Here is a 121,896-nt window from a genome sequence, read left to right on the forward strand (position 1 = left end):
GAGTGATGAAGACTCATTACTTTTAATCCTTTCTTCATGTGAAAAAGCACCCACTCTCATGGATGGAATGGAGTCGACGACAGACAATAGTCATTTTAAAAATTTTAAATTGTTATAAATTTTAAATGTTTTCAATTAAAAATCTATATTCGTTTCTTAAAATTTTATAAGGTTGTTCTCTTTAAAATTTTATAAATTTACTTCCCCGACATAAAATTATGTATTTGTCCGTGATCTTTCTACTTTGTAGGGTCTCAATGATTTGTAAACTTTACTAAAGCAGCTTATTTTATACAAACACAATTTACAATCTATATTATATAGATAAGTGTATGTATAAATTGTATTTAAAAATATTAGAATTTGAATTATTAAATTTTGAGAAGTTAAAACTTAAAAAGAGATATTTCTGCTGCCTGGAGTAAAATGTAATGTTAATTTAAGACGGTTTTCAATCTAAAGTAATATCTTATTCAACTTAAAAAGTTATATAAATTTATACTTTCGGTGGCAACCGAAAAGGATTTAGGGCTTACAACAAAAAATATTGCTATGTTCAACTTAAAAATTTACACTCTCAATAAGATTTCCGATTATAATCGATTTTTTTCATTTTTTTGGGATAAATGAATAATTTTATTACCCAAAGAATCAATGTCAGCTACAAAACAATTTCCAATCACTGAACACAATTACTTGAATACAAAAAGAGCGATCGGTTAATAGATACCCCAAGAAGTACAAAGGTTGGAGTTTACATAATCTAACATATTAATGTTTTTTCCCCTAAGCTTAATGCCAACAAAGTCTTTGATGATGTTGAGAAGTTCCTCGGCAGTTCTGGAGCATCCCTTGAAAATTCTTCGGTTACGTTCCTCCCACAAAACATAAATGTTAGCACACCAAGCAAGTTTAAGGATAGTAGAGATGAGGGATTTACCTTTCCATGTGTTACAAGCCCAAATTACCATGTCCTCCCAAGAGAGAATGTTTTGTTAAGCTTGTTTAGGAGCAGAATTTTTTCTCGGAGAACAGAGGCAGTGGAAGAATCAAAGAACAAATGATTCCTACTTTCCATCATTTCATTACAAAGAACACAAATCCCATTGGTATTAATCCCCATGCGAAAAAGTCGATCACGAGAGGATAGTCTATCTAAAATCGCCATCCAAACTATAGACTATGCTTAGGAATGTGTTGTGGGAACCGGATCAAAGTGTGCAAGGGAACTTTATTATCCTTGTTACGGATCTCTAGCCAGGGATTTTTTTTCATTTTTTACTCTATATTAACAAATTGAATTTTAGAATTTTGTTAGAAAAGGGAAAGAAAAGGAGACCAATGTCGACTAAAAGCAAAAACAAATCTATATGGGCATATTGCCAACAATCCTTACCTACCTACCTACCCTACAAAGATATACTATTGCATTGATTCATTATTATCATGAAATTATCATACACCAAAAAAGTTTGATTCACTTCCAATCAAAATCTTCTCGACACTCTTTGGGTATTTTATATCTCAATTACGCGCGGACCAATACCTTTTTTCCATGACATAATAATAATTAATCTCTATAGTTTCTCCATGTCTTTCAACCTTCAATTGCATTTAGTGTTTTTGCTATTGGAATGTGAGGACATGAGCCCACCATAAAAAGAATGTTAAAGTAATTATCTATAGAGATTCATATCATTAAAGTGATCAAAATCTCTTTCAACCACTCTTAAGAGAGAAGAAAAAAGAACCAAAGATGATGATGAATGATATGTGTGGTTTAATATATTTTTCCTAGAGTTGCTTGTGCGGGTATATATGCTCATGACATGAGATTGTAGGATGACTGGTGTCTGTCCTAAGGTTGACGACACCTGACAAGTAAGGTGATTAGTATCAAATAATAAATTTAACTGATGATGGGTTGATTGACAACAATCATGTCAATGGATTACAACCAAGTGAAGTGAATAATGAAAATATCTACGAGTGAATCTTGAGATATCTTTGGATAAACTCCGGAGACTTAGAAACTTTTCGTGGAGAAGAATGACAATAAACATATGTGAAGAAGTGACACTATGTGAAAGAGGTATAATATATTATTAATAAGTGTAGAATATAGTAATAAGACGTATTATATTTTTAATTAAATTATTTTTAAAAAAATATATATTATAAACACCAATTTTAAATATAAATAGTAAAATAAATATAAAAAAAATAAAATATATATACTCATGAGATTCCCTCTCATTATGGTGAAAGAAATTCAAAGAAAACCCAAATTAGGTTTAACAAGTAAAATTGTATTTCTCTTCTTATAAGTTATCACATCTCTCAATCATTTATGAAAAATTAACTTCATAAAAAAATACCATCGACTTGAACTTGTGGTGTAGAACCTTCCACGTTTCATTTCCTCAGCCCTTAGATTAATATATATATATATATATATATATATATATATATATATATATATATAGTCTTCCATAACATTCCAAACACAGTACTTTACGAATAATCTATACAGCTTGTAAAAGACCATTGAACTAAGCACATACACATGGGCATTTGCATGCATGCAGAAAACTATAGTGTCTGTCGTTCACAAATCTGCAGATCTTACAATCTGTATACCGTCGAAAGATTAAAAAAAAACGATCACTTACGTACCAATAAATACTTTTAAGAATGGACACATATATTAATCACGTGAAATTTTTTGAATGAGATAGACACGAATAAAATTTTAAGGTGAACACTATTAATAAAATAAATAATTATTTGAAGAAAAATCAAATTTTAAGATGAGCATATATCTATCTTCGAAAAGTTGTGGATCCGCCGCTGAACACAATCTTTGCCATGATTACATAACTCATTTCCCACGAGAATGTCTAAAGAAAGACAGACTAATATAAGATAAAGGAAAGATGCAACCGAAAATGTTAATTTTGTTTTAACATTTTCACTGGAGCGCTACCGAAAATGTCAATTTCATTACCTAAAATGTTAATATTTTTAATATTTCCGGTTGCTACTAGAAATGTTATGAAAAAAGTAACATTCTCGGAAATGTTAAAAGGTTAACATATTAGGTAAAAATGTTAAAAGATTAACATATTAGGTAACGAAATTAACATTTTAGATAGTGTTCTACTGAAAATGTTAAAAAAATATTAACATTTTCGATTGCATATTTTCTTAAGCTTATATTATACTGTTGTATAACATAACTATCCCACATGTTGGATAGAAATGACATAAAGATGACTTAGTTTGTCATCATGCATTTGGAAAGGGTACCTTCATGGACGATCCATAGCCATACAACATGGCATCCAAAGATAGTACCCCACCAATTTTGAAGAAACAACGGCACAAGACATCAAAACCAGAGCGGTTTCAATCGACAAATATTGGCCTTTGTGTTTGGGGGTACCTTACCTCACCTTACATTTCAAGCAATAGTTTTTGGCTTTATATTTTAAAGGTGATGGACGTTGACGTACGTTGGGGCAGTAGTGTAGTAGCCTAGGCAAGCAAGGGAGCCTTCGATCGTAGTAATGCAATTATAACAGTTAAAACAGTTCTTCTTAGGCTCGTGTTCGGTCCTTTTTTTTTCTTTCTGATTTGGTGCAGTTGGAGCTTTTGTTTTAGGTACCTCGGCCATATCACTAGGGTCCCATGCCATTCCGAATGTGGCCAATCATGGGTGTCTTCATCATTCTCCATGTTTTTTCATTCTATCAAACTGTGATACGAGAAGGTGGAATATATATATATATATATATATATATATATATATATATAAACTCTTCCAAGTTTGCAAAATTTCATCACTTTCTATTTCTCTCATTATTGTTCTCTTTCTTACAACATATTCAAAAGCTAAAACACAAGCACCGACCACTTAATATATACATAACAGTTGACGGGAGAAACAAGGCTGTGGTGATTTTGACGATTATTTTTTCTGATTTGAGTGAAGAGTAGCTGATAGTTATTCATTAGAGTGAGAAGAGAGAATAAACCGTAAGGAGAGAGTTAGGGAAACAATAGACAAATATATTAAGGAGTTGTTGTTGTCCCTTCCAAATTTTTTGATATAATATTATGTTAGGTCTTTTTAATTTAAATATTAATTAAATAAAATATTTTTTCATCTCAATTTTTAAATTAAATACTCAATAGAATCTTGTTCTTTTTATAAAACAATTTAATTCCCCTCAGTGTTTGGTCCTAACTATGTCTCTAGGGCGAGAGAGTTCATTCTTGCCTTGCATTGTGATTTATATGCCGACTCTTAAATTTGGTGTTAAAACCTATGATGACGATGACTATTCGTAAGTTACCAATGTAAATAGATTTGACTATCAGATGATAGACTTAGCTGGCAAATCACATAGGTCTACTAATAATCACATTAGGGACCGTAGTTGATGGAAAGATATGAAACTCTAAATTTTTTGAGAAATTTTTAAAAAAAATGACAATGAAAATATAACTCTTGGAGGAAATCCGAACATGATACAAGAATATATTAATAAATCTGTATTTTTTATAAAATTGTGGTACTTTTGGTCCCACTGTAACATATATGGTGAAATTATTTTCCATGATATTGTATAGTTTCTGGGGAAATTTTGTTGGTGGATGTTGCTATTTGAGTAAAATAGGGTGGGGGAGCCATGGTTATATAATTTAATTACCAAGTAATTGTCATGATTACGATTTATGTGATAATAATTGTTGCTTTGAACCTTAACAAAATTCCAAAATTAACAAAGGGCTAGATAGATAGAAGCCTAGAGAGATCAAAATTGACCCTAAAACCAAGTTGACTCATTAATTGCAAAAGAAAAGGAAAACCTAAATTAAATGTTGTAACGTGAACTTAACATGTTTAGTATATATAAATATATTTTTATATATTAAGGTTTTGATTCGGCTGGTAAACGAATCGAACAAACACGAACGAGGATATATTCATGTTCGTTCGTTTAGCTTTAGTCGAACAAACGAACAAACATGAACAACTAAACGAACGAAATTTCTTGTTCGTGTTTGTTCGTTGAGAAATGTACATTGTTCGTGTTCGTACATGTTCGTTCGTTAAAATGATAATCGAACACAAACAAATGAACGAACATAAAATTAATTGGGTTTGTATTTGTGAAAAAAAATACAAATAATTTTAGGGTTTATATTTTCTTTAATTGATTAAAAGTATTTTTTTATTTGGGTTTAAGATTAGAATTTATTAGGTCTTAATATTTTAAACGGGTTTGAAGATTGGGTTCTATATAAACGAACGAACATAAAGGAACATATTATCGAACGTTCACGAACGTAAATGAACAAACAAGCCCTTTGTTCGTGTTCGTTCATTTAATTAAACGAACATAAAATCTTAATCATGTTCATTCGTTTAGTAAATAAATGAACTTCCCGCCGAACATTTTCCAACGGTTTGTTGAACGGTCGATTCATTTACATGCCTAATCTTGACTTAAAAAAGTTTAGGGATGAATTTGAAATATTTAAAAGTTTAGGGACCAATTTAAAATGAGAGTAATACTTTGAGAACATGTGATACAATTAACTCTAAAAATTTAATAGTCAAATTTAAATTTGAAAAATCATTTGATAAAAATATAAAAAAAATTATTATTATGCCAAAATTGTATTATACAATTCATGTCATTATAGGAATTTTGTAAGAACTTGCAAAATTTAACTATGATAATAGGCCCAAAATACAATAGGAAAATTGCATAATTTACATTTCCTATGACCAAAATATCCAAGATTTTATGGACCTATGTTTTTTGGGCTTTCCCACTTGCAATTCTCCTAACTCTAAATTCTATACGTATTTTAAATTATGAGTTTTTTTAATATTTTTTTTAATTATTTATATATTTAAGACATGTAAAATAAATAATATCAAAAGATGATAAAGTATATATAAACCGTCATGTGAATTACCATGTCAAAATCATTAAAAATATATATATAATCAATATTTTTCATGACTTTACTTTTTTAAAATGGTGAATGTTAATTTTAATTAAATATAATAGTCAAATTAACAAAACAAATGTGAAAGTATAAAACTAAATTTTATACCAATAGGGTTGGTTTAAGTGGTAAACAGCTTGATATCGTTTAAGTAAGTTCTCGTGTTCAAGTCCTTGTGTATGCAAAAAATCCTTGTTGAGAGACTCACCAACCAGAGCCAAGTGTGCGACTCGGGTCGGTCCAGATTAGTCAATGTGAAACCTTAAAACTGAAAGTTCAGCTAAAAAAATAAAACTAAGTTTTATCATTATACCTAAATCATAATAGTAAATACTATTTTATTGTTAATATCATTTATTTTACAATTAATTGTAAAAACTTTTTTTTCATTTAACCTCTAGAAAATTTTGGGTTCATTAAATTATAAAATCTCTCAAATCAACTGAATTTAAGCCAATTTTTTCGGACTAATATGTATCTCAATCCTTGACCAAATTTTAATAATGAACAATCAAGAATATTCTATAAATAATTATATATATATATTATTCATATTTGAAGTTTGAAGTTTTTCTTTATAATAATATTATTTCTGAAAATTTAAAATAAAATATAATTTAAATCAAGTAAATAATTTTGTTATACACTAAATAAAAGACTTTGATAAACAATCATTACCATGCATCTAAAAATATTTGGTCAAAAATTTAATTCAAAGTAATTAGATTCAAATTTACACATTATTTAACACATGACATGTTTTAAAACGAAGATAATTTTTTTAAAAAATAGTGTGGAGTGATTAAAAGATAGTATTTATTAAAAAAATTAATGTATTAATAATATATACATATGCATGAGCTCGAGTCCAAGATATCTAGAAAGAATAACTTTCTCTTTTACCTTTGAAGCATCGTGATAGGTTGAATATAAAAAATTAAGTATAAAATAATTCATTTTACTATATATTCTAAAGTGTAAATCTACACATTTTATATAAGGGTAAACTATGCAGTTAGCACCTAAACTATTAGTTTTGATCTGTTTTAGTATCTAAACTTTTATTTTTTTTCCCAAAATCATACCTAACGCTTAATTTTTGTTTCATTTTAGTATACCGCCGTAAAAAACTGAATGGACGGGCTGATGTGGCATAGCTCCGGTGGACGGACAACCAATTTGAATGGTGGACCACAAGAGAATGACAAGTTGACAAACATAGTTTAATTTCAAGCCCATCTGAAAGTGGACCATGGAGATCGGAAGATGAAGAAATCAAAGAGTTCATCTTCGATTTGGGGAGATTGAGGCATTTACCGGTGAAACGGGGGTCAAAATCACATTTAGGGGGTCAAAAATGTGCAGGCTTGAAAGTTTGGGTTTCATCGACCAAAGGATGCGACAACCGACGACTGTAGATGCAGCGGTCGACAAGCTCATCTATTAAATTTTTAACGGCGGAGTACTAAAAAGAAACAAAAACTAAGCGTTTGGTATGATTTTAAAAAAAATAAAAGTTTAAGTACTAAAATAGACTAAAACTAATATTTTATATATTAAATGAGTAGTTATCCTTCATATTATTATTCCTTTTTAAATTGCTGGTTGACTGACTTGGTCACCATTTTCAAATCATATTTCAAAGACTTACAAATTACTATATTAAAAAATGGCAGAAATCCAGCAATTTTTCGCAGCCTTATTCATAAACCAAGGGGAGACCAACTCAAAGATGCATTTCAAGCAACAAAGAATATTGAAAATAATTAACTGGTGACAGGTGCAGTAGTAATTTTAAAAACATAAGTTGTACTTGATAAAATTATGGGTAAACTATGTAGTTAGTCATCATTCTATTTTTATAGTTCCGATTTGGTCACCCAACTACTTTTTTATTTCAAAATCATACCTAAGGTTACGCTTTATTCAACCACTGTTAAAAAATAAACATAAATGTTGTTGTACTATTTTTTTCAATAACGGCGGTCATTATCTTATGATGACACACCAACATCACCGTTAATTTTTTAAAGACGGTTGACCAAAACAAAACAAAAACAAAACATCAAGTACGATTTTAAAACATAATAGTTATGTGGCTAAAATGGAACTGCAATAATAGATAAATAACTAAATATGTCATTTATCCTAAAATTATTGAAAGTTAAAATCACAAACTCTAAATGTAAATCATAAAATATACATACAATAAGACTTGGACCAAAGTAAATATAGTATTCGATGGCTGCCACGAATTGAGAAATAACACTAAACTATCATCAATTGGTCATATAAATTCACCTTCTAGACAATTTGACTTCACCAACCTTATCCATATAATTGAATGACCTTTCTTTTCATTAGGCTCAGTTTACAATCAACAAGTAGATATATCATCTTGTTGATATAATATTGAACTTTTTTTATTATAAAACTATGAGCTAATTATATTTAGATTTTAATTTGATCCCTAAATTATAAAATATTCAAATTGAATCCTCAAACTATCAATATCGTTTAAATTGAATGTTTTCTTTAGTATGTTCATCATTAGTTAAATGACCATTTGTATTTTGGTAATGTTGAAAGTGTGAGGTGGTAGTTTAAAATGATCGTGTTAGTGGAAGACGGTGGCGTGTTAGTAGATCGGTCGCGATTCACCCCTTATATGAGTAGAAGGATGTATTCTAAGAGATCTGGCTAGAAGAATCGAGTGTTTCTCCTTTTGAAGGGAAATAAAATCTAGTTGTATATACTAAGTTTTGGGCGCTTTGGGTCATGATAGATTTATCTTCTTAGCTTATTTGTTGTCTAGTCGAGAAATGATTGTCTTTGTAGCATATTAAATTCGACTTATAAAGTTTAGGGTTCAAGATGTCATATTAAACCGTTGATATCACCGTTAAATTTTTAACCTTTATGTACACAAATTAATATTAAAAAATTACGGAAGTAATTTTTTTTTTAATTTTTTTGTTAACAATAGTAAACAATAACATAACTTCGATCTTAAATGAATCTTGAAGAGTAAATGCATTGCCTAACTGCTTAGCTTAATTAATTAGTATGCCACCTCATCAAAGTCTAAATTTGGCTGCTCTTTTCTTTTGGATAATTTCAGCACTCAGCAGCAGCCTTTGGGGGATTACTTTAATTTCAATTTCCGAAAATTAATTAATCAGATCCAAATATCACAAACTCGAATACCTACCATTAAGCACGTTTAGAATATTTTTAATGTGCACTCAACAACTATTTGTTAATATATATTTAGATAATAATACGAATTAAGCGACTTTAGTGGTTAAAGAATCTGTTGTTATTGTTGAGGTTTCGAGTTTATTATCAAAGGATTGAGAGTCTTTGAACAAATATTAACTTATATTTACCCTAGATAGATAGATAGATAGATAGATTTTATTATAAAATCTTTTTTGGTTGTCCTCTTAGTTCAGGGTTTCGTCCAGATTAATCTGGACCGACTCGCGTCGCACACGTAATTTTAGTAGGGAAGTCTCCTAGTGAAATTTTTTTAATAGCAGTCGAAAAAATATTTAAAAATATAAATTATTATTTAAAAATTCAACATAAATTTATTTAATTTATATAAATCTTCTATCATTCTATTTATAATTATACAAATTATAATTATATTAAAAATAAGTAATAGATAGAAGATAATCGAACCCATGGATGATAGCTTCAATTTCTACAAGTGGGACCTGTGAATGTAATGGGCCTTGCATAGCTGCCACAGACCCCTAATTAATTATATTCGACGCACCATTAATTTTGGAATTTCATTCTTCTAGAATGTCACATATCTAATAATTATCAATATTTAAAGCTGAATTTTTATTTTATATATATGTTTTTTGCAATTATTGACACAAGTAGTAGAGTTTCTGTAATTGATTAAAGCTAAAAAGTAAACCAATGATAAATATTAGATTATCATGACTAAATAATTCAAATAATATTAACAATCAGTTAGATTTAGTAGAGCCAAACATTATATTTTTTAAACAATGACAAAAATTTAAATATGGGTATTTGCTAATAGAATAAATTGGATAGGGAAGGTGACTCTGATGACGAGTCTTTGCAAAACATGATCTGAATAGTCGGTCAATAGATAAGATACAAGTGGTTAATTTTAAAAAAATAATTCCAATAATAATAAAATAGTCATTATGACCTCTATTTTTTTGGAGTATTTTGGGCCTCAAAGTTTTATTTTATGACAAAAATACCTTTAATATTTGACAGAATAATCATTTTGACTCTTATTTTTTTGGAACATTTTGACCCTTAACGTTTATTTTACGGTAAAAACTTCATATTTTAAAGTGTTAATCGTGTGTTAACTAATTGTTTCCATTTATATAAATTTTTTTAACTCAAACTAAAACGTTATGAGTCAAAATGCTAAAAAAATGAATAAAGATTAAAATGTCCATTTTAATAAACATTAAGATTGGTGTTGTACTTATTATAAATATATATTATTAATTATCAATTGATTTTTGATAAAATAAAATGTTAAATATTTTAAATAAAAAATATAAAGTATAGTATTATAAATAGAATAAACTTTCTTATTTTAATAGATCTTTATATATCTTTAATTAATATAATAAGTAATTAAAATAATTAATAAAGGAAATAGAAAATCAGCCTATCAAAATAATTATCCGTTTCATTATATAAATATGATTAAAATGTCACACAAAACACACAGTCAAACTTGATTAAAAAAATTAATGAATAAAAATTAAAAATAAAGAATGAAAATGAAATGCAAAGACTAAAATGCAAATGATGCAGATTCTGTGATTTCCCCAACCTTTCCTTCTTCATATTTAAAACCCAACACCTTCCTCCTCCTATCCTCTCACAGATGCTCCTTTTCTCACCATGCCGTACACCGTCCGCCATGGAATCTTTTCTCTTTCCTTCTCACTCTTCTTCCTGCATCTCCTCTCTCCGCCGCCTTGCGCCGCCCAGGACTTGAACCAAAACGACGACAGTTACTCTTATGGCAGTGTAAACCCTTCCCTGGCCATAGTCATCATCGTTCTCGTCGCGGCCTTCTTCTTTGTCGGCCTTTTCGTGATTTACATCCGGAAATGTTCCGACGCCACCAGTCGCGGCGTCCTTCCAGTCAACGGCGGACCAGGGCGTTCGATGCGTGGGCGCGGACTCGAAGCGTCGGTGATCGAGACTTTCCCGATCATGGTTTACTCCGAGGTTAAGGATCATAAGATCGGTACAGGAGCTTTAGAGTGTGCTGTTTGTTTGAATGAATTCGAAGACGACGAAACGCTGCGTTTGATACCCAAATGCGACCACGTTTTTCACCCTGAATGCATCGACGCTTGGTTGGCTTCTCACACTACTTGCCCCGTCTGTAGAGCTAATCTCGTCCCTCGACCCGGTGATCCCGTGAGTCAACTCACAGCGCAGAGTAACACCGTCGCCGAGACAGACCTCGAGGCTCAGAACGAACGCGGTAATATGGAACCGGAGGAGGAAAGGCCGATAAATAATAACGAGGTTAATAGTGAGTTAGAGGGTCAAGTTAACTCGGAAGCTGAATTAAATAATTCGAACGCAACTCTAAATCGAAACAGTACACGTGGCTCAAGATCTGGCCGTCCACGTAAACTTTTCTTCTTACGATCTCACTCTTTGGTCCAACCGGGAGAGAACACGGAGCGGTTCACTCTACGATTACCGGCCGATGTCCGAAAGCAATTGATGAACCGAAAGTTGAACCGGGCAACAAGCTTGGTGTTGCCAAGGGAAAGGAGTTCGCGTCGAGGGAAGCTGGACCGTGGAGCTAAGTCGGACCGGTGGGTGTTTAGTAACAAACCACCGTTTTTCGGTCGGGCATCCTCCGTAAAATCCCCGAAGGTGGCAGGCGAAGGTACCTCAACGTTTCCGATCGGAGCCGTGCCCGACCCGAGCCGGCCACCGGTTTAAGGGTTTAATATTTATTTTCAACTTGAAAGCCACGAGGTTTGTGTAGATATGTACATTATGCTTAATTTAGTTTTAAACAATTTTGGTTTATTATGTACACAATGTACGACAAGTAGAGTATTGGCAGACTATGTCAATAAGAGAATTGATGATATTTTTTTTCTTTTTCTAGTTTTATTAATAAGTATTGATTTTATGTTTGAATGTAATCAGAAAATAATATTGACTGCCCCCTTATATTTTTAATTATAATTATTTATATTAAAAAAATTGTTCAACACTTCATGGTAGCCAAGCTTGAAGATTTGGTTGACTTGAATAAATATTGCCATATAACGGGTTTTGAACTTGAAGCATGGGAGCTAACCACTTCTTTCAAGCTTTGATAACTTGCAAGTCTCTGAACTTATATATATATATATATATATATAACCTTTTTATGATAGTTAGACGATAAGAAATCAAAGGTTGAAATTAACTTATTATTTTTTTTACAATGAATATCTTCTCATTTCCTATGGTTAATCTCAACCACCTATTTTCGTTTATCCAATCAAACGGTTCTAAATCAGTATAAAACTAAAAGAGTTTTATATTGTGTAACAAAATCATATCTCATATATGATATTGTTACACAATGTAAAACTCTTTTAGTTTTACACATATTTAGTACGTTGGAGGAGCGAAAATAGGTGACTGAGATTAACGGTAGGTAATGAGAAAATATTTACCGGAAAAAGAAACAAAGAGTCAATATCAGTCATCTATTTTTACTCATCCAACGATCCTAAATCTATGTATAACTAAAGAGTTTTATATTGTATAAGTAGATCTTAACCATATATATATCATACTAAAGTGTGTTCTCTTTTAGTCTAAATCTATTCGAATTTAAATTTTATTAACAGAAATTTAATATTATTAAATCCACTCAAATCAAAATTATAGAGTATGAGTTGTTTGACATCCCTAGCCAAGAGATCATCCCACCCTCACTAAATTGTGATGGTTCATTTACTTCAAACAAATTAATGGTGAAAAAACCCGAAATATTTTCATACTTAGTTCAATTGAAATTTAAACTCTAGTTCGGTTTAAGTTCGAATACAAACTCAAATCTCAAGTACATGAAAATCTTATATTGTATTTAAAAAAACAACAACATATAAATGTTAATATAATTAATAATATAATTTAAAAATTAAAAATGTAATATATATTTTTTCGAATTACTCACGAGCTTTTCAAGTAGGGTATAAAATAGCTCATTTCAACTCGTTAAGAACTAGAATTGAGTCCATTCAATTCGAATATTAACTAAGTTTTGACAGAATCAAACTCAAATAGCTCATGATCTGTCTTGTATATTTACAACTCACTCTTAGATTTGCCACTACAATTAGCTATAGGGGTGTATTCAGTTTGGTTCGGTTTTTTACTAAAAATTGAAACGAACCGCAATAAACGGTTTTTTAAAATTTAAACCGAAACTGAATGGTTAAAAAACCGAAATATGTAAAACTGATTTTTTGGTTCGGTAATGCGGTTTTTCATAAATCGAAAATATTATTAGATTTAAGGTTTTTTGTATTTACTTTAATTAGGCATTTGGGCTTACCTCTTATGAGTAAGGATAAGTGGATAACCGGCTGGACTGACCCAAATTGTTTGTTCAGTTCAATATGAAACAAATGTGTTTCATATGAAAAATTCAAACCGAACCAAATTAAAAAATTTAAATGTTTAAACCAACCCGAAATCAAACTATATAAAATAAATCTGAACTGAACCGAACCGTTTACTCAATTCGTATCGATTTTTTGATTTTTTTAGTTTAGTTGCTCAGCCATAATTAGCTAGTAGGGATTTTCATGTGATTTAAGACGTGAAAAGAAACAGCATTTAATGAGCAACAATTAGCTAGTAGGGTTTTTCATGTGATTTAAGACGTGAAAAGAAACAGCATTTAATTCTTAATTGTATTCTACAACTTGCAGCAAATCTAAATCATGAACCTCGAGGGTTAGACTTTAGATTGTTTGATCCTCTATCAGCAGGCACTGGGTTCTGTCTTGTAGCCGACCAAGCCATTGATGACGTTTGAACCAAGGACTTTCACTTATACAAGTACGAATACTTCCAAGTAGGTTTGACTAAGGAAAACGAGAAAATATAAAATCTATTTTTAATTCACAAATTAAAAATTATGATTATTGGAATCCATTAAATGAATAAAAGAAAATTTTGTTCTTCCTAGAGAAAATATATCATGTTAGTTGAATGTTCAATTTAATCCGTTAAAAAATATGATTATTGGAATCCATTAAATGAACTCAGTGATTAAAGAAAATTTTGTTCTTCTTAGAGAAAATATATCATGTTAGTCATGGTCGTCAATGGATGATTTTTTATAATTAGTGGGATGCATCTGCAAACTTATATAGATTAAGTGTTTCAATAGAAAAAATTCCTAAATTAATTATAATTTTTAATAGAAAAATATAATTTAATAATATCCTATTAAAATAAAAGATTAATTGTGGATAAGTCATTATATTCTTTCATATTTATTTAGTAAGGACAATTTAATCAGTGGTGTGCATCGGTGTGTCACATTAGTGATGTGTTTCGATGTACGACGTACGTTCTAGAATTTTTACTATATTAGAAATATTCTAAAATAGTATGGAAATAATAGATATGTAGAAGTATCTATAAAATAATCTAAATATTTGTAATATTTAATATTATATCTAGAATTATATATTAGAATAATCTAGATATTTGATTAAGATATTGACATGTGTCAATAATCCAATGGCCATTAGAATTTATAAATATGAGTTAGTTTTACTATTGTAGTAAGCGTGAAAAGAGAAAAAGAGTATTAAAAGTGTGAGTTAAAGAAAGAGAGTTTAGAAGTAGAAAAGAGAAAAGTAGTGAGGTAAGTGTGTAAGTTTCGTAACTCAGGTGGTAAAATGCTCCGAAAAATATTTTTAGGATGCAACTCGGTACAAATAGCATACTTTAAGGGTCGATGATGTTTTAAGCACAAAAAAAGCTTAAATGCACAATTGCCCCCTAAAGTATTCCATTTGTACCGAGTTGCACCATAAAATATTTTTCAGGACGTTTTGTCCCATACAGTTTAGATCGTTACCTCGTTGCCCCAAACTGTTAACTCTGTTAAAATAAACAATGATAAATTATATATTTAGTCACTCAACTATTTTAGCGGTTCTATTTTGGTCACCGAATTATTTATTTTTTTAAATCATCACTAAACTTAAGTTTTTATTTCATTTTGGTCACCTAATTCGATTCGATCTACTTTTTAAATTTATAATATGTAAGAGTTCATTTATATAAGGGTAAACTAATATATAAAAAAATCCTTTTTATCTTTTAACATATAAAACATTTATCTCTAAATTGTAACTTTGAATTAGTTGAATATTTGATGAACTACTACTACTATCTCATTCGTTGATCTAGCTCGAAGTCATCCTCCATCTGCCATTATCATTTCCAACGCAACTCAATAAAATAACAAAATAAAGCCATAAAGAAAAGGAGATAAATTTTAAGAAATTTTGGAACTACGATTGGAGCCAAAACAAAACAATTTTTCTAAATGAATAGTACCTTGAACGACTAAAGATCAAATGCTTGGGAAGTGGTAACTTTGAGGTGCAAAACTTTTAATCTAAGACTTTCCATGGTGACAATGGCTTGCACCAACTGACCAACTCTTCTTGAACACTGAATTTTAAGTTGACATGATTGTATATTATATTAACATCATCTTCAGATGCACCTGATTTGCTTATTGCTTTTATTTCATCTCCATGGTTTTTATCTTTAGATTCCATGGCGGACTTTGACATGGAATTATCACCATATTGTTGTTTTCTTCATAACCTCTTATTCTCTTATGTGCTTTTAGTTTTAGGGATTGAAAAAGTTGCTCAAACTCCTTAACAAAGTCAATTGCACCCCCCTATAATTGACGCATGGTCACCCTGTAAAACAAAGCCAAAACATGATTTTCGTTGAACAAAGTATTAACATAGGAACTAAAATATAGTTCAAGGTTAGAATAATATTCTCTTTGGATATAATATGTAAGAGAGTGGAGGGAATTTAGATAATCGTCAATTTGATGTTTACGATTGCGTTCGACGGTAATGTGGGTCATGCGTTGGCTCTCGACTTCTTCTTTGTTCTTGGTTGCCTCCGTTCATTTTCACTTTTGTCGTTCTCTAATGACATGAGGGGATTTTATAAAGTTTTTCAAAGACGAGGACAATCCCAAGTTGTTGTCTCGTCTACCACAGTTGTGTTGCGGAAGACGGCTATCGGATAGAGCAAAATCGCAACTAATAATTTGAGAAAATAAAAATGAAGATAAAAGAGACACAAAATTTACGTGGAAAACCCCTGAATAATATAGGGTAAAAACCACGGGCAACGGTAGAAGAATTTCACTATAAGAAAATAGGAATTACAACTTCTCTCGATCGACCAAGGAGAAAAAAATGATAATTCTCTCTTGATAAAAAGGAGAAAACAACTCTCAAGAAACTCTCTAAATTCTCTCTAGTATTGGAAGAAAGCTAGAATGCTTTGGGATGGTTTTGAAGCTAAATGAGATAGGGTATTTATAGTTGAAGCTTTAAGGACTAATCTTGAAAATACCATAAATTATAATGACTAAATTGTAATTATATTTTTATTTTTTTCCACAAAACTTGGCTACCTAAATTTTTAATTTAGCAGCTGGGCTCTCTGCCAAATTTTCCAGCCGCCCTTTGTTTACTTTCAACAATCTCCCACTTGAAGATTTGATTGGAACAATCATATCTTCACATCATTCTTTCTACCTTATACCTTTATGTTGCTTTTATTTATGTCAGGCCACAAGAGGATCGACACCAAGTAAGTTTATCAGTATTTACCGCTTTCGTCATGAAATCTGCTATGTTGTCTTTGGTATGGATCTTCTGCATATCTACCGTTCCTTCTTCCACCTTTTCACGAATGAAATGGTATTGAACTCATATGTGCTTTGTCCTTGAATGAAATGTTGGATTCCTTGCTAGATGCAAGGCGCTTTGACTGTCACAAAATAGAGAGACATACTCTTGATTGTGCCCAAGCTCCTCCAATAACATCTTCAACCAAATTGCTTCTTTACTGGCTTGTGTAGCTGCTACATATTCTGTTTCTGTTGTGGATGTAGCCACAATTGACTGCAATTTTGAAACCCAGCTTACAGCTCCACCAGAAACTTTGAACACATATCCTGTAGTATATTTGCTTTTATCCAAATCCCCTGCATAGTCAGAATCTACATACCCATTTATTAGTAAGTTTGATCCTCCGTAACATAATGCAACATTTAAGGTCCCTTTGATGTATCTCAGGATCATCTTTACTGTATTCCAATGCTCTTTGCCTGGATTCTCCATGTACCGACTAACCACTCCCACTGCTTGTGCAATGTCTGGTCTTGTGCATATCATAGCGAACATCAAACTTCCCACTGCTGATGCATACGGTACTCGAGACATCTCCATCCTCTCTTCTTTACTGCTAGGATTCATACTGGAGGATAATTTGAAGTTAATAGGAAGAGGGGTAGAAATTGGCTTACAATCTTACATGCTGAATCGTGACAAGATTTTCTTCAAGTAATTCTTTTGTGAAAGCCAAATCTTCTTATTACTTCTGTCTCGATGAATGTACATCCCTAGAATCTTGTTTGCCGATCCCAAGTCTTTGATTTCAAATTTCCTAGCCAGTTGTGCCTTCAATTCTTCAATATGATCTTTGTTGGGTCCTGCAACCAACATGTCATCCACATACAACAACAATATAACAAAATTGTTATCATCAGACCTCTTGAAATAAACACAAGGGTATGCATTAAGTCTGTTGTATCCAAGGCACATAATGAAGGAATTAAATCTCTTATACCAACACCTCGGCGCCTGCTTTAGACCGTATAGAGATTTGTTCAACCTGCAAACCAAGTTCTTATTTTCTTTTCTTCAAAACCTTCAGGCTGGAGCATATAAATTTCTTCTTCAAGATTTCCATGAAGAAAAGCTGTTTTAACATCTAGCTGCTCTAGATGTAAGTTCAATGTAGCACACATTGCCAAAACTACTCGAACTTTTGTTAGTCGAACCACAGGAGAAAATATTTAATTGAAATCAATACCTTCTTTTTGAGCATATCCTTTGACCACTAGTCTAGCACGATACCTCTCAACTTTATCGTCACCATTTCGCTTGATTTTGAAGACCCATTTGTTACCAATTGGCTTCCTTCCTTGTGGTAGTGGAACAAGGTCCCATGCATTATTTTTATAAAGGGCTTCAATTTCTTCTTGCATCGCCATCATCCACAGTGAAGCATATGAGCTGTTTATTGCCTCCAGATATGTTGATGGCTCACCTTCCTCTGTTAAAAGGCAGTATACAATATTACCTTCTATAACATAATCTGAGTGCCAATTGGGATGTCTTCTCACACGATCTGATTGACGAGTTGTTGGAACTTCAGAACTCTCTGGTTCTTGTTCATCATGTGCTGATTCTGCTTCATAAGAATCTCCTTGTTCATCCTCATTTTCCACATGTATCTGTGTAGTCTCTGACTTTTATGCTCTATCATCATCTTCTTTTCTTTGTAGTTTATCTTCTACAAAGATAACATCCCTGCTAATGATCACTTTGCGGGCAGTGGGATCCCACAAGCGATACCCCTTTACACCATCAACATACCCCAAGAATTTACATTTCCTGGATTTTGGATCCAACTTTGAGATTTCTTGGGAGTTGTACACCACGTACACAATACTTTCAAATAAATGGAGGCTTGAATAATCAGCTGGTTTACCAGTCCACATCTCCATTGGTGTCTTCAGCTCTATTGCAGTTGATGGAGCTCGATTCACTAAATAACAGGCGGTATTGACTGCTTCTGCCCAGAATGATTTTTCTAGGCCTGCATCCCTCAACATTGCTCTTGTTCTTTCTAACAAGGTTTTGTCCCACTATTTCACTATCGTGAATAGTTCTCTATAACCATCAAAGAATGAGTAATACCTTCTTACTTTCTTATGTTGGAGGATCCACCTTTTGGTGGCAACCACAAAGACAATAAGTAGATATTACACACTCAAATCTGGCTCTGATACCAATTGTTGCGGAAGATATCTATCGGATAGAGCAAAATCGCAACTGATAATTTGAGAAAATAAAAATGAAGATAAAAGAGACACAAAATCTACATGGAAAACCCCTGAATAATATAGGGTAAAAACCACAGGTAACGGTAGAAGAATTTCACTATGAGAAAATAGGAATTACAACTTCTCGCGATCGACCAAGGAGAAAACAATGATAATTCTCTCTTGATAAAAAGGAGAAAACAACTCTCAAGAAACTCTCTAAATTCTCTCTAGTATTGGAAAAAAGCTAGAATGCTTTGGGATGGTTTTGAAGCTAAATGAGCTAGGGTATTTATAGTTAAAGCTTTAAGGATTAATCTTAAAAATACTCTAAATTACAATGACTAAATTGTAATTATATTTTTTAATTTTTTCCACAAAAGTTGGCTGCCTAAAATTTTAATTTAGCAGCCGGCTGCTCTGCCAAATTTTCCAGCCGCCCTTTGTTTACTTTCAACAAGTTGTATGTTGTTACTGAGTTTGGCTGGTCTTGGTTCGACCTGGAGTTGAGAAGTTCAAAACAATGAACTCGAAGGCTTGTCTTAATGTCTTTGGTCTCGAATTTGAAAGTTAAAAATGCAACTCTAGTAGTATTTCATGGGTGACGCGTTTTTCTAGTTCCATGGCTTGAATTTGGGTTTCCATTTTCGAAATTAACGAAAGGATTGTTGTTTACCTCCCAAGGCTTCTTCAAGTGTTGCAGGCTCAAAAGGGTCTGGAAATTTGGTTCTCTAAAAGCAAAATGCTTAGGGGATTCTACACTCTGAAACATTTGAAGAAATGGCATTCCCTCTTCTAAGCTTGGTGTTGAAAACTATGCTTCTTCTTCTTCTTCACCAGTTCACAAAGTCTTGTTCAAAGCATTCCACCACCAAATGCTCTCCTAGGAACTGCAATGAACAATTTGGAAGGAGAAAAAAACAAAAGAAAATAAGCTTTCTAATATTATTATACTTAATGTTTTGAAAATATAAAAATGAATTCTTATATATTTATCCTTATATAAATGAAATCTTACTTATTATAAATCTAAAAAGTAGATTGAATCGAATTAGGAGACAAAAACATAATACAAAACTTAAGTTTAGTGATGATTGTAAAAAAATAAATATTTTGGTGACCAAAATAGAACCACTGAAATAGTTGAGTGACTAATATATAATTTACCCTTATTGTTTTTAGCGGAGTTTATGGTTTGGGGAAAATGAGACAACGATTTAAATTTTAGGGGTAAAACATCCTAAAAATTACTTTAGGGGATAACTCGGTACAAATGGTATGCTTTTAGGGGCAATGGTGCATTTAAGCCCAAAAATATTATGGAAAATAATGTAATTAATATTTTATTCTAAATAATTTACCTTTAGATTTTTAAGTAATTTATAATTATATGTTGAGTAATTTAGAATTATTTTTATAATTTAAATTAACGGTGCTCATCGTTCGAGTTACCGATTTGTTATAAATTGATAACATTAGTGATTAAATCATTAGTTTTAAAACTTCAGTGAGAAAAATAAAACTTATTTAAATATTAATGATCATTTGTGTAGTTTATCCTCAAAAGTCTTGGTTAAGTTTCAAGTTGATATTGTCGGCATAAAAGCCGAGTCTTTTAACCATTCACTTCAGAGCTAATTTGAAGACAACTTTCAACAATGACTTCCAAGAAGACTTCATATTCTTCTACGACTAATTTTCATCATTTTATTTCGAATATTATTACGTGACAGACATATGCGTTCTTTAGCCTCCGTCAACAGGGAGAAACGAAACGCTCTTATTATCCAAATACCTTCATCTAATGATTTTCAGCAGCTGTTTAGTTGAAGTTGATTGGGTATTTTGGCTGCCGATTGGGAAGATAAAGTCCCCAGTGCCTTTCGATCTCCTCCCCCCGTTTGTTATTCTCATCAAACATGGCGAAAATATAAGTTTCTATAGGCCTTCCAGGCTTCTTCGGTGTTCCATTTCTCACATGCTGGATCAAGTTCTGATTATAAGTTCTTGCATTATCGATATTCGTGGCTCCCCTTTTCCTACCTCCCGCCGTAGGCCATCCGCTTTCCGATACAACTATCGACAAAGAACCGCCACCGGCTTTTTCCAGGGCGGCGTAAACAGCGTCCAGTATGGCGTCGAAAAGGTTACGGTACTGCAACGGAGGATCCGAGACGACGGGGCTTTGTGATCTGAAGAGAGCGTAATCTAAACTAATGACGGGGTTGTCATCGTAGCTGAAGTACGGGTACAAGTTGACGAGCAACGGAGCTCGGTTGTTCACCAGGAAACGAATGATGGGGTCGAGAATTGCTCTTGATGCGGGCCTGAAAGACCCTCTCGACGGAGGGGAAGACTCCGAGAGTGTGATGGTGTCGATGGCGGTGGAAACTTTGATTCGGTTGCCGAGTCCGGCGGAGACGATGGCGTTGTGAATGTTTTGCATCGCGGGGAGTAGTGATCGTGCGGCGGGATCAGAAGGTTGGACTTCGTTTCCGACGGCGATGTAGCGGAAGTTGACGTTGGCGTAGTTCCTGACGTTGTTCTGGACCCAGGTGTTGGCTTCGGCTTGGCTGCCGGCGATTCGCTGAAGATTGTCGTTGGGAACGCCTAACATTACCTCAATGGCGGAGCCTCTGAGAGCACGGAGAGCATCTTGGTTGGGATCATAGAGTCGCATTCTCCTTATGTTTCTCTGGTTGAAGAGAGACACAACGTCGGCCTTTGTCGGTAAGTTGTTGCCCAGCATACCATAGCAAACACCTACTTGACCACCTACGTTGAAATATAATATACTTTTTCTAGTTATTTCGAAAACGTGAAATTAACTTACGGAGATATATTAGAATTATTATTAATATTTTAACGATTGGTGATTGAAATAAAACAAAAACATAACGTTAGTTATATTTTTTCTAAAATAATAGTTGAATAACATAAATAGAAACAAATAATAAATAGTTTACTCTATTTTTATAAATGACATGTATATTAAAAACATAAAATTTTTGTATACAAATAGATATAAATTAAATTTCAAAAAGACAATTATTTAAATAGATAACTAATATTAAAAAATCAAATTTAAAAGTGAGTAAATATACTTATGTCCACCATTGACTTGATTTATTGATGATACATAAAACTATACACTATTGGTGATTCAAATATTAATATTTTACAAGTAAATTATGTGATTTTTTTTTGATTTGATCTATTCTGGTCACTAATTTAAAAATTAAAGGTACATATTTCTTAACGTTATCGATTCATTTTATTTTAGCCTCTCAGTTATGTCATATATTCGTTATGGATTAAGAGTGGAAGAACTTAAACTAGACGGGCCGATAATGTTAGAGACTATTTATTCTTAATTTTTAAATTGATGATCGAAGTTGGACATACCCTAAATAAAGGGACTATTCACATAGTTTATTTAACGTTATCGATTCATTTTATTTTAGCCTCTCAGTTATGTCATATATTCGTTATGGATTAAGAGTGGAAGAACTTAAACTAGACGGGCCGATAATGTTAGAGACTATTTATTCTTAATTTTTAAATTGATGATCGAAGTTGGACATACCCTAAATAAAAGGGACTATTCACATAGTTTATCCGTATTTTATTTAACTAATACATATTAGAAGAGAGAGAGAGAGAGAGAGAGAGAGAGAGAGATTACTTGTGGGAAGGAAGGAAGCCACTAGCAGGCCAAAGAGCAGCATTGCTGAAGCCGTAAAACCGTAGTTAGCCATGGAGAAATTGGGATAAATGAGCAATGGGTTGAGGCTTAAGCTCCAGTGCATTTTATAGGCACCTAAATTCTAAATGTCCCGTCAATCACTCCATGGAAATACTATGTCATCCCATCAAAGTCATAGTAGGCTGCTTCCAACACTGGATTGAAAATAGCTTCTGTAGAAGACCTCCGACAATCAGAATTATGAATTGCCCACCATGAGATTCGATCTCACGGTCCTAAAAATAAGAGCTTTGTACTCTACCAACTGAGCTAAACGGACAGTTCATCATCAACTTATCTTTATTTCATGTAAATAACACTCATCAAATAACTTCGACAGTTAAAAAATATTATTTTTTTAAAAAGTTTTAAATTTAAATAATTATATATGCTAAAGTGTGAACGTCATGAATAGTTAAAAAATATTTTAAATAAATATTATTTTATAATTACTAAAAATATAAATAAATGCATCATTTTAAGCCAGAGAAACTCCTTGCTGACTCTTCTAACCATTTTGAACTCAATTCTAACACGGCATACTCTTGACTTTTATTACTTTAATATGGATTATTCCACGGGGTAATTGGGGATGTAGCACTTACGAATATCATTGCCAACGGAAATGTCTTATCCTTCATCAAGTTTCTTGTTTTGAACATCTCATTTCTAAAATATATGAATATAAAGGAGCATATCTCCGTTGATTTAGGGTAAAGTACACAAATAGTCGATCTAAATATTGGGTGATATTTTATTGAATACTTAACTTTTAAAAATTATAAAATGGTCTTTCAATTATAGGATGTTATCTTGTTGAGTATTCAAGTCTAAGTACAAAATGTCTCTTGCTTTTTTAATTAACAACTGTTATTTAATTTATTGATTAATTAATTTAAATATGATTTTACAGAAGTCCGTTATGGGGACGACTCAATCCAATTTGCTCTGTGCGCAATTGTCAGAATTCAAACCTCTGATATTTTTTAAGAAATTTAATGTCTCATCCCACTAAATTAACTGATTATCGGTCACAGGTCTCTTGTTGAATAGGTAAAATTTGAAATCAGGTAGTTGTTCACGTGGTTTAATTAAAATAGAATTTTATATTACTAGTAAATAGGGATGGGCATGAGATCCAGATTCGACAGGTCTCGACTCAACCAAACTTGATAAGGTCGGATTTTTTAAAAAAAAAATAGGGGTCTTGTCGGGTTAATTTTTTAGAGATTGTGTTCGGTTCGGGACAGGTTCAGGTTTAGAGTAAAAAAATATCTGACCCTAGAAAAACATTCAATTTTACCTTTATATTTAAGGATAATTGTAATAATGCATTATATATATGATTATTTTTAATTAAATCTCTATTTTTATTAAATAAAAATAATATTTTTATTAAATAAAAATAATATTTTTAATAAATATATTATTTCAACTCGAGTTGAGTCGGGTTCAATTTTTATCACAAAAAGTCAGGTCATATCGAACTTGGGTAGATGATGTATAATTTTTAAGTCACAGTTAATAAATAACCGATTTTGTCTTCTACGATTAGTCATGCTTTGGATTAGACTGCTGCTAGTCTTAGGTACAAGTACTAGCATTTATCTCTACATATTAAAGATTTCATCGAATTTCACAAATAATATTAAGATTAATTTTATAATTTATTTATATAGAGTCAAGTATGTCAAATTTCAAATAAATCAAAAAATCTGTTTATTTATTCTATGGATAAAATACATCATTTCTCATTTAATTATATTCTCTTTTTTCTTCTATTTTATTTTTATCTTCTATTTTATTTATTGTGCTTTCAAATTTTCTTTTAATTTACTTACTGAATTATCTAATTATTTATGTTTTGATCACTTTAAATTATTTTATTATTATTTAATATAAAAAATTGAAAATTGTATATCCATTTTATTGAAAAAATATTAAAATTTTAAGATCTTTATTTTACTACACAAAAATCAGCGGTACCAAACTGTTTTTTTTACGACACAAAAACTGAAAACTTTCCTTCTTCAACAATTTATGAAGCTTCCTCCTGGTACCATGTCCGAAATTACAGATAAAAAGTGAAAATAGTGGAGCAATAAGAACCCATTCTACAGCTTTAGTCACTATCCTCATGGATGGTGTTTGCTCTAATGGACACTTTGTTGTCTTTTATACCGAAACACTCTGTGTTTTGTTCCACTGTCCTTTTTTGCTGCCGAAGGTCTTGTTGTTTTCGAACAGCAAACCACTTTGATTAAACGAAATTGCAGGTCTCTATCTTCTGCAATCGCCATTGCTCCACTAACCTCTACTTTTGTCTCTTCCCTATGAGTCTTCTGTGACACTTCTTGATTCCCAGTTTAAAGATTTCTCTATCTTCTGCGATCGCCATGGTTTGTTGCTTCGAAGATTCGAATTTCGAACATACAGAATGTCGATCAACTGAACTAAGCACCATTCTCCTTGCACCATGCACCATGCACCATATTAAAATAATATTGCCTTTATTAATCCCTCTTACAACAATATAAATGTAAACAGGCTTGCCTATGTCTAATGAACCTTTATTTTTCATTTTCATGCAACCAGAGTTATGTAGCTCTGCAATTTCCATAGATATTACTAATACTTTGGACCGGTGGTTCGACGATTGAATCTAGAGAAACCGGGGGAATTTACGGAATTGATGTTTTTAACTAAAGGGATCAGTGATTGTACAACGTCAACCATCAAAGGTCGATAATCGGCTTCCGGTTGCACACACATCGCGGCAATAGCAGCCACCTGAATTAGATCCTTCTTGGAATATTGTCCTTGTATGGCTGGATCAACCATTTCTTCTACTTTGTCTCTGTTTGTTAGCCTTGGAAGTGCCTGTCAAAATATGAAAAGTTGGAGCATTGGTTGAACAATTTTCTTAGAGGGCTCAAGGAATATGGTTTATGGGATTTGGCAACTAACCCATGAAACAAGGACATGTTCTCCGGGAGGCCTCTTGATATCCACCGGCACTCGACCGGTTAAAAGCTGTAAAAGCACCACACCGTAGCTGTAGACATCTGATTTCGTGGTGAGTTTGCCTGTTGATGCATATCTGCATTGCCAGAATTCTGATTCATTAGTATGGCAGTTAGAATTCTGATGATGAAATAGTTATGCTTGTGCATGATGAGGGACTCACTCTGGAGCTATATATCCCGTGGACCACGGAACGCGTGCCGAAATCTGACCGTTGATCTTATCCGACCCAATTTTGGCCAATCCGAAATCGGACACCTTGGCACGGAGGTGTTGGCCCAGTAATACATTGGTGCACTTGAAGTCACGGTGGATAACAGTAGGGGTAGCATGCTCATGGAGGAACTCGAGGGCTCTAGCACAATCAAGGGCTATCCTTAACCGGCTTCCCCAATCCAACGGCCTATATTCACTGCCGGGATGATGAAGATGCTGTTGCAGAGTACCATTGGGCATGAATTCAAATATCAGAAGCCTATGGTGCTGGTCTGCACAATATCCTAATAGCTCCACCAAATAAGGAGACTTCAACCGGCTTAGCAGATCCACCTCCATCCTGAAAGCACGCTCCCCTCGCTTTCGATCACGGTGAAGCCTCTTAATGGCCACCACGGTACCATCAACAAGGACCCCTTTATACACCACACTCGACCCTCCTTTCCTGGTAACATTTGCTTCGCTGAAGTTATCGGTGGCCAATTCGAGCTCCTTGTAAGTGAAAACTTGTACCCCTCTGTATCTACTTATAGCCGGTTTAGGCATACTCCCGCCGTATAGACAATTTGGCTTCCCATCTGCTCCATTTCACATCTGTTAATGTTGGTGTTCCAAATTACGCATTACACAAGTTCCGAAAAAGTGTACTTACCTGGACTAGAGTTGAAATCTATGGTAGTATGTGTAGGAACGAACCTGCAGCTGGTGTTGTGGATGCCACCACGACTTTCTTTGCAGCTGCAGCTTTTGCTGACGGATTTAAGCCGACGAAGCATTACTATAACTAGAAAGACGGAGAGAATCAAGGCGATGGATACGACGATTATAACATCGAGTTCAAGGGAAGGATGTCGGTGGTGCTATGTTGATGGCCTCGACCTATATTAGAATGGAAACCACTATGCATGTGTGGCCAAAAATCAGCTCTCTGTCATCTCATCTCATCTCATCTCATCTGATCCCCTTGGTATAAAATAAGTGTGTTTATTTACTTCATTCGTCCATTCTCTTGTAATCTTATGATGAATTGTCATTTTCATTTGTGGATGTTTTCTGGCACCATTTCACATCGGTTTACTCCTTATATCCATATCATTTTGCTAATATTCGACCTGTATTTTGGAAAATTGTGTCATTCATGTCCTTAAACAACTTTGGACCACCCATATATCCCAAACTCATTTCATATCACCACCAATCAAATTGTAGTTTGAACCCATTTGTAGGAAAAATTAAGCCAAAATGGTCCGACCAGATAAACCACTGCTCTTAACTGAAGTTTCCTTCAAAGGAATCTGAAATGGAAGCATTGGCTATCTTGAAGCACACGGGATTAAACATGGCACACCAAAAGCGCCAAACCAGATACTGCTATGGCTGCATAGAATTCAGTGAAACCATGAGAATCAAACATTTTACTGAAGTTGAAAGTTATTATTATTGAATCACTATTGGCATATGTAACTGTCTGCAATAGTGTTTTCGCATGTGAAATTTGATTGCCAACGTTAATAGCTGGAGCTTGAAAGAATCAAAAGCTCAAGTAGGACCAAGGCCGGACTAATGAGAACAATATACACTTCATTTGTATGCTCAATATCTACAAGCCTCTCTCTTTCATACGTCCATGGCAACAAACCCAGCAAATCATGTGAACCCTCCTTGGTTTTTGCATCAACTGTTTCACTGATGAATACAGACAGAACTTCACTGATTACTGATTGTAATTGAAAGTTTTGTATCTTCCGGAATTTTTCGAAATCTCCAAAGTTCTACTTCCTTCGGTCAACCATGACCTCATAATGTGACTATCGACAGGCACATGTGATCTATTGATAGTCAGGTCTATTCACTCTGTCAATTTACGAGTAGTCATCATTGTCTTTCGTCTGACACCAACATTAAGGATCACAATAAAATCTCTCGAAAAGAATCGAAGGAAGGATCTGGAACCACTTGTTAACTTATCCCTTATTTTCCTCTTTATATAGACGATGACACAAACAATGATCAATCATCGTTAACAACCGACGTAACTCATTTGTTCCATCAACCCTAATAAGAAAGCACCTAAGCATGGACAGCAGAGAAGAAATATTGCAAGATGAAATCTTCAGGTAAAGCCCATTGGGTTGTTTATTCATGGAACATCAAAATGCCACAACTGCAAAATAGGACCATAGAATACAGCATGAAGTCTGACCTAGATTTTACTATCTTTTTAGGGTCGTGGGGGAGAGGGTACCCCAATCCAAAGACAGGGCATGCCATCGGCCTCGTATAGGGCTCCTTGGAGGTACACTTTGTGGCAAAACGAAGAAAACCATAGGTTTGATCATACTATTGAATGTAACAAAATCTGTTAGTTGTTCATCTCTTGCTCACTCTCCATGTTCCCGCTTTTAAGGCTTAGTGGAACAGAAAGGCATAGAGATATTTGCTGTACAAGCCAAAAAAAGATGCTTGGAATTTGTTACAGTGTATGTTGAAGCTTATATCATGTGTTGTGAGAAGATGGGGACAAAAGTGAAATCCGCTGTCTTTGAATAGCATGTTAAAGTGAAAAAAGAAATTGAATCTTTGTTGGGATTCTTCTTTTTATTTCACCAACAATGTTGGCCTCCATTCCCATGTCAGTTGCAGCATTTAAATGACCAAGTTTTGAGATCTTCGAAAGGTCCCCTCTGCCAATCAAGCTTCTTTGGTATATATATATATATATGTATATATATATATATATATATATATATATATATATATGTGTGTGTATAGTTGAATATATACTTGAATACATCCAAAGCAGTTGAGTCAATGAGGGTGGTTGAATACAATCTTTAGCATGATATTTGCATTGGCTGCAGTGAAATTAGGTAATATGAAGGCATCAAGCTTCAAATTTTCTCATTGTCAGTGTATGCACAGTAAATTTCAACAATTTTAGTTCTTAAATTCCGGGTTTATGCATACCCCAAACCCTGTCTAAATCAATCTGAAAGCTGGATAGGGAAACGCTTACGTCCGCTTTAATATAAAGTTAAAATAATAAGTTATTACTTTTGTTATTATTTAAATAATAAAATTAATAAAAAAATGATCAAAAATATTATTAGACATAAAAACGATCGAAAGTATTATTAGATACTAAAAAATAATTAAAAAAATATTAAAAAAATAATATTTTAAATATAAATAATAATATTATCAATAATTTTTATCGATTTTATTATTTAAACAATAATAAAATCAATAATACTTTATTTTAAACTTATATTAAAGTCCTGCATTGTAAAACTGCCCAGCTGGATATCTTCCAAATAGTTTAGACATTAACACGAGGAAATGTTTGGTAGTGGAATTACTTGAGGATTAATTAATACCAGTAACCAAGCTAGCTTCCTAGCTTTGGCTTAGCATGGTTCATGGTCATGGGTCCAACACGTGATCTGAACCACTAAACCACATATCTTATCTTAAACCCAAAAAAAAAGCTTGAGGTGACTGTCCAATAGAAGGGGTACTGACAGTCTAATAATCCCTTGTTTAGGGGACCCTTCAGAGTTTGTCTAAGCTCATAAAGGGTCACTACCCTTGTGCCTGGGGGACCCTACTTAATTGTCAACCATCTGTGAGTACTGTCGCTATCCTCTCAGACTACTTTTAGATGTTGAATTTCTCAGACTACTTTTAGATGTTGAATTAAAAAAATATCTTTGCTTTTCTGTTTGTTGCGTGCTGTGCTCAATTCTTTTTACTTTTGCTTCAAAGAGAAGATGGCAACTGGTTTGATTTTGACATGTTTCTTAGATAAATCTAACATTTATGATTCTTTCTTAAATTTGTAGATTTGAAATTTATGAATATACTTACAAAATATATATTATTTTCAAGCATGGATTTAAGTCCCTAATTTGGGTTTGGAAGTTTTTTTTACACCCTAAATTATCCGAATTTTATTAGTAAATGATAAAACTTTCGAGATAATGTTCTGGAAAAAATTAATTCAAGAGATAAAGCATTCCCAAGATTAATTGCTCAAATAAGGTGAAATTCACAGTGTTAGTCGTAGGTCACCATGTCTTCCCGGCGAGCTACAAGAGATTGCATGTGTCATGCACGTCCCAACACGCTAGCATCCGAGGCCATCCGACCGAGAGCATCTGAGGCCATCCTACCGATGCCATCCGAACGAGATATGCGAGGGCAACTGAGCGAGCTATGCGAGGGCAACCGAGCGAGGGTAGGTCGCCCGGAGTGCATGGCGACCTACAACCTACAAGGTCGCCATGCACTTCGGGCGACCTACCCTCGCTCGGTTGCCCTCGGATTCCCTCGCATAGCTCGCTCGGTTGCCCTCACATAGCTCGTTCGGATGGCCTCGGATGCTCTCGGATGGCCTCGGATGCTTTCGGATGGCCTCGGATGCCCAGCGTGTTGGGACGTGCATGGAACATGCAATCTCTTGTAGGTCGCCGGGAAGACATGGCGACCTAATAGGTCGTCCGGAAGGCATGGCGACCTACAGCCAACACTGTGGATTTCACCCTATTTGAACAATTAATTTTGGGAGTGCATTAGCTCGTGAATTAATTTCTTTCAGAACATTATCTCGAAAGTTTTGCCATTAGTAAATATAGTTACTCAAATTCAAATTACTGAGGAGTAATAAATTATCCTAAATTATTAGGACCATTCAATAATTTCTCCATTTTATTACTTTCTGGAAAACATAAATTATTAAAAAATGTATAACTATAATAATTCAATCTACTCAAGTTTAAAAGAAAAGAATATCCAAAATTCAATCATTGGACAAATTTACTTGAGAGACATTTAAAAAAAGAGTAAAGTACAAAAATGGTCCCTTGACTATATGATATTATTTTTATTGAGTCTCTTAACTATTAAAGGTTATAAAATGATCTCCTAACTATAGGGAGTTACTTTGTTGAGTCACTTGACTATTACTTTCAGCTAAAAAATTATGATAAAATTTGATCTCATAATCTAAAATGACTATTATATCTTAATCATTGTATTAACATCTAGCTCAAAAGACCGTTAATTTTTTAACAAAAAAAAGACGAGTTTGAAATAAAATGAATAGTTGAGTGACTCGACAAAATAACTCCCCATAGTTAAGGGATTTATTTGTAACTTTTAATAGTTGGAGACTTAACAAAATAATATCTTATAGTCGTGAGACTATTTATGTACTTTACCCAAAAAAGTATTAATTGGATTTGAATTCTTTTCTCTTTTAAGGTCATATCATCAACCTAAATCAAGTTATACTTTAGATATTATTGCCTTACAAGAATGACAATAACACTTAACTTACTAAATATTCCAACAATAACCTCAGAAGTTATTATAATGTGATATCGAGTCCTTCAACACGCAAATTATGAATATTTTATGGCAAGAGATTCCTTTATATATATAGTAAAAATGAACTTATAAATATGTAGGGGGTTAAATTATAATTTTTTATTATACTAATTTATAATTCAATGATTTTTTAATGTACTAAAAGGCATCTTTTCCTTTATGAATCCAATTGATTTAGATTTAACCCCTTATGGTAAATGAAGTTAATTAGCCCACTTTTCCCCAAAATATTAAATAATTGAAAATTTATGCTATTTATTACTATGTATGGTATAAAAATTAAAAAAAAGGAAATCATCAATGTTAAATCAATTAGGCACTTGGGCTTTCTATTTTGGGTGGTTAAATGGTGCAATTATTTTTTAGTCCCTCCAAAATTCTACCAATCCTAAATTTTTACTACTGTTTCTATGATTTCTATTGTGAACAATGATGAAGAGAAAATAAAATTTTAAGAGGATCAAATTATAAAATTTTAATCGATGTATAATTAGATCATCGATAAAATTTTAGAGGTATGACCAATTCCTAACACTCATTCGATCCGTCCCTGTTTATAAATATGTATATGGGTCTTTTCTTTCTTTTTCATATTGATAAATCATATTAAATTTGTAGAATTTAAAATTAAAACTTTATTTAGGAGACATTATATTTATTGTTTTTTGACTCAGAGACGACCATATGATTTTATGTTAGAGGAACGAAATTTTAAAATTTTATGAGAATACAAACTTACAAAATTATAGAGAATAAAAAAAGATTATCAACCGAAAATATAAAAAAATATTAAATTTAAAAAAAACGACGATCCATACCTTCGCCCAAAAGGCTTTTGGTTAGTTTTGTCCATTCTTCTCTTGGAGAAGCTTCCCAAATGCTTTTAGATTGTCCTATGCTTAATGGCTCTTCTTTTCTTTTCTTTTCTTTTCTTTTCTTTTCTTTTCTTTCTTTCTTTTAATTGAAAGCTGATATATGCACCGCTCCATGTGGGAGACAAAATTTAAAAAAAACACATTTTAATTAAAAAATTAAACATAACAATATTTTAATTAAAAATACATTTTGCCACGTGATGGTTAAACTTTTATTTATAAAAAATTATGTAGAGAGGAGTCGTGGAGACATAAAGAATATATAGTAAATTTTAAAAAAATTTATTAAAAATTTATTTAAATATAAATATAGAAAACTTGCAGTGTGATTTGGAATACAATAAAAGGAAAATGAAAAAGGTTATTGAATGAATGATTCTTCTTTTGATGGAAAAGAATAGAATATGTAAATCCGGTGCTTATATGATCCAAAAGAATTAATCATAATACCCCCAAGTTTACAACAATTTGCAACTTTGGTAGTCATCATCATTAGGACATTTCTTCTTCTTTTTTACCTCTGGATTTCAGGTTTTTACATTGTTAATTCGATCTGACTTGCGTTGTATACCTGATTTTGATGGGTGAAGTAAATTTTCTGTATACACAAGATCTCGAACTCGAGACTTGCTTAAGTTATATCAAGCTGTCTACTACTTGAATTAACCCCATAAACGACATAGATAACTAAATAGAGAACTGTTCTTTCTAAAGATTTTTAAATCCTCAAAAAATTTCAAATTCCTATAAATTTAGATATTTTCAATTGAAAATATTTTTCCGTCCTTTTAAAATTTTATAAGTTCTCACTTACTTAAAATTTTATAATTTCGTCACTCCTTACATAAAATCATGCATTTGTCCTTGTGTGCATTTTTAATAACTAAGAAGAATTATAAGCATATATTATTTTGTAATCACTCAAACTATTAAAAAATATATATATACATCTAATATTAAATTTTAAGTAAAAAGTATTAAAAATATAATCATAATCTTTAAAAATTTTAGACTTGCATATAATGTAAATATATATATTTTTATTTTATTGACGAATTAAATTTATATTTTCAAAATTTTAAATTTTTTTGGTGCATAAAAATTTAAATCAGGATTTATTATATGACTTTTTAATATAACTTTCTTAAGAATTTATATACTTAACAAAAAAATCATAAATTTATTTGTGATTTCAAACAGTATTTTCTTTCCAAATCTATCACTGTTTGAGACGGTCGTGATTCTTCCTATATATAGTATGGTTTTTTTTAATTGATATAATATTAATACTTTGAAAATTTTAATTAAAATATTGGATAAAGCACATAATCAACGATCAGCTATTAAAAGTTATAAAATAATCACATGATTATTTATATGTTCCAAATTCATTATTTTTCGTTAAAAAATTAACAGTAATTTGAGCTGAACATTAATGTGCTAACTGAGATATGATAAAATATTATCCCAGAATCTCAAATGATTATTATATCCCATTCAATACGTTAATGTCCAACCCAAATGGTCGTTGATTTTTTTAACATAAAAGAATGAGTTTAAAATATATGAATAGTCTGACGATCATTTTATAATTTTTAATAGTTTAATGACTCAATAAAATAACGTTTTATAATTAAAGGATCATTTTGTAACTTTTAATAGTTAAGGGACTCGACAAAGTAACACTTTATAGTTGAGGGAGTAGTTGTGTACTTTAACTTAAAATTAGAAAACATATTTTAATATTTAATCTCATCTTCGGGGGAGAGAAAAATCTTGTGGCCATTTAGATATTTAGGGTACGTACCCAGTAGTTCAGTACCATAATGAAAGGATATTTTTGTCACCGTCCAAACATCTTTTACAGGGAAAAAGGTAAAACAATTATGTTTTCCTTTTACGAGAGTTCAATTTTAATTTGAACTTCACTTAATTAATTTAATAAAAGGTTTTGAAATATAACATTTCACAAATATAAAATTTGATCTTTACTTAATTTTTTATTTACGAATTACATCCTTGTATAAAAAATATCAATTTTTATGATTTTTCAAAGTTTTATATTCAAATTTTATTAATGTAAATTGTGCCTAAATTTGAGCAAATAATTTGTGATATGGATTAACTGACGAAATTTTTTTCTTCCAAAGCATTATTATAAAAATGTTGCCCTTGTAATGCAAAGAGAATTAGTCGAAATCATTCCTTTCTGAATCCTATGAAATAATATTTTGTTTTTTATAATAGTAACGAGTTATTACAAAATAATAGACATTCGGAATTTGGTCATTAGATCGTTATAAATTTGGTCATTAGATTCATCTAACATATCGACCTACAAATAATCATAATGACCTTATGTTAACACACACTAAAAATCGTTACTAACACCACTTAATATGATCGAGAGGAGAGCTGACACCTTTTACAACGATTCTTTTTCTTCCTCTTCTCTCTCTCCATGAGTAATCATCTTCATCCAAACATCAACCAACGATTATTCTCTCATCGATTATAACTCTCTTCCAAATTAAAAAAGATGAACCGCTCATAATTAGCGAAATTATTTTGTTTTCATCAACACTTTCAATAAGAATCTGTAGAGCTTTATTTATTGAGAATCTTATATAAATTCACATAATTAAAGTATTTTAGAAGGCTTGATATAAAATTATTTTTTTAGGTACGAGTTAAGTGTAAATTATGTACTTTTAAAATAATTTATTCTCGTATGAGTGTTCGATGAACTCTTGCATAAAACTTATCGTGAGTTTTTCTTATCAATAATATCGGATACTCTTTTCACCTTTTACAAAGTATAGGGCGTTTTTAACTATATCCATTACCTTTAAAAAAAAGAAATTGAAATTTTTAGGAGGCGACTGCCCTGTTAATCCCCCTCGATCCATTATTGCATCAAGTGAATCAATGTGTAACTCCATAAAATTTGAACACGATCACATATGGATCGATAGGGGTGTTGAGAATGATTATATTTTTATAAATTTTAAATATTTTAGTAATAATCTAATTTCACATCTATGAAAAAATTATAATTTCATACTTCTTAAATTTTTAATATAATTTTTTATTTCTTAAACTATTAAAATATTTACTATAACATAAAAAATTGTGCCTGACGTCAACGAAATTAATATAGGCAAGAAGGCTGGTAATTTGAATGGTACAACTGGATGCTCCTATTTATATAAGAGCTTACATAATTAGGCACAGATTTATAATGCAACACCTTCACGTAATGAATTGTATTTAATTTCACCCACTACAGCAATAAAATTAAACTTTATTTAATATATGAATAATATTTAAAAATAATAAATGCGGCAACAAAGAAAATCCATAATTAAAGTCAAATTAATATATTTTAAGTTAAATTGCAGGGGACAAACACTAAAAATAAAATATTTAATTAGATAATATGTTTTGGCATTTAGGATAAGGTCGAAATATAATGTCACGTCTTTTTCACTCTTTTGTTTGCTTTTATGTCTAGAGCCATTAAGGTTTAGAGAAAAATATATAGAAATAAATTAATATAATGTAACGGGAAATACGTGAAGTGATTCAGTAATAAAAAAGAATATTAATTTTAATAAAAAAAATTATTTAAATAATTGTGATTGATTTTATTAATAAATTAAATTAATATTCTTTATTTTATAATTATTCTATGACAGTGTTAATAAAACTTATGAATGATTATCATGATTAACTCAAGTGTCATTTTATTTAATTTATTTTTCTGTGCATGTTCGTAGATCCAAAGTCCAAACTATGTAAATTATTGAAATATCTGCTTAACCATTCCAACTCAATATAAATGAAAAACACTAAAACGGCATGTGCAATTCATGTGCCGTGCGCAAGTTGCCTCATGATTAGGGGGAAATACCTAATTTTATGTAGAGATGTAAGTAAGTCAAGTCCAACTTGAATAGTATTGAGCTCGATTCAATTCGAAAAGTGTAAAATTGAGTTCGATTCAACTAAAAAAATCATGATTTTAAAATTATCAAGTTCAATTCGAACTCGAAATAAAGAATTGGAGCTCGACTCGACTCGAAAGATTGAAAGCTTAAAATTTTCAAATTTCACTCGAAATCAATAATTGAAGCTCGACTCAAATTCGAATATGACCTTAAATACATGAAATCCTTATATAGTATTTTTTTAAAATAACATACAAATGGTATTACTATTATTAGTTTAATTCTAAAAATTTAAAATTTTAATATATTATTATATTTTTGAGTAGTTCGCTAGCTTTTCGAGTTGAGTATTAGCTAGCTCGCTTCGGCTCGTTAAGAATTCAAGTCGAGTCCATTCAATTTAAGTATTGACTGAATCGATTTTCAGTAGCTCACGATTTGTCTTTCTATGCTAGATATTAACTTATAACATTTAAAATGGAACATACTTATAAAATTTTAAGAAACTAAAATAATTTTTTAATAAAAAAATCTAAAATATATAAAAAAAAAATTAAAATTTTCAAAGAGACGATCATGCACTGTCAATATATCCCGACTGTAATGTTAATAGACCAAATCATATTAGACCAGACCAGACCGACCAGACACCAAACGAGTGAAACACACAAACCTTCACCTTGGTCTTCTTACGGCTTATCCTCACGGTTAGGAAACATGATATCGACATAGTATAATTTAATAGGTTTAATTTTTATTTTAATCCCTCTATTATGTTAGAGTTATCTCTTTCAGACAATTCGAATAAGCCTGGACTGAATTCACATTTCCACCCAGCAACTATTTTTTATAATTCGATATTTATATTTCATTATGTTATTAATAAGTCTAAATCGATAACAACATTAAATATTGCTTAACTCTAAAAGTGCAAAAATTGTCTTCTAATCCCTTCAAAAACAATAATATTTTAAATTAGTGCCATGGTTGTCGTAACCGTCTTTCGGTTGGGCCCAAACTTGGGCTTCGACTTGGATTAAATGAATTGGAGTCGCCACCGACCACTTTAAAACGAATTTAGGTGGGCCGGACACCATCTTACCTGATCTGCGTTTCACCAGAAATATGTCGGGCTCGGGAGTCGGTTACGGTCAAGGAAGGATTAGCACCCTTGAACCGCCCTTTCGGTACCAATTAATTTGTCGATTGTATTTAATTGCGAAAAGTTAAAATTTAAATTAAATATAAAAATAAAAAAAATGAATATAGTGGAGTGACAGTACTCTTAAAGTTAACTGGCAAACAAGACACAAATCCATAACCTGAAACATGCATGTGGCAACCTTTGACCAGCAATATCCTTGTTCTTCAATGGCAACCTCCAGTCTCGAGTCTTCTTCTTCAGTCCACGTGCCTACATTCAAAGCTGGATCTAGAGAATTCACCTTTGATTAGTTAAAATCATCCCTTATGCACGAGCAGGAACAACAACTCCGAGGAGCCTGACCAGGCTGGCCAGGCTTTGGCATTTCATCCCTGCGTCTGATAAAGTGCTGAGGTGGACCACGTGCTTGAAGATTCCGGTCATTGGAAAGCCTGAGGTGGACCACGTGCTTGAAGATTCCGGTCATTGGAAAGCGTCAAAACTCTCGATCGAAAGGGCCAGTGGGGTCGAGTTACTTGCGGAGACAAAGATAAGCAAGGTAAATAACGCGATCTTTCGCAGCAGTGCGATGAAGATTGGTGTGTTTGCAGAAATACTTGGGATGCTCGAGAGTGCAGCAACCGACCATTTGGGCGAGCAGCAAGAATAGCCAGTTGATCATCTGGGCCACTGCATTGTAACCTCCAGGAACATATTGTTGGAAATGGCAGCTCTCACCAAATTAGCAACCAGCAGCGCGGGTCTAGAATTCTTAATTCCGCCATTAACGTTGAACCCAGCTTCACGACTTCCTCTTTTACGAGTATCCATTATAGAATTTGAACGAAAACGATGAGTAAACCCAAGTGCCACTACAGATCTAGGTGCCTCTCGATTCTCAATGTAAAGATGATTTAGAATCACATTTTCTGGCAAAGGCGTACTCCCAGAAGCATTCAGACTTAAGGGGTAGCTAAGCAACGAACGATGCAGGTGTGGAGGGACAACTGGTGGGTCACGTGCGTCATCTTCACTCCCAGGGTATGCATTATTGTAACTTGAATCAGGTGATCTTGGAACTTCAAACCCAACGACTTTTTCTTCATCTTGATCATCACCATATTGGTTGTTCATGCTGAAGAGTGATACGAGAGGCTAGCAGAGCTCAATCACCAAAACTCCCAGCTTTTCAATCCCATGTCTCCCGAGAAAAAGAGAAAAATTTTCCAGTAGAAAATAAGTAATTGTTGGAGAAGACCCAAAAATAAGAGACTAGCTACTGGCAGGAGAATCGACCATAAGAATCTGCCCTGAATATTGTTTTAATAAAAGCATTAAGCATAGTATAAGAAAAGAAAGGATTTGTAAAATCTGGAAAGTCTCTCCTTGTCTAAAGCGGCGGTGACCATGGCTGCTATGGGCTGCTCCGTTTTCACGTTTTCTAGACAGATTCCTCACCGACCCCTTTGGAGAGGCAAAGTGTGAATTGAAGGAAGGAGAAACTGGAAGGGAGGTTGGTTCGTTGTTTGCTTCTGAGCTCCTTCACCTTCGCTGCTGCTGCCTACGATCGACTGTATGTCTTGCATTGCTAACGACTCTCGCTCCTTGTTTGCTTCTTCGTCTGCATAAATACCAGAAAACGATATCGATCTCTTCCCCAGCAATGATGCAATGCCATGAAAGTCTTGGTGTGTGCATGATGAAAGCATTTGATTGGTGGAACTTTGGGGGTGATGATGATCTTCTTCATGAGGAGTTTGGAGCATGAAATTTGCTGGGGGGAAAGTCATTCGATTGCTAGCTAGACAGGATCCAACAGGCAACTGAGTTTAGCACTAATCTTCGTTCCTCCAAAATGGAAAAAGAAACATAGATATGCATCCCTTAATAAAGCCAAAAATGGTGGCCCCCATTAAAAAGAAAAAAGAAAATGTAACTAAAAGGAGAAAATTATGGGATTTGTTTTGAGTTAGTGGGGGTAGTGGTTGCACAATGGAAGGGGAAAGTTGCTGGGTAGTGTTTGAGTGGGTTATTGTTTTCTAACTATGTGGGGTGCAAAAAGTTAATAAAATATTGAATGAATGGTTAAAAAAAGTGTGTTTACAGCTGCCCCTCTTTGTCCATAGTCGTGTAACGGGTGTAGGACAAAGATTAAAAGACACGCTTTTTTGTTTAACATGAATGTATCCAAATTTAACACCATCCATATAGGGGTGAAATCCCATCGAATATCCTCTGTTTTAGAGTTGAAATCCGATATTTGGTCTAAAACACAAAATGAATCCCTCGCCGTGAGTTGAACTAGAAAATTCTGAGCACGAAATCCTTCGTTGTGAAGTTGAAAACGAGCTCAAAGCTTTTGACAAGTGGCATCTGAATCGTCTTCTGGCTCAAGATACTTCGTCGTGAAGGTGGAACTTGAACTGAAGACTTTGGTGTTGTGATGTTACAGATGACCCCTTCGTCGTGAGGTTAAGTCAATCCGTTGGGGTATGATACCCTTCGTTGTGAAGTTGTACATGTATATGGCCCCTTCGTCGTGAAGTTGAGCCTGAGAATTGGATATCCTTCGTTGTGAGGTCGAAATCCAAGTAAGTTGTATTGTTTTGAGACCAATATCCTTCACCGTGAAGTTGAAATCGGTTCTGGAACTGGAAAGTTTATTGACAGACACTCCTTCTTTAAGTTGGATATCCTTCGTCGTGAAGTTGAAATCCAATCTAGAGATGGATGCTGCTTGTGTGCACGATTCCCTTCGTCGTGAAGTTGAACTTGCGTTGTCTAGAGTCCAATATCCTTCGTTGTGAAGTTGAAATTGGCTCTGAAATTGAGAAGTTGGTTATTGACAACCAGCGGTCCCTTCGTCGTGAAGTTGAACTTGCGTTGTCTGGAGTACAATATCCTTCGTTGTGAAGTTGAAATTGGCTCTGAAATTGAGAAGTTGGTTATTGACAACCAGCGGTCCCTTCGTCGTGAAGTTGAACTTACGTTGTCTAGAGTCCAATATCCTTCGTTGTGAAGTTGAAATTGGCTTTGAAATTGAGAAGTTGGTTATTGACAACCAGCGGTCCCTTCGTCGTGAAGTTGAACTTACGTTGTCTGGAGTCCAATATCCTTCGTTGTGAAGTTGAAATTCGCTTTGAAATTGAGAAGTTGGTTATTGACAACCAGCGGTCCCTTCGTCGTGAAGTTGAACTTACGTTGTCTGGAGTCCAATATCCTTCGTTGTGAAGTTGAAATTGGGAAATGTTTATTGACAACCAGCGGTCCCTTCGTCGTGAAGTTGAACTTGCGTTGTCTGGAGTCCAATATCCTTCGTTGTGAAGTTGAAATTGGCTCTGAAATTGAGAAGTTGTTTGTTGACAACCAGCGGTCCCTTCGTCGTGAAGTTGAACATACGTTGTCTGGAGTCCAATATCCTTCGCTGTGAAGTTGAAATTGGCTCTGAAATTGGAAAGTTATTTATTGACAGACAACTTTTCTTGACTTAAGTTGTGCTGTAAATTTCCTTTAAATGAATTATGGCCCCTTTCGCCAAATTTTGTGAGCCGGATGTCTTCCGTCGTGGAATTGAAATCTGGCTTGAAAGTGTTAACTGGAAACATGCTGCTCATGGTTGAGTTTGAGTCGAACTAGACTTGTTTTGAACTGGTTCTCGAACCTATCTGAAATTGGTTCTAAGATGTCAAGTCGGTTGAGGTGTAGCTTCTTACTGCCGAGTTAATCAACCACCATCCTTCTTTGAAGGCGCTTGAGAATCGAGTATCCTTCATCCTGAAGTCAAAACTTGACTCTAAAAGCTGCAAAAACGTGTATGCTAAAATGATGAATGTGATGCACCTAAGTATGTTTAAGATGCATGCAATATGAATGAATTATGTGTTATCTTCTGGATAGAGTCTCGTGCTTTGTCTGTCAATCAGGTCCTTGGAATGGATCGTGCCCCATTTGCTTCCTGAGCTTTGGCTTTACAGACCTTTCATATCTGAGACTGTTCTGCTTGAAAATGTTTTTCTTATTTTTCTTGTTTTAGGAGAGAGATATGATAAAAATGTTGTAAAATATTGTTCGCAATTGAATCAAATTGTAAATGTGAGTTCAAAAAATATCAAAGGAATCAAGAGCTCTTTTAATACTTTCAGAGTTACAAATCTTTGACAAATGTTCAAATGGATGAGTTGGCTTTAGGTTAGCCTCATTTCTAAGGTTTTGGTAACCCAAAATGTCATTTTTTTTTAATATCGAAATATGCTTTGGCACTTTAATTGGGTGCGGACAAAATGAAGCAACTAGCATGATCACTTACTAGACCTTTTATTTCGGTCCTCTGAAATCTTCCATTTGTTCAAGCTTTGTAGGCTCCTCTAACGAAGGCAGTGCAAAAAATATCGGTCTAAAAATGAAATTCTTGAGTGCTCGTGTGAAATTGACTATAACAGGTGTTCCTTAACTCCCTTAGTCCATTTTACCGAAACTTCATGCTTAGATAAATTCGATTTAATTTGCCGTTATCTGGCTAGCTGAATCCATAAAGCCGGGGCGTTTAACCAATTGCTTTAGAGGGACAACTTATCATTATAATCATTTTTATCAAGTTAACTGAAGGGTTCATCTCATCACAAAGTCTTCGGCCTGACAAAAGCAGTGGAGCAAACACCGAATTGCCAAGTGTCCGAGCAATGTCATGGTTTGAATGACATCTACTCATAAGGCCAGGGCTTTCAAGTTTCCTCTATAACCAATTGCCTTAGCGGAATAGCTCAGTTTTTACGAATTTAATTTCTTAAGATTGTCAAGAAGAACCTGTCATAGTCTAGGTGTTTTTGAAAGTCCAGGAATCTCATCTTTAGAGTTCAATTTTCAAGCAACTGGCCTAAACTAGATTCACCTAGTCGACTATTCCATCTGTGAAGATCGTGATCATCATTGAACGTCTTAAATAAAAAGCATAGTAATGGTCATATGCAAATGATGCCCCATGTTGTTCGCACCTTATGAAAGGAAAAGGTTACATTGGTTAATTGCAAGAGCATGGTACGGTGTTTGAGTGTATATTCTGGGTAAGGTCAAGGTCCTTGTTTTAAAACATGTTACTTTGTCAACGATCCGTAACGTTGAACCATTCACAGAGTTTCTTAATTCAAATGATATTCAAAGAATTGCAAGTTTGCAAATGTGATCCATTGCTTAACATCTTTAAAGTAACATAAATTTATTTAAAAGTCCTTATAAAAACTTGAGAAAAAAAATGGAAAAACAAATTCAAACAAAATGTCTCAAATGATGAAATGGTCTTCCTCACTTGGATGCCCCCAAGTTGTTGAAGTCGATCCGATTCTTGTTACGTATTTTCTGTATGATTCTCTTGATTGTGGAGTAATTCTCGATAGTGCGCCCCGAGACTCCGCTGCAATGAGCGTTCTCATCATACTACCTAGGGTACGGGGCTTCATGGATTTCTCTGGATATGGTGACACCACATGTGCGTCGAACAAATGTTGGTAAAGCTCCTTATATGTCATAGGGTCAGAATATTCTCATTTTTGATGAGACATGTGAATGCAATGAAAAAAAGGGAATCATAATGAGAATGTAAAGAAAAGTAACAAAATGCACAATATGTCTGAATGTATGATGCATGAAATGTTCGAGGCATTGATCCGAAAAATGTGCCTATTATTCTGAATAATCCTTATTGGGGACAAAAATGTTACGTCTGAAGAGACAAAAAACTTTTTTGATGGTATAGATCATGCACAGTCTCTGGAAAGTTGATTCGTCTTCCGCTTTTTCACCGGTTGAATATCCTGTCGAACCATTCCGACTTCTTTGGCTAAACTTGTGCGGGTGATTAGTTGCCTGCCCCAAAAAATGTCTCGAATGACTACATCTCCGGCCTTCACTCTATGCCGAGCTCGTTCTAAACGAAAGTGCCATTGGAGCCCTCCATCCGGAGTTTGTCGACTTATTTTTGGAATTCATCAATAATGGTCTCCAGCTTAGCTAGGGTTTCACCATCTTGTTCTCGTAATTTTCGAAAGGACTCTCCGGGTCAATAACTATTTCCTCGTCTTGCCCCTGAAACCTTTGCCTCTAAGTATTCTTTGATACCGGTTGGACTTCTGAGCTTTTTATCTCTTTGTATTATAACCCCTTTGTCCATTAATGCAGATTATTCATGTTTTAACAAACACATTTTTGGTGGATCAACACCTCGTTTTAATGATGTGAATGATAAAAAAAAAATGCAAAAGAACAAAAATAAAAGGAGAAAAAAAAAGTTAGTGAGATAAGGATAATAATAAAAAAAGATGAAAATGAAAAGTCCTACCCCACATGATATCTACCCGAACATGGTTAGTATTCCTACCCAGACATGATCTCTATCCCGCATGCTAATTTCAAACAAATCCTAACCGCATATTTGTCTAGTTCGCATGCTTCGAACAGAGAGTAAAGTAGGAAATAAAGTAGCCTAGGGTTTGGAATGAGGTTTTGGGGTGGGCTCTAATTCTCCATAATCTCCCGGTTTAGGTTCTAAAAAGGTACTAGAGTTCTCCTTGCTGGTGTCCCCTTGGGCTTGCCAGACCCTTAGTCCTAAGCCCATTACAAGCTTATGTGGACTAAGTTAAACTCGAGAGGAAACATTCCCTTATGCCCGCACGGTGAATAAATTCACACGAAGACATAAGATATATGAATCCCGAAGGCTACTTGCTAGGCATATGCGGTGAATAAATTCACACGAATGCGTCGCTTTCACCCCCACTTAAAAGGGTTTGGAGCTCGGGTATAGAGCCAAAGATGAAAATTTTAAAAAATCTGAAATCATTGAACAAACGTTAGTACAACTATTTACTTGAAGGATAATCAAAGGTAAATGAATGGAATCGAATAAATAAGTTAAAATTTAAATTTACAATTTTTCACATAAAAAGACAACCGAAAAGTAATTCTGGCCTGACTCACTTACCTGTCCCCAGCGGAGTCGCCAAGCTGTCGTAACCGTCTTTCGGTTGGGGCCCAGAATCGGGCTTCGACTTGAATTGATTGGGTTAGAGTCGCCACCGACCACTTTAAAACGAATTTAGGTGGGCCGGACACCATCTTACCTGATCTGCGTTTCACCAGAAATATGTCGGGCTCGGGAGTCGGTTACGGTCAAGGAAGGATTAGCACCCTTGAACCGCCCTTTCGGTACCAATTAATTTGTCGATTGTATTTAATTGCGAAAAGTTAAAATTTAAATTAAAAATAAAAATAAAAAAAATGAATATAGTGGAGTGACAGTACTCTTAAAGTTAACTGGCAATTAAGATACAAATCCATAACCTGAAACATGCATGTGGCAACCTTTGACCATCAATTTCCTTGTTCTTCAATGGCAACCTCCAGTCTCGAGTCTTCTTCTTCAGTCCACGTGCCTACATTCAAAGCTGGATCTAGAGAATTCACCTTTGATTAGTTAAAATCATCCCTTATGCACGAGCAGGAACAACAACTCCGAGGAGCCTGACCAGGCTGGCCAGGCTTTGGCATTTCATCCCTGCGTCTGATAAAGTGCTGAGGTGGACCACGTGCTTGAAGATTCCGGTCATTGGAAAGCCTGAGGTGGACCACGTGCTTGAAGATTCCGGTCATTGGAAAGCGTCAAAACTCTCGATCTAGGTGCCTCTCGATTCTCAATGTAAAGATGATTTAGAATCACATTTTCTGGCAAAGGCGTACTCCCAGAAGCATTCAGACTTAAGGGGTAGCTAAGCAACGAACGATGCAGGTGTGGAGGGACAACTGGTGGGTCACGTGCGTCATCTTCACTCCCAGGGTATGCATTATTGTAACTTGAATCAGGTGATCTTGGAACTTCAAACCCAACGACTTTTTCTTCATCTTGATCATCACCATATTGGTTGTTCATGCTGAAGAGTGATACGAGAGGCTAGCAGAGCTCAATCACCAAAACTCCCAGCTTTTCAATCCCACGTCTCCCGAGAAAAAGAGAAAAATTTTCCAGTAGAAAATAAGTAATTGTTGGAGAAGACCCAAAAATAAGAGACTAGCTACTGGCAGGAGAATCGACCATAAGAATCTGCCCTGAATATTGTTTTAATAAAAGCATTAAGCATAGTATAAGAAAAGAAAGGATTTGTAAAATCTGGAAAGTCTCTCCTTGTCTAAAGCGGCGGTGACCATGGCTGCTATGGGCTGCTCCGTTTTCACGTTTTCTAGACAGATTCCTCACCGACCCCTTTGGAGAGGCAAAGTGTGAATTGAAGGAAGGAGAAACTGGAAGGGAGGTTGGTTCGTTGTTTGCTTCTGAGCTCCTTCACCTTCGCTGCTGCTGCCTACGATCGACTGTATGTCTTGCATTGCTAACGACTCTCGCTCCTTGTTTGCTTCTTCGTCTGCATAAATACCAGAAAACGATATCGATCTCTTCCCCAGCAATGATGCAATGCCATGAAAGTCTTGGTGTGTGCATGATGAAAGCATTTGATTGGTGGAACTTTGGGGGTGATGATGATCTTCTTCATGAGGAGTTTGGAGCATGAAATTTGCTGGGGGAAAAGTCATTCGATTGCTAGCTAGACAGGATCCAACAGGCAACTGAGTTTAGCACTAATCTTCGTTCCTCCAAAGGGGGTAGTGGTTGCACAATGGAAGGGGAAAGTTGCTGGGTAGTGTTTAAGTGGGTTATTGTTTTCTAACTATGTGGGGTGCAAAAAGTTAATAAAATATTGAATGAATGGTTAAAAAAAGTGTGTTTACAATGGTAAAATTACATTTTATCCACCAAAATTCACAATTCATTTATGGCCTTTCCTATGGAAAATGTTTATAGATTCACCCTGCTTGTCGTTGAAGTAATAATGTATTTTTTTTCTCTACAATTAAAGCTACACAGAAATTTAGTTAATTAAAATTAATTAATAATAAGTTTATATATTTAATTTAATATATGATTTAATAATTTATTTTATGTTTATATTTTAAAAATATGTTATATAGGATGGTTAAATTTAGGATAAAGTATATAAACGATCTTCCGACTATATGACATTATTTTATTGAATCTAAGAATTATTAAAAGTTACAAAATAGTTTACCGACTATAAGGATTTCTTTTGTTGAGTCCTCCGACTATTAAAAGTTACAAAAAGGTCTCATTATTATCCATAATATAAACTTATCATTTTCAATCAAAAAATTGTCGATCGTTTGTGTCAGACGTTAACATGCTGACTGTGATATGATAAAATTATATTTTAATCAAATCTATTAGAACCATTATTACTTTCAAACATTGACTCAAATACATAATATAAACAGAGAGTCGATCCACAAACTACAATTCAAATGGTTATAAGATTAGATTTTATCATATCTCAATCAACATGTTAACGTCTAACTTAGACAACCATATATTTTTAATAAAAAATGACAAATTTGGAATATATAAATAGTCACATAATCATTTTGTAACTTTTAATAGTCAGATGACTCAACTAAACCAAACAACGTCCTATAATTAAAAGACTATTTTGTAACTTTTAATAATTAATAAATTGAACAAAATAACATAACATAATTGAGAGATCATTTGTATATTTTACCATTAAATTTAATACTTCCACTTAAAAAAAGTTAAAAACCCAAGATTTAGGCAATTTTTCTAATAAATCACAGGTGATCGGTATATTTACCGATCTAACACCGGTCAAATTATATTTTTTGATCTAACACCCGTAACAGTAAAGCGCGCCCCCTGCCCCGCGATATACGGTGATTATAGCGCGCCCCCTGATCCGCGCTAACCTTGGTATCTAACACGTGAGGTATAACGCGGTGCAGGGGGCACGCTATATCCCTAAATACACGACTCTTCACATCCTAATCCTCCCTATAAATACCCCCATCCTCAATCACTTTTATCACACCAAATTCTCTAAAATTTCCTAAATTTCTCTCAATTACTCTCTCTTTTTAAGGTATATTTTATAATATTTTTACTATTATGTATTTACTTTATTTAATATTTTACTAATATAATTTTTTTGCAGATGTATAATGGAAGGCAGTCTACTTCGCTCGGATATAAATCATATATCTCTACACTTTGCTGATACAGTAACATTTTAACGTTTTAATTTAATTTTAATTATTAGTAATATTTAGTTGATTTATTTAATGCATGATTATTATATTAAGAATTAAATATCTCGACACTTTACTGATACGGTAACATTTTAACGTTTTAATTTAATTTAAATTATTAGTAATAATTAGTTGATTTATTTAATGCATGATTATTAGATTAATAATTAATTTTTGTAATTATTTATTTTTAGGAGAAGGATCATGTATTAGATCCTTTTTTTAGGAATCTTAAGTTAGTGATACCCAGCCGTGTCTTGCCGTATTTAGTAGAGGCTGAATTCGGTTAAATAGGTAGATATCAGGGTCACTGTAAGATAGATCCAGACCTGATTTCTGCCTTAATAGAGCGGTGGAGGCCGGAGACCCACACATTCCATCTTCCGTGCGGAGAGTGCACGATCACGCTTGAGGATGTTTCTATGCACCTGGGGCTTCCGGCGGATGGAGACGTGATATCTGGGATAGCTTTCGGTTCTTGGACTACTTTGTGTCGGAATAAACTAGGACGTGTCCCGGAAAATTTTATCGGAGGTATGATACCGTTAAATTCGTTAGATGCCAATTTTCGGGAGTTGAGCGCAGACGTCTCTGAGGATGAGGTTAAGATGTATGCACGGGCATGCATACTGCAGCTGATAGGAGGGTTGCTGATGCCGTACAAATCGCGCAACCTAGTTCAATGCATGTGGTTGCGACATCTTAGCGACTTTCGTCTCGCCCGATCATTCAGTTGGGGCTCGACAGTTTTGGCTTTGCTGTACAGGGAGATGTGTGGTTCCTCCATGCTCTCCACATTTAGGTCGAAGAACCTACTACTTGTACGCCTTCCCCTTGAACTGGAAGGCATGTCGACATTGAGATCGAAAAAGTTCGCAGTCGAATGCCTCCCCCTGGAGCTTGAAGCCATCGTGTCAAATGGGAACTGCACAAATGGTTGCTTCGATGTCATCTCCATATGGTCAAAGAAATTTGCTAATGAATGCCTTCCCCTTGAACTGGACGCGGTGTTGCCATACGGATTGTTCGTGGACCCACCTCGCTACATATCGTAAGGAGTTGCGGATGAATGTCTCCCCATTATGACATTAAAATCATTACACATTACTGTAGTCGGACTGTCAACTTGATTAACTTGTTCAGCCAGCCCATAGTGTGAGCTTAAATATTGACCCCGAACAACACGCACTTGAACAAAATATGCATACATCTCAATAGCGGTGTCTGAATAATTACTTTGAGCTTCAACCATCATTTGAACATCATCATTATTCGAAAGTTCGAACGTTGTATAAGTTAATGGCAACAATGATGTTAGAAATCTGTACTGCAACGACGACATTCTTCTATTACTTCCAACATGAATCTTCCTCGAAATCTTCGTTAATAGCTCCTCAAGAGTTATGTCTCTCTTGAATGATATTTTAACACGCTCATTTGATACAAAAAAAAATGCCGATTTCATCTTCTCGAATTTCACCATCATAATAAACAATAGCTGAAGGTCGCGCCATTATTTGAGTTTAAAAGTACGGTAATATTATATATGCAAAAAAATAACTTAAACAAACCTAATTAAATAAATTATATATGAACGAAAATATAACACAAAATTTTTTTTACACATCAATGTAAATAATTTAAATAATATAATTTTATATTATTACCTGCACCGCAAAACTATTTCGACGTATGTTCCCTCTTTTCAATTTTATAAACATAAAAATTAATTGAAAATAATTAGTGTAATATTTTTTTCAAATAATAATAATAAACAATAAGTATAATTAAAAAATTATAACAAAATTACCTTATAACGAAAAATTGCATGAACTTCTAAATCAAATATGAGAAAATTGCCAGAATTATTATTCGTTGACGGAATTATTGTATTAATTTATAAGAGAGGAGAGATGTGAGGAGATATGCGAGAACCGGAGGGTATTTATAAATATATAAGGCACGGTACTTGCACCGTTATTATATAACGCGGATCAGGGACCGCGTTAAATATAATTTTGATACGGCGTATAGCGCGGAGCAGCGGTCGTGCTATACCCCACGTGTAATCCAGTCAGCGTATAGCGCGGTACAAAGAGCGCATTATACTTCACGTGACGCCAAGTCAGCATATAACGCGATTCAGGGGACGCGCTTTACTGCTACGGGTGTTAGATCGAAAAATATAATCTGACTGGTGTTAAATCGATAAATATATCGATATCCGGTGAAATCGCCCAAGATTTACAAATAATTAAAAAAATATTTAAATTTAATTTAAAAACAAAATTTGCTGTAATTCACTTAGGAAGCTTCAAATAGTATAAAGGCAAGGCAACTGATCTAGCTTAGCTCACACTATCACAGTCCCTGAGACCCAGCTAGCTGTTTTTATTCACTTATTTTCTATATTTAAATCTTCAAGATACTTTGCCTCTTCTGCTAGCCTACTCTCTTTCTTTCTCCTCCCTTTCTTATATGAAGGAAAGCTAAAAGAGCAGCATTTTAATGTCCCAACAACCTCCTTTAAGCTTGTAGCAAAAGGGTTTTCCAGTTCTTCTGTTTCACAGAACCAAAGAGCCAAAAGTTTCAGTTTTTACATCTCTTCTCTTTTTCCCCCTTCTGTTGTTTAAAGGATGAATAAACAAGATGTCATGAAGATGCAGGTACTGTTAGCTTAAATTAGTTCACATATGCAAATTTTTGTTCTCTCATAGGTGCTGTTTTGATTTGATTGTCAACACTGTTTCTGGTTGTTTTGGTTGCAGAAATGGGTTCTCAAAGTGAATATACAATGTAGCTGTGAGGGGTGTAAGCAGAAAATAAGGAAGCTATTGCAGAAAATTGATGGTATTTACATATAATATGTGTGTGTGTGTGTTCATTTTTTTTAGATAGATATTTTAAGTTTCTTTTTTGGGGTTTATTGATTTTTTGTTTTGTTTTGTTAGGGGTGTATACCTGTAGCATAAATGTAGATCAAGGGAAGGTAACAGTGACCGGTAATGTTGATCCGGCTGTGCTCGTCAAGAAGCTGCAGGAATCTGGGAAACATGCACAGCTATGGGGTGGGGCTCAAAAGGGGGGTTCTAATATTTTTCCCAACCAGTTCAAGAACATGAATATGGATGTTGGCAAAGGTGGGAAGGACAACAAGTCTCAAAAGGGTGGCGGCGGCGGCGGCGGCGGAAATAACCAGCAGAAAGGTGGGCAGCAATTTGTGTTACCACAGCATATGCAGCAAATGATGAAAGGGTTTAACCCTCCCAAAGACCAGAAATCTGTCAAGTTTCACTTGCCTGAGGATGATGGAAGTGATGATGAGTTTGACTATGAGTTTGACGATGAATTTGATGATGAGTTCGATGATGATGAGGATGACGATTTTGATGATGAGGGATTTGGTCATGGTCATGGTCATGGACAAATGCAAAACAAGATGGTGGCTATGATGGGAAAAGGCCATGGAGGGCCAAATGTTATGATGAATGGCCATGCCGTGAATGGTAAAAAAGGAGGAGGTGGTGGTGGTGGTGGGGATAATGGCAGGAAAGGGGTAGCTATTGACATGCCTATGGTGATGAAAGGCATGGGGGAGAACAAAGAAGGGAAGCATGGTAATGGAGGAAAGAAAGGAGGAGGTGAAAAGAGCAGCAAAGGAGGGAAAGGAGGAGATAAACGTGGTGGTAAAAAAGGGGGTGAAGGAGGAGGTTTACTTGGGTTTTTCAAGAAGGATAAAGGTGGAAAAGATTCTGGTGCTCATAGTAAAAAGGATAAAAATGAATGGGATGATGATGATGATGATTATGTTAATAACAAAGGCTCTTCTCACAATGGAAAGGGAAGCCATGGTGGTGGTGGTGGAAACAATAATGGCAATGGAGCTAAAAAAGGTGGGGGCAAAAATGGTGGTGGAGGGAGCCATCAGGAGATGATGAACAAAATCAAAAGTGGTGGGTTTCAAGACATTGATGTTATTAATCATGGCAAAGGAGGTGGGGGTGGTGCCACCGGTCATGGCCACCACGGACACGGAGGCGGTGGTGGAGGAAAGAATATAGGGCAAATGGGTTTTAACATGGGCCAAATGGGAAACTACCCAATGAACCAGATGGGTAATTTTGCTGCAGTACAAGGACTACCAGCTCCAGCACCAGCACCAGCACCAGCAGCAATGAATAATGGTGGTGGGTATTATCAAGGGATGGGGCCAGGAAATCCCTATAATCAGCATCAATATATGGCCATGATGATGAATCAACAGAGAGCAAATGGGGGGATGTATCAGCCAATGATGTATGCACAACCATATCCCCAACCAAGCTATGGCCCTCCCCCAATGCATCCACCGCACTCTGAATCTTATGCTCATTACTTTAGTGATGAAAATGCAAACAGCTGCGGTATCATGTGAAATTTTTCCCATATTAGTGATGTTTTCCTTATTTTACAAAAGCTTGATAGGGAAATGTTTAGTTTTCCCTTTAGTCAAAATCCCCCAAACCCTCTCTTTGAAGCCTATGGAGTGAGGCCACTATGTAGTAGAAGAACAATGTACGTAAAGTTTGAGGGATATATGATGAAAATATATAGTTTTTAGTTACTTTTTTTTCTCAAAAGGGGACCCAATTGTATGTCTTTGTGAATTGTTGGTTTCAATTTTAAAAACATGTTTGGCATCAATCCCCCATCAGGCTCCATTTTTCTCTTCAGCTTTTTGACTACAAAATTTTCTCCTATGATTGCAATCTTTCAACTATTTGCTTACACACAACAGTGACTTCTAATTCCCGCAAAGTTAGGTTTAGCATGTGAACCTTCCTTTCAAAGCACTCATTTTCAGGCTGCCATATGCAAATAACGCCTAAACTTCCACATGAACAATGGTTTTTAGAACTAATTTGAGTATAAATAGCTGAATTTACCTTTTATCTCCTTGGCCCTGAGCTTCTTTCTTCCATTAATGGCTTCTTCTTCCCCATATTTTATTCTCAGCTTTCTTCCTGTCTCGAGCAACATCGAAAGCTGAACAAGTTTGTTTTGCCAGTATACAGTGATACCAAGACTAGTTTCTATGTTGCCAACATTTATAAAAACACTCCACTATTGCAAATCCTGTTTGTTGTGGTTCGAATGGGAGGTCATTATGGGTAACTTGTGAAGAAAACTACCTTTCATCAACCTGCCGCACCCCTCGATGCAGTTCGACTCAATGTGCTTGAGCCAATGCTCACTATTGCTACACTCACTCCTCCAAGGTCAGGCCAGGGTTCCACAACAACACGTGGGCTCATGTCGGTGAACCAGTGACGGGCCTAACTGCCATGGGTGAGTTTGAACAAGATGTTCTGTCGATTCATTCCACTCGAGGGTCTAACCCTGGTCCGCTTGTTATGATATCTCGGTCTTGTTCGCTTGTGCTCCCAATGGGGTCATTTTCTTCGGGGATAGCCCTTATCATATGCATCCTGGTAGATATGTCACGCCCTTTAAGCTACACACCACTGATCATTAGTCCACTAGGAGAGTACTAGGATGTTTTGTTTAATGCAACGCTGTTATTGATCGATAAACGAGGTGTCGAAGGCACGGAACTCAGGCATTCCCCTGGTAACATCGGTGGGATAATTTGGGGTTTGTTTCAACTCAACAACAAAAGAAGCAGTGTCGGACAGAGGGTCCCTAACATCAATCTAGTGCTCCATGAGCGCCATGTTGTAGCGATTAGTAAAGGATTGGGGAGCCCTTTGAACCGTGGGTTTGAGCCTAGTTGTTTGGCTCCCCTACAGCTTCGAGCCATCACACAAAGGTCTGAAACCTTTCAAAAGTGATTGAAAAATGGTAGTTAGAGGTGTAAACGAATCCGGTTTGAACAAATGATGTTATATTTATATTTATTTGTTATTTTTGAAAGTATTAATGTTAAGTTTGTGTTTATTTAAATTTTTAATATCGTGTTCGTTTATTTATAGTATGTTCATTTGACATTCATATATTCAATTAACATTCGTTTAACGTCCTTCAACCAATAATCTATTTCTATCATTTTAATTGTAAGCTAAAAAATGATAAAATTACATCATTAATATTTAAATTTCTTAAGTTTCATAATTTAAACTCTAAAATTTATCTTATATTCAATTTAATTCATACATTCACCGATATTTAAAATGTAAATAAAAAATAAAAAGAAAATTAAGTAAACGACCCTATAAATGATTCGATAAATTAACTTATAAATAAATCGATAAACGAACTTATAAACAAGTCTTATAATTGAGTCGATAAACCAATTTATAAATGAACTTATTCATAAATATAAACAAATCGAACATATATCTATTTGAGTTCATTTATTAAATAAATAAATATAACACTATTATATTTATTTATTTATTTTAATAAACAAACATAATAAAACATTATATAAACGATTCACCAATATTTGTAATATTCGTTCATATCCCAAGTATTTTTACTCAATTCCGGTTAAAGGGTGGCCGGTAAAATAAACAATGGAAAGCAAATATTGGCATGGCTCAGCAAAGAACACGGGTTGTTATTAATCTAATGATCTGATCTGGGTTTTGTTTTCGTACTCTGAAAATAAAAATATTAGAAAGACCCTTTTATTCTAATCGTCAGTAGGAATCAACTGGCAAGAAACGCGTTAAAGAAAGTGGAAGAACAGTGGCTGTTAACTCGAAGGATACACGGTGAAAGATCCAAAAAGAAAGGTCCTAAACGATCCATCATTTACACCCAAGAGAGCACCTGCTATTGAAAATCCGAAGATATCCTAAGAATTACCCTCTCAGCTTCATTCCCATTGCTGCAAGAACTGATACACTGCAAAGCAAAGCCCTCAAATTCCCATCAATCAATTAAAAGTTGGAAACTTTTGACAAATCGGGTGTCTCAAAACACCCAAAGTTCCATTTCGTGTTTATATCTTAATGGCATGGCCCTCTCATTCCCATCTTTCATCAAATCCAGCCTTCTTTGCTTGACTCTCCTTTCATCTCTGTCCTTCTTCTTCTTCCTCCAAGCTCCACGGAAACCCCCATTAATCCCCAAAAGATCGCTCCTTTCAACTTCTTCCTGTTATACCCTACACTCTTCCGATTCTGACAGTGCCCTCATTGACTACCTTTACCTCCATTACTGTCTTTTCAATGGGAACTCTTTCCTCTCAATCCCTTTCCTTTCTCTTCTCCTTCTCCTCGACTTTTACATTCTCATCAAAACGGCACAATCCCATTTCTCCGTTGTCACCACAAAGCTCTCTTCTCTCCTCAACTTGTCCCCTTCCATGGCCGCCGTCACTCTTTTAGCCCTCGGAAATGGTGCCCCAGATGTGTTTGCCTCCCTCCATGCCGTTCGTACGGGTCATTACAGGACTGGGTTCGGCGCAATTCTGTCGGCCGGGACGTTTGTCTCCGCCTTTGTGGTGGGCTTCGTTGCTATCTATGCAGCTCCCTTTGGGGTAAAACCTGCGCCTTTCATAAGGGATGTGTTGTTTTATCTCACTGGGGCATTGTTCTTGTTCTATGTGTACCTGAGTGGCGAGATTTTTGTGTGGCAAGCTGCTGGTTTTGTTGCGTTTTATGTGTTCTTTGTTGGGTTTGTGTTCTGGATGGATTTCGGGACCGAGAGAGAGGAGGAGAAGCCTATTTTGGAGAAGGAAATGGTGACAGAAGATCACCATTTGCTGGATAAAATTTTTGATGTTGAAAGGGGTTTGAAGGCAGAGAGGAAGGCTTCAGAAATTGCTGGAGTATATGAAATGGTATGTTTCAAGAATTTAGTACCAGTAAACCTTTTATGTTGTGATTTGCTTGTTTTAGTGTTGAGTATGAATATTTTGATTGATTGATTGAGTGGAAGAGCATTGGTAGATGGAATTATTTGTTGAGGCTATTGGCTTCTAAATGCTTATATGAAACTCATATATTGCTTGAGATGAAAAAAATGGCTGTCCCTTGTTCCCATATGTATGGGGTAAGGGGGAGGTAAGATAGTAGGCTGCCCCCAACACTAGGTTGAGAACAGCTTCCGTAGGAGACCTCCAAATTATGAAATGTCCTCCATGGGACTCGATCCCACGACCTCAAGGTTAAGAACCTTGTGCTCTACCAACTGAGCTGGATGGTCATTTCATCATATATTGCTTGAGATGGATAACTAGAAATGGGATTGGAATATTTAAGCTGAGCTAAATTTTCCAGGTTCATTGGGTGTAAATTGAAGAATGCTCATGTTGGATGCTATGAACATGAAAATTAACACTGGAGAAAGTTTTGGTTGAGCCTTCCTTTTCAATATTTTCTTGTCTATGGACAGTGGTAGATGAATCTTGAAGTATACTGCAGTTTGCATGCTGTTGAAATTCATTCTTCCTTTGATGCCAATGCTTTTATCTGTAAAAATGAAACTATAGACATTGCAGGAGCTAGAAAAAGGATAGGCTCATGAAATTTCTCGAAGTAGGATACGATTTACGCTAGTCTTGTTCACCTCAATTATGTTCTTTTGCTTAGTAAATCATATAAACTTCTACTAGCTTTGTGCCTAATGTTCTGTATTATATCTCCTATGCAGATCTCAAAGGCATGGGAGGTTCCTATCTCTTTGCTTCTCAAGCTCACGATTCCACAATCTTCCCCTTCGGAATGGAATAGATTCTACCAATCGGCTAATATTGCCCTTTGCCCTCTAGCTCTATTATATGTTTGCAACTCGTACATGCCATTCGACCACCCCATCATGTTCCTCCTTGCTAACACCCCTTTCCCTCTTTGGTTTGTTGTACTCTTTTCAAGCTTCTCTCTTGCTGTCCTTCACTTCATATTGGAAAAAGAACCTCCGAAGAACGAGCAAATACCTGTGGTGATTATAGCTTTTGTAATGAGTGTGTTCTGGATATCTACTGTCGCTGGGGAATTGCTGAACTGCTTGGCAGCCCTTGGATTGCTTCTAGAATTGCCTCCGGCACTCCTCGGGCTCACGGTACTTGCATGGGGAAACTCCGTGGGAGATCTTGTAGCTGACGTTGCAGTTGCCAAAGCAGGCCATCCGGCAATGGCTATGGCTGGATGCTTCGCGGGGCCAATGTTTAACATGCTCGTTGGGCTAGGATCGGCTCTGGTAATGCAAACGGCCAATGTTTATCCTGAAGCCTATAAGCTTAATTTTCACGTTGGTATTATCATTGCATTCGTCTTCTTGCTTTTGAGCTTGATGGGATCTCTGTTGGTCATAACTTGGTCGAGATTCCGGGTACCTAGGTTTTGGGGATTCTGCCTCGTCGGCCTTTATATTGTTTTCACACTAGTTAGCTTGATCATTGCTAAGTTTTCCGGGTGATCGGTTTCATCCTCTAAGCCGAAGGCATTCGATTAATATATGCCGATGAAGGCAACCGATGAACTTCAAAGACAGGTTCTAGGTATAATTGTATTCTTCATATCTGTTAGATCCTCAACTATCATAATCAACGTTTTGTTTAGAGCAAATTAGAATATTATACAAATCAGAATAATTTCTGTGTAAAAGGCAATAGTCTGAGCATAAAGTGATGTGTATTTGTACTCAATTCTATAATACAATTGTTAATATACGTTAAATGACGGTAGAAATCGGTTCCAACAAAAAAAATATTATATTCTTCGTAACATTTATAGTTGTAAGTTTTAAACTCCCGCAATCTAACTTTTCGATTCTAACCGAAAATGTTATAAGTTTGAATAACGTTTTAAGTTGAAATTGTCTCAAGTTAATCTTAAATTAAGTTGTCGTACAACGGAATTATTCGTTTTTCTTACATATTATTGGTTGGATTTTTTGTCAGAAATCTTGGTTTGGTTTACGGTAAAGCCTCAAAAAGCTACACTTCACCTGGTCCCATGCATGTGTATGAGTAGTTTTGCTGAATGGTGACATAATCTAGGATTTATTTGTAACGAGTTTTAACTTAAAATATAATTATGTGAAACCTAGAAAGTAATATAATTGATAATAATTTCGGTTACAACTGAGAATGTTACTTTGTAGCGGGTTTTAACTTAAAATATTACTTTCCTATTTTAAAAAGTTACACAATTCATAATAATTTTGATTACAATTGCGCATGTCGGATTTCAACAACATATATTGAAATTAGCCTCATCAAATGAGCGTGAGAAAAGATCAGAACAATAGGATGTTGGACATTTAGATTTTTTTTGTCAATTTTAAGTGAGTTTCGTAAAATATCAAGAAAAATAAATATAAGTGAAATTCGAATGCTTTGATATTAATTTTGTAATAAATGATAATTGGTAACGGATGATAATTGATCTACATCAACAATCAAATGAGCTGATGAATTTTTGTAAAAAATAATAGAAAATACGATCATGTCATCGTATTATTAATGATTTAATGGTTTGATAAAAAATAATATAAATATTTAATAATAGAGACTAGCACTTTTACCCTAAAGAAAATGATAATTTCCAAAAATGGAAAAGAAAGCACGAAAAAGAATGGGGAAGACCGTATAAAAGGTAGGTTTTGTGACAATATAATTTATAAGGTCAAAGTCGGACAGAAAAAGAACTCCAAAAACATCAACACAAATTGTTTCCAATCTTAGATTAGTTCTTCGTACGAAAAAATCCAACAGAAATAGCTCTAAAAATACCAACTTTTTTCAATGCTCTCTCTCTCAAGTCTCAACCCTAAAGATCTGTTTCCAAAATCGGATCTTTTCTCAGCCTACGGATAAAATTCTCTTCGAAAGAGTTTTACCCAATTTTACCCTCTTGATCTTGGATGCTTCTCTTCTCTTTTGACATCTTTTCCTTTTAATTTGTCTCAGGCTGTTCTCAATCTTCCCTTCAAGGTACAACCTTTTCTCCATAAGGTATAAGCTTTTTGTATACTTTCTGGGTTGGTTTAGGAGATGTTACTTGAATGATCTTCACTTTTAATGGTTTTTCTTCTGTTGTTAATTGCTGTAAATATATTGGCTTCGCTTGATTGAGCTAAAATTACACAATATTATCAGCCTTTTGTTTTGACTGCAAAATTGCATGAACAGATTTTGTTTCGTGTTATGTTATTTATGGAAGAACCGGTAGTATATGTGCCAATTAGGTTAAGTAGGTGTTGATTTGAATCACCAATGGAACTTGATCTTCCATAGGAAGCTATTAGAGGAATTGGTTTTGGAAATGATTACGAGATTTCTTATCTTTGTGGTTTTCCTTGTACAAAGAGTTGATCCTGTCTGGGATGAACACAATGAAACTTGTAATGCCTGATCAGAGTTTCTTGCTGCGGTTTTTTTGTGTTTTTATTTCGAGTAGATACGTTTATGTTTTAGTGTTTGCAGGTCAGAATGGATCACCAAGGGCATGGACAGCCCCCAGCGATGGGAATGTCGTATGGCACTGGCCCGTATCAAAACCAAGTGACTGGTGGCCCGAATCCCGGGTCAATCAGAGGCATTCAACCGACAAATCAGCCAACTGGAGCTCAACTTGCAGAACAGCAACTTGCTTATCAGCAAATCCATCAGCAGCAGCAACAACAACTTCAGCAACAACTTCAGACATTTTGGGCGAACCAGTATCGAGAAGTCGAGAAAGTTACGGATTTCAAGAACCACAGTCTTCCCTTGGCAAGGATCAAGAAGATCATGAAAGCCGACGAAGACGTGAGGATGATATCGGCCGAGGCCCCAGTCATTTTCGCCAGGGCATGTGAAATGTTTATCCTGGAATTGACATTGCGTTCGTGGAATCACACGGAAGAGAACAAAAGGAGGACGCTTCAGAAAAACGACATCGCGGCGGCGATTACTAGGACCGACATATTTGATTTCTTAGTCGACATAGTTCCCAGGGAGGATTTGAAAGACGAAGTTCTTGCATCAATTCCACGAGGAGCAATACCCGTCGGAGCGCCTGCTGATGCACTCCCGTACTACATGCCTGCCCAACATGCACTCCAAGTTGGGACTCCGGGGATGATAATGGGGAAACCGGTTGTCGACCCTGCTTTGTATGCACAGCAACCTCACCCCTACATGGCCCAGCAGATGTGGCAACCGCCGGATCCCGAGCAACAGCAGTCATCATCTGATCATTAGCAGCTCTAATAGCATAGAAGGTAGAGAAGGCAATTACAGTGTTGTAAATTGCTTTTAGTTGCAGTTTTCATTCCCTGGGGTATTCTTATATTTGCTTTGCTTTTGTAAATTGGTGACAAGACATGTTCCTTTAGACATCTCTGAGAATGTTGTACGGAATAAGGAGGCTTTCTATTTTCGTTGAAGTAATAAGTTGGTTACTTAGAGATGTAAAAATAGAAATACAAACGTAGAGATTTTCGTTGTCGACATATCCGGTTATTGTACGGAATAAGCAGTTTGAACTTCCATGTTATCTACCAGGTGGGGAAATCTTTACTGTAGTTTCTAATCTCAACTTTGAATCGGATGATGAGTTTATACACAGCTGCAAGAGGCTTAAAAGTTCCTGATGTATTCTCCATCGGCCTGGACGCCGATTTGAATGCATCTTCAAAACCCCGATCATACTTTACAGACAGACGGGCTTATGTTCCTGATGCATTCTCCATCAGGCCCTAGAACTACGGCCAAACACACTCAAAAGGCACACAAAGACTCAAACTGAAGCATCTTGAAGGCCTCATTATTGTTGCCCTCATCCGAGGATTCGATTGGTAGAGCTGGAAGAAGCTATCAGAGAGATCCGGCAGGAGGGTCGTGAATGTTATGGGGGTCAGGTTGAATTCAGCAACGAAGAATTCGTAAAGCTCTTGGTGCTTGATGGTTTCTTCATTGTCGAGCTGTTTCGGAAAGAAGTCTTTGTTATTATGTAACAAAAGATCTCTTACTATGATTTTGATTCATATATAAACTTAAGCATACAATACAACTAGCTGCAACACACTGGGACAATCCATCGCCATATAAACAAAGACATAAGCAGATTTCTTTAGATTCAGAAACTATCTGCGAAAACACCGCCGAGCCTTCGTCCCGATGCTATCCAACATTTTGAAATAGGCATGTCTCCATGATCTCTTAAACAGCAAAGGCCCTGCAATACTCCAAAACGCAACAACAAATCCCAGGGTGGCGCTCACATAAAACCAAAACCAATCTACTTCGAGTCCACCCTCTGATCCCTCACGATTTCCGGCATCATGAGGTTTTAAAGCGTTTATGCTGCAGTTATCACTAAGTGGTGGCCCGCAAAGGTTGTTGCCGACAAAATTTGATGCATCGAAAGTTTGGAGTTGAGTGCTTTTTGGAATTTCCCCCATTAGATTGTTGTAAGCCACGTTCAAGTAACTCAAGAATGTCAAATTCGATATACTTGAAGGGATTGCACCAGAGAGTTGGTTGAAAGAGAAGTCGAGCGATTCCAGTGTCCCCATATTGCCTACACTCTGAGGGATCCTTCCCGACAAACGATTTGTTGAGAGGTTGAGTGATCTCAAGCCTAAAAGATCGGTAATTCCGACAGGGATTTCGCCAGATAACTCGTTGTCTGAAAGGTCCACGCTTGTCACAAGTCGAAGGGTGCTACTGTATTCAAGCAATACCCCCTTGATCACCACTAATGTCGTCTCTATTGAGTGCATGAAATGACCAAAAGAATAAGAAATTGGGTCACTTGAGTTCCTTTTGCTGACCATGGCACTGAAATTATTGAAACATTCTGGTATCTTTCCCGACAAATTGTTATGTCCGAGGTCTAGAATTGTAAGAGAACTAAGAGCACAGAGTTCACGAGGAATATCACCTTGGAAATTATTCGAACGAAGACCGACAATCATGATTTTCGACAGCTTTTCACCAATCCAGCTCGGTATGCTCCCTTCGAATTTGTTTTCACTGAGGTCAAGAGCCAACAACGATGAACAATTCTGCAGCGTGGGTGGCAAAACTCCGGAAAGGTTGTTCTTGCGTAGGTGTAAAGACTGAAGAAAGATTAAAGATCCCATGGAGCTAGGAAGGCTACCACTTAGATTATTGTTCTTCAAATCCATGGAAAATATGCTTGGCCAACTCATCCAACAGTCAGGAATTGGTCCAGATAGAGAATTATAGGCTAAATGAAGAGTTCCCAGGCTCTTTGCTTCTTCCATCTTGCAACATAACAAGGGTGACATGGACCCCGAAAATGAATTGTTCGAAAGATCTAATGTACCGACATTGGATGACAAACATGGTAATGTACCCCGGAGGAAATTAGAACTCAGATCAATAGATGATTCATAACCAGCTGGAGGATTTGTGTTGAGAACTTCAGCAACATTCCCTTGGATTTGATTGTGAGAAATATTCATATAAAAGAACTCGGAAGACAAGTTCCAAAACCAGTCAGGAATTGTATCATTGATCCCTGCAACAGATATATCCAAAAACAGGAAATCCTTCTGGGAACGTAGCCAATGGGGAAATCTCGGACCTAAATTCCATGACGACAAAGCTATAACCCCGAGTTGGAAAGGCGGAATCCAACCAGGACTCACTCTCAAACTCAGTCCATGATTTCCTGAAGCCTGAAATGACCTCAGACTTGTGAGATTAGAGAAATGAACCTCAGAAACCGCACCCTGTAACATATTTTTACCAATCCATAAGACTTCCAGTTCCTTAAACTCTCCAAGCCATTCCGGTAAAGACCCATTGAATCGATTTTCGGATATGTCCACTTCTCTCAAGGATGCAAGTGTTCTTAATGAGTCTGGAATTGGACCAGAAATCGAATTCTTTGTCAGGTAAAGGCTACGCAGATTTCTGAATAGACCAAGTTGATTGCCCAGGTGACCAGAAAGTATGCAGTTAACCAGAAACAAGGACTCGAGTCTGTCAGACAGGCATCCTGACAGAGATTCTAAGACTTGTGATATGTCTTGACTCAACCTGACACCAGACAGAACAAGATTTGTCAAGCTGCAAAGGTTTCCCAAGGATCTTAATGCTGCTCCTTCAAGATTGTTGTTGTCAAAGATGAGGCTTACGGCCGATGTCAAGTTTCCGACATGCTCTGAGATTGTGCCTTGCAAGTTATTTGACCCGAGATTGAGGTACTGAAGATGGTTCAAACCATACAACCAACTGGGTATCGATGAATTGAATTGGTTGCTTGATAAGCTGAGATAGGTTAGAGAGGTCATGTTTCTTAGACTATCAGGGAAATGACCCCGGAAACTGTTATGTCTAAGATCAAGTGAAAACAGGGAAGTAAGGGTAGAAATCCAGCTAAAAATGGAGTTACTAAATGTGTTATAGGAAAGGTCCAGAGTTCTCAGAGTTGAAAAATTAACAGTTTTCAATGGAGGAAAAGGATCAAGATCACAATCGGATAGACGTAAGACATTCAAAGAAGGGAGAGCATTTGTCACCTCAAACCAATCGGAGGCTTTGCTGAGAGTTATGCCACTCAAATCAAGGTGTTTCAGATTTGAAAGATTTGTAAGCCATTGAAGATTCTCTGCATACAGATAATCAGATAATGTATCATGGAGATCAAGATACTGCACATTTGTAAGGTTTCCGAGTTGAGCAGGGATCGATCCCTCGAATCCAGCATTAGAGAGGTTGAGATATCTTAGATTGTGCAAAGAACCAAGGAATCCAGGAATTCTAACTCCGAAATTGTTTCCACTCAGGTCTACGTACCGCAAATGCTTCAAACCGAGCAAAGAATCTACCTTACCACTCAATCTAGATCGCTCAAAAGGCTTGCCTGGAAAGGCGGTATCATCTCTTGGATTATGAAGATTTCCAAGACGAAGCTCAACGACACGACCAGTTACATTGTCACATACAATCCCGGTCCAGTCACAACAGTTGCCTCCATTGCTGCTCCAAGAGGCAAGCAGGTCCGAAGCATCTGTCAGGTCTTGTTTGAACCTCATAAGAGCCTGTCTCTCACTTTCAAGACAAGCAGCATCCGAGATCACATTGCAAAGGCTAATAACTAGAAAACTGAGGCAAAAGAACTCTAGGAAAACAACAGTTCCAACTCTCTTGGAATCGTCCATGATTATGCAAAATGAAGAAAATGGAGCCGGTAGATTCGTCTACTTCATCTTGAAGCTAATTTATAGACATGGATGAATCTTTCCGGATTTATTTATTCTTTTACGTATGAAATCTTATCTAGTATGGCCAATGACAAGAGGAAAAGCTTTTAACACAAGTAGTTTAGTCATTGACAATTATGTTTATCAATTCTTTAATGGGAGAAGACTCTTTCATTTATACAGAAAATTTATAGTTGCCATGGTTGGTTTCACCTACTACAATCATATTGTGTAAAATTGTAAACCTGCTCAGTGAAATGTCAAAATTTAGAGATTAATTTAATAAAATGTAAATTTTCATCTTTTAACAGATTGGTGCAGCTTCAACTATTTCTTGGGAAACCTGTTTCTTGTCCATGTGTACTTGCATTAAAAAAACATGTTCATAGGTGTACCAAGACTCAGGCACAGTTCCTATTTTTACTGTAGTATATCAACCAAAGTTTAAATGCAATTTGAGTCAATTTCTCTAATATTTTTTTTTCCTGGAAAGTCTTTGTTACTGAGAAACAAATAGGGTAAAAGGGTCATTATACTAGAAAATAATGTTTTGCTGACAAGGCAACCTAAGATACAACTCTTATCTTCAAACTGACTGCAGTTCTTGCCTTTGGCCAAAGTCAGTTATGCTACAGTGGAACAATTAGCAACGTGGGGAAACAAGCATGGCAGAAATCTTGGAATCGGGAGCTTCCATGGAGAAATTTGTTCTCCGACCAAATTCTTCCTCTCGGCAACTTCCCCTCAGTGGACTCACTTTTTCTGTTAAAGACATGTAAGTCATCCCCTTTTATAATTTTTTTTTCTGTGGCATGATTACGGGTTAATTCAAAGCATGCTTCTCGTTTTGATGTTCTATTTTTAACTTTAGAAATTAAAACATGGAAATAGATTTGATGTGGATGGATATGTCACTGGGTTTGGAAACCCTGACTGGAAAAGGACTCATTCAGCTGCTGTATCGACCGCACCGGCTGTTCTTTTATATGTAACTGTTTCCTTTTTTTCAGTATGAATGTAGAAAATATACATTATGGTACTCCCACAAATCCTTGTGCACCGGATACGGTACCTGGAGGATCTTCCAGTCTGCCGCTTCCTTATGCGCAGGGCTCGTCGACTTCTCCCTTGGTGTGTATTCTTCTTAAACAAGGACTGCTTTTCTTTTATTTTCTCCATAGCTGTTTTTGAAGTGATTTTGATCTCTAACATAGGAACCGACACAGGAGGAAGTCTGAGAGCTCCTGCATCATATTGTGGGATTCTTGGGTTTAGGCCTTCACTTGATGCCATCAGTACTTCCGGTGTTATTCCAATGTCCCAGAGTTTCGATATCGGTAAGTATCTGATCAAAGCGTCTTAATATCTTGTCCTGATGAGAAATGTTTGAGAGATCTTTCAGTTCTGATAAACCATACAAGTACTTCTGAAATGACAAACTTTCGAAGTTATGGTTAATTAGATCTGCATAATTTATCGAACATCTCGGTTTTACGAATCAATCTTCTAACATCAGTTCTAATGTAGGATGATTTGCTAGAGATCCTGCAGTATTAAATCGAGTCGGACGAGTCCTGCTGCGTTTAACTATTGTAGACCCTGTCACACGTAGATTATTATCCCCGAAGATTGCTTCAGCTTGTCGAGCATTCTGAATGATCGAACGACTCAAGTTCTCGTAAAATCGGTGAAGCATTTTGGAGGTATTAATCAAACTATTGGCTTCTGTTATCCTCGAACTTCAACCTGTAAAAACTCATTTTGCTAGTGCAGCTCAAATTCTAAAGCATGTAAATCTTGGAAACTTTGAAGGAAAAAGTACCAAGTTTGCAGCACTTAATGCCTATGGAGAACGAAGATCCTGCGTATATATTCACCTTTGGCTGCCCTTTCGAGCTCGAGGCAACTGCTTGTAAGGTGCAACACATCGCTGAAATTTTAACCGATTCATCCGGGATCATGCGAGACCAATAGCCTTTTCTGATATCGGCTCCTGAACTTCATTTATATTCCATAGGTATGAATTCAAGAAGAACCATGCCGAATGGATCACAACAGTGAATCCTAAATTAGGTCCCGGACTATCTGAGGGACGCCGTTAGAACACCGGACGAAAACATAGATGTCTGCCACTCGGTTCAAACTGAATTACGGCTGCTCTTGCAGATCTTATAAGGTACTTGCAACTACTTGACAAAAGAGCAACAAGATTGTTTTTTACATACAATTTTGTATGAAAGCACTCATACTGGGCCTTATATTAGATAGTTGTATACTTGTATCCATTTCAGGATGAAGGCATCCTTGTTCTCCTTACAGTTCCAAGGCGGATATCCACCGAAACTACAATGGGATCCGCCCTCGGTCGAAGTGTTTCATGCTAGAGCTTTCAGCTTGCTATCGGTTGCCGGAGTAGCTGGATTCTGTCAGGTTCTCTTTCTCTCTCACTCACTCTCCACTCTCAACCACATACATACACAACAAAACACAACAAAAATCTTTAAAAGCATCAAAATGATAATTGTTTTTGCTTTTTTTTTTACAGGTGAATATTCCATTGGGGATGTATAATAATCTGCCTGTATCGATCTCCTTGGTGGAAAAACATGGTTCAGATGGTTTTCTGCTGAATCTTGTTGAGAATTTATATGACACCATTCAAACACTGACTGAGCTTTCATTTATTCTTTCTAATATATAATTTCTGACGATCCGTTGGATTTTTGGCATAAAGATTGGCAGCTGAGAATTCAAACATGATGAGAAGTTATCGACTCGTCTGTTAAGATTCGAATCTCATATCTTCAACTCGAAAACCTTAAGGTTTTTCTTGTTCTGATATAGATTGTTAGAATGTTTGGCATTCCCTTGAGGACAAACCATAAGCACTCGAATTTGACTATTACACCATTGAAAATTGGGTTAATTACTACAGAGGTCCCTGTAGCCTCGCACGCTGTGCACCAACAGAGAAAGATACCACCAGATGTAAACACTTGGTCTTATTTGATTGGGGTCCTGGTTTCTTCTTAGAGATCCAGAAGGACCATAGGTGCTTGCTACATGAACAAAACCACCCCAAACATCATAATCAAAGCTCACGTTAAACTCTTACTATTGAGGCTGCCTTCCTACAAGCTTTACTTATTGATTACCATTCTAACATACAGCAAACTAAAACCCTAAAGACAGAGAGCTTATATGGCCGATCAGGCATTCACTACGGTACCGCCGTTTGGGTGAAGGACTTGACCAGTTATGTATGAGGAGCAGACATTACAAGCAAGGAACACATACCACGGTGCAACTTCGATAGGATGACCAGCTCTCTTCATTGGCACTTGACTTCCAAACTGGTTAGACTTCTCTTCGTCGAAGGACGCCGGTATCAGTGGAGTCCATATCGGCCCCGGTGCAACACCGTTGACACGGATGCCTCTGTTCACAAGCTGAAGTGCAAGGCCTCTAATGAAACCCACAATGGCACCCTTGGTTGCTGTGTAATCGAGCAGCGTAGCGTTCCCTTTATACGCATTCACCGATGTCGTGTTTATTATCGAGCTGCCTTCCTTCATGTGCTTCAAAACATGCCTACAAATATAAAAATAAACCACGCTGTAACGCACAACATCCGTAATCGCGACACCACAACCGCAATTTAATACTACTATAAAATAACACATTGCTCCTGATTTTCATTACCTGGTCATGAAGAAGTAAGAAAAGATGTTGGTCCTAAACACCCTTAAAAGCCTTAAAAGATGTTGGTCCTAAACACCCTTAAAAGCCTTTCCTCATCAATCTCCTCTACACTGCTTGTCTCATACTGTTCGGCAGCATTGTTAACCATAATATCGATGCAACCGTAAGCTTTCACGACTTCATCGACGACCTTTTTGCAGTTCCGTCAAATCCCAAATCAGCCGGTACGGCCATCGGATCCTTTGCCTCGGCCGTCTTATCCTTTTTCACCATCTCGAGAGTGTCCTTTGCGTCCTTATCCTCCTGGCCCTTCACATAAGTGAAGGCCACAGTTGCACCCTCTTTGGCAAACAAGATGCAAACCGATCGGCCTATCCCGGAATCTCCACCGGTGACTAAAGCCACCTTTCCCTACTAAAGAGAAGAAAATTATTCATGCATGGGGAAAAATTAAAATTTCAGGCAATAAAATTTTATAAAATGAACTGGTACTTGAAGCTTGTTTGAAGGCTTGTAACCTGGGCTGCTGAACTGAGGGACAGGGTTCATAACATGTTCTTTTCTCGGTTGTGAATCTTGTTTCTGAGGAGGCTGCTGCTGCTGACCACCAGAAGCCATTTTGCTCCCGAACAATCTAACGATTTTCTTGGGAAAATTATTTCGATGAACTGTGAAGTGGGGTTTGTTTGGATACCGAGAAATACAATGGAACTGACTAGTGAACGGGAAAACATATATAGGGTGGTGCTCGGTGGGGTTTTCATCCTAACGCGATACATGGGAGAGTTGATGCAACAACGGCTTATATAAAACCGGGGTTATGAGTTGGACACATGGGACCAGATGTCAGAGTGAAATGTCGACGTGTCATGTCAGCCTGCACCGCAGTGGACACGTATGTGGAAACGGACTTCTTATATATATATATATGCACTAAAAATAACATAAATCGGTTGTAGGTGTTTTTTTTATTAAGAGTCTAATTTTTTAAGGTTAAATATGGTATAATTTTAGTTGTAACATACTTAAAAAAAGAATTTTAACCTTCATAAATATAATAAATTTAGTTGGAAGGATCATTATTATTTCTACAATATCCTATACAGATTAAACGTAAATTTATATTTAACACATAACATATTTAAAACACATTAATTAAATTTTAAATGTACTTGTTGTACGGAAAGTTTAAATATGACATGTTAAGAAAAGAAATAGGCTTGTTAAAATTTAATGATATTTTATTTATTACATGTCAGGTCTAGTTTGTTTGTGTAATATATGTATCGTGACAAAAATCAATCAATATATTTTATATTAGATCTGAAGTAACATTTAATACTCAAGTAAGTTATTAAATTGATAGAAGGACCTAATTAAAACGATGTCGATAGTTTAAAGACTTAATAAGAATGTTTTTGAAGTTTGAAGATGAACTTAAAAGTTTAGCATAGTTTGAGAGTTCCTAATGCAATTAACTTTAAATAAAAGTAAAGGGTAAAGTACATAAATGATCTCTCGACTATAATGTATTATTTTTTGTTAAGTCCTCTAACTATTAAAATATTCATATATTTCAAAGTCATCATTTTTCGTAAAAAAAATAGCGGTCATCTGAGATGAATATTAACCTATTAACTGAGATGTGATAATAACCCTAGAATTATTTTATTCGTATTTTGTGGATCAAATCTCTGTTTATATTATGCCGTTGAGCTAGTGCTTGAAACATTACGATGGTAAATCGGTGCTTGAAAGTAACAACGGTGCCAATAAATATCATTAAAATATAATTTTATCATATCTCAATCACAAGGTTATCGTCCAACTTAGAAAGATGTCATTTTTCTAATGAAAAATGGTGATTTTAGAACATATAAATAGTCGAATGATAATTTTGTAACTTTTAATAATCGATGACTCAACAAAATAACATCTTATAGTCATAGGGTTATTTTGTAACTTTTAATAGTTATAGGATTATTTTGCAATTTTTAATAGCCAGATGACTAAAAAAAGTAATATCCTATAAACAAGAGACCATTTGTTTACTTTACCCTAAAGTAAAATATGAAAATGGGCTATGAGACAGGTCGATAATAGGGTTTATTTTTTTAATGGGTAAAGTATATAAATGAACACTAAGCTTTTCAGATTCTTGCATTTAGGTCCCTCAACTTTTAAAAGTTGCAATATATTCACCAAACATTTAGTTTGTTTGCAATATGATCTCCGACGTAACGGCCGTTAGGTTAAATTATATAAATGGTCACTGAACTTTTTAGGCGCTTTCATTTAGATCCTCCAACTTTTAAAACTTGCAACACAGTCATCAATTACATTCTAAACCCCAAAATCCAAAAATGTTTCAATTACACTCTAAACCTCAAATTCCAAAATACTTCAATTATATGCCCATCCCCAAATTCACAATCCATTCTCAAAATCTATCATAACAAACTGAACTTGAAACAGTAACCCTAAACCCTTAAAACATACTTATTTTAATTTTTTTAATAAACTATAAGTGAACAATAAGTGATTATGTTGGGTTTAGGGTTATGTTGGACCTAAATACTCAATTTAGTTTATAAAATAGATGACTCAATTTTTTTTCGATTTGAGTTTATAAAATTTAAATCAAGTCGAATTGAATTGAATTTTTGAGTTTCTGTTTAAATTTAATTATAAATACTTATAATACTATAATATTATTTGATTCTAATTTAAATAGTTTTTTAACTATATACAATACATATATTTCTTCATATTTTTTTTTCTATATGTGATATACATATATCACATAGAGTCAATGGACTAGACTCAAACTTAAAAATTAATCTTCTAATTACTAAAATTTTTGAGATATTTGAGTTGTATTTTACAACTCGATTTTAACTTGAAATTTTTTTAAGTTGAGTTTATAAAATTATAACTCAAAGTCAATTTGTATCAATTAAAGTCGAAAAATAATTTTTTCAAATCAAATTGAGTATTGTTCACTTGTAGTTGGTTAAATCTAACTTTTAAATCCTAAACCCAACATAGTCACTTATTATTATGGACCCAAAATGAACTAAATGTTGTTGATTATGTTGGGTTAATTGGTGGGGAAATTTAACATTTAGGGTTATATTTTGAGGGTTTAAGGTTGCTGCTTCAAGTTTAGCTTGTTGTGGTAGATTTTGAGAATAGATTATGAATTTGGGGTTGGACATGTAATTGAAGTATTTATGGAATTTGAGGTTTAGAATGTAATTGAAACATTTTAGAATTTGGGGTTTATAACGTATTTAGTGACTGTGTTGTAAGTTTTAAAAATTGGGAGACTTAAATGCAAATGTCTAAAAAATTTAGTAACTATTTATATAATTTACCCTAACGACAGTGAAACAGTGGTTACGTCGGAACCATATTGCAAACAAACTAAATGTTTGGTGACTGTATTGCAAGTTTTAAACGTTTAAGAACTAACTGCAAGCATTTAAAAAGTTCAGTGACCATTTATATACTTTACACTTTTTTAATTTGAGGAAATGGCCAATGGGCTAATCATTGTCATTCTTCTTAGTGCGCACAATCTAAACCTACGCACCTTGGAAAATGGTTCGAAATAAAAATCAGAGATTTTCAGACGAACCGATAGATCGCTCGAAAAAAAGGGGAAAAAGGAAAGTGCCTTCGGAGCCTTTGAAACTATGACCGGAAACGATGATGATGTTGGATTCGGCGATTTCAAGTTCTTCTCAACGTCACATTCGATCAACGGTCCCGGTTTCTCCGTCAATAACACCGCCTACGACGAAGACGATTATGATTGGGGAGATTTCATAAATTCCGCCAGTAATATCCCCCGTACCGGATCTCTTCCTGTCAATGATATTCAATTCGACCCCTTTCCCAAATCGCCCTTTCCATCTCCCCCTGGCTCGGCGCCGAGCGGAGTAGAGTCGGTGAAAACACAAAGGGATAAGATGAATGGAGCTTTACCATTATCGATTTTCGGGGAAGAAGAAAAAGAAGATGATGGATCTGTTGCTGTGGACGCGGGGCTTAACGGTATGAATAGTTCGTTTTCGTTTCATAAAACGGGTGGGAATTTGAAAGGAAACGGATTGGATTTAAATGATTTGATAGGGGATTTGTATAAACAGAATGAGAAGGGGAATGTGTCAAATGGGTTTCGGTCGGGTGTGGACGTTAATCCGGTAGTTGATTTGAATCCGAAGGTGGAGATTTGGAATCGGAATGTGTTGAATTCGGGGATAAACGGATTGGGTCTGAAGATGGATACATTGGATTTGGGTGGAAATGGTGCTGCTTCGGTTAAAAAAGAGGAGAATTTGGGTTCAAATGGCTATGCATTTGGGATGGAAAGACAAGAGGCCAATTTGGGGTTTAGTGGGTTGAACTCGGGTTCAAATGGGTCGGGTTTGGGTGAGAAAGGATTGAATTTGGATTCGAATGTTGGGAATTCTGATTTGGTTGACGAGGAGGACGATGATGGTTGGGAATTCAAAGCTGCGGAACCAAAAGCAGAAATGGCAGTTGAAAATTTGAAGGTAAACTTTATTTAACTTTTGTTATTTTGATTGTCAGCGATTTCCAATGTTAATGTTTTGTTAAAAAGAAGTGAGGACATGGAAATTTTGATACTTAGTCCTCTCGTATATAAATGACTGTTTTAGGAAGTAAGGTTTTTAACGTGTATTTTATTGATGTTTATTAGAATAATCCAAATGTGCCGGTTTCTAATTTCAATATGTTCCCTTTGAGTTGGGATCCGTTGGGTGCAAATTCCAGTGTGCTGAGTTCAAATATTAATGGGGTAAATGCGAATGCAAGTAGTACGAACTCTAATGTAGTTGATGAGAATGACGGATTTAGTGATGACGATGGATGGGAATTCAAGGCTGCAGAGCCCGAGACACGCTTTGGAACTGGTGATACTAAGGTAAAATTTAATTCTTTTTCATTTTTAATAAGCCGGAAATTGCTTTCAACAATATATCTACAAAATAGTTCCGTAAGTTCTTTTACCTTTGTTAGTGGTGATAGTTTGTTGTTACTGGTGCTATATAGGGTGAGATGTATAATTTTGCATTTGGATCTTGCTTATACATGAAGACAATTATTTTGTACTTCAACTTTGATTAATACATATATTGACCAGTTGTTCAGGGACTCTGTTGTTTTTACTACTGCTGACATTTACTACTTTGAAGGTTGGCCAGGAACAGGAAAATCCTAAGGGTCCTGAACTCAGCTTTGGGTTTGGAAACAGTGTGGATGGTTCTAGTGACTTTTTTGGCACATCAGTTGGAATCTCTAATAAACCTGGTGAACGGAACTTAGGATTTAGTTTCTCCCCTAGTTTTGAATCTCAAAACAAGCAGAATGTTACCGAAAATGTTGAGATTTCTTCTTCAGTTGGTAAAACTATTGGTTCTGACGAAATATCCTGGGCTTTTAAGGTGATGAATTGATTGATACTTTTTTCTCTGTCTATCGAAAACAATCTACCTTATCTATCTCAATTTTTTGTACTTGTATCTGTAGGAAGAGCCAAAGGTTGCTGATGCTTCCTCTTTTGGGGTAGAAGATTTTTCATTTGGCAATCATATCCAGGTATTTGTTCATTTTACTGCTGGAGTAAATTGTCATTCATAAAAAATTTGACGGGCCATTAGTGGATCCAATATGTGGTGTAAACTTCTATAATTTGATCTCATGTTAAGAATTAAATTCCTGTTGCATGAGATATACCTTTTTCATCTGATAAATTGTATTTTGTTTTTCATTGAGAAAAGTTACTAGTGGTACACATTGGAAAGTTTTCTTCTTTCATTTACTGTTCCTTTGATGTGCTCAGGAGAATGAGGATACTTCAAAGAAATCCAAAGGAGCGTTGCCCCTGTCCATCTTTGGTGATGAAGAAGTTGAAACTGAGGATCCATTGAGATATGTAGATGTTTCCATTAAACATAACATTCTAAGGACTGATACTCATCCAAATATATCTATCAATGATCTGATAACAAGTTTATATAGTCAAGCTGAGAAAAAGGCTCCTTTAAATCAGATAAGCGAACCAAGTGAAAATGGACTTCTTTCCTCTCATACAGCGGTGGGTCCCGACTTAGCAAATGGCGATAATAATTTTGATGATGATTTGTGGGAATTTAAAGATGCCGTTTCTGGAACCAGAGGAGAAAACCGGAATTCTCCATTTGATTTTGGAGAGTCATACGGAAAGTACTCTACCAAAACGGAGCTAAATGATTATGTGGATTTGTATTCTAAATTGATTTCTGAATTGTGCTTTGTTGCACTTGGTCATCTTGACAATATGAAGGTTGGTAGAGTCCTTCATTTTCTTCTCTTGCATTATTTTTGTTGATATTATGTTTTTAAAAGTATTTTGTTTCTGAAATATGTTTTTAATTAGAAAGATAAAAGTATTGCTGCTCCTTCTGGTGAAGATTCTGAAGTAAAAGCTATTGAGAAGGAAATCCAGGTATGCAGTTATTTATGATAATTCTTGCTATGTTCCTTCCCCTTTTCTATTATTTCTACTCTCTCTTTTATTTGAAAGGTTTATGCCGAAAAGATAAGGAGAATGCCTATAACCCCCCCTTTTCTGTTTATATTTCTTGAATTTGTGACCCTTTCTCGCTTCATACCAAAATCCTAAATCTGGAAGTTGAAGCTTTCTGGAGCTTATTTCTCTTGATACTGTTTTGTGTGGCTTATATTATCCTCAAATGATAGTATAGTTGTTCGTGTTCATTGAATATTTAATGTCCGAGTCTTGTCTGTTTCCTGTGGTTGTAGGATCTATGTAATGAACTGCAAAAAGATGGCATAATATCTGAAGTAGCCTTGGAGAATCTCCAGTCAAGATGTATTCACCTTGGTGAATATGCCAAGGTTCTAGTAGAAAAGAAGTTTCAAGTGCTGGAATCAGAATATCAGTTATCAGAGAAATTATCACTGGTGTGTGTCTTTGGCTTTGATTCATGGGGATATATGCTCTTATTTTCAAGAAATTGATTTGATTCTATTCTTGAGCGATGCATTAACAAAAGTAAAAGTGTATTTCTTTTCCATTACGACTCCTAGGATTCTAGGACTCTCATTTGGTGGGACTATATCTGGGTATGGCCCTTTTATTTTTCAGGAGTTAAGACTTTTTTCCCAAACATCAAGTTGATCTACATACCATAGCAGGTTGTTATTGAGTGGGGTTCTGGCTGATATCTATAACTTCCCCTCCATGGACCTGTTTGTCATATACATTAATGTTCTTAAATTTATTATTTCTCGATATGAATGGTTATATCTGAATATACATCTCAGAATATGAAATGCTGTTTAGAGGGTAAATATTTTAGTTTCCATATGTTCGATGATTTTTTTTCTGATTAATGGCTTTGACCATGACATGACACTGGCTTGTATTTTCAATTCAATAGGCAGAGAAATATATAGCATCAACAGTTGAACTCTTGCGACATGCTGCATCAACATTAAAGATTCTAAAATTGGGGTCAGTTGAAGATCAATCTAATTATGTAGCTACGTGGTTGAGGATTTTGTCTGTTTGTGAACTAGAGCTGAAACAAGGTGCTAAGATTTGGAAGCAGTCATTACAAAATAACATCCACAATGAAATATTATCTGAACCTCAAGGTGCTTTACTTGAAAGGCGAGCATATAAAATTTTTATGCACTCTTTGTTGTATTAATCTATGTTTTTTGACATGATATTTTGGTCATTTATAGGCAGGCAGTACATTCTAGCACTTGGAGAGATTTTCAGAGTTGTCAGAATTATTGGTTCTTTGTCCGTCGAACTCTACAAGCCTTGGATATTGTTCAGTTCTGAAAGTCACACTAACTTCCTTGCTCTTGTGCGGGAGTGTTTTACTATGTGGTCAAGTTCAGGACTTGAAGAAGCCCTTCAAAGTTTGACTGATTCAACTGATTTAAAATATGATGTTGAAGCTTTACTTGGTTCTATTCGGAGTATTCATGATCCTGATGCGCACGAACTCTATAAACAAGTTTTCTCCGGACAAGAACCTACATGCTGCCTATCAGGTTTAACTGCTGCAGCAGTGCCAGGTATGAATTTATTGGATTTAAGCTAAGTGGATAAATAAGTAAAGGGAAAGAGAGACATAGAAGCCATTTCATGTTGTCATGTGCTAAGGGTAGGTAGGTCACCAAAGGGGCTTGCTCTATAGGGTCTTGAAGAGTGTAGATTTATGTATAATACATGTTGACCTCTCAAATAACGCGGTTCTTAACGTTTTTTTAACCTAAGTTCCATAATCTTACTAAAACATTGTCAATGTTTTTTGTTTTTAAGTTTCTTTTAGGGCCTATATAGGGTAAAGTTGTTATAATCATGCTTTTAAGTTCCAACATGATAATCATGCTTAGTTAATTTTGAAGTGTGATAACTGATTCTAAAAGATAGCATTTGACTTTGCCTTGGAATATATCCAAGCAAAACAACCTGGACCATCTTTTCTAGGTCCACTCGCACCAGTCTAAAATAATCTCGATTCTCTTGTATCAGGCATGAAAATGGTGCTTTGGGATGGACGGCATTACTTTGTAACCATTGTCAACTTGTGGGCAAATTTAATAAGTCGTGATCCACCAAATTTGCCACACATACATGCTCGAAAATGTTGATGGCGTGAAAAGACAAAGGTACATTTTCCGAAAGTTTCACGGCATAGATCACGCTGAATCATTTTTCTGTCCGGCACGAGGCTTCTGGAATGTAATCAGAGTTACTCTGGTACAAGGATTTTACTCTTGGAAGAAAGATGTAGAAGTCTGAGTTTCCTGGAATCCGATCTTGTGCAAGGGGGCTAATCCGATCAAATACGAACATCTATTAAATATTTATTTAGATTGGTTGTCATTCTTTTTGAGAGAGCTGTTATATAGAAGTATGGTGTAGAAACCCTTCCCTAGTTTTCTGATTTGCTTGTATTCTATTATTCATTTGTTAACTGGGTGAAATCAAATAAGCACCCCATACATTTAGAGATAAGGAGTTGCGAGGCAAAATAGTTCATCAGTGCCTTTCTTTTCTCATGTATCGCAACATCAATAATTTCAGTGATTACAAATTTGTTTTAAGTACCTAATTGTGCCACATATTTTGAAGTTCCGTTGTTCGTTTTACGGTCGTGACTATCTTAACCAATAATGTTTTCTTCAAGGTTTGAAGCCGGATGCTGTTTTTGAGAGTATAATGTACTTCTGTACCATATGTTTCGCCATATTTTAAAGTTTTTATTGTAGATGGTTCAAGTCCTAAAATCTAGACAAGTTTTGAAAAAGGTCCTTTTCCTTGCAGGCGTGTATAAAATGGAGGTGGTGACTGGTGAGGGACCCAAGTGTCGGGGTAAATTCAAACCTATGGACCTATTCTAGTTAGAAAATGAATGCTATAGCCCTTGTTGAACAAAACAAGAAGTCAATAACATTGAAATTTCAAAGATCTAAACACATCAATCAATTTTTATATTAATGGTGATTAAGGGATCATTTTGGTATAGCTCACTGAGTCAAAAGAATGATGATATCCTGATGCATTGCTGATCTTATTCACACTGTTCTTCATGCTCATCTTCTTACTTACTACCACAATATCAAATATATTAAGTTCTTCAATGTTTCTTTTATATATTTGATCAATATTCTCATATTTACGTATGAACACAAATTACTGTATATATATATTATGTCAAGAAATTGCTTAATTCGGTTTCTGTTCCAGTTTCAACTTTTAAAAGTGAAGATAACCTATTACTTGAGAAAATCATCCACATCAAAATTTGTAAACAATTTCAACACCCACCTTAAAATTTTGATCAAGAATGTATGATAACATATTCATATTCCTTTTTTATGCATACAAATCTCCTGCAAACCAAACATCATTCCTAAAAAGGAAATTTGAATATATAAGTCCAAGAAAAATGAATAAGTCTTGAGGTTTCCTAAGAACTTCGTAAATATATACAGCTTTCTCAAAGGTGTATGGTGTATCAGCTGCTTGCATTGCTACTTGTTGTGTAATGGATCAGGAGAAGAGGGAACTTCTCTGTTAATTGTAGCAAAGAAACCGTCTGTCCCATTGTCCACACTCTGATTCTTCCAAGTTCTCTGAGTAGTTGTTGTCTCCTCTTCATCTTCAACCTTCTCTGTTAGAAACCTTGCTCCCAAGACTCCATGGTTTAGAGCTGAAATGCTCAGAAACATCAATAAAAGATAACCTGCTAAAAGGCCCTTTGAGACCATTGTGTCTATCACAAGAAGCTGATGAAAGTGGGAGATAAAAGACTACAAAGAAAACACGAGAGTGAGAGAGAGGACTGGAAATTTTAAGTTTATAGAAGTGTTATATAGGGATTCAAAGCTAAAAAAAAAGTGAAAATATTTTATGGTCAAATTCTCTTGCATTGACAATGAGAGTGATGTACAGACCTTGTTTTTCTTGTGCAGTCTCCATTGGAGGAGCCCACTGCAGCAGTTTTTCTTAATAATTTTGATTACCAAGTTGTCCCCTATGTGATCATGGTGCATATGAAGTGTTTTCTTGGGAAGTTAACCAAGTTACCAATAAAATTTACTATGTCAGACATGTTATGGTTCTAGTCTTGTGAATAAGAAAATAATATTCAAGGTATGATTTTATGTGACGGGACGAATTTATAAAATAGTTGAATGGTTGAAGTCATTTATACTCACCTGGTTCATTCTAATCGGGGATAGATCGAAGCGATTCACCTAAAAATTTCATATTCTCATATAATTTAAATATTTTCCTTATATTTTTTCATTGATAATTTGTTTTCACTCCTCTAAAATTTTATAAACACACTTTCTGTAACATAAAATTCTGCACTCGTGATATTTCCAGTCAAGCCTAGCTAATGTCACTCAGATTCCAACAAACTACACCTAACTCAAATATTTGTCTAAAAAGAGCCTCATTTTGAGGATGATACATTTGACTCACTTACCCTTTCTTCCTTTCTCTCATCTTCTAACTATTGGATTTGCTAATGTCCATATTAATACAGTTTTCAAGGGCTACTGGCACTATATGTATATTAAAAAAACTGGGTTCTTTGCCTTTTGAAGAAGACGATACATTTACCTTATAAAAAAGGCATCTTCATCTTTTCTGCTGGTAGCCTGTGGGGTTTTAGGTTTCAACTACTAATATTTTAGTGTAGGTTTGTATCTTCTTATGGACTTCCTTGTGGCAGCTATTTCTAAGTGTAAATAAGTGGTTTTTTTATAATCTTTTTGAGTTTTGTCTTTACTTTAACCCCCTTTTTTATCATTCATTTTTTGCATGATTATATTTCTGAAGGGACAAAATAACTTTTTGTCCTTGAATTTGGTAATTTTTTCAAATTTAATCCTTAAACCTCTTTTGTTCATCTTTTTAATCATTGTAAGATTGATGTGAAGGGAAAAATCAGAGATCAAATTAGAATAAATTACGAAATTCAAGGATTAAAAGTTATTTTATCCGATATTTATGAATCAAAAGTCCAAGTATCCCTAACATGCTAATTATGACATTATTAGGACTTTAAGGCCCCAAAATGAGAGAGTTTAAGCCCACATGTTTTGACTCAAAGGGTAGACACGGGAACAAAATTCATGAGAGAACATCATGTTAAGATGTTAAGGACACTTCCAAATTCTTTTTTTCCAATGGGATCCAATGCATGAAATGATGTGAAGTTGACCATTGCTTGTGTTGCTAAATTAACTTGTCCACAAACGAACCCTTTTAATCAGTGTTGAATTATTGGATTGAAAGCTGCAAGAATTAGAGTATTGAGACACTATTTACTATTATTAACCCTAAATGCCCAAAATTTTGCTCATGTTCCTACCCTTCACCCATCTGTCTATATGGTGAATCATCTTCTACAGGGAATTTACGTATACTCTAATTATGGTTTTAGCCCCTATACTACGCTGAAATCGGAAACTTAATCCCTCAACTTAAATTAGGCTTAAATCAATTCATCCACTTTAATAATATTATTAGCAGATGCAAGTTTATGGCACCATTTAGTCAATGACGTATGCAAGATTTTATGTTAAGTGAACTTCTAAAATTTTAAGAAAAAATAAATTTATAATATTTTAGGAGACGAAAAACAAATTATCAATAATATAAATAATATATATATATATATATAATTTGAACATTTTAAGGGAATGATTACCCCAATCACCCCCTCCGTCCATCCTACCATTAGTTAATGTGATTCACAGATTTTCACATCACCTTGTGCAATCGAATAAGAGTATAAAAACTTCACATCATCACTTTAAGTATTGTACCATATTAAACCACACTAAAATAAAAGGATTAAATCCAAAATTTTAGCACATAGAGGGACTAAAATCTGAATTAGACCTTTACTTGTTCGAGAGCTTGACCTCTTATCAACCGGCAGCCAGAAGTTTAACAGGCAGCCACCAGACTGGTTTTTCCGATCGACAAAACCAAAGAACCAGAGGGTAAATGAGCTCGGAACAAACCATAAATCAAGTTTGAAGAGAAAATGGAGAAGAAATGCAATTACATTGGAACAGTCACTTGTAAATTTATATTCCCACAGCACTAAAAATGAATGAATACATGATGTTTTACTTTATCAAGAAAAATATTTCCGATGATTAACAGCCGAAGGACCAAAATTCGCTTTCACTGTAATCTACAACTAACCCGATTAGGACAGTTTCCTCTTATACTGAAACGGTGAACAAATAGAGCTTGAGCACAACAGCAAGGGCCAGCTGCAAGAGAAAGATACCAGCAACTATCAAGAACCAACTTTCTCCAGCTGAAGTAATGTGAGCTTTGAGATTAAGTGCCACAAAAGTTGCCGACATAAACCCGGCTACACCTGCAATAATCCATCTGAAAATTTCCAAGGGGACAACAGATAGACACTGCAACCAAGTACAAACAACAATTTTAGATGCAAATTTTGTCATAGAACATTGCTGAAAAGTTGTTAAACTTCGCAGGGTTCAGATGATACAGTCTCCATAAATCCCGGGATTTCTTTTCTTCTAACTGTTTACCCGGTTTTTTAAACAATTGGAATTTCTTTAAAATTAGAGGGGAAAGATGCTGGTGCTGGGGAATCAACTTAGAGCCTACGTAAAATACTTTCGTGAAAAGTTTTTCCAACTCTGAAAGATAAATGAGAAACTGGAAGACAAACAGGCTTATCATTCGGAGAACTTACCATTGCTGGAATAAAGATAAACAAGGAGTATCCATATAGGCAAAACAATTGTACAAGGCCTGATGGTGCTGAGAAGTACTTGAGAATAACAAACAAGACAAGAGGAACCACGGTGACATATCCATAGAACACACCAGCAGACCATGTAATCAGATTTATGTCATAATTCCATTCTTTGTCCCGGAGCTTGTGTGCTATATAAGTCACAAAAGTCCCAATAGACGCTGCTACAAATATAAGAGTGGTGCAGATCCAGAATGGTCCATATCTGCATAACATTGAAAATTTTCAATCATGCATGAAGAGCAAAAGAAGAGTTCTGAAGGGACAAAGTGAAATATTTCCAGGAGATGAAAGTTATTATATGGCAGCTAATGAGAGGAAAATCAGATTTTCGGAAAAGCATACTTGTATGGCACGTCAGATAATTATCCATAACCAAGAAAATAAAACTTGTCAATGATCAACTCTTTTTCCTCTTTGTTTAGTGTTTTAGGCACCCAGTCCTAAATAAATGTTTCTAATCATATGAAATAGCAAAGAAACTTTCCATTCTCGAGCTTAAATAAATTTCTATACACCTAGATTCAATAATTATTCAAGCTCACTCTCTATAAATACAAATCAACCCGGGGCAGAAAACTCACAAATCAGGATTGGTAGCTGTTTTCTTCGTAAATGTTCCTCTAAATGGATAGAGTGACTCCATAAGTCTATCCAAAACATCTGAAGTATCAACATCAAAGTACGGCTTATATGCAGCAACAGTGAATTTATGAAGCCAACCACCTCCTTGTGATTCATCAGAGCCCCTAGGAGAGCCAGCAGCAGGTCTTGAAAATGAATCTGCCTCAAAAAATGTCATCATTTGTCACCAAACACAACAACTAATTTTGTTCTCCATAAGTCTATCCAAAACATCTGAAGTATCAACATCAAAGTACGGCTTATATGCAGCAACAGTGAATTTATGAAGCCAACCACCTCCTTGTGATTCATCAGAGCCCCTAGGAGAGCCAGCAGCAGGTCTTGAAAATGAATCTGCCTCAAAAAATGTCATCATTTGTCACCAAACACAACAACTAATTTTGTTCATGCAACAAACTAATTAGAGTTGTCATTTGAACTATACATATCAGAAACTATTTTTAATTTATTTGAATGTTACATTCATATAGAAGTTATATCAAACGTATCATCAATGTTATGGATCATCTTTCGTATTAATAAGTAGAACTCCATCAAACCAAATATTTAAATTACTAATTCATCGACATGAAGAAAAAGCTAAAGCAAATTGGTATACACAATGCAACCAAGATCATGATTCCTTATATAATGCACCAGGATACACAAATCAAAGCATAAGAACTGCCGCGAATCAGACTAACCCAAAACAAAACCAAAAATTAAAGGAAGTCAAATTGAAGAAAATGAGAAGTACCGTCTGCATCACGTGGAGGTTGAGCTCCACCAGAGATCTTTCCCTGCACACCTGACGGAGGAAACGTTTGGAGGCTCGAATCTACAATAATGATTGATTAATTAATTAAAAAAAACAATACACACAAATAGGTACCTTAAAGCTAAAACAACACTCTTAAACACTTCGTTATCCAATAAAACACAATTTCAACTCATTCATTAAATTCCGATAATCCTTTCACTTCTTGCATTTCTAGCGCGACCAAACAATCAACTACCATAAAAATTACATTAATTTCAATTCAGATCGATAATTTAACAATTAAAAAATAAACGAGCACCTGCAAATTGGACCGGGACACGGCCGGGGTCTGAAACGGCCTGAGAAATTAAGGATTGAAAAAATAATTAGAGAACGAGATCTGATTGACTTTATCCAAAAAGTAAACAAAATTAAAAGTCCTAAATTGAGAACTAATTAAAAAAAACGTCAATTCGTTAAACAAAACTTACGGGTACGGACCCAGAAACTTTCTGGTTATCAATGCTGGTATAACCTCCGGACATCATCTTTTCTTCTCTTCTCTTTGTTCTCCAATATCTCTCTCTTCTCTCTTGTTGAACTCGAGACTTTTTATTTTTATTTATTTATTGGTTAAAATTTGCTTCAAGGCCCTGTTGTTTTCGCACACTTTTAATTTAGTCCCCTGTTTTTATTTTTAGAAACTTATTTTTATTTAATTTTTTAATTTAAAATTTTAAGTATAATTTCATTTTTAATATATATATTCTGGTTTTACTCAGTTGACCGGATTGGGTGCGCTCTATCATTATTATATATATTTTAGGATAAACTACGTATTTATCAATTTTCTATTTTAGTATTTAAACTTTCAAAATTTTCAAAATCATATCCAAAGTTCAGTTTTTGTTTCATTTTAGTACCCACAATTAAGTTTTGAAAAAAAAAATAAAAGTCTAGGAACCAAAGCACGTTTAGTACCTAAATCATACTTAAGTTTTGAAAAAAAAATGAAAATTTAGGTACTAAAACGGATCGAAACTGATAGTTTAGATACTAAACGCGTTAAGTTTTTAAAGAAGGATACTAAAATGGAATAAAAAGTAAACTTTAGGTATGGTTTAAAAAAAACAAAAGTTTAGATACTAAAACGGATCAAAATTGATAATTTAAGTATTAAATGTGTAATTTACCCTATATTTTATTAGTTCAATGTATTTATAAGATAATATATGTTCAAAATATTTTTTAGACTATAACAATGTATACACATCCTACAGACACAGTTGCTCTAATAAATTATACGTATCGTTGTTTTGATTGTTTCGAGTTTTGATTGTTTTGGTTTATTTATCGACTTTTTCAAATTTGACACTCGTAATTGGATCGTGTTATTTTAGATTTAAGTCATTCTAGATTCAATAGTAACGTCAGATATCTACAAATTCGAATATTTTCACCATATTCTTCAAATATATATTACAAAAAATGACAATGAATTCCTAAAAAAAAAAACTTTTCTTTCTTTAACCCCTTGCCTGTCATGGTAATAACAATATTTCAGAGCATCAAGCCATTAGCCATTGATACCTCCACATTCTGTTATATAAGCAGCATCTATACCTAGCTTCGAACCGCGATGCTCCCGTCTTCTAACCGAAAGGAAAACGACGACATAATTCTATACTATAATTTGAAAAGAATACGCAATTGTACTACAAGTAAATATTATGCGACTGTCTTCGCTTTGCATTCCGACTTACACGCTTATTTCGAGGATGAAGCAGAAAGAGATCATCTCTGGTTGGTTTACCTGAAAGAGCATCGACGTTGCTGCGGCTAAGTTTCAAAGAATCCGAACCTTACTCCGATAAACTACAAACGGTTTGTATCCGAATGATGTCAGATCGTTAACTTAGACTCCAAGTAATAGCTGATATTTGTTCATGTCATGCCTTTTTTAGTCTACTCCTTGTAAGCAATAGATATCTTTGGACAGCAAGTATAAGAACCCAGGCTGTGGCTGAAATTTTCTCTTTGATCATCAGAAGCAAAGCAGAGCTTAACACGGTCTTCGTGATTTGAGCCTCTAATCCCTTGAAAAATCCGGAAATCCCTTCCCTTTTCCAAATAGTACGGATGACACCCAACACTGTTTTCCGTGGTTTTGATTGTGCTCTCTTAGTTTGATCACCGTCGTCGTCGTCTGGATCTGCGGCTTGGATCATTACCTTGCACCTGCATTGAGGAGATTGAACACATTGCTTCTGTAAAATTCAACTCTAGCGCACGCTTCTACGATGTCACAATATGGGAGAGTGGCTATTTACCTGATTGCCGGATAAGTCAAAATAGTTGCAATACTCTTCGAAACTGCACCTAACAGGAAAGCTGTGAAGGCAGATAGAACTACCGGGGACGAACCATGGTCTTCTTCCTTCAATTTTTGCTGAAGTAGTCTTTGTTTCAGCTGATCAAAAACTGTAAACTGCAGTTTACCATAATTCTAGCTTTAGTTACGAGGGCAGGAACTTAACAATCAATATTCAAGAGTAAGAATCGAGAATAACGGTATATGCAAGCACCTGAATTGAAGGGTTGGAGGTAAGCAAAAGAGATATGCCAAGGCCATCGAATGCATCACTCAAGGTGCCCTCTGAGAGGGTCTTCCAGAGCCCTCTCGATTTTCCAAACGCACTGGTTTGCATCCTTGAGGAGGCTGTATCCAGGGGCTACAAAGTGATAAACTAGGTATTTAACATCAAACACCATAATCAAAACAGACATGTTCTTGGGATATGCAAAATTCTAGACAATAAAGAAAGTTACTCAAAAGTTGAATGGCAACAACATCAGTATCTTTTCCACTTCAGTTCGTAAATATAAATAGTAATCTAAAGTTTCTTATTACCAGTTACCTATTTCGGAACTTTAAACAAAGGAGTAATCATTCGAAAGGTCACTTATAATCGAAGTACTAGATGGAACTGTCTCGTAATCATAGATAGGAATTAACCTTTTATTGCCCAAAACACCCACAATCCAGAATACAAGCACCAAAGACTTTGCATTCAAATTTCAGATGGCATAAAATTATCACTTTCTGTCCTCAACATTTTTACAGAAATTTCAGTATAGCACATTTTAATCTTGTTTAATTCGTATTCGCTGCTAACATCAAACACCGCCAAGAAAGTGTAAATCATAGATGATGGTAATTTCTAACTGACCATGGGCGGTTGAGTATACCATATTGTTCCAAAGCATCCTACAGCTCATTCTCTATACACAATCCGGTAAGGGATTCAAAGTAGAACTGCAGCTTTTTGCTTGGAAAGATAAAATCATTTAATATATTCAAAACAAAAATATAAGTGACTCGCCAAACGATGTCTCACCTGAGTGACAATAGCAGTACAAGCCCCTGCCGCTGCAGCAAGAATCAAGTTTGCTTTCGTTCCAATCGACTTGGAACTGCTCTTTTGTAGATACAGTCTTTTGAAGTAGCTATATCCATAGAAATAGATAAATTGTGCAATGAATGACTGTAGGTTTTTTGTGCCTAAACCTTGGTATAAAGAAAGAATTCGGCCGGTCGATACCGCTTCCCAAAGTACATCTGAAAGGTTCCTGTATAAGATAAGAAAATGAGATCAAAAACAGAGAAGCTCAATCCATGAACTTACTGCCTTGGCAACAGGGGTTGCACAACATCGATCAAAAAAAGGAACAAGTACCTACATTTTCCGAACATATGGTCTAAAAGGAAAACATGTTACATGAATGGGAAAGGGAAGTGAAGAAAATCTAACATATGCACAAGCTCAAACTAGAAAAATCTAAATCTACAAGGAAAAAATGCTGTTGAGAATTCATGGTAACTATTGCTCAAAAGATCTCAGATGAATTTGTATAGATTATTATACTAAAAGGTACTATCGTAATGTAATCACATATGTTACGATTACGGTAAAATCTACTATAGTTATGTAATCATGTACGATATGAATACCGAAAGTTTATTCCTCTACGACCATCCTAACTCTCTCCTTTCTCACTCATCACTGACTAGCTCCGGAGAGTTCGGTCAGAATCGAACTCCAACCTTATACTATCAAGCTGCAGGCACTAATTTTCCACATCAATGACCCGGAAAAACGTAAAACAGGCATAACAAAACCCAAAAAACAAAATTAACATTATAATTCATATGATCCAATTCAATTAACATAACCGTTATTCTAGGATTACATTCACTTCAACAAGTAAGCAAATCACAAATCTATATCATCAATGGATAGTAAATTACTCTTTTACTCTAAGCTTGTTCTCTTTCACATCAGACTCGTTTCAATCACCATAACCAATAAAAAAATGAAGTCGTATTGACAAAGAGAGTCAATTCATCACAAATTCACACATAAAGAAAAAGAAAATCAAATTTCAGAATTACCCGGATCATGATCACAACAAAGCAAAACAAACCCAGAATTTAGAATCAATAAAAAGAGTAAAACTTGAAACAAAGAATTGGGTTTACCTGTATTTTCGTTGACCATGGGATTGAACCTCGGCTTGGTACTTGGTTTTACAAGTATCAAGAGGGTACAAGATCGTGGTGCTTAACAATGACCCTAAAGCACCCGAAGTAGCCTCCGATAAAGACTCTAAATCAACAGCCATCTGAAAGAATAAAAAAATATTCTTTATTTAAATTTTTTCCTGTAAATTGGAAAATCAAACTATGGAATCATTTGATCTGGTTTTTGAGATTTATAGGAAGAGGACGAAGAGGGTAGCTGGACAAAGGAAAAACACGCGAGCAATATGGCGATGCGTCGTCGTTTCTTATTGGGATTTGAAAAAACGTGGGATTTCTCCGTCCATATTAACGGCAACGCTTACGTCATTTGTCTGGTTTCTAACGGATTAGATGAGTTGGTACGGTGTTAGTGTTTTACCCTTCTCAGAAGCCGTCAAGTCGGCTGTTACCATGCAAATTTATTTTAATTTAAATTCTATTTTATACTATAAGTTTTTAGAACATATATATATTATTTAAAATTATTTTAATCTAAATTATATATGATTTATATTTTATAATAATTAATTTTAACTGTAATGATCTAGATATATTGTTATTGTAATTTGTCAATCAATATAATATTAATTTTTTAAGAAAAATAGAAGTTAATTTAACTTCAAGTTTAATTATTACTATATCAAAATTTGAGATTTAATTTTAATATAATTATTAATATATGACCTATTAGTTAATTAATCTAGATTAAGTACAGTAAAAATTTATAACAGGATGATTCTCCTAATATAATTTATATCATTAAAAATAACATAGATTACGATTGTTTTCTCCTTTTGTAAAAAATAATAATAATAACATCATATAAATCTCGAATGTTATTTAAAGGATCTAACCTCTCATTCCTCATAATTTTACCAGTTATTTGTCATTAAAATATTGAAATTAATATTCTTATACTTTTCATCAAATAAATAAGATTACGTAAGATATTGATTAATAATAAATTTATATGTAATAAATGGAAAAATCACGGAGATAATGAGATGAGAAAAAATTATCATCTCTTGCATCCCCAAAATTATTCTCTTAAGTAGAGTGTCTTGGACAATAATAAGGGGAAGACGTATGTAACAGTAGACGTCTTCATAAAAACGTATGGACTACGAAGACGTCTTCTTCATAGTTCGAGCGACGTAGAGGAAGATGATCATGTATGGAGTATAGGAAAGACGCCAAATCTTTTATATATCTTTATGAAGATGTCAGGTAATTCGTACGACTCTTTTAATTCATTAAACAAATTATTCTATTAGAGAAAATAAATATTGATGATCATGAGGATTTTTTTTCAAATCATTATTTGAGTAATTTTGTCTGTGGTAACTTATAAGTTAATAAAATGTTGAACTTTCAAGGAACCAAATTTGACCCAAATCTTGAGCCATTAACGAGAGAGAAAGTGATTGATTGTGAAATTTTCCGAGGAAACAAACAACCATGAAGTTTCCTTCCAAAACAACATTGTTTACATCTAAAAATTATTAAAAACGTTTTCTGATTGGTAAACGTGGCGTTAAAAGTATCACAAAAGTCCTTGTACTAAGTGACAGATTGCGTTTTGATCTCTTTACTAAAAAAATGAGTAAAATAGTTCCTATACAATTCGTATCAAGCAAATTGGTCCATCCAGTTAAATTTATGTTATTCCCACCATTAAAAGTTGATTTGGCAAGAAAAGAAAAGGTTCAATCATTAAATTGGTCCTTATATTTAATACTTTCTCCCGAACTAACACTTTTACTTTTTCTTAAATTGGGACCAAATTTTAATTTTATTAATTATTATGATTACATTTTTGTAACATTGTTAAAAAAGAAAGACACGATAAAGTCATATCTTTTAAACGTGATGAGGCAATACGAGTCAAAATAGTTTGTTCTGGGCATATAGGTATGACACAAAATTAAAAGATTAATTATGTTATATGTTTCACATGTGTTAACGTGTCATAGAATTAAAGTGTAAATATCATAAGTTGTATTTATAATTTGATGAGAGGCGAAATTATAAATACTTAAAAGACTGACATAATATTCGGTTTATATAAAGAAATAGTGGTCCCCAAGAAATATGTTAGCTTGTATTACTCTTATCTCGTTAGTGAGATTTTACGATAAGAGAAGGTCTATCTTCTTGGAAGATTACAACTAAAGAAAGACTCAAAGATTTTAACCTGTCAATTAATTCGGGTAATCTTCCGCATTCAATTTATTATTCTGGATGATTCAACATGATAGATATTGAGTTCTTGATTATCAATTAGTTTTTTATTCTAAAATAGTTTACTTATCAAGGGGACAACTACAATATTAAATTATAATAAAGTATAGAATTTGAGGGTTAAATTTATTATTATGTCAATTTTATCAACTACCATGTCATTTTTCGTAAAATTTTTAATAGAGACGAATTAATTTCTTAAGTTTTTAAAATCAAATGACCAAATTATAACTTTTCTAATAGAAAGATTTAACAAAAATACCTTATTATAGGGGGTTATTTATTATTTATCCTTTAAAATATTAATAAATAGATATGACATAAAATTAATTAAATTATAATAGGATAATTACCATAAATATAAGATTATATCAAAATTTGCACACTCGTAATATTAACTTTGTGTTTCTATCAATAATACTAATAATAATAATAATAATAATAATAATAATAATAATAATAATAATAATAATAATAATAATAATTTTATAATTAAAATAGAAAAGAAGTAATAAATTGGTGACTATGGATGTAGTTATCCATTTAATTAAATATAATATTATAAATACGATTATCATACATCAATTTTTTAAATAGTCTTAGATAATTATAAAATTGTATCGATTCAAAAATTATAGATCCGAATTTTAACATGATATTAGTACTCGAAAGTTAACAACTTACCAACCATGCACCCATGCACATCCATATAAATGCCTAATTCCTAAACACTACCAACCCTTTAAATATTTATTTACCTTATATAATCGAGCGTGAAGAGCTTGCCCCAAGTACTAAAAATGGCTGCCAAAGCACTCCATTCTAACCAAAAACTCTTCACTCTCTCCCTCATACTTCTCTCTTTATCACTTCTATTTCTGATTTCATTTTTCGGATCGAAATCTAATATCATCTATTCGTTTAGACTCGAGACGGATCAAACAAATCAGGTGTTCGAGAATCCGAGGTGGTTTGATCTTATTCAAGAAGAGCTTAATGGTGATAAGAAGATTAAGGTTGGTTTAGTTAATTTCAATGAGGAAGAAGAGAGTCAACTTAAAGTTCATGGACATGGTTTGATAGTTAGTACCGTTCACGTACATTTTGATCGTGTGTCCAAGGTAAGGAAATGGGAGGATTTTTTCCCTGTTTGGATTGATGAAGACCCGGACTCTTCCCCACCGACGTGTCCGGAGATCCCCATGCCACGGCCGATGGAGGAGTATCGGGACCTCAACGTCATGGTGGCTAGGGTACCGTGTGAAGGGTGGACGGTTGAGGCAGGGATGAGGGATGTGTTTAGGTTACAAGTGAACCTGGTGGTGGCCAATCTTTTGGTGAGGAGTGGTAGGGCCACGAGATACGTGGTGTTCGTCGGCGATTGTGGACCGATGCCGGAGATATTCAGATGCGATGACCTGTTGAGGAAAGAAGGGGATCATTGGGTGTACAAGCCTGAGTTGAGGAGGCTGAAACAGAAGGTGCACATGCCTTTTGGGACATGCCAGATTGCTTATCCATTTGGAAAAACAGGTTTGTTTTAGTTTCCAAACATTTTTGTGCGTGCTTTGTGTTGCTTTCATGATTTACCAACCATACATATTCTAAAATATTTTAAAAGTTCGGAATTCGAATCTAAATATTATTTAATTTATAAAATTATTTTTATTCGCTTTTAATATAAAAATTATATATTTTTATTAAAAATCATCGATCAAACTTTAGATAAAAAATTAAAAATAATTTCGATTCGATCTATTAACACCTCTAATTATGACTTAATTACCTTACCAAAAACGAAGAATTCATATAAATTAATACATCTTTTGGTAAGCTGGCATAAGATAGGTTATGGATGTGGTAATTTTCCCTATAATAGTCCTTTTTAAATTTTTGATCCATATTAGTCCCTAAATTTGGATTTTTATTCATTTTGATGTCTTGATACTTTAACATTATGTCATGTGGTACAATCTCATTGTGCTACATCGACGGAATCATGTAATGCTTGAGAGGGCTCTTGTACCCTTCATAATTTTTTGTCAAATGATACTTTAGGCCCCTATTACTTTAAATATTGATCAAACTAAGTCTTATCTACTTCGATTTTTAGGTTTAAACAAATTAACCCCTCCTGATGTTTAATCCTAGTTTTGTCCCTGGCTACATCACTAAAGAGGAAATAGATATCAAATTCAGTGATGAATATGGATCAGGAAAAATAGGGATCAAAGTGGAATGATTAATAGATCAAATACGAGTGATTATATATTTTTAAAAAAATTGCACCAACTAAACAATTTTGTTTATATTCCGTAGATGAAGCAAATCAAAATAAGCTGAAAAGCCGCCATTTCAACCACAAGGAAGCCTATGTAACAGTTCTTCACTCCTCGGAAGCTTATGTTTGCGGCGCAATAGCTTTGGCACAAAGCATTATCCGAACCAATTCAACGAGAGATTTACTTCTGCTTCACGATGAACACATCTCCCCAAAATCCTTAACAGGTCTAAGAGCCGCCGGGTGGAAAACCAGGCAAATCGAACGAATTCGAAGCCCCTTTGCCGAGAAAGGTTCATACAACGAATGGAATTACAGCAAGCTTCGGATTTGGTTGCTCACATGGTACCACAAGGTTGTTTTCATCGATTCAGATTTCCTGGTTTTCAAAAACATGGATAGCCTCTTCCTTTACCCTCAGCTCTCGGCTGCCGCCAACGATAAAACGCGGTTCAATTCCGGGATCATGGTGATCGAGCCTTCACTGTGTACGTTTGAAGATTTGATGGTGAAAAGCTTCAAATTGGGTTCGTACAATGGAGGGGACCAAGGGTTTCTCAATGAAGCGTTCACTTGGTGGCACAGGGTGCCTTCACGGATGAATTTCCTCAAATACTTTGAAGGCAACCAAAGTTCCGATCGTAATAAGGTACCCGATGATGTTTCTGCGATTCATTATCTGGGTTTGAAGCCATGGATGTGTTACAGAGACTATGATTGTAATTGGGATCGAAAGGGAAGACAAGTGTTTGCGAGTGATAAAGCTCACGAGAAATGGTGGCAACTGTATGATGAAATGCCCGAGAGACTCCAACAATACTGTGGGTTGACCGAAGACATGATTTGGAGGATCAAGACATGGAGAAAGGTTGCTAAGAATCTAAGGCTGCCTGATGAACATTGGAATATCAGTGTAACTGATCCTAGACAGTACAATCTTGTTCAACAAAGAAAAGGGTGTGAAATTCTTGAAAAAAAATCATAATTTTTTGTCATTTTGTAATCTGAATTTAACATTCAAGGATTGATGCATGGGTTCAATAATACATTCTTGTTCAATAAAGAAAAGGGTGTCAACTTTTTGAGATCGATTTTATTCTTTGGTTGGATAAATCATTATACTTCTATTACATTTAAATAATCCTTAATATGTATCTAGAACTTAGTTCAGTGGTGAAAGAGACGTTGATCTTTTTGGAAATCATGAATTTAATCAGCATGGTATATAAAATATGTATACATTATCGATAAGTTAAGAAAATTCTGAACAAATATTATCTTATTATCATCCTAAATTATTAAAAAAAAAACAACTATTAGGCTTCAATTTATGTATACGTAAATTTTAAAAATAAAATATATATTTTATTTTGTCTATCGAGTGACCTCAATAGTTAAAGAGAATGATGTTCGCCAACGAGTATTGATACAATTGGTTGGAATTCATGAATTTGAACTTGTAAAGTTAAGTTTGAATCCTACCACCGTTACTCTTGATAAACAATCTGTAAATTTTTATGTAAATTCTAATTGAGTTTTAGGAATACATTGACCCTGAATTGAAAAAGCGATCCCTAAACTAAACTTTTATTTTTTGTACCAAACAAAAAATAAAGAGAGAGAGGAAGAATGTTGTTCTCACTAAGTTTATGGGTTTTATTGCGTTTCTAGAAGGTGTATACTTGATTATTTTTAAAAAATAATAAAATTTCAATTTACGTATGAATTTTGATCAAATATATATTATGATTCATATATTTCGATATAATATTTATATACATGAAATTTTGATATTATTTTGTACATGGAACTTTATTTTTTATTTAATTGTACATATTTAAAATATAAATACATCAATTTATTTTTATATTGGATAAAAATAATTATTTATATATGAATTATGCAAACGTAAATGGATACTTTTAATTTTAAAAAATGTAAGATAATGTTACATCAATAATAATTTTAATAATTCATAATTTTTATAGAATCCTTAATTTTATTAAAAGAAAAATAGAATTGCAATAAAAGTTTACAATCATAAGTAAACTAATATAGTGGTCAATGGTTCGAGTTCTAACATTTGTGAATAGAGTAAACTAAGTTTGAGAAATCACTCTCATATTAGGCCTATGTAATACTCGATCATGATTAGATGATTAATAGATCAAATACGAGTGATTATATATATTTAAAAAAATTGCACCAACTAAACAATTTTGTTTATATTCCGTAGATGAAGCAAATCAAAATAAGCTGAAAAGCCGCCATTTCAACCACAAGGAAGCCTATGTAACAGTTCTTCACTCCTCGGAAGCTTATGTTTGCGGCGCAATAGCTTTGGCACAAAGCATTATCCGAACCAATTCAACGAGAGATTTACTTCTGCTTCACGATGAACACATCTCCCCAAAATCCTTAACAGGTCTAAGAGCTGCCGGGTGGAAAACCAGGCAAATCGAACGAATTCGAAGCCCCTTTGCCGAGAAAGGTTCATACAACGAATGGAATTACAGCAAGCTTCGGATTTGGTTGCTCACATGGTACCACAAGGTTGTTTTCATCGATTCAGATTTCCTGGTTTTCAAAAACATGGATAGCCTCTTCCTTTACCCTCAGCTCTCGGCTGCCGCCAACGATAAGACGCGGTTCAATTCCGGGATCATGGTGATCGAGCCTTCACTGTGTACGTTTGAAGATTTGATGGTGAAAAGCTTCAAATTGGGTTCGTACAATGGAGGGGACCAAGGGTTTCTCAATGAAGCGTTCACTTGGTGGCACAGGGTGCCTTCACAGATGAATTTCCTCAAATACTTTGAAGGCAACCAAAGTTCCGATCGTAATAAGGTACCCGATGATGTTTCTGCGATTCATTATCTGGGTTTGAAGCCATGGGTGTGGTTACAGAGACTATGATTGTAATTGGGATCGAAAGGGAAGACAAGTTTTTGCGAGTGATAAAGCTCACGAGAAATGGTGGCAACTGTATGATGAAATGCCTGAGAGATTCCAACAATACTGTGGGTTGACCGAAGACATGATTTGGAGGATCAAGACATGGAGAAAGGTTGCTAAGAATCTAAGGCTGCCTGATGAACATTGGAATATCAGTGTAACTGATCCTAGACAGTACAATCTTGTTCAATAAAGAAAAGGGTGTGAAATTCTTGAAAAAAATCATAATTTTTTTTCATTTTGTAATCTGAATTTAATATTCAAGGATTGATGCATGGGTTCAATAATATATTCTTGTTCAATAAAGAAAAGGGTGTCAAATTTTTGAGTTCAATTTTATTATTTTGTTAGATAAATCATTATACTTATATTACATGAGATTGATATTATTTGAAATTATGAATTTAAGTAGCGGCGTCGGTAGAATATGTATATATTTTCAATAAGTTAAGAAAATTCTGAACAAATACTATCTTATTATCATCCTAAATTATTTTTAAAAAAATAACTATTAGCCTTCAATTTATGTATAAGTAAATTTTAAAATTAAAATATATATATTTTTGCCTATCGAGTGACTTGTAAAGCCAAATTTGAATCCTATCACCGGATTACATGTGTCCCTGGATTGGGATTGCCCCGGATTGGGAGCCACCCCTGCCTAAACTTTTTATCTTTTGTACCAAAAAATAAAAAGAGAGAAAAAGTGTTATTCTCCCTAAGGTTATGGTTTTAACACATCTCTAGAAGGTGTATACATGGTTATTTTTTAAAAAATAATAAAATTTCAATTTACGTATAAATTTTGATCAAATATATATTATGATTCATATATTTCGATATAATATTTATATGCAAGAAATTTTGATATTTTGTACTGGAACTTATTTTTTATTTAATTGTACATATTTAAAATATAAATACATCAATTTATTTTTATATTATATAAAGATGATTATTTATATATGAATTATGCAAACGTAAATTAATGCTTTTAATTTTAAAAAATGTAAGATAATGTTATATCAATAATAATTTTAATAATTCATAATTTTTTATAGAATCCATTAATTTTATTAAAAGAAAAATAGAATTGCAATAAAAGTTTACAATCATAACTAAACCTATAATTAAGATATTTTCCTATAATTATACCCAAAATAATCATTTAAGATCACATAAGGACCATGCAAAGAAAAGATCAAAAACCTAATCAAAAACTCGAACAAATAGATACAAACATATCTAACTACATCGGTAAACGAATCAAAAAAGGATGAAGTTATAAAAAGACCATTGACAAACTGCGAATCAGAGTTGAACAACGTGAAAAAACAATCTACCAACACAAATCACACATCTAAATTCAATATGAATTTGAAGGTCCTAAGTAGAGAAGATCAACATGATAACCTATAAACGTCATCTTAATCAATTGTGATAAATGTCAAATCTAACCCTAAAAAAAATAAACCAAAACAATAATCAAACAAAAAATATATATTAATAGATAAAAAAAATATGACATAAAGACATAAGAAAACGTGTCCAACCTATCTATAAAAAAGCGAAAGGAGAAACCAACAACATATAAGGTAAAAGAGAGAAAATCCTAATCTAACAATTCATAAAAGTTAAGTTAAATTGAATATATATAATTTTAGTATTTGAATCTTAATTAAAGGGGATTGTCTCAGGAAAGGCGGGTTAATATACGGTTAATATACGGCATTACCGGATACATTAAAATGTATTTAATAAATTCGGTTTAGCGGTACCTATTATGTTGACAACTAATAATGTTTTAGGTAGAAAATATGAAAAACTATTAAAAAATTTGGTAGCCGGTAAACTTTGGTTATCGGTAAGTATCTATCCTTTTTATAAAAGTGTCCATACTTTTAACATATCAAGTAAATTTTACCGGTTTTGTCATAATGAATCTGGTTTTGTCATATTTTTACATGTTATATTGTAAAGTATCTATCCTTTTTATAAAAGTGTCCATACTTATTTCACTGTGAAAATATTTATTATTATCTTTGGTTAATATTGTTAAATTTAAATTCTAAATAATATTTTATAAAATATCAAAACAATCAAATAATTTTTTGTGTAAATGAAATTATTAAATTAATATTGTAGGTGGAAAACATGAAACACTATTAAAAAAAATTGAAACATAAATTACATAACTTTAAAAAAAGTATATACCATTTTTATAAAAGTGTCCATACTTATTTCACTGTTGAAAACATATTTATTATTATATTTGGTTAATATTGTTAAATTTAAATTCTAAATATATTTATAAAATATCAAAACAATCAAATAATTTTTTGTGTAAATGAAATTATTAAATTAATATTGTAGGTGGAAAACATGAAACACTATTAAAAATATTGAAAAATAAATTACATAACTTTAAAAAAAGTATATATCATTTTTATAAAAGTGTTCGTACTTATAAAAGTAGGTCTAAGTCATTAAGAAATATTAAAAAATTGTGCTACCGGTTCGTGTCGATCCAAATTAAAAACGTGTCGATCCAAATTAAAATGTGTCGATCCAAAATGATATAACAGGTAAAAATATGACAAAACCGGTATAGAAATGATAAAACCGGTAAAGCGCTACCGGATACATTTAAAGTGTCGGTACTTTAATATAAGGATCGACACTTCGTGAATTTAAAGAGAAGCAGTTTAAATCCTAAAAGTGTCGATACTTTTAAAAATGTATCGATCCAAAACGATATATCAGGTAAAAATATGATAAAACCGGTAACAAAATGATAAAACCGGTAAAACGTTACCGGATATATTGAAAGTGTCGATACTTTATATAAGGATCGACACTTTGTGAATTTAAAAGAGAAGCAGTTTTAGCGCCTATAATGTGTCGATACTTTAAAAAAATATATCGATCCACAACGATATAACAGGTAAAAATATGATAAAACTGGTATCAAAATGATAAAACCGGTAAAATGATACCGGATATATTGAAAGTGTCGATACTTTCGTAAGTACGTGTAATAAATTATCGACACTTTCAAAGAAATAGGTAATTATCCTTTCGAAAGTATCGACACCTGACATAAAAGTATCGACACTTTTGTATTTGTATCGATTAAATATAAATAACATATCCGATGAAAATATAAGCTAAATATCCTCTGAAAATAGATAGAACGGACGAGTTTTTGAAATCAAAGCGTAATTGTTGCTGCATTTCAGAAGGTGTTTCTAAAGCGAAGTTTGTTTGTTTGTTGCTGCAGTCGAATCGAAAAGTATGTTGTCGAAACCCTAATTTTTTATTATTACAGTAATCGCGATATGGTTTTATGTGTTGTTTGGGGTTTTGGAGTAAAGAAGCATTTGGGACCGATTGCAGGTAGAAAGTGATATTCAAGGAAAAATATAAATGTCGATACTTTTATTAAATATTATAGGTAGAAAATGATATTATAGGTTGTATAAATATGCCGACATATTTTGGTGTGGCCATTCAAATTCTTTGAAGAAAACCGTTTTACCACAATAGTAGTTATCTATTTGTATATTGAATAAGTGTATGTAACAAAATAATTTGATTTGCGTAAACTGATATATGAAGGAAAAATGGAGTCAATGGGTTGAAAAATTGTTGGTGGAGCAGATGACTTTGAAATTGAGGCCGAGACTCGAAAGCAACCAAAGGGTGGATATATGTACTTCTAGTAAGTATCAATGTCTTTTTGTTATTATTGTTGAAATGGTAATTGGATTAAAGTATCGATAAACTTTAAATTGATTACAAATTTTAAATGTTGACAGTATGGCCGGATGCAAAAGGATGAAGGAAGATGGCACACAGAGCGGTTCGGTATGTAAAATGAAATTGACATTGATTAGTATTTAGTGTTAATGTATTGATTAAGAAACGTTTATGTTTTATATTAGGTGACAAAAGATGTGAGGTCCAAATGGAATTCAATGAGTGATGCTGAAAAGGAACCTTACATCACACAGTCAAGGAATGATAGTAAGAATACAAAGAACGGAGGAAAGCACATGAAAATAAGGTATTCATTAAACTTGTAAATACGTTGATACAAAATATATAAGAACTATAACATTATATATTGTTAAAAAATATAGGAAGTGTCGACAAGATGCAGCATTAAAAGGGTGAATTTATTAATTAAACACCTTAAGGAGAAGGGTCAGTTGAATGTGCTGGGAGAAATAGGTTTTGGATTGTTGGTAGGAGTAAGGGATCGACCTATTCGGAGGGAATTGTGTCGATCCTTGATGGCGAAATTTGATGTCAGACAATGTATTGCTAAATATGGTGATTTTTCATTTCCTCTCGGGATCCCATGTGCTGCAGCCGTATTGGAGGTAGAAAATGAAGGCAAAAGTGTCGTAGAAGTATGTAAGAGTAAGGACTGGAAAGCACTTGCCTCCAAATATGGTTTGAAGCATAAGGTGACATATGCTGAAATTGAAGAGGAAATAAAAAGTGGATCTTACGTTGGGGATGAGCTGAAGGCCAGAGTTCTATTATACCTTGTCGGTATCTTTCTTTGTCCAACGGGTAATACGTCAACGAACAAAGAACATATGAAGCTCATTTGTGATGAAGGCTTGAAGGGTGAATTTAATTGGGCTGAATATATCCATTCGAGATTGATTGAATCAATAATCACCTTTAAAAAGGGCAGCCAAAGATACCTCAAAGGGTGCATAGCAATCTTAGAGGTAAATGAGTTGAAGAACTTTTTTGTATTTTTATATAAAAATATAAATTTTATTATAAATGCAGGTTGCACTGTTCGATTTTTGGTCGGGCTGTGAGGTAGTGTCGGCTTATGTAAGAACCGGAGTGGCACGCATCCGTGCATGGGGGAAGGAAGATGTGGTTAGAGTGATGGTGAAGTTGAAGTTGGATAGAGCGAAGAAGCAAGAAAGGGTAATAAATGTAATTAAATAATATTAAGAATATAATCAATGTCTTAATATTATAATTTAATTTTGAAGGTTATTGGCAAGGATGTAGAGGAGGCAGTGGAGGTAGAGGAGAAGAAAGGAGGGATGGTTGTATTGGGGGATGACGGTGAGTGGGACGACAGTGAGGGAAAACATAATAACTTCGACATTTTGATGTCTGAATTGGCTGATATCAAAAAAATCCAATTTGAAATCATGCAAAGACAATCAAGAGTCGAAGAGAAACTTGATAGAGTCGAAGAGAAACTTGAGAGAGTCGAAGATACACTTGAGAGGCATAAGGGGGTAGTGGAAGGAAAAATAGATGGAGTGGTGAAAGAAGTAGAGGTGTTGAGGGGTGAAGTGGTGAAAGAAGTTGGGGTGTTAAGGGGTGATATTAAGATGGTGACGGGTGAAAAATTTGAGGGAGTGGTGAAGGAGGTTGTGGAATTGAGGAGTGAACTTACGGGGGTGAAGGGGGTGGTTGATAATACTTGGATGAAGGAGATCAATTGAAGGGTGAAATAAAAGAGATGAAGAGCTATGTAGAAAAAAAATACGATGAATTGAAAAAATATGAAGAAGAAAAGAGGGAGGAGGAAGAAGAAGAGATGGAAGAAATGAGGAGAAGGAAGTTGATGTCATTTATACACGGAGAGTGTTATAGCAGCAGATTTGGATTCGAATGTCCTGCACCCCAGAAGAAGAAGTAGAAGGTAAGTTGAATAAAAGAAAACTTAATTTGATTTTTATTATGTTGTTGTGACAAAAATTTGTATGCAAAATTGTAGGTTGAAAAAGCGGATATTCCAAGCGGAATTGATGATATCGAAGCTGCAATTTGTGATTATTTATGGAATAGTGAGTTAGAATCGGAGTAAGTGAAATATATTGCTTTGTGAGTTATATTTAAATATTTCATGACAACATATTAATCCTAATGATTCATACAGATATTCTGTAATCTCAATGGGAAATCAATTCGCTAGTGTATACGACGTTGCAACGTTGAAGCCTACGGAATGGGTTGGCGGTGTGGTAAGTAGAAAGTAGAAAATGTTAAAACTTATTGAATATGTTCTGATTGTGTAATTAATTTTGTTAGGTTATTGATTTGCTCGCCTGGACAGTATGCTACGATTCTCAGAAGTCACTCCGGAGGATTGGCTACCTTCCATACCACTTAGCGGTGAGTTAAATTAATAAATGGAGATAAGTAGTGTTATAGACGTTAAATTAATAATGTTTGTTGCGTAATTGCAGCAGCAGGCGTTGGATGCCAACAACAAAGAAAGTGTTGAGGGTATTGCTACCTTCTGGGGTCCCATACTGAATAACTATGTGAAATTCACCGACAGTGAGAAGGTAAGACACCATACCAATTGCAAATGATGTTTTCGGATATAGAATGTTGAATTTTGTCAAATTGGGTGTGAAATTTGTTGCAGATCATGATCATAATAAACTACCATAATTCTCATTGGTATCTGTTGGTGTTGGATATGGTAGATCGTGTTGCAACAATATATGATAGTATGTTTACAACTGAAGCAGCTAAAGAGAGAGTGAAGGATGCTAAGAGATTGGTATGTATGTATGTATGAAAGGACATTATGTAAATTATAATGCATAATTTTTTTGGATCATAACTTCTTCTATTTTAATGCAGATTAAAATATTAGATTCTTATAATAAGAAACGCATTTGGGTTGAATCCTGTGGATCTCTAGGAAAGTATCCCTTGAAAAATTTCAAATTTGTGGAGCATAAGAATAATAAGCAATTGAATGGTTATGAGATGTTATCACAAATAGAAAGCTTAATTTATGCAGTATTCATCATAATTGACATGTGTGGTTTTCAAATTTTGTAACAGACATGATTGCGGCATGTATGTGATGATGTGGATGGAATTGATCGGTTCTACAGGGGCAACTGGTGATTTTGTAAGTGGAAAGAAAAATTCGTTTGTGGTAAAATTGTTAAAAGTCGTAGATTGAATGCTGTAGTTGACAATATTTAACGTTCTGACAATTTGAATATAGGTTGTTGGAGACTGGGATCGATCGCGAATATTAAACGATCTCGTAAGCCACAATCAAAATGAACGAAGACATGAGATAACAAAAGCTTCCATGATACATAAGAATAACAAAAGGATGCAATGATGTAAATGTAGGGTTAATTTTGTATAAGATTTATAATTTTGTATACGATTTATAATTTTGTATGTGAATATAATTATGAATGAGATGAGAAAAGTTAGCAGTATGTTGTTGTACATGTTTCTTATACACATTAAGGGTCATGTTGATACTTTAAAGTAAAAGACAAATTTACAATATGGCCAACAGGGTACAACAATAAAGTGTCGAACCATATATAAAAAGTGTCGATCCCAAAAACATCGAAAACCAAAAGTATAATGTAATATGTAATTTTTCAATCTAACCGGTACAAGTATACCGGTTTTATGAGAGAATATGTCTAAATAATGTGTCGACACTTTTTTAGTTTGTGTCGATATTTTTGGTCCAGAATGAATGGAAAACAGGGATCAACCATAAAGTGTCGATCCATATATAAAAAGTGTCGATCCCAAAAACATCGAAAACCAAAAGTATAATGTAATATGTAATTTTTCAATCTAACCGGTACAAGTATACTGGTTTTATGAGAGAATATGCCTAAATAATGTGTCGACACTTTTTTAGTTTGTGTCGATATTTTTGGTCCAGAATGAATGGAAAACATGGTGCAACTATAAAGTGTCGATCCATATATAAAAAGTGTCGATCCCAAAAACATCGAAACCCAAAAGTATAATGTAATATGTAATTTTTCAATCTAACCGGTACAAGTATACCGGTTTTATGAGAGAATATGTCTAAATAATGTGTCGACACTTTTTTAGTTTGTGTCGATATTTTTGGTCCAGAATGAATGGAAAACATGGTGCAACCATAAAGTGTCGATCCATATATAAAAAGTGTCGATCCCAAAAATATCGAAAACCAAAAGTATAATGTAATATGTAATTTTTCAATCTAACCGGTACAAGTATACCGGTTTTATGAGAGAATATGTCTAAATAATGTGTCGACACTTTTTTAGTTTGTGTCGATATTTTTGGTTCAGAATGAATGGAAAACAGGGTGCAACCATAAAGTGCCGATCCATATATAAAAGGTGTCGATCCCAAAAACATCGAAAACCAAAAGTATAATGTAATATGTAATTTTTCAATCTAACCGGTACAAGTATACCGGTTTTATGAGAGAATATGTCTAAATAATGTGTCGACACTTTTTTAGTTTGTGTCGATATTTTTGGTCCAGAATGAATGGAAAACAGGGTGCAACCATAAAGTGTCGATCTATATATAAAAGTATCGATCCCAAAAACATCGAAAACCAAAACTATAATGTAATATGTAATTTTTCAATCTAACCGGTACAAGTATACCGGTTTTATGAGAGAATATGTCTAAATAATGTGTCGACACTTTTTTAGTTTGTGTCGATACTAATTTAAATATCAAGTGTTTTTCCACCGTTTACTATATATAGTACTCTAAATCGAGAAACCCTAAACATAAAGGCAAGCAGGCAGAAGATAACTCTTCCTCTTTCTTCTAGCATTATCATAAGTGACGATCAGATATTCAGGTAAATTTATCGATATTTTATGGGTTTGATTGATTTCTATATTGGAGTTTTTTTCCTGAATGTGTTGTGTTCCATTGTAATAGCATCCAACCAAAATGGCTCCAAAACGTCAGCGTCAGAAGCGCGGTCTTTCTCAAAGCTCTTCTCAACCCAGTTCTTCTCAACCACAACCTCCTTCTATAACAAAGGATTCTTCTGAGGAAATCAGGTCCTTCGAAACTCTGAACTTTAGATCCGATATGGAGAAACAAAGATGGCAGATGAGTTTTAAAGTAAGGAAGATTCGTCCCGAACGTGTCATTGACCTGGGTTTCTTGTTTGATGATAAATATGCATTTAGTTTTAAATCCATATTTACATCTTGGGGTTGGCTTGAATTCCTTGGTGTAGAACCAAGATATTATCCCAACCTAGTTAGAGTCTTCTACAACAATGCTTCCTTACAGCACGAGCCTAATAAGACTAATATAATAGGAATTAATACACATGTCATGGGAAGGATATATATATCTCCAGAAACTATTGCGGAGGGTTTAGGTGTAGCGAATACAGGGGATTCAGATGAAAATGGTGTAGATTGGTCTACAATTAAACGGGTTGCTAGAAATAGCCCAATTCACCTCGATGTAGAGTCGAGAGTGTTTCACAAAATGCTCACATGGTATATCCGGCCTAGTGGGGGAAAACATTCAACGCTTCGAGACAGCGATTATTGGTGGATAGCAAAGTATAAATCCAAAACGGCTCCAAACATTGCAAAACTCATATTTAATACAATTGTATATATGGTCACAAAGGGAGCAACAATTTCAACTACACTACCATATGGATGTGTCATCACCCATCTGTTGAAGAAGAAGGAAGTTGATTTTTCGCATGACGCCCCTGTTCGATTAACCCACAAGATTGACATGGTATTTATTAAAAAAGCGGGATATGATTTTGTTGAAAAACTCGGTTGGAAGCGTGTCAAGGAGGTCGGATTAGATCAAGAGAGGGAGGAAATGGACCCCGTTGGCCATGAAGAAGAGCAACCAAGTGGAGACGCAATGATGGAAGAAGCTCCAGTTGCAGAGGATGTCACAATTAAGACCGTGATGGAATACATGGTCAATTTTCGGGAGCATATTGATTCCCTTGTGAGTGGAATGCGATCCGATATTTCATCATTGCAACATGAAGTCTCCATGTTGCGTAACGAATTACGTCAACGACATCAAACGAGTTAGGTAATTCATTATCTATGTTTCTTAACATTTACACGTTCTGAACTGTATTTTATTTTCTTTTAACAGATGTGGACAACCAAGCGATCAATAAAGATGAAGCTGACGATGATGATGACGATGAAGCTGACGATCAAGATGATGACGATGATGATGATGATGATGATGATGATGATCCAAATAAGTATATCGTGTCTGCAACGCCGCCTTCAAGAAAACTTTTAATTTTTGAACTCAATGGTGTCCTTGCCTACATCCCAAGACTGCCTGCAGGTTTTAATTCTATTCTTTTGTATCCATTATTTTAACATATAAGCGTAGAACTTTAATCTCATTTTCTTCATGTTGTAGATGTTGTCCTCAGAAGAGGATTATTTGAATTTATGCAATTTTGTGTCGACAATTTTGTTGTTGCCCTTTGGTCTTCAAAGATGAGGTTAGAACATATTTGAAGTAATTGAATTACTGTAGTCAAAATCGTTAATATACATTTGAATGTTAACATTCAAACTTGATTACAATCTCAGGCATAACGTCGACCGTGTACTTGAGAAACTACCTGTATTTTCCGAGCATTTTCTATTCGTGTGGGTAAGATGAATGTCATTACAGTTTGCTGACTTTTCGTTGTCTATGATTCCTACATATTTATGTTCGACTGTTTGTGAACAGGATCAAAAAAAATGTAAAACATACGATTCTGTTACCTACTGTAAAGATCTCAATGATGTTTGGAACGCGTGTCCAGATTTTAACGAGCTAAATACACTTTTGGTCGATGATTCAGCGGAAAAAATGATTTATAATCCGGTAAGTTGCATTTATGCAATATGTTTTTCCAGTTGAACAGGTGTTCAGACATTGATTATTTTAACAACTTATGTGTTTATATAGAAATACAATTACATATGTCCACATACCTTTGACGCTGCTTCCCATTCGAACGAAAATGCTCTAGGTATGACACAAATTTATTCATGCTTATGCGAATTTAGTTTATTGTTAGTAAAATTGCACCTCATTAGTTTGATAATTGAAATTATTTATGTATGTCATCAGAAAAAGTCGGAAACATACGAGAGTATTTGGAAAATTTGTTGAAGGCCTCTAATGTTCCGGACTTCGTTAGAAATAACCCTTTTTCATCGGATTAATTTTGTTTGTCGGTACATTATTTGAACATTCTTGTGTATTTATATTTTGGTGAGATTATATTGTGTGTATATTTTCATTAATTATTCCATATTTGCTTCTATATGTACATATACATTTGAGGATTGTTGAAATATCAATACTAATGTATTTTACATCTGCTTGCAAATGTATCGAAACACATGACTATAGCATTGTTTTCGATGATATCCACAACAAAGTTTTCACACTTTTTAATATTGTGCTGTACTTTATGTCCAGAATGGAAGAAAAATGTGTCGATACCATTTAAAAAAGTGTCGATTGAAAAAACATCGGAACCTAGAATTATAATGTAATAGATAATTTTGTAATATAACCGGTATAAATATACCGGTTTTATGAGCGAATATGTCTACAACCTATATCGACACTTTTTAATATTGTGTCGGTACTTTATGTCCAGATTGGAAGAAAAATGTGCCGATACATTGTCAAAAAGTGTCGACATTTACACATCGGAACCCATAATTATAATGTAATAGATAATTTTGTAATATAACCGGTATAAATATACCGGTTTTATGAGCGAATAGGTCTACAACCTATATCGACACTTTCTAATATTGTGTCGGTACTTTATGTCCAGATTGGAAGAAAAATATGTCGATACCATTTAAAAAAGTGTCGACATTTACACATCGGAACCCATATTTATAATGTAATAGATAATTTTGTAATATAACCGGTATAAATATACCGGTTTTATGAGCGAATAGGTCTACAACCTATATCGACACTTTCTAATATTGTGTCGGTACTTTATGTCCAGATTGAAAGAAAAATGTGTCGATACCATTTAAAAAAGTGTCGACATTTACACATCGGAACCCAGATTTATAATGTAATAGATAATTTTGTAATATAACCGGTATAAATATACCGGTTTTATGAGCGAATAGGTCTACAACCTATATCGACACTTTCTAATATTGTGTCGGTACTTTATGTCCAGATTGGAAGAAAAATGTGTCGATACATTTTAAAAAAGTGTCGACATTTACACATCGGAACCCAGATTTATAATGTAATAGATAATTTTGTAATATAACCGGTATAAATATACCGGTTTTATGAGCGAATAGGTTTTACAACCTATATCGACACGTTTTAATATTGTGTCGGTAATTTTAAGTAACGCGGTTTTTCTTTTTTCATTCAAAATATTTATATGTACATACAATAGGAGTCATGTTGATACTTACGATATATGGAGATCGTTGTCATTCCATTCCGTCTTCGAAAAAATCAGTTGATGTAGGCTGTGTGCTTGTACTCAAACTGAGCTTGACTTGAGGACATGTTAGTTTGTTATGTCCCTCACCGTTGTAGTACCCACATCGCCTAATTTTCTTCTCGACCTTGTTCTTCGGCACTTCTTTTCGCTTGCGTTGTTTTCGTTGAGGGTCACGAACATTGTTTACTACAATGCTCTGGTTGACTGAATCATTCAAACCAAACGAGTTTTCTAATTCTTCTATTAGTTTTTTCATCTCATCTCTTGCGGTTTTGAAAGACTCGTCTGTCTTTGATGCAATGTAGCATAACCTACTTGACGTTGAACATAGAGTAGCGAACCTTGCCATTTGCATCACTTTTGGAGACACATTCAAATCAACATAGCTGGGTGCAGAAGCCTTCGCATTATTAGTCCACCTACTTTGAATCAATGTCCCGGGCAAATATGTGTAGTCCAATTGCTTCAAAATGTGAAGTTGATGGCGACACGGAAGTCCAACGGTCTCGAATTTTTTGCAGGAGCAAATTAGAGTTTTCGTACGAGAATCAAAACTAATTTCAAATTTCCTATTTTTTTCTGCGTACTTTGACAAAATATAATGTTGACATTCATCTAATAAGGACTTAATCTCTGCCTCAATCCGGTACAATGTCTCCCGTATAAGTTCATCTTGGAACACACGAAAAGATTCGCGGGTAAAAATCGCAGCGGCATGGCTTTCAAGGTCGACCAGTTTTGTGATCTGGAAGGGCTTCGTATGGGAACTTAAGTAATCCGCTTTCAACTCATTCATACGCATTCTACTAATTCCATCTTCAATTGCACGAACACCATCTAAATATGTCTTCTTGTGTTTCAGTGCAATAGCTAGTGAAGCATTCATAGACTCACACCTTTGTGTTGAGCGAATATTGGTAAAGAAATGACCGGTTAGATATGCTTGTGCCCATAAGTGTCGTGTATTTCCCTTCTCAATCACCCATGGATGCTTTTGGACGTTGAATTCTGAAACAACCGAATGCCATTGAATATCAAATTCCTTAGTTGTCCACCAGGAAGCCATGTATTTTGAGAATGCTGTTGTAAACTTTGGGTCACCAATGTTAGCTTGTGCATTGCGAGAAAGATGCCAAGAACATAATCTGTGCTTAGCATAAGGGATAACAGATTTGATAGGCCTCTGCATTGCCCTATCCCCATCGGTTACAACGGAAATAGGTGATTTATTCATCATGGCTTCTAAAAAATTCTGTAGCACCCACTCGAAAGATTGAGACGTCTCGTCAGCGATTATGGCAGTGGCAAACACAATTGTGTTATGGTGATGATTGACACCAACAATAGACATAATTGGTCGACCATACAAATTATCTTTGTACGTTGTGTCGAACGCAATTACATCACCGAACCATGTGTAATCCGATCTCGATGTAGAATCCGACCAAATAAGATTATACAATGCCCCCGATTCGTCTACCGAGTATGTCATAAAAAACCCATGATCATCATGTTTCTTATAATCAAAGTAGGCAATTAGCGCATTCACATCCCCATCGACGAATTCCTTTGCTTTACCTCTTTGAAGTGCATTGTAGAGGTCTTTATGTGTAAATCCAACATTATGATAGCCCCCTGCCTGCTGCGTTAAATAGTTTATTACTTGTGACGTGCCAACACCGACCTCTTTCAATGTTGTTGCCTCATCGATATCAGCCTTACTTACAACTCTATTAGAACGCATAAATGGTGTCATAGCAGGTATGCACAATGCATGATTATGTTTCTGATCAGACTTACTTATAACCCATTGATCGTTTGTATTTGTTGATGTAACTACGACTCTAGCCTTACATCCTGTTCTTGTGACTGGCGTATGAGCACGTTGACGATCAACAATATTGACTTTTGATACTCGAAACCCTTCTTTGGAACAACAAAATTCTTGTGCCTTCACATTCCCTTCCACGTCAAGCCGTGTTGTTCCCTTACGTGCACTAAACCCATGTTCCCGTGCGAATCCCTTGTAAAAGTACCAAGCTTGATCACGTGAACAGAAGAGCTGACCAACCAATCTGTCAGATTCATCAACATTATGTACTTCATGGCATTCCTCGGTTGGCTTAACATTGTCTACATCAGTATTATCCATGGCAAAAATTTTGTTGTGCAAGTTCAGTGCTCCAGGAGTTGATGGAGATGTAAGCAAAGGTTCATTTTGAACATGTTTCAGTCGTGCTGCTTTCAATAGGATGTGGCATTGGTAGTGGTAGTTAAAGGGTGGGTACAACATTAAATTCGCAGTACATATTTAGGTATGTATAATAACTACAAGTATATATTATCATTAAATTTAGGTATGTACAATAACTACATATTTAGGTATGTACAATAACTACATATTTAGGTATATACATCTTTTGAGTGAGTTTTAAGATATTAATTTAGTAATTATAGGCGTCTAATGATTTATTTTTACGTTACGGTATATTATTATTAAATTAAAAACAATAAACATATATATTACATATTTATTATTATCTTTGGTTAATATTGTTAAATTTAAATTCTAAATATTATTTTATAAATATCAAAACAATCAAATAATTTTTGTGTAAATGAAATTATTAAATTAATATGTAGGTGGAAAACATGAAACACTATTAAAAAAAAATTGAAACATAAATTACATAACTTTAAAAGAAGTATCGATCTTTTTTATAAAAAGTATGGACACTTTCAATATAATAGGTAAAAATATGATGTAATAGGTAGCGCTTATATAATGTAATATGTAGCGTTTATATAATGTAATAGGTAGTGCTTATATTGTAAAGTATCTATCCTTTTTATAAAAGTGTCCATACTTTTTTCACTGTGGAAAACATTAATTTAAGGTTATCTTTTGAGTGAGTTTTAAGATATTAATTTAGTAATTATAGGCGTCTAATGATTTATTTTTACGTTACGATATATATTATTATTAAATTAAAAACAATAAACATATATATTACATATTTATTATTATCTTTGGTTAATATTGTTAAATTTAAATTCTAAATATTATTTTATAAAATATCAAAACAATCAAATAATTTTTTGTGTAAATGAAATTATTAAATTAATATTGTAGGTGGAAAACATGAAACACTATTAAAAAAAATTGAAACATAAATTACATAACTTTAAACAAAGTATCGATCCTTTTTATAAAAAATATGGACACTTTCAATATAATAGGTAAAAATATGATGTAATAGGTAGCGCTTATATAATGTAATATGTATCGTTTATATAATGTAATAGGTAGTGGTTATATTGTAAAGTATCTATCATTTTTATAAAAGTGTCTATACTTTTTTCACTGTGGAAAACATTAATTTAAGGTTATCTTTTGAGTGAGTTTTAAGATATTAATTTAGTAATTATAGGCGTCTAATGATTTATTTTTCATGTTACGATATATATTATTATTAAATTAAAAATTCTAAATATTATTTTATAAAATATCAAAACAATCAAATAATTTTTTTGTGCAAATGAAATTATTAAATTAATATTGTAGGTGGAAAACATGAAACACTATTAAAAAAATTAAAACATAAATTACATAACTTTAAAAGAAGTATCGATCCTTTTTATAAAAAGTATGGACAATTTCAATATAATAGGTAAAAATATGATGTAATAGGTAGCGCTTATATAATGGAATAGGTAGCGTTTATATAATGTAATAGGTAGTGCTTATATTGTAAAGTATCTATCCTTTTTATAAAAGTGTCCATACTTTTTTCACTGTGGAAAATATTAATTTAAAGTTATATTTTGAGTGAGTTTTAAGATATTAATTTAGTAATTATAGGCGTCTAATGATTTATTTTTTACGTTACGATATATATTATTATTAAATTAAAAACAATAAACATATATATTACATATTTATTATTATCTTTGGTTAATATTGTTAAATTTAAATTTTAAATATTATTTTATAAAATATCAAAACAATCAAATAATTTTTTATGCAAATGAAATTATTAAATTAATATTGTAGGTGGAAAATATGAAACACTATTAAAAAAATTGAAACATAAATTACATAACTTTAAAAAAAATATCGATCATTTTTATAAAAAGTATGGACACTTTCAACATATTATAATGTAATAGGTAAATTTGCAATGCTATCGGTATAAATATACCGATTTACTTATAAAATAGGTAAATATAAGCTCTACCTATTACATTATATAAGTGCTACCTAGTATGTTATTGTACTTTATAATATTTCCGGTTAAATAATATAGCATAACCAGTCTAAATTTTAACCGATCACTTATTTAACCGATCACGCCGTATATTAACCGTTTTTTAGGCACCGCACCGCAGAATTACCCTTAATTAAAGACATTGTTAAAGAACTGAAAGACGTAAGATGAGCCAAGGTAAAAGGTTATTTTAGTATTTGAATCTTAATGGTTCTAAAAGTAAGATATACTTTTATCAGCTTTAATAATTATTAGAGATAATCAGAAATTGGTATTCATAAGCATTAGTTACCGGATTAATAATCATTTATATTTTTATTAAAATTTAAAAATAATATATATATATATATATAATTATAATATTTTGGAAATTCCTACATTTTTTTCTTCCTAATATTTATTTTCCTTTTTCCTATTTTTAAAAATAAAACTACTCCAAGTATTTACTTAATAATTAATTTTTTGAAAAAGAAAAAATTATTGGTATTTTTGAAAAGTGAACCCAGCCTACCTTTTCCCTCCTCTCTTTCTCTCTCTCTCTCTCCAACTCCAAAGTTTCGGTTTTTATTTTAATTTCTTGCCGACCAGAAAAAGAGAGCAAGAAATAGGAAATTAAAGATCAAAACTTTGATGAGTTAACTCACTCCCCAATCTCGTTCTTGCCACTTTGTCCATATTTTTTTGGGTTCCTCAACTGTTTGCAAATGCAAGACCTCTTCGGATCAGTTCGCCGTTCACTGGTGTTCCGTCCAACCCCAGAGAATAACAATAACACCCCAGAAAATAGTCCTCCATTGGCAATCACAGCCAATGCCTTTGTTGAAAAGATAAATTCTTGCATCCGCAAATCACGGGTTTTCTCCAAGCCTTCATCTCCGTCGCCTTCTCCTCCTCTGATCCGATGGCGCAAAGGAGAGTTGATTGGGTCTGGTGCCTTTGGCAGGGTTTATATGGGCATGAACCTTGATTCCGGAGAGCTTCTTGCTGTCAAAGAGGTTTCTTTTTTTTAGAACTTTTTTGGGTGGATTTTGGATTCTTTTTTGGAGTTTGTTTGATGGGTTGTAGTTTAATTGTGATTCAAAATTGAAACTCTAACGTGGGTTTGCAGTAGGCTTTCAAGTTAGGGTTCTTTCTTTTGAAGTTTTGGTTGGTTTCATTGATTTTTTTTGGTGTGTTTAAGTGAATTTGATCTAAAGTTAGTGAAATGAATTTGATCTCATTTGTTGGCTTTTGTTGTTTCAGGTGCTAATTGCAGCAAACAGTGCTTCAAAGCAAAAAACACAGGTTTGATCTTTGAACTAGGTTCATTTTTATTCTCTGAAAATGAAAGTTTCTTTGAACTAGGTTTATATGATGATTCGAATCTTAAAGCATGGAGTTTTCCACTTATTATTAGTGGTATCAATTTATCATCTCATTGTTAATTTAGCAAGCCATTGCCATTACACGATCGAACTTGATTTGCATTTTGCTATGTGAGTAGGCTCATATTAGGGAGCTCGAGGAAGAAGTAAAGCTTTTAAAGAATCTCTCACATCCAAACATTGTTGTAAGTAATAACTGTGCTGTTTTATTGTATCGATCGAATCATTGAAGGCTATCACGCTTTATTTATTGGGATATTACTTTCCATCTTCAGAGATATTTGGGAACAGTGAGAGAGGAGGAAACTTTAAATATCTTGCTTGAATTCGTGCCTGGTGGATCAATATCATCCCTTTTGGGAAAATTTGGACCCTTCCCTGAAGCTGTAAGTCTTGGATTATAAAAAGTTTTTGAATTTGGCTGTTTTTAATGCTAGGCTTGTCTACTGGTTTATCTGATAGGTGATAAGAAAATACACAAACCAGTTATTATTGGGCCTCGAGTATTTACACAGCAATGGAATTATGCACAGGGACATTAAGGTAGCTTTCCTTTTCCAGACATTAATAAAACAGAGAAGGGGCCTTAGTTTTCTTATATCTTTTTTTCTTCTTCTTTCTGATCAGTGATTAATTTGTTCATTTTTCCATTGAAAGGGGGCAAACATCTTGGTAGATAATAAGGGAAACATTAAACTTGCTGATTTTGGTGCTTCCAAACAGGTCGTTGAACTGGTAATTGTGCAATTTAACCTTATCCGCCTATGTTAATGATTTTTCTACATTGTAGAATGTACTTTTCTTTAAATCAATACTTTTATAATAAGATACATGGTGTTTTTACAGGCTACCGTTACTGGTGCCAAATCTATGAAGGGTACTCCATATTGGATGGCTCCTGAGGTCATTTTGCAGACAGGACATAGTTTGTAAGAATAACTTAACCTCTGCAAAAATCTAATTGTATGCATGTCTTCTAGTTTTCTTCGACATCTTTAGAAGTCAGAATTGGTTAGCTTTCTGTGTATTGGACTACAATAGATCTCTGGGGGTCCCGTTCTATATTTCTTGAAGCATTTAAATGATGTTAGAGCTGTCATTGGTTAGTCTTTAAATGCATTTCGCGTTATCACCTGTATTTGCTGCATGCATAATAGTTCTCTGTGGATTATAATAACTGACACGTGATATAGTTTTTATAGCCTACTGATGTACTGAAACTTACTGATACTTTATGGATATACTGGACATAATTTCAAGTTCTGCTGATATATGGAGCGTTGGCTGTACGGTAATTGAGATGGCCACTGGAAAGCCTCCTTGGAGCCAGCAATACCAAGAGGTAGATCTCTTGACATTTCAAAGATATGTTCTAATCAGGTGGTTCTTTCATCATTGCACCTAATGTGTTTTCTTTTCAGGTTGCTGCACTCTACCATGTCGGGACAACAAAGTCTCATCCACCTATTCCGGAGCATCTTTCTTCTGAAGCGAAAGATTTTCTGCTGAAATGCTTGCAAAAGTATTTTTTTTATTGATTCTGAGAGCAAATACCATAAGATATATTTTCTGGCCATTTTTCCTCTTCAAATCTGTGATGTTTATGTAATTTCAGGGAACCAGAGTTGAGGCAAGTAGCATCTGAACTACTAAAGGTAATTGACTATATTACCCTTTGTCGTTTGGGTTTTGGACATTATACTCAGCAATTATTTTGGGTTTAATATTCTCCAATTTTGAAATAAATGCAGCATCCCTTTGTTACTGGAGAATCCCTGGACAATCTTGTTTTGCATTCTCCAATAATGGTCAGTGCACTTGAACTGTATTGCTGGTCATCCCCCCTCCCCCTGAATCTACTTCTAAAAGATGTTTCTTTATCAGGATAATTCGGAAATCCCTTCACCATACACTAAGAATGAAGAACTGTGAGTATTACAATATGACTCGCTTGAACCTGTAAACTAAGTAACTCCATTGCCAACCTGGCAAGGATCTTTAACAATGTCAATTTTCTTTCCAGTCAAGTTTCAAGGTGCCATGACTCAGCTGATATCTGTAATCTGGGTAGTCTGAACTGCTCAAATGCATTCGTCGAGAAGTTTTCAGAAAGCAAAGATTGGAGACTGAACTGCAGTGAAGATGATATGTGTCTGATTGACAAAGATGATTCAATGGTGAGCAAAGTAGCGCTTTGTTCTGCTTCAATGCTTGATAACGTTAACCAGGTATCTACTATGCATTTATCAAGGTTCTGATATTTTAATTATTTGAGTGTTACATCTACTAATTAATGAGTCATCCTTTTTGTTTAGAGTTCTGATCCCAGTCATGAAGATCCTGAAATGGTACCAGTCGGTTTCCCTACTACTTGTGGTGAAGAGGGAAATAATTTTTCATATACCAGTGGGCCATCTTTCTTTGAAGATGATGATGAACTCACTGAATCAAAAATTAAAGCTTTTCTGGATGAGAAGGTACTATTATTAGCCCTTGGGCTGTCAGTTCCTTCTAAATTTGGCCTCAAAGATTGTTGTGACAATGAAATGCTGACTAATGCCTCAGGCTTTGGAACTAAAGAAGCTGCAAACACCATTATATGAAGAGTTCTACAACAGCTTTAATTTATCATGCTCCCCAAGTTTTGTTGAGAAACGTGATGAGACACCGTCAAATTACTTGAAATTACCTCCTAAAAGTAGATCCCCAAGTCGAGCTCCCGTTGGCACTCCATCTTCTGCAACAGATGCTATTAGTACAGGAAGTCCACGTAGTAATAATAGCAGGCGCGTATCAAATGTTGGTAATGCTAGTGAACAAGCTCCACAGGACAATTCACCACCTCAGCATGGTGATTGGAAAGGGCTTCTAGTTGATGGCCAGCCAGAACCGAACAGCCCAAGGTTAGTCCATAGTTGATTGGTTTTTGTTGCTTCCCCTCATATTGAATCTCTGTTATGGGGTAGTCTGAAATGCAATTATTTTCTATTTACAGTTTAATATTCTCTGAGAGACAAAGGAAGTGGAAAGAAGAGCTTGACCAAGAGCTTGAGAGAAAGCGAGGTAGATATGCTTGGTTACTTTCTTCTTCCATATTCGCTTAATAAGTAGTTGACTCCGGTAATTCTTCAATTGAATTTATCATAATATATTTATGCAAACCAAACAGTTGTATTGATTATCCAGATAGTAACCTTGTCTTGAGATAGTATATTGATTACTCAGATCTTCATGGTTTATACTCCATATAGTTTAGCAAATAATAGTGAAATTTTTGCAGAGATGCTTCGCCAAGCTGGTTTGGGAGGGAAGACTTCTTCACCCAAGGATAGAGCATTAAACAGGCAAAGAGATCGGACAAGGTTTGCATCTCCAGGAAAATGAGTGCATTTTAGCGTAAACAGCACCTCCTGTGAAGTACCTACACGAGTTCATCTTAACATTTACATTTAATTTTCAGTGAGCTTCTTCCGGCTCTCAGGAAAACAGTTGCACCCTATACAAATTTGTCATTTTTCAACCAGGGAAATCTGCCCTTTTGAAGGCGATAGCCGATGTTTGTTACTCAAACATAATATATATATATATAATACTTTTCCTTTGTTCCCCCTTGTGGTTTTACTGGTTTTGAGAGGTTTGGTATACTTTTCCGTAAGTTTGTCTAGTGCATATATGTATTACTGATGTAGAATAATAATGATGAGATTTTGCTAAAAGCATTGTAATCTTTGCCTGTCGCTTCATGTTTCTTTATGCCTTGAACAATCAGACTCTACAAAGAGTGATATAACTGTTTACAAACTTTAACATCAATCAGAAAGATGGACAAAGAAAATTCACAACAATGTCAAGAAAAGCCACTATATTGACATTGCAAAAGCATTTTATGATGCTTATATTCTCCCTGTCGAGAATAACTTAGGCATTACAAGTTTACAACCAATCGGTTTGCCAATCGTGAAAGTGAAAACTATCTAGCATTGCTTTTCTGCTCGTCAATGGTGACACCAATCTGTTAGCCAATCTTGAAGGCGAAAATGACCTACGCAGCATGGAAACAGCTGACGACGCCTTTGGAGATTTCTTGCTTATGTTGGTTAGCATCACCATGGGTGGGCTCTTGACTTGAAACGTCGAAGCCGATGGAGTTGACTTGATCAAGAACTTATGTGGAGTTTGTTTGTTTCTTGCAATCACTGGAGACCTTGTCTTGCAGAACTTCTGTTGCTGTGATGCTGGCGTTGAACTAAACAAAGGATTTGGGAATAAAACAGTCTTTTTAACCCATGGCATATTCCTCGGTGACATCCTATTAGCCATATGTCTATTGTTTTCCTTTTCAAGTTCCTTGAATTTGGGAGGGAAAACCTTGAAGTTGATCCGGGAACGAGCCCTTTGAAGAGATGGAGATTCGGAGTCGGTTTGAATCAGCTGTAACTTGTATTTTTTAATTAATAATATATTTTAATTCTTAAAATTTTATAAATTTGTTTTATTAACGTAAAATCTTATATCTGTTTATGTATATCTTCCTAATAAAATCACCCGAGACCAACCCCATCTTAGATTCTTGAATGAAACACATTTCCACCTTGTTTCTACACATAACTTTAATCATTGCGGCAATCAGGTACGTTTCTAAATTCAACAGCTTGATATGTAAGTTTAAAGAAGAGAAAATGGAATGCATCACTATAAGAAGTATCCCAAGTAAGCAATTTCTTATCGAGTTTATAAAGTATACGATGAAAAAAATATTTCAAAAATGGGAAGAAGATCGAAATTAGTATTAAATTGTGACCACAACATAGTGTAAAAGTCGTATCGTAATGTTTTTTAAGATTACCCTGACATCGCAAACTACATCTGCAACAATATAATCATAGTTATATTTAAGAAATAAATCACACCGTAACGTCCGCAACCTCCACAACCTCTATGATCTTAAAACGATGCATATACGATTAAGCATAACATAATCACAAACAATCTTAGAAACAACATACATAGAGTGTCAATATCTAGAGTAAGTACATTTGACCTGTTGGTCAAGTTGCTTATCTCTATTATCTTATATTTTTTTAGGTTATGAATTCTAGATCCACTACGAGCACTCCTCTTCCTTTCACTAGATTCCTCCCTTCCCCTTCCCTTCAGGTAGGATTAAGATTAGTATTTAGGGGCAGGTAGAGACAGTTGTTCTCCTTAAAAATTTAAAATTACCATATAATTTAATTTTTCTATATATTTTATATTAAAAAAATCTGTTTTTGTCCCTATAATTGTTAATTTCATGATGTATGGTAAAAGTACCATAGAGGTCGTTAATGTTGTATGCTAAATCAAACAAATTTAAATCACCAAAATGGGACTATCATGTGCCACTGTCGACTGCTTGCTAGTAACCTTGCCAAAGTGAAACGCGCATGCTTTGTCTGTACTATGCTATAATTAAGGGTGAGCATTCGATCGAGTCGAATCGAATAAAAAAAATCTGTTTTAATTGAGTTTATAAGTCATATTTTATAGCTTAAATTTTATTTAATTTTTTTTCAAATCGAGTCGTTTTTATAAAATTTGAGTCGAATTATTCGAGTTTCTATTCGGAAATCATATATATTATAAAATATATTCCGTTTTTCCATAATAGCAAATTATTTATTAATATAAACTTGGAAACAATTTTTCCTGCAAATATTCAATGTTCTCTGGTTAATTCTCTTATATGTTTAGTAATAAATAGGGTAAATTTTGTATTTAGTCATCAACTGTCACTTTAGTTTTGTTTTGGTCATTTAGCTATTATTTTTTTTCAAAATCATACCTAACGTTACATTTAAAGTGATTTTGAATATTCTCTGACTAATCCTCTTCAATAACTTGTCCCCTCAGCCACTTATAAATTCAAGAGAATGTACATGTTATTTCTCATCTAGGGCACAACATTTAACTGAAGAAAAATTGAAAAACAAAGAAAAAGAAAGTATGAAGAGTTTCAAGATGTGCGTTATATTCATGTTGGTTATTCTTTTTGCAGCAGGTAATTTACTCCATTAAATTTTCTTTTACTTAGCTTCTACCTACATGTATAGAGGCTGTACTCTTTTAAGGGGGTGATTCGTTTCAGTCTTTTAATTTCTAAGAGGTTACTCTTTGTGAAAAGGAAGTAGCACGGTTTTCAGGGTAGAGAAGCAAGTTTTTGTGTTTTTAATTGTGGTAAACAGATTGGATTTAGAGGTGGGAACTACCTTGGTGGCATGGAGGAGGGCGTTTACCACTGGTGCGTTGATGGCTCGTGCTGTTGCAGATGCTTTGTGGTGCTTTAGTGCTGTTTGATCCAGCTTAGGGTGGTCCTTTCCGGGTTGTGTTTCTGAATTGAGAACAGAGAAAAAGATGGATATTCTTGTTTGGTTTATTGGTGCTCGTTCGGTTCGGTGCTTACTTGTTGGTGCAGTGGTGCAGTGTTTCTGATTCGTTTTGCTTTGACTTCGGACGTGTCTTTTTTCGGCCCCATGCTGGGGTAAGCCAGTGGTGCAGTGTGGTGTTCCAGGGTTCAGTTTTATGCAGTGGGTTATGTCTTTCATTTTCTCTAGATTGCTTAGTTCCATTGATAGGCATATGTTCATTGTCTTATGTCTCGTAGATTGTAGCATGGTGTTTCTTTGTTTCAGATGTGTGTAGTTCCTTTGTGAATTTCATTCAGGGGTAGTGTGAAGCTACATTGATGTGTTTGTTTCGGGCGGTTATAGTGGTGTAGTTCCCGGCTGTTGTTCTTGTTGTTCTCGGGTTCATGTTGGACCTTCTTCCATCCCAAAGGTTCACTCTTTTTCCTCTAATTAGGATTAGGCAGGTTTTTTAATGAGGTCCTTGGGGTGGTGTACTTTGTGAATTCGAATACAAAGTAACCATTTTTCAATATATATATATATATATATATATCATGAAGAATTTGATTATGTTTATTATATAGATTAAGCATTTTTGGGATTTTAATGCATGTAGAAAAAGCAGCAGCAACAGAGAAAATATGCAGATCAACTATGACAATTGAAGGTTGCTTTAATGAATTTTGCTTGAAACGTTGCATTTATATGTATGGAGAAAATGCTACCGGAGTTTGTGTTGATCCTGTTTGGGCTAATTGCCAATGTACTTACCCTTGTTGAGTTTTCTTTTTCTTTCTTGATGTTTGCTGCTTGATGTGACCAAATCTCATTAACAAAAATCTCAAAACCCTATGGATTTATTGAATGATCTACTTTATTTTTCGGCCACACTTTCTGAATTTTGAATCAGTTGTGTTAATTAAAGGAACAGTTGTTAATTAAAAGCAAAATTGGTTAGCACAAGGGGGGAAGAATGGCTGCTTTAGAACTAGGAGGAATGTCAATTAAGAAGCCGGAAGAAAGATTTAATTAGACCAGCTAACAATGAGTGAATAAGCATATCTCTTTCAGAACAATTCAAGGAAACTTGCTTCTGTCTGTTGCTCAAGAGTTTCCAAATAACCCTACAAGAGAATATAAGCACATATCATGAGGAAATAAGCGTTCCAAATTTCCTGGGGAAAAACTAAAAGATATGAAGCTAAAATCTACTCTGATAATAGCTGCTTCAAGGAAGCTTCAAACTCTTTCTCTCGACCATATTTTGCCTGCAGAAGCCATTCACATCTTACATTTACACTGTGTCAACTCAAACTAAAGAATCAAGTGCATAATTTCTCTTATATCTTTCTCTAACATGTTACGGACTTAAAAAGCTTCTGAATACTATGGAGTTAGACTTACCAGCCATCTAGGGGACTCTGGAATGGAAAACAAGCCTATTATCTGTACTACACACGGGATTGCACCTGAAGAACAGAATAGATAAAACACTATCTTTTGCTTTATCTAATAAAGAAAAAAGCAAAGTACATACTGATCATGGCCAGGGAGAGCCAAGAAATGAAGATTCCAATGTAAAACATAAGCTCAACCCCATAAGTAATCATCAACTCCACGATAAAAGAAACTCATACCTAATTAATGTTAAGTTGACAGATCACATAGTCAATTGATTTAAGTATATTTTACCATATTTGATGATACAAAGGAACCCCAGAGACTTTTAGGTGTTATTTCAGCTATATAAACAGGTATCTGTTTCATAATGTATATCAGCATAAAAACTGCTTGAAGTTGAAAAATGAACAGCAAACCTTAGTACATTACCACATAACTAATCAGGGCACCTCCGATTCCGATGGACAACCTTCTAATGTCAAGCCACAAGGCATTCTTCCAGAAAGAATTAAACATAACCCTTTATTAGATCTTCTTAAAAATTGGCTTATATGGGGTTACAATAACTAGTTAACATAGAACTACATGGAACTGGAAGTTAACCTTTGCATATGCTATTGATAGCCACCCAGCAGTGCAGAAGACATCAGAAAACCACATTGTCTGTTTCTCACAGTCAATGAACACATTAATTTAGAGGAATAAACCAATTTTCAATGGAATTTAACTTAAAACATCTCTGGAAGATGTAAAGGCTTAAAGAAGAAGAAGACGAACTTACACGTTTTCTACCTATAAGATCAGCTATCTTCCCACTTAGAATTGCTCCTACCACTCCTCCAATTGTCATTATTGAACCAAAAACAGAGTACTGCAAATTGGTGAGAAAGATTACAAAGGATTCATCAATTTTTCACAAATATCCATGTCCAATCTATTTGTCACTCACCTAAATCCTAGTAAGATAAATTACCTTCAGGTTTCTTGTGCTTTAAGTAAGTGGAAGCTTATCGAATGCATGAGTTTTTGTGTTTTTAAACAAATAAAAATTGAAAGCAAAAATTATAGAAGAGATTGGGGAGTATTAACCGCTGGTACAGAGAGGCCCAAATCTTGCATGATCCTATTTTCCGCTGGTGATGAGTAACCAACCTGGGTCCATTTTCATAGTTCATAAAGGTAGAAAATACAATCATCTATGGTGTGTTTTCATCAGTTTTTCCCCAAACTTGTATCACATCTTCATGTTAAATATGAAGAAGAAAGTGAACAACTTACAGAACAGCCATAGCAGAAAGAACCATAAACAAGAACAAACGTACTGAAGACTAGAAGAGGTGTCAATGAGGAAGCTGATGGCATGTTAAGGTTGTCGGTAATACTGCCACCGCCGGAACCATTTCTAATTGGTTTTGTTGCATTTGGGGATTCATACCTTCCTGTTAATAGCCCTTCTTCCATGCCTTCCCTCTCCCTTTTTACAATTCTACTGCTTTTGAAATCGTTTAAACAAACAAATTAAATGTGAATCTATATGTCTGCCTTTTTCTTTTCATTTTTTTTGCTTTTTAAAGTATAAAATATATAGACGTGGAGGTAACGGATGCGAATGTGAGATGAGACCAATGTTCAACTAACCTAAAGTTATGTTAAAAAAATAACCTAAAGTTAATTATTGAAATTAATAAATATCGAAAAAAATGACTTAATCAGGCCCGTACTAAAAGATATGTAGGTCATGTGCTATTTTTTAAAATGAAGCCCCTAAAAGGATTAAAGATATTGTCAAAATC

The 121,896-nt window shown here is 34.4% G+C and overlaps 14 protein-coding genes and 3 pseudogenes across 15 annotated transcripts; 8 read left to right on the top strand and 9 right to left on the bottom strand.

Annotated features, from left to right (window-relative positions):
* Positions 1-10,875: 10,875 nt before the first annotated feature.
* On the top strand, positions 10,876-12,175 carry LOC120167197 (E3 ubiquitin-protein ligase ATL6-like). The gene has a single exon (XM_039176285.1). It carries the CDS (start codon positions 10,945-10,947, stop codon positions 12,010-12,012), a length of 1,068 nt encoding a protein of 355 aa, XP_039032216.1. The 5' UTR covers positions 10,876-10,944; the 3' UTR covers positions 12,013-12,175.
* A 3,282-nt stretch (positions 12,176-15,457) lies between these two features.
* On the bottom strand, positions 15,458-21,053 carry LOC120167294 (annotated as a pseudogene).
* On the bottom strand, positions 21,045-23,032 carry LOC120167186 (probable glucan endo-1,3-beta-glucosidase BG3). Its single transcript, XM_039176277.1, has 2 exons — positions 22,938-23,032; positions 21,045-22,027 (listed from the first exon to the last, which is right to left on the bottom strand). The coding sequence occupies exons 1-2, from the start codon at positions 23,008-23,010 to the stop codon at positions 21,075-21,077; spliced, it is 1,026 nt and encodes a 341-aa protein (XP_039032208.1). The 5' UTR covers positions 23,011-23,032; the 3' UTR covers positions 21,045-21,074.
* A 2,037-nt stretch (positions 23,033-25,069) lies between these two features.
* On the bottom strand, positions 25,070-27,651 carry LOC120167295 (probable serine/threonine-protein kinase PBL7). Its single transcript, XM_039176361.1, has 5 exons — positions 27,586-27,651; positions 26,890-27,097; positions 26,185-26,815; positions 25,965-26,097; positions 25,070-25,877 (listed from the first exon to the last, which is right to left on the bottom strand). Exons 1-5 carry the CDS (start codon positions 27,649-27,651, stop codon positions 25,626-25,628), a joined length of 1,290 nt encoding a protein of 429 aa, XP_039032292.1. The 3' UTR covers positions 25,070-25,625.
* Positions 27,652-38,272: 10,621 nt separating this feature from the next.
* LOC120167296 (SNF1-related protein kinase regulatory subunit beta-3-like) lies at positions 38,273-39,186 on the bottom strand. Its single transcript, XM_039176362.1, has one exon. The coding sequence runs from the start codon at positions 38,726-38,728 to the stop codon at positions 38,273-38,275; it is 456 nt and encodes a 151-aa protein (XP_039032293.1). The 5' UTR covers positions 38,729-39,186.
* An 11,004-nt stretch (positions 39,187-50,190) lies between these two features.
* On the top strand, positions 50,191-52,368 carry LOC120167394 (heavy metal-associated isoprenylated plant protein 34-like). The gene is made up of 4 exons (XM_039176425.1): positions 50,191-50,415; positions 50,518-50,599; positions 50,701-50,879; positions 50,916-52,368. The coding sequence occupies exons 1-4, from the start codon at positions 50,386-50,388 to the stop codon at positions 52,161-52,163; spliced, it is 1,539 nt and encodes a 512-aa protein (XP_039032356.1). The 5' UTR covers positions 50,191-50,385; the 3' UTR covers positions 52,164-52,368.
* A 2,154-nt stretch (positions 52,369-54,522) lies between these two features.
* On the top strand, positions 54,523-57,339 carry LOC120167392 (cation/calcium exchanger 5-like). The gene is made up of 2 exons (XM_039176424.1): positions 54,523-55,538; positions 56,351-57,339. The coding sequence occupies exons 1-2, from the start codon at positions 54,711-54,713 to the stop codon at positions 57,113-57,115; spliced, it is 1,593 nt and encodes a 530-aa protein (XP_039032355.1). The 5' UTR covers positions 54,523-54,710; the 3' UTR covers positions 57,116-57,339.
* A 1,335-nt stretch (positions 57,340-58,674) lies between these two features.
* On the top strand, positions 58,675-60,089 carry LOC120167267 (nuclear transcription factor Y subunit C-3-like). The gene has a single exon (XM_039176339.1). It carries the CDS (start codon positions 59,133-59,135, stop codon positions 59,883-59,885), a length of 753 nt encoding a protein of 250 aa, XP_039032270.1. The 5' UTR covers positions 58,675-59,132; the 3' UTR covers positions 59,886-60,089.
* A 590-nt stretch (positions 60,090-60,679) lies between these two features.
* Positions 60,680-63,882, bottom strand: LOC120167264 (receptor-like protein EIX1). The gene has a single exon (XM_039176335.1). It carries the CDS (start codon positions 63,818-63,820, stop codon positions 60,770-60,772), a length of 3,051 nt encoding a protein of 1,016 aa, XP_039032266.1. The 5' UTR covers positions 63,821-63,882; the 3' UTR covers positions 60,680-60,769.
* A 279-nt stretch (positions 63,883-64,161) lies between these two features.
* Positions 64,162-66,563, top strand: LOC120167297 (annotated as a pseudogene).
* A 508-nt stretch (positions 66,564-67,071) lies between these two features.
* LOC120167268 lies at positions 67,072-68,236 on the bottom strand (annotated as a pseudogene).
* Positions 68,237-69,185: 949 nt separating this feature from the next.
* LOC120167266 (peroxisomal adenine nucleotide carrier 1-like) lies at positions 69,186-87,065 on the bottom strand. Of its 2 annotated transcripts, XM_039176338.1 has the most exons (7): positions 86,871-87,065; positions 85,729-85,960; positions 84,916-85,062; positions 84,661-84,818; positions 84,252-84,568; positions 77,204-77,207; positions 69,186-69,195 (listed from the first exon to the last, which is right to left on the bottom strand). In XM_039176338.1, the coding sequence occupies exons 1-5, from the start codon at positions 87,011-87,013 to the stop codon at positions 84,280-84,282; spliced, it is 969 nt and encodes a 322-aa protein (XP_039032269.1). In that variant the 5' UTR covers positions 87,014-87,065; the 3' UTR covers positions 69,186-69,195; positions 77,204-77,207; positions 84,252-84,279. The 2 variants fall into 2 exon arrangements, with proteins under 2 accessions (XP_039032269.1, XP_039032268.1); XM_039176337.1 differs by lacking the exons at positions 69,186-69,195; positions 77,204-77,207 and having other exon boundaries at positions 83,849-84,568.
* On the top strand, positions 71,207-76,705 carry LOC120167265. The gene is made up of 10 exons (XM_039176336.1): positions 71,207-72,126; positions 72,294-72,518; positions 72,790-73,038; positions 73,124-73,192; positions 73,437-73,919; positions 74,013-74,081; positions 74,399-74,560; positions 75,040-75,256; positions 75,350-75,691; positions 76,152-76,705. Exons 1-10 carry the CDS (start codon positions 71,263-71,265, stop codon positions 76,268-76,270), a joined length of 2,799 nt encoding a protein of 932 aa, XP_039032267.1. The 5' UTR covers positions 71,207-71,262; the 3' UTR covers positions 76,271-76,705.
* LOC120167269 (protein YIPF1 homolog) lies at positions 80,196-82,903 on the bottom strand. Its single transcript, XM_039176340.1, has 6 exons — positions 82,822-82,903; positions 82,650-82,689; positions 82,328-82,408; positions 81,531-81,729; positions 80,884-81,151; positions 80,196-80,581 (listed from the first exon to the last, which is right to left on the bottom strand). The coding sequence occupies exons 1-6, from the start codon at positions 82,876-82,878 to the stop codon at positions 80,375-80,377; spliced, it is 852 nt and encodes a 283-aa protein (XP_039032271.1). The 5' UTR covers positions 82,879-82,903; the 3' UTR covers positions 80,196-80,374.
* Positions 87,066-89,953: 2,888 nt separating the features above from the next.
* Positions 89,954-94,600, top strand: LOC120167298 (putative UDP-glucuronate:xylan alpha-glucuronosyltransferase 4). Its single transcript, XM_039176363.1, is given in 4 exon segments — positions 89,954-90,689; positions 91,446-92,393; positions 93,671-94,328; positions 94,330-94,600. Coding segments are annotated over 4 exon segments (2,595 nt in total). The 3' UTR covers positions 94,583-94,600.
* A 16,848-nt stretch (positions 94,601-111,448) lies between these two features.
* Positions 111,449-116,045, top strand: LOC120167256 (mitogen-activated protein kinase kinase kinase ANP1-like). Its single transcript, XM_039176329.1, has 17 exons — positions 111,449-111,947; positions 112,195-112,236; positions 112,436-112,501; positions 112,592-112,702; positions 112,779-112,859; positions 112,974-113,051; positions 113,163-113,245; positions 113,577-113,658; positions 113,738-113,838; positions 113,932-113,971; positions 114,068-114,124; positions 114,201-114,244; positions 114,340-114,544; positions 114,632-114,793; positions 114,882-115,219; positions 115,312-115,379; positions 115,597-116,045. The coding sequence occupies exons 1-17, from the start codon at positions 111,657-111,659 to the stop codon at positions 115,698-115,700; spliced, it is 1,953 nt and encodes a 650-aa protein (XP_039032260.1). The 5' UTR covers positions 111,449-111,656; the 3' UTR covers positions 115,701-116,045.
* A 3,657-nt stretch (positions 116,046-119,702) lies between these two features.
* LOC120167299 (sugar transporter ESL1-like) lies at positions 119,703-121,564 on the bottom strand. Its single transcript, XM_039176364.1, has 9 exons — positions 121,382-121,564; positions 121,193-121,255; positions 120,885-120,974; positions 120,707-120,766; positions 120,533-120,598; positions 120,395-120,460; positions 120,107-120,211; positions 119,915-119,970; positions 119,703-119,826 (listed from the first exon to the last, which is right to left on the bottom strand). Exons 1-9 carry the CDS (start codon positions 121,562-121,564, stop codon positions 119,703-119,705), a joined length of 813 nt encoding a protein of 270 aa, XP_039032295.1.
* Between the last annotated feature and the right edge of the window lie 332 nt (positions 121,565-121,896).

The sequence above is a fragment of the Hibiscus syriacus genome, unplaced genomic scaffold, assembly GCF_006381635.1.
Source record: "Hibiscus syriacus cultivar Baekdansim isolate YM2019G1 unplaced genomic scaffold, ASM638163v2 tig00111671_pilon, whole genome shotgun sequence".
Taxonomy (NCBI): domain Eukaryota; kingdom Viridiplantae; phylum Streptophyta; class Magnoliopsida; order Malvales; family Malvaceae; genus Hibiscus; species Hibiscus syriacus.

What these genes read in the sequence shown, in the direction of transcription:
- LOC120167197 (XM_039176285.1), top strand. Translation starts at nt 10,945, where the DNA reads ATGCCGTACACCGTCCGCCATGGAATCTTTTCTCTTTCCTTCTCACTC.
- LOC120167186 (XM_039176277.1), bottom strand. Translation starts at nt 23,010, where the DNA reads ATGGCTAACTACGGTTTTACGGCTTCAGCAATGCTGCTCTTTGGCCTG. An exon ending in GGCTTCCTTCCTTCCCACAA is followed by an intron (nt 22,028 to 22,937) that starts GTAATCTCTCTC and finishes ATTTCAACGTAG; the next exon opens with GTGGTCAAGTAGGTGTTTGC.
- LOC120167295 (XM_039176361.1), bottom strand. Translation starts at nt 27,651, where the DNA reads ATGTTTGATTCTCATGGTTTCACTGAATTCTATGCAGCCATAGCAGTA. An exon ending in ACGGGATATATAGCTCCAGA is followed by an intron (nt 26,098 to 26,184) that starts GTGAGTCCCTCA and finishes CTGGCAATGCAG; the next exon opens with ATATGCATCAACAGGCAAAC. An exon ending in AACATGTCCTTGTTTCATGG is followed by an intron (nt 25,878 to 25,964) that starts GTTAGTTGCCAA and finishes ATATTTTGACAG; the next exon opens with GCACTTCCAAGGCTAACAAA.
- LOC120167296 (XM_039176362.1), bottom strand. Translation starts at nt 38,728, where the DNA reads ATGAACAACCAATATGGTGATGATCAAGATGAAGAAAAAGTCGTTGGG.
- LOC120167394 (XM_039176425.1), top strand. Translation starts at nt 50,386, where the DNA reads ATGAATAAACAAGATGTCATGAAGATGCAG. An exon ending in AAGATGTCATGAAGATGCAG is followed by an intron (nt 50,416 to 50,517) that starts GTACTGTTAGCT and finishes TTTTGGTTGCAG; the next exon opens with AAATGGGTTCTCAAAGTGAA. An exon ending in TCAAGAACATGAATATGGAT is followed by an intron (nt 50,880 to 50,915) that starts GTTGGCAAAGGT and finishes AAGTCTCAAAAG; the next exon opens with GGTGGCGGCGGCGGCGGCGG.
- LOC120167392 (XM_039176424.1), top strand. Translation starts at nt 54,711, where the DNA reads ATGGCCCTCTCATTCCCATCTTTCATCAAATCCAGCCTTCTTTGCTTG. An exon ending in TTGCTGGAGTATATGAAATG is followed by an intron (nt 55,539 to 56,350) that starts GTATGTTTCAAG and finishes TCTCCTATGCAG; the next exon opens with ATCTCAAAGGCATGGGAGGT.
- LOC120167267 (XM_039176339.1), top strand. Translation starts at nt 59,133, where the DNA reads ATGGATCACCAAGGGCATGGACAGCCCCCAGCGATGGGAATGTCGTAT.
- LOC120167264 (XM_039176335.1), bottom strand. Translation starts at nt 63,820, where the DNA reads ATGGACGATTCCAAGAGAGTTGGAACTGTTGTTTTCCTAGAGTTCTTT.
- LOC120167265 (XM_039176336.1), top strand. Translation starts at nt 71,263, where the DNA reads ATGACCGGAAACGATGATGATGTTGGATTCGGCGATTTCAAGTTCTTC. An exon ending in GTCATCTTGACAATATGAAG is followed by an intron (nt 73,920 to 74,012) that starts GTTGGTAGAGTC and finishes GTTTTTAATTAG; the next exon opens with AAAGATAAAAGTATTGCTGC. An exon ending in TATCAGAGAAATTATCACTG is followed by an intron (nt 74,561 to 75,039) that starts GTGTGTGTCTTT and finishes TCAATTCAATAG; the next exon opens with GCAGAGAAATATATAGCATC.
- LOC120167269 (XM_039176340.1), bottom strand. Translation starts at nt 82,878, where the DNA reads ATGATGTCCGGAGGTTATACCAGCATTGATAACCAGAAAGTTTCTGGG. An exon ending in AAGTTTCTGGGTCCGTACCC is followed by an intron (nt 82,690 to 82,821) that starts GTAAGTTTTGTT and finishes TTAATTTCTCAG; the next exon opens with GCCGTTTCAGACCCCGGCCG. An exon ending in ACCTCCACGTGATGCAGACG is followed by an intron (nt 81,730 to 82,327) that starts GTACTTCTCATT and finishes TTTTTGAGGCAG; the next exon opens with ATTCATTTTCAAGACCTGCT.
- LOC120167266 (XM_039176338.1), bottom strand. Translation starts at nt 87,013, where the DNA reads ATGGCTGTTGATTTAGAGTCTTTATCGGAGGCTACTTCGGGTGCTTTA. An exon ending in CCTCCAACCCTTCAATTCAG is followed by an intron (nt 84,819 to 84,915) that starts GTGCTTGCATAT and finishes GGTAAACTGCAG; the next exon opens with TTTACAGTTTTTGATCAGCT. An exon ending in TTGACTTATCCGGCAATCAG is followed by an intron (nt 84,569 to 84,660) that starts GTAAATAGCCAC and finishes TCCTCAATGCAG; the next exon opens with GTGCAAGGTAATGATCCAAG.
- LOC120167256 (XM_039176329.1), top strand. Translation starts at nt 111,657, where the DNA reads ATGCAAGACCTCTTCGGATCAGTTCGCCGTTCACTGGTGTTCCGTCCA. An exon ending in GGAGCCAGCAATACCAAGAG is followed by an intron (nt 113,659 to 113,737) that starts GTAGATCTCTTG and finishes TTTTCTTTTCAG; the next exon opens with GTTGCTGCACTCTACCATGT. An exon ending in CCAGAACCGAACAGCCCAAG is followed by an intron (nt 115,220 to 115,311) that starts GTTAGTCCATAG and finishes TTCTATTTACAG; the next exon opens with TTTAATATTCTCTGAGAGAC.
- LOC120167299 (XM_039176364.1), bottom strand. Translation starts at nt 121,564, where the DNA reads ATGGAAGAAGGGCTATTAACAGGAAGGTATGAATCCCCAAATGCAACA. An exon ending in CTTTCTGCTATGGCTGTTCT is followed by an intron (nt 121,256 to 121,381) that starts GTAAGTTGTTCA and finishes AAATGGACCCAG; the next exon opens with GTTGGTTACTCATCACCAGC. An exon ending in CAGAGTCCCCTAGATGGCTG is followed by an intron (nt 119,971 to 120,106) that starts GTAAGTCTAACT and finishes TGGCTTCTGCAG; the next exon opens with GCAAAATATGGTCGAGAGAA.